Source organism: Pristiophorus japonicus, chromosome 1 (assembly GCF_044704955.1).
Source record: "Pristiophorus japonicus isolate sPriJap1 chromosome 1, sPriJap1.hap1, whole genome shotgun sequence".
NCBI classification, from domain to species: domain Eukaryota; kingdom Metazoa; phylum Chordata; class Chondrichthyes; family Pristiophoridae; genus Pristiophorus; species Pristiophorus japonicus.
In genome coordinates, this window is record NC_091977.1 from 1,235,991 (window position 1) to 1,380,169 (window position 144,179).

General features: G+C 47.7%; 1 protein-coding gene and 1 long non-coding RNA gene across 2 annotated transcripts; one reads left to right on the forward strand and one right to left on the reverse strand.

The window, feature by feature from the left end:
• The first annotated feature begins 1,506 nt into the window (after positions 1–1,506).
• Positions 1,507–77,805, forward strand: LOC139261914 (uncharacterized). Its single transcript, XR_011592852.1, has 3 exons — positions 1,507–1,794; positions 36,247–36,348; positions 77,728–77,805. It is a non-coding gene; the product is annotated as an uncharacterized lncRNA (long non-coding RNA).
• Positions 39,956–77,336, reverse strand: LOC139273257 (uncharacterized). Its single transcript, XM_070889956.1, has 10 exons — positions 77,318–77,336; positions 68,131–68,275; positions 67,838–67,914; positions 67,577–67,744; positions 52,907–53,002; positions 52,569–52,664; positions 50,137–50,232; positions 49,799–49,894; positions 47,308–47,393; positions 39,956–40,039 (listed from the first exon to the last, which is right to left on the reverse strand). The coding sequence occupies exons 1-10, from the start codon at positions 77,334–77,336 to the stop codon at positions 39,956–39,958; spliced, it is 963 nt and encodes a 320-aa protein (XP_070746057.1).
• Positions 77,806–144,179: the final 66,374 nt, after the last annotated feature.

Consider the following 144,179-nt stretch of genomic DNA (forward strand, 5'->3'; position numbering starts at 1 on the left):
CCCTGCCCCCCCGGGCCCCCTCACCCCCTGCCCCCGCGGGGCCACTGTCTCCCCCCTCACCCCTTGCCTCCCCGGGCCCCCTGCTCCCCCTCACCCCCCCGGGCCCCCTCACCCCCCCGGGCCCCCTGTCTCCCCCTCACCCCCTGCCTCCCCGGGCCCCCTGCCTCCCCCTCACCCCCTGCCTCCCCGGGCCCCCCGGTCTCCCCCTCACCCCCTGCCCCCCGGGCCCCCTGCCCCCCCGGGCCCCCTGTGTCCCCCTCACCCCCTGCCCCCCGGTCTCCCCCTCACCCCCTGCCCCCCCTCACCCCCTGCCCCCCGGTCTCCCCCTCACCCCCTGCCCCCCCCACCCCCTGCCCCCCCGGGCCCCCCTCACCCCCTGCCCCCCCCGGGCCATCTGTGTCCCTGGGTCCTCACCCCCTGCCCCCCCCCACCCCCTGTCCCCCTCACCCCCTGCCCCCCCGTCCCCCCCCCCCCCCTGCCCCCCCGTCCCCTCACCCCCTCACCCCCTGCCCCCCCGTCCCCCTCACCCCCTGTCCCCCTCACCCCCTGCCCCCCGCACCCCCTGCCCCCCTCACCCCCTGCCCCCCCTGTCCCCCTCACCCCCTGCCCCCCCGTCCCCCTCACCCCCTGCCCCCCCGGGCCCCCTGTGTCCCCCTCACCCCCTGCCCCCCCGGGCCCCCTGTCTCCCCCTCACCCCCTGCCCCCCCGGGCCCCCTGTGTCCCGGGCCCGGGGGATGTGGAGCCGCCGGGCGGGGAGCGCGGGCCCCGCTGCAGACACTGAAGGCCGGGCTCGAGCGGGGCAGCAAAGGCCAACGGCAAAAGCGCGAGAGAGAGAGAGAGCGGGAAAAGGGGAGCCTGTGATTGGCCCGTCAGTGAGCGCGGGGGGGGGCGGGGCAGAGGTGTGTGTTTAGGCTGTGTTTGGAGGATGAGCGAGCGCGGGGGGGGCGGGGGGAGAGGTGTGTGTCGGGGCTGTGATTGGAGGATGAGCGAGCGCGGGGGGCGGGGCAGAGGTGTGTGTCGGGGCTGTGATTGGAGGATGAGCGAGCGCGGGGGGGGCGGGGACAGAGGTGTGTGTTTAGGCTGTGTTTGGAGGATGAGCGAGCGCGGGGGGGGCGGGGGGAGAGGTGTGTGTCGGGGCTGTGATTGGAGGATGAGCGAGCGCGGGGGGCGGGGCAGAGGTGTGTGTCGGGGCTGTGATTGGAGGATGAGCGAGCGCGGGGGGGGCGGGGACAGAGGTGTGTGTCGGGGCTGTGATTGGAGGATGAGCGAGCGCGGGGGGCGGGGCGAGTGACGGCGGTTGAGAAGCGCGTCATCTGAAAATCAAAGGCCAACGGCAAAAGCGCGCGCGGCCGCGGGGAGGGCGCGCGCGCGGGGATAAGGAGGCTGTGATTGGAGGATCGGCGAGCGTCAGCGCGGGGGGCGGGGCGGGGGAGAGGGAGAGCGGGAAAAGGGGAGGCTGTGATTGGCTGTTCCCTCTGGCCCAGTGCACGGTGTGAGGGAGGGAATTGTCCGCCATTTATAGACAATATTCCCGGCCCGGGATCCCACAGCTCAATGGCCGCTTTCACCCCGCGCTGTTTGAGACACATCAACCAACAAGGAGCTGCCTTTATATAGCGCCTTCCCCCCCTCAGGACCCCAAGGGTTTTACAGACAATGAGGGGCCTTTGAAGGGCAGTCCCTGGGGCAGTGGATCCCAACACATTGTCTGATGGAAAGGCCCAGTGAGCGGAGCGAGGCCCAGTGTCCGGGGCACCGTGCGCTGAGGGTGCAAGCAATGGGAGAGAAGAGCAGGTAAATGTGGAGCTGGTGACTTGGTGACTGGATGGTGGTGCGAAGGGAAAGCTGAGAGTTTCAGGTTGTCACCAGTTCCAAGGTCCTGGGCGGGAACCAGTCTGACTTGTGCCCAGTGAGGGGGGAGAGGGCACTGCACTAACACTGGGGGAGGGGGTCTGCTTTGGGCCCAATCGACAATCTGGCCACAAATTGCCCTCAAACTGTCGCTGGGTACGGGTCTTTAAACTGTTCCTGCTTTGGGCAGCATTTGGGGAAGAGCGGGATATATCTGTGTGTCGTTAAGTTCTGTCCAGTATCATGACACAACGGGGAGGATAATTCCAACACAGGTCCCTAAAGGGACCGGCACAAGGAATCTCCTGCTACAGAGAGACCTGACACTGATCCTGGCCTTGGAAGAAGGGCAGTGCAGATTGACCAGAATGGTCATGGGGCAAAAAGGGTTCAATTCTGAGCACAGGGCACACAGGCTCGGCTTGTATTCCCTCGAGTGCAGAAGGTGAACGGATGATTTAATTCGGGTGGTTAAGATGATTAAAGAAGTTGAGGATAAATAGAGAGAGAAACTACTTCTTGTGGTGTGGAGAGTCCAGAACAAGCGGCAATAACCTGAACATTAGAGCCAGGCCGTCCATGGGTGATATCAGGAAGCACTTCTTCACACAAAGGGGACTGGGAATCTGGAACTCTCTCAGCAAAAAGCTGTTGGGTCTGGAGATCAATCAGAAACACCAAAACTGAGATTGATCATCTTTATCATAGGCAATCCCTTGGAATCGAGGAAGACTTGCTTCCACTCTAAAAGTGAGTTTTCAGGTGACTGAACAGTCCAATACAAGAACCACAGTCCCTGTCACAGGTGGGACAGACAGTGGTTGAGGGAAGGGGAGGGTGGGACTGGTTTGCTGCACGCTCCTTCCACTGCCTGCGCTTGGTTTCTGCATGCTCTCGACGATGAGACTCGAGGTGCTCAGCGCCCTCCCGGATGCACTTCCTCCACTTAGGGTGATCTTTGGCCAGGGACTCCCAGGTGTCAGTGGGGATGTTGCACTTCATCAGGGAGGCTTTGAGGGTGTCCTTGTAACGTTTCCTCTGCCCACCTGGGGCTCACTTGCCATGTAGGAGTTCCGAGTAGAGCGCTTGCTTTGGGAGTCTCGTGTTGGGCATGTGGACGATGTGGCCTGCGCAACGGAGGGAGAGGACTGAGGGGGAGGGGAAAGAGGGAGGGGAGCACAGAGGGTGGTGAGGGGGGCACAGAGGGGATGAGGGGGACACAAAGGGTGGTGAGAGGGGACAGAGGGGGTGAATGGAGGGCACAGAGGGGGTGATGGGGGCACAGCAAGGGGTGCGGGGTCACAGAGGGGCTGAGGGGACACAGAGGGGTTGCACAGAGGGCGGAGAGGGGGCGCACAGAGGGCTGTGAGGGGGGGACAGAGGGCAGTGAGGGGGCGAAAAAGAGGGGGGTGAGGGGGGACAGAGGGCAGTGAGGGGGGTGACAGAGGGTGGTCAGGGGGCGGGAAAGAGGGGGGTGACGGGGGAACCGAGGGGGGACAGAGGGCGGTGAGGAGTGGCAGGGCGGTAAGGGGGGGGGGCACCGAGGGCAGTGGGGGGGTGGGACAGAGGGCGGTGAGTAGGGGCAGGGCGGTGAGGTGGGGCACAGAGGGCGGTGAGGGGGGGGCAAGGGGTGGGGACAAAGGGCGGTGAGGGGGACACAGAGGCGGTGGGGGGCAGGGCGTCTGGGGGGGAAAACAGAGGGGTTGAGGGGGAGTGAAGGGTGCAGTGAGGGGGACAGAGCAAGGAGGGGATAGAGAATGGTGAGGGGGGGAGACAGAATGCGGTGAGGGGAGGACAGAGGGGATTTGGGGGGGAAGGTTACAGTGAGGGGGGGACAGAAGGGGATGGGGGGGACAGAGGCGGTGTGAGAGGACTGGGGTCTGCTGAATCCCTTTAAGGCATCTGCCATACATTGGTGGAATATGGAGGGGCTGTTATGAATTCCCTGAGGAAGGCATGTCCATGTGTAATGTGTGATATATTCACAGTGCACAGCACACACAACTCCTAACATGGCAGGCAGCTCTCTCAGAAGTCTCCGGAAATCTGCCTGGTTCTTAACTATGTTTAATTATTAATTATGCAGTTGTAGTACTTAATACGTCCACATCCACAGTGTGGAGCTACAAACATTACAAGCTTACAGACATTACACTTCTCCCTCCTTAATGAAGAAGCCATCATCACAAATATCATACATAACTTTCATGTTTATACATAACACAGGATATACATTTTTTTTTTCCATATTTACAAATTTAACTTTACCATTTGTTTTCTGTTTCGAAGAGGATACCTTCGCTCTCGAACAGAACCTTCCAAATCTAAACTAATTCGAGGCTCATCCTGAGGAACGTTTTCCTCCATGGAATTTTCTTGATTTTCATTTGAATTCACTCTAACTTCAGGCTCTTTGTTTTCCTGACTTGGACTCAGACTTTCATTCTGATTCTCTCTTGGATTTGTTTCCAGTACATTGGATTTAGGATTTGCTACTGGTATATCAAAACTATCTGATGAGTCAGAAATAATTGAATCATTCCCACCTTCAACTCCTTCCATGTCTGTAGGTAAAATATGATCAATATGAACGAACCTAATCTGTCCATTATCAAACATCTTTACCAAATACGTGCAAGGACAACATATCTTCACCACTCTTCCTGGTAACCACTTTAACCATTTATGGTGATGGTTCTTCACTCTCACCTTCTGGTTTAATTTCACACTTCTCTCTTTTACTCTACCTCTATCATGATTCTCTTTCTGTCTTAATTGTGTCTCTTCTACGGACTGTGCCAAATTTGGCTTTAGCAACAAGAATCTGGTTCATGGCTGTCGTTTGAGAAACAACTCTGCTGGCATTCTACCAGTAGTTGTATGAGGAGTATTTTGATATGTAATCAAAAAATTAACCAATTTGTGATCCAATGACAACTGTCATTTCCTTGTATTTGGATCTAACATTTGTTTTATGAGAGCACGTTTTACAATTTGTTCAGTGCGCTCTGCTGCACCATTCGAAGCAGGATGGTATGGTGGAACCTTGGTATGTTTCACACCATTTTTGCTCGTGAATTGTGCAAATTCTTCTGAACAAAATTGTGGTCCATTATCCGAAACAATTTCTTCAGTGAGGCCAAATGAAGAAAATCATTTTCGTAAAATGTCCAATGTTTTACTTGTTGTTATTTTCCACATTGGGAACACCTCAACCCATTTCGAATGGCTATCAATCTCAATGAACAATTGTTGTCCTTCTAACTCAGCAAAATCAATATGTAGCCTTTGCCACACCCTGGGAGGCCATTCCCATGGCTGTAATGGTACTGGTTGTGGTTGTTTGCTTACCGATTGACATGTCGTACACTGACTCACGATGTACTCTATATCTTTATCAAGAGCTGGCCACCATAAATAACTGCGTGCAAAACTCTTGGTCAAGCACATTCCCAGGTGCTGGTCATGGAGGTCTCCTAATAATTTGGACCTGAATTTATTGGTATAACCACTCGTTCACCCCACATGATGCAATCTTTATCAACTGATAATTCATTCCGACGAATGAAGAATGGATGTGTATCTTTGTCTGTTACCTGGTTTGGCCATCCACTTACAATATATTCATACACCTTTGACATCACTGGGTCACGTTTGGTTGCTCTACCAATCTCTTCAGCTGTGACTGGCAGTTCATCAATGTATGAAAATTAAAACACTTCTTCCCTATCGGGTGTAACTTGTGATGGGGAAGGCAATCGAGACATTGCATCAGCATTACTGTGATCAGCTGATCATCTATATTCAATATCATGTATATGCTGACAAAATCAAAGCCCATCTCTGCATTTGGGCTGCAGCTAATGTTGGAACTGGGGACTTTGGATGGAGGATTGCTGTTCGGGGCTTATGGTCCGTAACGATGTTAAACTTATGACCATACAAGTATTTGTGAAACTTCTTGACCCCAAAAATTAATGCCAAAGCTTCCCTTTCAATTTGCGCATAATGACTCTCACTGGCACTGAGAGTGCATGAAGCAAAAGCAATTGGTCTCTCCTTCCCATTACTTAATACATGAGAGATTATTGCCCCAACTCCATACGGAGAGGCATCACATGCTAGCTTAATCTCCTTAGATATGTCATAGTGAACTAACATGGTGCTCTCTACCAATTTGCTTTTACACTCCTTGAATGCTGTATCGCATTCTTTTAACCACTTCCAATGGACCTGTTTTTTCAAAAGTTCATTCAGTGGATGTAATACTGTAGCCAAATTTGGTAGGAATTTCCCATAATAGTTGAAAAGACCCAAGAATGAACGAAGTTCAGTGACATTCCTGGGAGTGGGTGCATTTCTAATTGCATCCAATTTTTCCATAGTTGGATGTAAACCATCTTTGTCTACTCTGTACCTTAAGTACTCCACTGAGTTTTTAAATAACTCACACTTACAAGCAGACACTTGTACTCTGTGCTTCTCTAGCCGTTTGAGGACTTCATTCAATATGTTATTATGAATTTGCCTATTTTGTGCTGAAATTAGTATGTCATCCAAATAACATACTACCCCTTCAATACCTTGCAAAATCTGGTTCATCACCCCTTGGAATATGGCAGAGGCGGAAGGCACTCCAAACGGTAGCCTATTAAATTGATATAGGCCTAGATGAGTATTTATAGTCAAACATGACTTGGACTCCTCAGCTAGTTCAAGCTGTAAGTAGGCATTCGTAAGATCCAGTTTTGAGAAGATCTGACCACCTGTCAGTGCTGTGAACAAATCTTCTATATTCAGCAATGTATTGGGGACATGACTCTCCAGAACCTGGTTTATGGTTACTTTATAATCACCACACAATCTTACCTTACCATCGGACTTAGGTACAACAACAATGGGTGTAGCCCAATTACATCGATCTATCTTACAAATAATGTTCTCAGTCTCTAGTCTTTTGAGTTCTTGCTCAACTTTCTCCTTGAGTGCATATGGTACGGAACGTGGCTTGTAGTTAACCGATCTAGCATCCTTCTGTACCCTGACAGTCGCCTTGAAGCCTTGGATCGGACTGCCCGTTTCACAGAACACCTTCGGATACTTCATGATAACCTCATCCGTTGTTGAAAATCTCGCTTCCATACAGAAAATCTTACTCCAATCCAGCTTCAGTGAGCTCAACCAATTTTTTCCTTGTAAGGCAGACTTGTCTCCTTTCACTACTATTAGAGGCAAGTTCTAAAAATTGATCTTTATATTTCACTGGTACGGTGATACGACCTACCACAAGAATTTTCTCTCCCGAGTAGCCTCGCAGCTCTATCTTGGATTTCTCCAGTTGGAAATCATGCAATTTGTCGAGGTACAGCGACTCCGTTACTACACTCACGGATGCACCCATGTCAATTTCCATTGGTATCTTGAATCCCGCAACATCTATGTGGATTTTGATGCTTTCTGAATCGCTGTCCGTTAACCTCATGCTCCTGATGACGTGTAACTCTAACATCTCCTCGTCCTGTTGTTGTTCTTCCATGCTATGTACTCTCTTGGGATTTCTACTCATAGCTTTGAACGCTGGACTCCTAACTTTGAAAGCTGGTTTACCATTCAGTCGGCATGCCTTCACAAGATGTCCAGTCTTCCTGCAGAAGAAACACTCTGCCTTCACGTATGGACAACTTTGAGCAATGTGTTGTCCCAGGCACCTATAGCACGACTTCGACGCTCTGTTAGAATTTCCAGTTTCTGAGACTTTGGGCCCCTACTGCCTTTTACTTTGAACCTGCAGGTGATTTACCTCGGTTGACTGATGACTGTAATTATTGTTTAATTCTCGGGAATATTGTTCGACCATGCCCATCGACCTCGCTGTCTGACAAGCAATCTCAAAAGTCAAGTCATCCGTCGTCATTAACTTCCTTCTGATCGCATCATTTTTCACCCCACAAACAAAACAATCCCATAATGCTCGGTTTTGAAAGTTTCCAAAATTACAGTGCATCAATAGCTTTTTTAATGCAACGATGTAATCACCGATACATTCATCAGTCTTTTGATTCCGAATCCAGAAACGATAGCTTTCAGCAATTTCTAACGGTTTGGGGTTATAGTGCTGCTCCAGCTTCATTAAAATCTCTTTAAGCATTGTGTCCTTTGGCTCATTAGGCACAAGCAGATTGACAAGGGTTCCGCATAATGCCGGACCCGCCTCCGATAAGAAGATCGCTTTCTTATGTTCCAACACAGCCCGGTTCTGGACTGCATTGTCTGGATCTTCGATTATGTTATTTGCAGTGAAATATATTTACGCTTTAAAACGTTCCCGGTCGTGTCTATATTCCCACAAATGTCCCAATACACCTGCCATTTTAATCTCTAGCTGTTCACGCCGTGTGCTGTATTTTACCTCGGATTTTTGCAGCTTTTTCCAAAGACAGAAACTTCCAAAGTCTCCCTGTTGGCTGGCTGAATCTTTCACCAACAAAATTTAAGCTTTAAATCATCCGAAAAATCCCATCTCAGTCGCCAAATGTGATATATTCACAGAGCACAGCACACACAGCTCCTAACATGGCAGGCAACTCTATTGGAAGCCTCTGGAAATCTGCCTGGTTCTGTTTATTATTAACTATGCAGTTGCAGTACACAATACGTCCACATCCACAGTGTGGAGCTACGAATATTACAAGCTTACAGACATTACATAATGGTACCCTTTAAAAGTGAAGGCAAACTTGAAGTGTCCAGCACAATAAATGTGGTTGCGGTTGCTGGAATACTCCCTATCAGATCAACTACGGCAGTGACAGTGGGCACGGAGGCTGGGATGTTTTTGTTGAGCAGCCGAGCAGTGGCTCTCCGTGACTGGTCCGGTTTCCTAACCGGCCAAAGTGGCGAGTTCACGTGGGTGGCTATGGGCCTCAACACTTCCTGGGCTACCAGGGATCCCAGTGCCATCTCCAAGTCAGCCTCTGCCTCTCTGGGGAAACTACTGCTTCTGTGGCCGTGACATGGGGTCCCCCTGTACTCGGACTTCCACCCCCGTCACCCTACCACTGACGTGCTTGTGTGTGGTGAACGATGCGAGGTTGTCCCGCACGTAAGCCTGGTACTTGGCCGGGGTAGTATTGACCAATTGCTCTCGGTCGTAACTCCCCTTCGGCTTCATGGTACACATGTTGCCTTTTCCTTCCCCTTTCCTTGGGATCACTGCAACTTCTTTCTGCTTATCGGCACCCACTGCTCCCCAACGGCAGTGATTCCTCAAATCCACTATAATCCTGTGGGCTAACATAAAGTCGGCCCCAAGGACTCCTGACCCGGCTGTTCCCACTTTATTAGGACACACTCCCACCTATGGCTAACAGCCTGGACATCACCCCCACCTGCTTGTTCCCAGTGAACCCCACCAGTCTGAATGGAACCTTGCTGGACCAGAGTGTATCGGTCGGGTTATTCGCATGGATAACCGTGCTCGAAGCCCCGGTGTCCACCAAGTACTTCTCCTCCACCTTCTCCACCCCCATCCTCACGCATGGTCTGCTGCACTCATCGTACGTGAGTGAACACAGTTACTCAGGCTGGGTGCGTGCTAGTCAGGGTGGTGGGATTACCGGAGCGGTCGGGATTTCCCTGCTCACACCAGCGTCTACCCTTCCCTGCTCTGGCACAAAAACTGTCCGAAGGGCGGCCACCAGAACATCAAATTGTTCCGCGGTCAGTCCCTTCGCCTCGACAGGTTTTGTTTCGGGACTGGAGTATTGCCTTTGCCCTGCCCCCTCCTCGGGGCCGGGCAGTCTCTCCTCCAGTGTCCCGTCTTCCCACACCCGAAACACGTCCTAACCCTCTCTGAGCTACCTCCTTCCTGATGCCATTCCCTTTTACTACCCTCACTGGCCTTTAACTCGTGAACCTTCCATTTAACTGGTTTGACCTCCTCCTCCACGCCGGCCTTAAATGTCAGTCTCATGTGACGGAGCACGTCGGCCTCCGTGTTCCGGAGATTCTCAGGGTCAAACCAGTTCTCGGACTTTACCCTTATCCGGGGCAAACTCTTTGACACTCGGGTTCTGAGCCAATGGTTCCTTGGCTTCCCCTGCAACTGCGCTTGGTCCAGCACTCCATTACAGGCTTTATTATAGACCGGCTGGAGACGGTCCGCAAAAGCCTGAGGTGCTTCCCCAGCTAGTTTCAGTATCCTTTCCATCCTGGAGAATGGACTACCTTAGGTGTGATCCATGGCTCTTAGGATTTCCTCCTTTAAGCCCTCTATGTTTCCCAGCTCCCTCTTGCTTTCGGCAGATATGGCCTGATACATCTTCCCCTCCGGGGAAAATAATAGCATCTTGCGAACCTCCGCTTCATTACACCAATTAATCCCTCCCACATGTTCCACCTCCGTGAAGTGAACCGATAGGTCTGCTTCGTTGGTAAACTTGGGCACCCCTGAAATCATATTTTGCAGCTGTGGGGTTGTGAATGGGACTACAAAATCGCTTTGCAGCGCCCCCTGACCGTGGCTGTCTACGGGCGAACCGTACATCTGCTGCCGTATGGGCCACATCGGTCCCTTTGGCGCTTCAAGCAGTGGTCAGACGTCCCTACCCTGCCCCCAATCCTCGCTATCTTCTCCTTCCACTTCCCAGTCCACCCGGGCTCCCCCCGGGGCCATTAGGCAGACCATTCCTTTGGTCCTGGATAGAGCATGGGTCAAGCTTTGGATTTTCTCTTGGCAGGGCCCGTGATTCCCACTCTCAAACCCTCTACTGCTGTTGATTCTGGATTCTTTTCCCTCAATCTGTTTCAGCGAATACACTTACCAAAGCAGCTTATAACCAAGCAGTCTTTATTAATTGTTTCACCGGCCGGGACTTATCAGAACGAAGGAACGCTCTCCCTCAGAGTGCGCCCACTTCCCTCGGACAAGCCCCGTTACAATGTAGGGTCGCAACGGTTATACACTTCCAGTACGTGATACAATTGAGAGACATTCAGTTCACCCTATCCTTTGTGATCCCTCCTTCCCTTTGTCCACTCATTAGCCAATACCTAGCCTTCCTTGCCCAATTAAATAAGGGCAAGTGGTTACAGCAACTGTTTTTCACAAAGAACTTTCTCACACATTGCACAAAGAACTTTCTCACACATTGCTTGTAAACGTTACAATTTTACTGGCGTGACTAGTAACTTAGACCTTGAGCAAGTCTGTTAATTGTGCTGATGTTGTAATATTTGCAGTCTGACATTCTTTTAGTTATTCTTCCATGATTTCTTTGTTCACTTCACTGTCTCTATGGCTTATACATTTCAGACATTCACATTCCCCCCTTTTATCATTCCATGATAACCCTGGTGACTATTCCAGGAGTATCGCATTCATCCGTTCGCACTCTCTTTCCTGATCCTCCTTGTCGAGTAGGTCTTTAATTTGCTGGATCATAACCCGGGAGCCCCTGGCCACAAGAGGGTTTGCTAACCTTGCCATCATGACTTTACAACAAAGGTTAAAGCAACCAATAATAAAGCAACAGTAATTATTACTACGATGAGAATAATCACCCCATGCATTAGATACGATCCCCAGGATCCACCTAACAACCAATCAAACCAGCCTACTCCTCCTACAGGGGTGGATAACTGCTTTACCTCCCTTCTTATGTGATCAGCGAGATTGGTTATGTTTTCTGAATTATCGGGGATGTAAGTGCAACATTCAGATCCTATCAGGGCACACGGTCCCCCTTTCTCAGCTAACAGATAATCGAGGACCATTCGGTTTTGTAATGCCACGGTCCGTATCGCTACCATTTCGGCCGTGATGTCCTCCAGAGCTTCATCTGTACACTTAGCTATCTGTTCCAATACCCTCTCTAGGTTCTGTACTTCATCCATGGTGCGTGCTATCCCGAATGGGAACATCATGATCTCAAAGAACCTCTCTACGGGGGTGAGGGCTCCCCTGTGTCGGCTGGAGGCATGTACTTCCGCCAGAGTACGTGTTTGCCGCACAAATGGCACCACATATCCCAAATAGCAGGACCCTGTCCATCGCCTAGGCAACCAGGGATATGCCCTATGCCCGCACACAAAATACATGCCGTTATACGCTGCCTTTTTATATATTGTGTTGGGGTCCCAAGACTGGGCCCACAGACCTCCACTTGTGTTATTCGGAAGGTGAGAGAGGATAGTGACTCGTGCACCTGTTGTGATGTTGAGGTTGGGTGGGCAATCGCTATACCCTATGATATGTCCCTGTCTGCTGGTGTCATTTCGGGTTAAACATATGTTCCCGGTTGGCCTCCCGATCCCCGAGGTATTGGTCAGGACTAAGAATGGGGGTTCCTTTTTACGGTCATAGGGTGGTTGATACCATCCCTGGAACGTTTGACGAATGGGGTACCCAGCACTCTCCCACTTGGTGACGTCCCCGTGGTTGTCCACGCGGTAACGGTATTATGATCCTCCTGGCCTCCGTGATCCCTCTCTTGACCCGCCTTTCATCTTTCGTATTTGCGTTGGCCCTCCTCCGCTCATGCTAGTCTGGCTCAGAAGCCACTTGACAGTTTCAGTTAGGGTCAGTGGAACGGGGCGCAAAGGAATTCCCCCTTTGGAATGTATAGGGATATGTGAACACACCCAGCAACTAGAAAAGTTCCCGTTTTGCGCATAAACATAAGACATATATAGGAACGTGTTTACATGGAGTTCCCTTCATTGTCTTGCCCCCTGTATGTTATAAGCTGCCAACGCCATTATACTAAAAAGAATCCACCACCCCATAGCTATGGGTTAAGTGAATATCATCCAACGTCCTCTGGGCCCGTCAGGTTCCAAGAGTCCCAAGGACCTGGTTTGTCCAACGGGGAATTGGAGGTACACAACCTTCAGCAGCTCGTCTTTGCTCGCCCGAATGTTCCACTTATTCAGCTATGGGATAGAGGAAGTCTGTAACATAAATATAGAGGATAGTTAAGGAGTGATAAGCTTGCAATGATGCAGGTGAACCCAGGCACTTCTCCCTTCAACCTTAGCTGCAGTGGGGGTGGTGAGTAACACCTGAAAAGGCCCCTCCCATCATGGCTCTAATCCTTTTCGAATCCATTTCTTAATCAGGACATACCTCCCTGGTGCCACGAGAGACGATTCGGGCGAAACTGGGAGGTCGATGTGAGCATCTCGAACCTGGTTGTGGGCTATTCGCAGAGCCTGAGTCAGGGAAAGAACATACGTGGTTATTTCCTCAGTCATGTGGTGGAACTGGACAGTGGAGGGGACATTCTGATTCCATGGGGTCCTAAGGGGCCTACCATAAATGACCTCAGCAGGGGTCAGTCTAGCCTTACCAGTGGGAGTAGTTCGGATCTGGAATAGGGCTATGGGAAGGAGTTTAAGCCAATTGAGTCCGGTTGATGCTACCAGTTTTGCAAGCTTGGTTTTACGAGTTGATTAGCATGTTCAACTAATCCCACAGCTTGGGGTCGGTAGGCACAATGCAGCTGCTGGTTAATGCGCATCTGGGAACAGAATTCTTTGTTAACTTGGCCAATAAAGTGAGGGCCATTATCGGAACTCAGTCGAGCTGGGATACCATATCTAGGAATAATTTCCCTCATTGACACTTTAACAACAGTTTGAGCCTTATTGTCCAGGGTCGGGTAAGCTTTGATCCATTTGCTAAACACATCCACTATTACTAACACATATTTGTAACACTGAACTCTTTGCAACTCAATGTAGTCCAACTGCAAGGTCTCAAAGGGACCTTCTGGTAGGGGCGTCTTACCCCAATCACAGGGGACTCCCTTCCCTGGATTATGCTGTTGGCAAACAAGGCAGCGACTACTGATGTTCTGGGCCAGAGCTGGAGTCTAGGGTGCCACCAAGTGGCCAAAAGCGTGTCACTTGTTGTCCTTGCTCCACAATGAGTAGCAAAGTGCATACATTCAATAACCCATAAGGCCAACTCGTCAGACATGCAAGTCTGTTCCGCGGGAGTGGTCCAGAGTTTAGAGACATTGTCATAAGTACATCCATAATTTTTCCACAACAGTTTATCTTTTTCAGGAGCATCCTGCTGTGCTTTAATGACATCTTGGATGGTTGGCATTGGTTTTTCCGAGGCGAACTTATCCTTTGTAGAATTTTTAGTTTAACTCATCATTCTGGGCACTACCATCTGTTGTCCCTCGTGGCACTATATCAACCGGGAATTTTCCGCTAGTGTGGGCAGTATATTTGACAATGGCAATGCGCTTGGGGAGCATGAGCGCCTGCAACAAGTCAGATACTAGCTGCTTATGGGATATCTCATTCCCATTTGAGGTTAGGAATCCCCTATTTTTCCATAATTGTCCGAAATCATGGGCTACCCCAAAGGCATACCCAGAGTCGGTATAGATATTGACCTTGAGGTCTTTAGCCAAGATACAGGCTCGGGTGAGGGCGAATAGTTCAGCTTGTTGGGCGGAATAGGCGGTAATACAGTCAGGGTCCTCCATTGGTACATCAACTAAATCCTCCCTGACCGAGGTGGCTTCTTGAATTAAAGATAAACAGTCATGACTCGGTTCTTCCTCATCTTGGGGTGGCTCGGTAAGAAAACAGGCCGGATTAATGGCAGTACAGTGCCGAAAGGTCAGCCTAGGGTTATTTAGTAGGTGGATCTCATATCTACTCTGCCTGGCCATGGTAAGATGTTGAGTCTGCAGTTGACCCAAGAGGGCAGCTACAGAGTGAGAGGTGTATACAACAATATCCTGCTGGAGGGTAAGGTTGGCGGCAGATTGAAGGCTATTGTAGATGGCAGTTAATATTTGAGTACATACAGGGTGCCCCAAGGCAACGGGGTCTGTAGGCAACAGGCCTATGCTTATCCCCGTGTTTCTGAGTTAAGACAGCGGTAGCACAATCTTTCAAGATCGTACAATACAGTTGAAAGGGCCGGTCATAGAGGGGCTGGCCCAAAGCTGGAGCTTGCAGCAGGGCTGTCTTTAGTTCCTTAAAGGCTTGGACATATGCGGTTTCTATTTCAAAGCTGCCTTCCTTGGTGGTGTACGGTGTGAGTTGCTTGGTCATCAGGGCAGCATTCGGGATCCAGGATCTACAGTAATTGATCATCCCCAACCACTGCCGCATTTGTTTAGCCGTGCTAGGGACTGGAAACTGGCAAATTGTTTCGACTCGGCTAGCCTCCAAAGCTCGGTGGGTGCCTGATAAAATGATCCCAAGAAATTTGACTTGAGACTGGCCAATTTTGACCTTTGATGGGGAAACTATGTATCCCAGGGAGGACAAGTAATTCAGTAACTGATTAGCATCCTCCCTGTTACTTGGTTCATCTGCGCTGGCTACCAGTAAATCGTCCACATACTGAATTAAAGTGGATCCCTTAGTCAGCGTGAGGTACTGTAACTGTTTCTGCAGGCACCTTGAGAATAAGGTCGGGGAGTGGATGAACCCTTGGGGAACTCTAGTCCATGTATATTGCTGTCCCTGGTAAGTGAAGGCGAACAGGTATTGACTCGTCTGGGCTAGCGGCAAGGCGAAGAAGGCGTGTTGGAGGTCTATTATTGCGAAGATCTTGGCGTTTGCTGGGATTAACAACAGTATCTGTGCTGGGTTGGGAACCAGAGCGTGTAGGGGCTGGACGATAGCATTGATGGCTCGAAGGTCCTGGACCAAACGGAACTGATTTGTTTTGCCTGGCTTAGGGACTGCCAGTATTGGTGTATTACACGGGGACTGACATTGAACCAAAATCCCCTGTTCCACTAGTCCTTTGATCAATCGGTGGATACTTGGTATTGCCTGTGCTTTTAGTGGGTACTGACGGATGGAGTGCCAGTCCACATTGTCCTGTACTGGGATCTCAATCGGATCAATTGGAGTATAGCCCACTTGGGAGGGGTCCTCTGCCCATATATGAGAATCCACGTAATCGGGTATATTGATACCGATGTAGTGGCATAGTACCGTCAGAACCTTCTCGGGATCCCTGTGAAATTGGACCGTCCGGCCATGTCCCACAATCTGCAAATCCGGGCTGGTAGGGTCAGCCTCATCTATAGCTTGGCGCACCATAATTCCCAAATCTCTGGCATGGTGGGGAGGTAAAACTTCGCGAGTGACGTGGGGTGCTACCGTTGGGGGCTGTCGCCACAACTTTCTATTCATTTCCACGAAATCTGTTTTCCCCTCCGGTCCAGATACTCTGGCTCTTAGGAGGAATTCCCACTCCTCTCCACGTGATCCTGGTAGAGATTCTGGAGATCCTGATTCTTACCACGAGGATCATAGGCTAGGGTCACATGATAGGGCGCTTGGGGCAAATCCAGGGACCACCATTGAGGGGTCCGGGTAGTGTAGCACTGCCGTTTAAAGGTTCCTTGCTTTACAACGATCCCATCATCCCCGCATTCCAGATGCAACTGAAATTTACAGAGGAGATCCCCAGCCATCAAGTTACAGTCCAAACTGGTGGTAATAACAAACCGATGTTCTACAGATTCTTCCTTGTAATTTACTTTAACTGGTTCTGACACTGCGAATGTTGAGACTTGTCCCAGGAACCCTGACAGTCCCTGTGTCTCGGTGGAGGCGGGGAGTTTAAGCTTCGATTGCACAGAGGACATGGAAGCTCCCGTATCTATTAAGAAGGGTTGCCACTCATTTTGAATTTTTAGCGATATCATTGGTTCCTCATCCGAGGAAGGTCCTCGTACAGTCAAGCTGCGTAGTCAGTATTGATATTCGGGTGACAGATGGGCAAAGGGGTTGTTCTGGGAGAAGTTAGTATAAGATCCCCGTCCTCTCTCCCCTTGCCCCCCTCCTTTTCCTCCTCTTCCTTTTTCGTGCCGAGGGGAGGGGCATTCCCTGCTCCAATGTCCTTCCTGTCCACAATTAAAGCATCGTTCGCTCCTTCCCCAGCCCTGGCCGCCTTCCATACCCGATTGAGGGCCAGAAGGGGGTCCATAGTTTGCGGGGCCGGGACCGTTGGGGTGTTGGGTATTCCCATATCCTTGGTTATCCACCCATCCCCTTACACAGTGCTGTGGTTCCATTTGATATCCCCTTGGGGCAGGTTTCGCTCTTTCCCCTCGAGGAGGCTCTTCCTTTCTAGTCACGTATTCAGTCTTGACCCGGGTTGGGGCGCACCTCCCCCCTCTCCTTTCTTTTCCTGCCAATAATATTTCACTGCTTTCTCCATCTGGTCCTGACTGTTATCTGCCCAATTCATATTATTGGTCCAGATAGCGTGAGCAATCGAATGGGATAGGCACTGAAGTAGAATAGCGCAGAATTGAGGTGAATTATCCCCCGCTCGGAAGGCATTATCTCCAGATTGACCTCCGTATATTTCAATGAATCTTTCCATGAATTCATCGGCATTTTCGTCTCGCTTGGGTTTAATTTCTAATACTGCGGCCATACTGATGGGCTTCTGAAGGGTCGTGCTGAGGGCGGTGAAAACAGCGTTTAGGCGGTCCTGGGCGTTATTAGGGTGTGCAGCCAACAATGCGTCATGGGTTGCATATCTTAAGTGAACTAGAAATCGGGAGTGCTCAGTTGGGCTCAAGGACTGCTGTACCAGGGCCCACAGGTCCCTTGATTCTGCATTAGAAACTGCAATGGTAGTCCAGAGATAATCTATAAACTTGACAGGTTCCCTTTTTCGATCTGGCATGGTGGCCAGAATGGCCACAATTTCGCTCGGTTTCCAAGGCACATAGACATCTATGGTGGGGTGGTCTGCAGCTTGTTGTGCGTCAGGGTTTGGCATTGGTTGAACCGGGAGCTGCCGCCGGGGCTTAGGGGTGAGGGTGTCAATCTCGGAAGACGTTTCTGGGTCAGAGGGGGGCTTAGAGCCGTCTGACTGTACAGCACCTCCGCGTCCCGATCGGAAGGGTTTGTTTTGCCTTTCGCAACTGGCATTCTGACTAGCGGATTCACGGGACTGCTTATTCCTTTGAGATATAGATCTGCCCTTCCGGGTGTGAGATCTGGTCCTCTCGGCTACATGGCTCCTGAACTGGGTATTTGAGTCGCTATCAGAGGATGAGGGGTCCGTCTGGGCTTGTTGGTTCGTTGGTGTGGGGTTATGATTATCCTTACCTCCTACCGCCGGAGTGTAAGATGGAGGTTGGGAAGGGGACTGTGGTAAGGGGCTTGGGACTGCGGGAGGCGCCGTTGGGCGCCGAGTCAGTGACCATTCATCAATTTCATCATCAGCCTCGGTCAACGCAAAGCCAACCATTTGACTACGTAGTCAGTCAATACCTTTCTCATAGGTCCCAGTGGATCTCTTAGTACGTTTTTTTTGTGCGCATTCTTTTTTTAAGACGTCTACGGTTTTAACATGTCCTCCTTCTGTCAATGAGAGTCCTAATTCATTGGTGTTTTCCTGCCAACTTGACAGAAGTGATGCATCTTTTAATTTTTGACAATAATGTCGCCACATGGCAATTAAATTCTTGTCCCTTTTCCCTCGTCCCCTTCTCCAAATCAATCCCTGTGCCTTTTTTGCTACCTCCACGCTAGGGGCCATTGGTCATCTCCTAATAATTTGTTCAGGGCTCCAGATAACAGTCTAAATTGTTCAGCTCTTTCAGGGAATTCTTCACATAACTTTTGTAGTGGACTACCCGCATCCGTAGTTTTATCTAACTGATTACCCGTTCTCACGTCGCCCCGCGTATTGTAACTTTTGTAATTAGTCCTGATTGTCCCCGTGTCGCCCCGCAGTGGTTTAGGTTACCTTATCCAGAGCCTAGGCGGACCAAGTGATATACAAGATCGACGCCACACCTGGCATAAGTACAATTTTAAATTTACACAGTCCCGCGTCGCCCTGCGGTTTTTTCCCTCCGCGTCGCCGCGCGGTTCGCGTCGCCGCGAGATTTAATCTCGCCCTATCTAACCTAGCCCTATCCTCCACGTCACCACGCGGATCGCGCCGCCCCGCGATTTGATCTAGCCCTATCTAACCTAGCCCTATCCTCCACGTCGCCGCGCAGATCGCGTCGCCCCGCGATTTATTCTAGCCCTATCTAACCTAGCCCTATCCTCCGCATCGCCGCGCGGATCGCGTCGCCCCACGATTTGAATCCAATCAGTGCCTAGATGGGCCAAGTGATATACAAGGTCGACATCACACCTGACTTGGACACTTATTTCCTATCCTCCGCATCGCCGCGCGGTACACGTCGCCGCGCGATTGTCTATATCTCCGCGTCGCCGCGCGGTTTCCCTGTTCATGTCGCCGTGCGATTAGCCTTACTTAATTTGTTCTAGGTTCCAGATTTCCCTATCCTTTCGCGTCGCCGCGCGGTTTAAATCCAATCAGTGCCTAGACGGGCCAAGTGATATACAAGGTCGATGTCACACCTGACTTGGACACTTATTTCCTAAGTTTAGACGGTATTCGCCAGATTGACCTGGATCTTGTTCAGACACTACCTGAGAACCAGCGAGTGGCCAAACTTTCCTCAGACTTTTGAAACTGAAGGAAACTGCAGTGGTATTTTAAAATATACTCACTCCAGTGGCCACTTTCCTCCCATCTCGTCCAAGGCTAGTCTGGCTCTTAATTCGCAAGTTTTCGGCAGTCGTCCGTTGAGATCCCACTTCTGACACCAAATGTTGATTCTGGATTCTTTTTCCTTCAATCTGTTTCAGCGAATACACTGAGGCTTCTAACCAAGCAGTCTTTATTAATTGTTTCACCGGCCGGGACTTATCAGAACGAAAGAACGCTCTCCCTCAGAGTGCGCCCACTTCCCTCGGACAAGCCCCGTTACAATGTAGGGTCGCAACGGTTATATACTTCCTGTACGTGATACAATCGAGAGACATTCAGTTCACCCTATCCTTTGTGATCCATCCTTCCCTTTGTCCACTCATTAGCCGATACCTGGCCTTCCTTGCCCAATTAAATAAGGGCAAGTGGTTACAGCAACTGTTTTTCACAAAGAACTTTCTCACACATTGCACAAAGAACTTTCTCACACATTGCTTGTAAACGTTACAATTTTACTGGCGTGACTAGTAACTTAGACCTTGAGCAAGTCTGTTAATTGTGCTGATGTTGTAATATTTGCAGTCTGACATTCTTTTAGTTATTCTTCCATGATTTCTTTGTTCACTTCACTGTCTCTATGGCTTATACATTTTCAGACATTCACACTGCGAGCTATCCGAAACGCTGTCTTAATATCCTTCAGTTGCCCCTCCAGCCCGCTTACTTTCCCCGGTAAACGAGTGGTCTCCTCCCATGCAACCTGCTCCTTGAGCTTGGTCTCTGTTACCTGACACTGCAGATACTCCCTTTTGTTACAGGAGGTTTCCTCCTGAATGTGCCTCTCCTGCTTTTCTTCGCTCAACTCATCTAAAAGCCTCGTTCCTACCTTGTGGCAGGCTCCTCGGACTCTTTGAGCTCTGCCTTAAGTGTCCCAACCTGCTCCCTAAGCAGTTGGACTTGCTTCTGCAGCCACAGGAGCCAAATGGCCTTTTCTTTTGCCTTTCTATGCTCCTTACTCACTGTCCACTCAGCAGCTTTGTCTTCCGGACTCTCAGCCCACAAAAGGTCGAGTACCCACTGCTATGTTACATTAACTTTCCCAAAGATATATAAGGAAATCTTAGCCCTCATTGCCGATCTCTTGGCCTTAATATCTTCCATAACTCTCTGTTCAGCACACCCAGGTCCTGCTGTAGTCACCAGATTCTGTAAGTGGTTTCCGTTTACCAGAATATTTCCTGGACACTTTCTGTTAGCAACAAATGTGGGTGAGCTTCCGCCCTGTGTTGTGATTCCGCCAATGATTGGGCCTTTGCTTGGGCCCGCTGTCATTTTCGACGCTGACGCTACATCATACACAGCATCATTGCCCAACATAAAACCAAGAACAATTGAATGAAAACTAACATGTGAGATATAATTCTAATCCAAGGGTGAATGTTTACATTCATTCCCCAATCCCACAGACTACGGTACCAAGGGATCGTATCTAGGTGTTTCTCATTGTCCTCTGTTAGTCTTGTGAGGTTCCTTTTGATGAGATGATATCATTTGATACTGGTAGCAAGTGAGTCCTTAAGCTGGTTGAAGTGTTCCGGCAGGTGTGGAATTGGCGGAGCAAAATCACTTGCATATTGGTCCATCTCATCCCGCAAACTGTCCTTTATATTCAGTATAACAGCCTCCCGCGCATGTATACAGACCATTTGAGCGCACCCCACGCTTACTGAGACCCTTGGGGTGAAGCAGACATTTGGGTTAATGATGTTACATACAGTTCCACCATACATATATTTCAGGAGGGTCGTTGCCACACAGTATTCTCCCTTCCCTCGATAAGTGGAATGAGTGGCCTCCGTGTCTGCCAGACTTTCAACCAAACACAGTTTTCAGTTTGATTATAGCCACATTGGTCTCGCTCTCCACATCCCACCGGGTGAGGACATATGGATAATCGACCCCTCTGTCTACACCCCTCCAAGGATATTCCCACCATTGCCTTGTTGCGTCTTATGGCATATCCGTCAGTAGGATAGAATTGTAAATATTTGTCCCGTCGGAATACCCCAATGTTATCTACTTCGAACTGGGGGTACGGGCCTCCTGCCTCGTCAGTCAGTACTGGAATGCTGAGAACTAGCCCCACCAGTCCTGAACACTCCCCTACGCAGCCCGCAGCTGCTGGGTATGCCCGGATCATTCGCTTCAGGGTGCAGTTATCCAGGGGACCCGGATGTTGCGCCATCCGGAGCAATTGTGTCGCATGAATCCAATCTGGCACTTCCCCCGAGGAATGAGGGACAGGTCGTGCCTTAGCTGTCTGACCATCCATCCTCCATACTCATGGCACAGGTCCCTACTAACTTCTGTTTCTTCATTCTCGAATTCTCGGTCGATTAAATGGTTTATGATGGCGACGTGGCCTTCCAGGACTGTTATCCCTTTTACTCAGCTCCCCGCTGTCCCTATACCTTCATTTGCCAGATGGATTGCTTCCTTCGCCTGCCTTGCCAGTAACCCCTGCACGACCCCTTTGAAGTGATCTTGGGCCTGTATGACTTGTATGTCTAGGGCGTTTACTACGGATGTACCATTATTTACCCCCGTTAAGACATCATTTACGAGGCTTCGAATCTTCCTATATATCGGCTCGAGGTCCCTGTTGTCTTGGCCCTGTTCTTCTATGATACTCTGTTAATACCATATGTGTTAGTCGAGCATACAGTGCTTTTATCTTTGGGTCGCATTTGGCGTTGAGGCCTAGGCCGGTGAGATTTATCAGTGTAATATTTTATGCAGTACATTCTCATACAAGGTTATCCCATCTGATCTCCACACCAATCCGCTCGGGGGCCCCTTTGTTGTCTGAGGACATTCCAATGAGTCCCAAAGCTGTAATTCGAAGGGCCCATCCCCCCTACAGGTCGCTTTCGACTTCCCTGTCCATTGTTCTTTACACCATATCTTTAGGGAACCGTTTTATTCCCGATCCCACTTTTACCCATATGAACCTTTCCGGGTTTAGCGAGTCTCCCGGCCTAGTTCGATTAGAGACGGTATACCCCCCTTGTGACCTTACTTCCCCCAGATCAGAAATGCAATGTTTTGTTTGTAGGCTTCCTTTGTTGGTGAGGTGTGAATTCCAAGCCCTCATTTTCTTTCAGCTGGTTCTTCCCGTTCGTGCATTTGAGATCGGATATCAGGCGGACTCGTTCCCTTCGCTCTGCCCCGACGAGGCCGATAATTAAGAGTAGTAGAATCATCATTCTTAGTCAGCTATAACCCCAAGTATTAATTTTCATGCTTGTTGTATCACTTGGATACCTGGTCCAGGGTTCTGTCTGCGGCTTCTAAGGATATAGATCAACAATATTAACATAACACACATCCCTATTAACAATATCGTGCTTATCCACTCATGGTAATCTTGAGCGTATTGCTCACTCTCGTCAAATGGTATCATTTCTGGTTTATATTGTCCCTTTCATATAATTTTAACTGAGTCCACTGTTTCCACCTTCCTTTACCTACTCTGGATCCGTCTATGCAAGCGCAGGTGTCACTGTTCATTAGCACCTCATCCAGTCTTTCCTGTCGTGTATTTAGGAGGTCTTAGACGACAGTGAGCGGGACCACCCACTAACTCTGGACAAGCTGACAAAGGCCGTCCGGTCCCTCGCGACGAGTAAAACTCCCGGAAGCGACGGCTTACCGGGCGAGTTGTATTGGGCTCTGTGGGACTGGATGGGCCCAGACCTGCTGGAAGTGTACGGGGGTATGCTTCTGGCCGGTAGTATGTCAGCATCAATGAGGAAAGGCATCATCACCCTCATCTACAAGCAGAAGTGGGAGAGGGAGGAAATCAAAAACTGGCGGCCCATTTCGCTGCTCAATGTGGACTACAAGATCCTGTCAAAGGTCATCGCCAACAGGGTCAAGTCTGCAGGACCAGACCTCCGTTGTCCCGGCAGGAAGATCTCTGATAGCCTCGCGCTACTCAGGGATACGATCGCCTACGTGCGGGACAGGACGGTGGACACCTGTTTAATCAGCTTGGACCAGGAGAAGGCCTTTGACAGGATATCGCACACGTACCTGATGGACGTGCTCTCCAAGATGGGCTTTGGGAGGGTATCCACAATTAGATCCAACTGCTCTACACAGACATCAGTAGCACAGTTCTAATCAATGGGTGGGAAACTGAAAGCTTTCCGATCAGGTCTGGAGTCAGGCAAGGCTGTCCCCTCTCCTCTGTCTTGTTTGTGTGTTGTATCGAACCCTTTACCGAGTCCATCAGAAAGGATGCGATCATTAGAGGGGTGACAATCCCAGGCAGCGGAGGTGCTCAGGTCCAGACCTCCCTGTACATGGACGACGTCACCGTCTTTTGCTCGGATCCGCAGTCGGTCCGCAGATTGTGAGCAATCTGCGACCAGTTTGAACTGGCCTCGGGGACGAAGGTTAATTGCAGCAAAAGCGAGGCCCTGTTCTTTGGAAGGTGGGCTGATCGATCCTTTATTCCCTTCACTGTTAAGTCAGATTACCTGAAGGTGTTGGGAATATGGTTCAAGCAGAAGGGGCAGCGCCAAAAACTGGAAGGAGCGTATCACTAAAGCCAAACATAAACTGGGATGGTGGAAGCTACGCAACCTCTCCTTTGCAGGAAAGAACCTGGTCTTGTGTGGAGTGAACGAGAGAGTGAGCGTGTGTGGGGTGAGCACCTGGGGAGTGAGCATGTGTGAGTGAGCGAGGGAGTGAACATGAGTGGAGTGAATGTGTGTGGAATGAGCGTGTGTGGAGTGAGCGAGGGAGTGTGTGTGTGGGGTGAGCGTGTGCCGAGTGAGCGTGTGTCGAGTGAGCGTGTGTGGAGTGAGCGTGTGTGGAGTGAGCGCGTGGGGTGAGCGTGTGTGGAGTGAGCGAGGGAGTGAGCCTGTATGGAGTGAGCGTGTGTCGAGTGAGCGTGTGTGGAGTGAGCGTGTGTGGAGTGAGCGTGTGTGGAGTCAGCGCGTGGGGTGAGCGTGTGTGGAGTGAGCGTGCGTGGAGTGAGCGTGCGTGGAGTGAGCGTGCGTGGAGTGAGCGTGTGTGGAGTGAGCGGTGTGGAGTGAGCGTGTGTGGGGTGAGCATGTGTGGAGTGAGCGTGTGTGGAGTGAGCCTGTATGGAGTGAGCGTGTGTGGAGTGAGCGTGTGTGGAGTGAGCGTGTGTGGAGTGAGCGTGTGTGGAGTGAGCGCGTGGGGTGAGCGTGTGTGGAGTGAGCGTGTGTGGAGTGAGCGTGTGTGGAGTGAGCGTGTGCGGAGTGACCACGTGGGGTGAGCGTATGTGGAGTGAGCGTGTGTGGAGTGAGCGTGTGTGGAGTGATCTTGTGTGGAGTGAGCGTGTTGGGTGAGCGTGTGTGGAGTGAGCGTGTTGGGTGAGCGTGTGTGGAGTGAGCGTGTGTGGAGTGAGCGCGTGTGGAGTGAGCGTGTGTGGAGTGAGTGTGTTGGGTGAGCGTGTGTGGAGTGAGCGTGTGTGGTGTGAGCGAGGGAGTGAGCCTGGATGGAGTGAGCGTGTGTGGAGTGAGCGTGTGGAGTGAGCGTGTGTGGAGTGAGCGTGTTGGGTGAGCGTGTGTGGAGTGAGCGTGTTGGGTGAGCGTGTGTGGAGTGAGCGTGTGTGGTGTGAGCGAGGGAGTGAGCCTGTATGGAGTGAGCGTGTGTGGAGTGAGCGTGTGTGGAGTGAGCGTGTGTGGAGTGAGCGTGTGTGGAGTGAGCGTGTGAGGAGTGAGCGTGTTGGGTGAGCGAGTGTGGAGTGAGCGTGTTGGGTGAGCGTGTGTGGAGTGAGCGTGTGTGGAGTGAGCGTGTGTGGAGTGAGCGCGTGTGGAGTGAGCGTGTGTGGAGTGAGTGTGTTGGGTGAACGTGTGTGGAGTGAGCGTGTTGGGTGAGCGTGTGTGGAGTGAGCGTGTTGGGTGAGCGTGTGTGGAGTGAGCGTGTGTGGTGTGAGCGAGGGAGTGAGCCTGTGTGGAGTGAGCGTGTGTGGAGTGAGCGTGTGTGGAGTGAGCGTGTGTGGGCTGAGCGTGTGGAGTGAGCGTGCGTGGAGTGAGCGCGTGTGGAGTGAACGTGTGTGGAGTGAGCGCGTGGGGTGTGAGCGAGGGAGTGAGCGTGTGTGGAGTGAGCGCGTGGGGTGAGCGTGTGTGGAGTGAGCGTGTTGGGTGAGCGTGTGTGGAGTGAGCGTGTTGGGTGAGCGTGTGTGGAGTGAGCGTGTGTGGTGTGAGCGAGGGAGTGAGCCTGTATGGAGTGAGCGTGTGTGGAGTGAGTGTGTGGAGTGAGTGTGTGTGGAGTGAGCATGTTTGGAGTGAGCACGTGTGGAGTGAGCACGTTTGGAGTGAGCGTGTGTGGAGTGAGCGTGTGTGGAGTGAGCGCGTGGGGTGAGCGTGTGTGGAGTGAGCGTGTGTGGCGTGAGCGTGTGTGGTGTGAGCGAGGGAGTGAGCCTGTATGGAGTGAGCGTGTGTGGAGTGAGTGTGTGGAGTGAGCGTGTGTGGAGTGAGCACGTTTGGAGTGAGCGCGTGTGGAGTGAGCACGTTTGGAGTGAGCGTGTGTGGAGTGAGCACGTGTGGAGTTAGCGAGGGAGTGAGCGTGTGTGGAGTGAGCGTGTGTGGAGTGAGCGCGTGGGGTGAGCGTGTGTGGAGTGAGCGTGTGTGGAGTGAGTGTGTGTGGAGTGAGCGCGTGTGGAGTGAGCGCGTGTGGAGTGAGCGTGTGTGGGGTGAGCGTGTGTGGAGTGAGCGCGTGTGGAGTGAGCGTGTGTGGGGTGAGCGTGTGTGGGGTGAGCGTGTGTGGAGTGAGCGTGTGTGGAGTGAGCGTGTGTGGAGCGAGCGTGTTGGGTGAGCGTGTGTGGAGTGAGCGTGTGTGGTGTGAGAGTGTGTGGTGTGAGCGAGGGAGTGAGTGAGCGTGTGTGGAGTGAGCACGTGGGGTGAGCGTGTGTGGAGTGAGCGTGTTGGGTGAGCGTGTGTGGAGTGAGCGTGTTAGGTGAGCGTGTGTGGAGTGAGCGTGTGTGGAGTGAGCGTGTGTGGAGTGAGCGCGTGGGGTGAGCGTGTGTGGAGTGAGCGTGTGTGGTGTGAGCGAGGGAGTGAGCCTGTATGGAGTGAGCGTGTGTGGAGTGAGTGTGTGGAGTGAGCGTGTGTGGAGTGAGCATGTTTGGAGTGAGCACGTGTGGAGTGAGCACGTTTGGAGTGAGCGTGTGTGGAGTGAGCGTGTGTGGAGTGAGCGCGTGGGGTGAGCGTGTGTGGAGTGAGCGTGTGTGGAGTGAGCGTGTGTGGTGTGAGCGAGGGAGTGAGCCTGTATGGAGTGAGCGTGTGTGGAGTGAGTGTGTGGAGTGAGCGTGTGTGGAGTGAGCACGTTTGGAGTGAGCGCGTGTGGAGTGAGCACGTTTGGAGTGAGCGTGTGTGGAGTGAGCACGTGTGGAGTTAGCGAGGGAGTGAGCGTGTGTGGAGTGAGCGTGTGTGGACTGAGCGCGTGGGGTGAGCGTGTGTGGAGTGAGCGTGTGTGGAGTGAGCGCGTGTGGAGTGAGCGCGTGTGGAGTGAGCGTGTGTGGGGTGAGCGCTGAGCGCGTGTGGAGTGAGCGTGTGTGGAGTGAGCGTGTGTGGAGTGAGCGTGTGTGGAGTGAGCGTGTGTGGAGTGAGCGTGTTGGGTGAGCGTGTGTGGAGTGAGCGTGTGTGGTGTGAGAGTGTGTGGTGTGAGCGAGGGAGTGAGTGAGCGTGTGTGGAGTGAGCGCGTGGGGTGAGCGTGTGTGGAGTGAGCGTGTTGGGTGAGCGTGTGTGGAGTGAGCGTGTTAGGTGAGCGTGTGTGGAGTGAGCGTGTGTGGAGTGAGCGTGTGTGGAGTGAGCGCGTGGGGTGAGCGTGTGTGGAGTGAGCATGTGTGGAGTGAACGTGTTGGGTGAGCGTGTGTGGAGTGAGCGTGTTAGGTGAGCGTGTGTGGAGTGAGCGTGTGTGGTGTGAGCGAGGGAGTGAGCCTGTATGGAGTGAGCGTGTGTGGTTTGAGTGTGTGGAGTGAGCGTGTGTGGAGTGAGCACGTTTGGAGTGAGCGCGTGTGGAGTGAGCACGTTTGGAGTGAGCGTGTGTGGAGTGAGCGCGTGGGGTGAGCGTGTGTGGAGTGAGCGTGTGGGGTGAGCGTGTGTGGAGTGAGCGTGTGTGGTGTGAGCGAGGGAGTGAGTGAGCGTGTGTGGAGTGAGCATGTGTGGTGTGAGCGAGGGAGTGAGCCTGTATGGAGTGAGCGTGTGTGGAGTGAGTGTGTGGAGTGAGCGTGTGTGGAGTGAGCACATTTGGAGTGAGCGCGTGTGGAGTGAGCACGTTTGGAGTGAGCGTGTGTGGAGTGAGCACGTGTGGAGTTAGCGAGGGAGTGAGCGTGTGTGGAGTGAGCGTGTGTGGAGTGAGCGCGTGGGGTGAGCGTGTGTGGAGTGAGCGTGGGTGTTGTGAGCACCTTTGGAGTGAGCGCGTGTGGAGTGAGCGTGTGTGGAGTGAGCGTGTGTGGTGTGAGCGAGGGAGTGAGTGAGCGTGTGTGGAGTGAGCGTGTGTGGTGTGAGCGAGGGAGTGAGCCTGTATGGAGTGAGCGTGTGTGGAGTGAGCGTGTGTGGGGTGAGTGTGTGGAGTGAGTGTGTGTGGAGTGAGCACGTTTGGACTGAGCGCGTGTGGAGTGAGCACGTTTGGAGTGAGCACGTGTGAAGTGAGCGTGTGTGGAGTGAGCACGTTTGGAGTGAGCGTGTGTGGAGTGAGCACGTTTGGAGTGAGCACGTGTGGAGTGAGCGTGTGTGGAGTGAGCACGTTTGGAGTGAGCGCGTGTGGAGTGAGCGAGGGAGTCTGCGTGTGTGGTGTGAGCGAGGGAGTGAGCATGTGTGGAGTGAACGTGTGTGGAGTGAGCACAAGCAGAGCCTAGACGCGGGAGGGGCGGCATTTGGGGTGGGCTGCAAAGCCACCCACAGGCGAATAGTTCACCTGCCAAATCTTAATACCCAATGTGAGGCTCGTCGCCTTGACAAGAGGAAACGGTGTCTGGGCGTTACTAGAGAACAGCTTGGAGGAAGAAATTGATTGCTGACTCCTCTGTGATGCCCCTCTTGTGGATATCTGAACGGAATATATGGAATTAAGGACAGTAAAGTAAACGGGATATATGAAAATGTATAAGCCATGGAAGAATAGCTGGGAGAATGTCAGATTGCAAATAGTGCAACATCAGCATAGCTAACAGTCTGTCTCAAGGTTTCAAGTCACTAATCCTGCCAATAATATATAATTGTAACATGAAATACATCTGCAGAATTGCAAGGTCTCAGTAAATAGTCACACCATTAGATTGAAACATTTGGAGGCAATACTTAAGCTTTCAAGAAGAACATCTCATATAGATTGACTAATGAGTGACTGAGTTAGACTGTCAATCCATTTGTATTTTGTTATCTGATTTCAAAACTGTATAACTGTTAACGCTTTACGATGTAACTTCACCTATCCGTAGGGAGTGTGTACGCTCTATCCAGAGAGTATATCTTCTGTCTGATAGGTCTTACTGGCCGGTAATAAAGACTGCTTTGTTCAAAGCACAAGAGGTATTCGACTCAGTAATTTTACTGAACCAGATTGAGGTAAAAGAATCCAGGAATTAACATTTGGTGTCAGAAGTGGGATCTCAACGGACGACTGCCGAAAACTTGCGAATTAAGAGCCAGACTAGCCTTGGACGAGACGAGGGGAAAGTGGCCACTGGAGTGAGTATGATTTCAATACTGCTCCAGTTTCCCCCGGTTTCAAAAGTCTGAGGAAAGTTTAGCCACTCGCTGGTTCTCAGGTAGTGTCTGAACGAGATCCAGGACAATCTGGTGAATACCTTTCAAACTTAGAATAGGGATAGAGATAGGGAAATTGCGCGATGACGCAAACCAAGCGGCGACTTGGAAAGATAGTTAGAGCTAGATAGGGATAGATGATCAATCATGGATCCAACAAAAAAAAAAATTAATAGGAAAGAAAAGAGACTCTTGTGAATGTCTGTTTAAATGAGAAATGCTTCTGTGACTTTTACTGTAAAAAAAAAGCCGGGGAGTTGTGGTTTGTTTTATCTCAAACAGAATGAAAGTTTGTTTTAACCCTTCGTCGTGTTGTCCTGTATGTGGGAAGTTTAAGAGTGTGAACCTTATTGAATTACGTATATTCGGATGATAAGTTGCGGAGCCAGGAAATGCCCAGAGGATCGATTTGTTAAAAAAATATAAATTACATGGTCCCGGTGGTTAAAAAGTTCAGAAAAACTTGTTGAAAGCAAACATTCAGTGAAGGCACAGCAAAACAACTGAGATGGATTCAAAAGGATTTAAAAAAAATTATATTAAATAACACGACCTTGAGGCTGGAACAATTGAGATAACGAAAAGCAGTCCACAGCCTACGTGCCAGACTTCTCTCTAGTTATAAAAAAAAAGTAACGTACTAAATAGGTGCTGAAAGAAAAAAAAATGTTCTGAGATTTTAAATTATGAAAAATATAAAATCACTCCTGTCCAGTTGGCAGAAAAACTCCATTAAATTAGGGCTTTCATTGACTGATTGGATTTAAACTGCGCAGTAACGCGAAAGGATAGGGAAATTTGGAGACTAAAAGAAATTAATTGAGGCTCATAAGAAATCAAAATTAGAAAATTAGGCTCACAGGGAATAAAATGGGGATTTAAATAGAGGATAGGTGTTCAACTCAGGTACGACGAAGGGACCTTGAATATCACTTGGCCCGTCTAGGCTCTGATTGAATTTAAAAAAAAAACCCGCAGCAACTCAGAAGGTAGGGCCGACGCGAACGCGCGGCCGAGAGAAGGGCCGAAGCGAACGCGCAGTGACGTAAACGCGCAGTGAAGCGAACGCGCAGTGACGTCAACGCGCAGTGACGTAGACGCGCGGTGACGTAAACGCGCAGTGACGCCGACGCGTAGTGACGCAGAGGCGCAGCAACGCGAATCGCGAAAGTCAGTGCTAATGGCAGTAAGTCTGTAAGTCTTAAAGTGTTTAGAGTTTTAAGTAAAGTTTTAATTGAGATCGCGCGGCGACGCGGACCATGCGGCGACGCGGGTAAGTGTTAGAAGTCTTTGTCTATTTTGTAGATCGCGCGGCGATGCGGACCGTGCGGCGACGCGGGTAAGTGTTAGAAGTCCTTGTTTACCTTTTAAAGTTAAAGTATCTTAACTCGCGCGGCGACGCGAGCCACGGGTCGACGCGGATTGCGCGGCGACATGAACTGCGAGGCAACGCGGATTGCGCGGCGACGTGAACTGCGAGGCGACGTGGTAGTTTAGTATTGAGATCGCGCGGCGACGCGGACCGTGCGGCGATGCGGGTAAGTGTTAGCATTAGTAAAGTTTGGTTATTTGGAGTTAGTTAAAGTCCGTGTTAGTTCTGTAAAGTCTGTGTCTATTTTTAAGTTTGTTTAAATTGCATGACGACACGAACGCGTAGCGACACAGTAATTAATACGAGGGGCAGTGTGAAAATGGGTAATCAGTTAGATAAAACCACGGATGCGGATAATCCGCTACAAAAGCTATGTGAGGAATTCCCTGAAAGAGCTGAAGACTTTAGAAAATTATCAGGAGCCCTGAACAAATTATTAGGGGATGACCAGTGGCCTCTAAGTGACACTAGAAGCGTAGAGGTAAAAAAAAAGCACAGGGATTAATTTGGAGAAGGGGACGAGGAAAAGGGGATAAAAAATTTAATTGCAACCTGGCGACATTATTGTCAGAAATTAAAAGATGCATCACTTCTATCGAGTTGGCAAACAATGCTATTAAATTAGGACTTGCATTGACAGAGGGAACACATGTTAAAACTGTAGACGTCTTTAAAAAAAAAGAATGAATGTGCGCACGAGAAACTTGCTAAGAGATCCTCTGGGACCTCTGAGAAAGGTATTGATCAACTACAAGTTAAAATGGCTGGCTTTGTGTTAACCGAGGCTGATGATGAAATTGATGAGTGGCCACTGACTCAGCGCTCAACGGCGCCTCCCGCACCCCCTGGCCTCTTGCTCCAGTCCTCTTCCCAACACCCTCCACCTAACACTCCGGTAAAAAGAGTTAGGAACAACCACATATCACCAAAGCAACAAACCCAAACTGACTCCTCATCCTTTGATAGCGATTCGGATCCCCAGTTTACAAGCAATACAGCCGAAAGGACCAGATCTCACACTCGAAAGGGCAGAACTATATCTCAACATCACAAACAGTCCCGTAAATCTTCTAGTCAACCTACCAGTCCAAGTTGTGAAAGACATAGCAAACACCCCCGCCGATCGAGACGCAGAACTGTCAAGCAGTCAGACAGCTCTGAAACATCCACCGGCCTAGAAATGATTTCCAAGATCCCAAAGTCCCGACACCAATTCCCTGTCAGACCAATGCCAAACCCTGATGCACAACAAGCTGCAGACCACCTCTCTATAGATGTCTGTGATCTTCAAACAACTATTTGATTGCTCACGCTATCCGGACAGATGGAAAGGGCAGTTAGATATTATTGGCAGAAAAAGAAAGGGGAGGGGGGAGGTGCGCCCCCAACCCGGGTCAAGACTGAATACGTGACTAGAAAGGAAGAGCCATCTCGGGAGGAAGGATCAATAGAACCGCAGTGTTGCATACAGGATTGGATGGATAAGCAAGGATACGGTTATACTAAACAACCAAACGGCCCGAGCCCTGCTAATAAACCTCCCTATTGTCCCCGGCATGGTATGGGAAGAGGCCGGGACTGGGTAAGAGGAATTGACTGTTTTAATTGTGGGCAGGAAGGACATTGGAATAAAAATTGCCCCTACCGTCAGCATGGAAAAGGAAGAGGAGGATGAGGAGGGGGACAAGGGGGGAGAGGAGGATCTTACACTAACTTCTCCCAGAACAACTCCTTTGGTCAATTGTCCCCCAATTGACTACGCAGCTTGATTGTGCAGGGATCCTCCCCGGACGACGAACCCATTCTGAATGAGTGGCAACCCTTTTTGATAGATACGGGAGCCTTCATGTCTTCTGTACAATCAAAGCTTAAACTCCCTGCCTCTACTGAAACACAGGAACTTTCAGGATTCTTGGTACAAATCTCGACATTCCCAGTGTCAGAACCGGTTAAAATGGGTTACCAGGAAGAATCGGTGGAACATCGAGTTGTTATCACAACCAATCTGGACTGTAACTTGATGGCTAGAGACCTCCTTTGCAAATTCCAGTTGCATTTGGAGTGTGGAGATAATGGGATTATTGTAAAACAGGAAACCCTTAAGCGGCAGTATTATACCACTAGAACCCCTCAGTGGTGGTCTCTGGACCTGCCGCAGGCACCCTATCACGTGACCCTAGCATACGATCCCAGTGAAAAGAATCAGGACCTGCAGAACTTTTATCAGGATCACGAAGGGGAAGTGAAGGGAATTCTATTCAGGGCTAGAGTGACTGGACTGGAAAGAGAGGCAGATTTTGTGGAAGTGGATAAGAATCTGTGGAAACAGCCCCTAACAATGGCACCGCATATTGCTCGTGAAGTATTAGCCCCTCACCATGCTAAGGATTTGGGAGTTATGGTACGCAAGGCCATAGATGAGGCTGACCCTACCAGCCGGGATGTGCAAATAAAACATGGCCGAACAGTCCAATTTCATGGGGACCCCGAGAAGGTCTTAAGGACTCTACAGCATCATACTGGCTCCGGCATACCTGACTATGTGGATCTTCATGTGTGGGCAGAGGACCCCTCCCAAGTGGGTTATACTCCCATTAATTGAGATCCCAGTGCAGGGCAATGTGGACTGGCCCTCTATCCGACAGAACCCACTGAAATCACAGGCAATCCTAAACTGACTTTTCGGCACTGTACTGCAAATAATCCAGCCTGTTTTCTTACTGAGCCACCCCAAGATGAGGAAGAACCCAGTCATGATTGCTTATCTTTAATTTAAGAGGCCATATCAGTCAGGGAAGATTTAGTTGATGGAAGATCCAGACTGTATTCTTACTGAGCCACCCCAAGATGAGGAAGAACCCAGTCATGATTGTTTATGTATGTTGACGGAAGTACTTCTATTAATCAAGAAGATACACGAATCTCAGGATACGCCATAGTAAACCAGGAGAATCAGGTCTTGGAATCTGCTGCTTTGAAACCGCCTATTCTGCTCAACAAGCTGAACAATTCGCCCTCACCCAAGCCTGTATCTTGGCCAAAGATCTCAAAGTCAATATCTATACCGACTCTAGGTATGCCTTTGGGGTGGCCTATGATTTCGGACAATTATGGAAAAATAGGGGATTCCTAACCTCACAGGGGAATGAGATATCTCAAACAGTTAGTATCTGATTTGTTGCAAGCCCTCATGTTCCCCAAACGCATTGCCATTGTCAAATGTACCGCCCATACTACCGGAAATTCTCTGGTTGATATACGGAATCGTTGTCCTGACCAAGAGGCCAAACAGGCCTCTCGTGACCAACAGATGGTAGTGCCCAAAATTATGAGTCAGATTAAAAATCCTTCGAAGGATAAGTTAGCCTCGGAAAAAAACCAATGCCAACCATCCAAGATGTTATAAAAGCACAGGGGGACGCTCCTGAAAAAGATAAACTGTTGTGGAAATATTATGCATGTACTTATGACAATGTTTCTAAACTCTGGACCACTCCCGCGGAACAGACTTGCATGTCTGACGAGTTGGCCTCATGGGTTATAGAATGTCTGCATATTGCTACTCATTGTGGAGCAAGGACCACGAGTGACACACTTTTGGCTACTTGGTGGCACCCTAAACTCCAGGCGCTCACCCAGAACATCAGTAGTCGTTGCCTGGTTGGCCAGCAACATAATCCAGGGAAGGGAGTCCCCTGTGATTGGGGTAAAACGCCCCTACCCGAAGGTCCCTTTGAGACATTTCAGTTGAACTACATTGAGTTGCAAAAAGTTCAGTGTTACAGGTATGTGTTAGTAATAGTAGATGTGTTTAGCAGATGGATTGAAGCCTACCCTAACCTGGACGATAAGACTCAGACTGTTGTTAAGGTGTTAATGAGGGAAATTGTTCCTAGATATGAGATCTCAGCTAGACTGATGACCACCTATGTTCTTTCTCTGACTCAGGCTCTGCGACTAGTTCACAACCAGGTTCAAGATGCTCACCTCGACCTCCCAGTTTTACCCGAATTGTCCCTCATGGCACCAGGGAAGTATGGATTCGGAAGGGATTAGAGCCACAATGGGAGGGGCCTTTTTAGGTGTCACTCACTACCCCCACTGCAGCCAAGGTTGAGGGGAAAAGTGCCTGGGTTCACCTGCACCACTGCAAGCTCATCACCATTTAAACAAATTTTGCTGGTTAGTCTAATTCCTGTTTCTGTTCCAGATCTCCTCCTCCCTATAGCTGAACAAGGCAGTTGAAGGAGGATCAGTTTGAACTCTTACCTGTCAAACAGCCAAACACACTGACGGAAACCTGAAGGGAAACGTGAAAACAGAACTCTTTTTATCAGCTAAATAATTGGACTATTTATAAGATGAGACTGTGTCTGTATGCTACTGTCTGCATAATAGTGTTGATATATGACAGTTTTGGTGCACGGGAAGGAAGACAAAGGCGAGAGCTCCATGTAAACACCTTTTTGTATATGTCTTACGTTTATGCGGAAAAAGGGCACTTCACTAGATGCTGGGTGTGTTCACATATCCCTATACATTCTAAAGGGGGAATTCCTTTGCGCACCGTTCCCCTGACCCTAACTGAGACTGTTAGATGGATTCAAAGAAACGATATTGGAACAGGTAGCTAACCGCACTGCTGAGGCTCTGGAGGGCATCACAGCTGAAATGGTAGCGATAAGGACCGTAGCATTACAAAACCGAATGGCCCTCGATTACCTGTTAGCTGAGAAAGGGGGAACGTGTGCCCTGATAGGATCTGAATGTTGCACTTACATTCCTGATAGTTCAGAAAACATAACCCACCTTGCCGATCACATAAGGAGGGAGGTGAAAAAGTTATCCACACCAGCAAAAGAACTTAGCAGGTTTGATTGGTTTCTGGGTGGATCTTGGAGATCCTATCTAATACATGGCGCAATTGTTCTCATCATAATAATTACCTGCTGTTTGATTGTTGGTTGCCTTAACCTCTGCTGTAAAGCAATGACAAGGTTAGCAGACCCTCTTGTGGTCAAGGGTTCCCGGGTTATGATCCAACAAACTAGAGAACTACTCAACAATGCAATACTCATAGAATGATCCTAAATGTTATCATAGAATGATAAAAGGGGGGATGTGGATATCTGAACGGAATATATGGAATTAAGGACAGTAAAGTAAACGGGATATATGAAAATGTATAAGCCATGGAAGAATAGCTGGGAGAATGTCAGATTGCAAATAGTGCAACATCAGCATAGCTAACAGTCTGTCTCAAGGTTTCAAGTCACTAATCCTGCCAATAATATATAATTGTAACATGAAATACATCTGCAGAATTGCAAGGTCTCAGTTAATAGTCACACCATTAGATTGAAACATTTGGAGGCAATACTTAAGCTTTCAAGAAGAACATCTCATATAGATTGACTAATGAGTGACTGAGTTAGACTGTCAATCCATTTGTATTTTGTTATCTGATTTCAAAACTGTATAACTGTTAACGCTTTACGATGTAACTTCACCTATCCGTAGGGAGTGTGTACGCTCTATCCAGAGAGTATATCTTCTGTCTGATAGGTCTTACTGGCCGGTAATAAAGACTGCTTTGTTCAAAGCACAAGAGGTATTCGACTCAGTAATTTTACTGAACCAGATTGAGGTAAAAGAATCCAGGAATTAACATTCTCATGTCCGATCTTTTGCAGATGTTGCGCTCGATGTCACCCCCGTGTCCTCGGGGCTCCAGCCCGGGCTCACACCAGCAGAGGGTTCCCCAACATCTGGGGCATGTTTACCTCAGTGACCGAGTAAGTATATAGTGATACACTATGGGGCTCCTTGTAAATACTGACACACTCCCGAGGACCTCCTGTAAATATTGACACCTCCGGGAACCCCCTGTAAATACTGACACATTCCCGGGGACCCCCTGTAAATACTAACACACTCCAGAGCACCCCCTGTAAATACTGACACATCCCGGGGACTCCCTGTAAATACTGACACACTCCCAGGGACCCCTGTAAATACCTACACACTTCCAGGGACCCCCTGTAAATACTGACACACTCCGGGGGACCCCCTGTGAATACTGACACACTCCCGAGCACCCCCTGTAAATACTGACACACTCCCGAGCACCCCCTGTAATTACTGACATACTCCCAGGGACCTCCTGTAAATAATGACGCACTCCCGGGGACCCCCTATAAATACTGACACACTCCCGGGGACACCCTGTAAATACTGACACACTCCCGGGAACCCAATGGAAATACTGACACACTCCCGGGGACACCCTGTAAATACTGACACACTCCCGGGAACCCAATGGAAATACTGACGCACTCATGGGGACCCACTGTAGATACTAACATACTCCCAGGGACCGCCTGTAAATACTGACACACTCCTGGGGACCTCCTGTAAATACTGACACATTCCCGGGGACCCCGTGTAAATACTGACACACTCCCGCGGACCCCCTGTAAATACTGACACACTCCCAGGGACCCCCTATAAATACTGACACACTCCCAGGGACCCCCTATAAATATTGACACACTCCCAGGGACCCCCTGTAAATACTGACACACTCCCGGGGACCTCGTGTAAACACTGACACACTCCCGAGCACACCCTGTAATTACTGACATACTCCCAGGGACCTCCTGTAAATACTGACACACTCCCAGGGACCCAATGGAAATACTGACACACTCCCAGGGACCCCCTATAAATATTGACACACTCCCGGGAACCCAATGGAAATACTGACGCACTCATGGGGACCCCCTGTAAATACTGACACACTCCCAGGGACCCCCTGTAGATACTAACATACTCCCAGGGACCGCCTGTAAATACTGACACACTCCCGCGGACCCCCTGTAAATACTGACACACCCCCGGGGACCCCCTGTAAATACTGACACACTCCCAGGGACCCCCTATAAATACTGACACACTCCCAGGGACCCCCTATAAATACTGACACACTCCCAGGGACCCCCTATAAATACTGATACACTCCCGGGGACACAATGGAAATACTGACATACTCCCGGGCACTTACTGTAAATACGGACACACTCCCAGGGACCCCCTGTAAATACTGACGCACTCCTGGGGACCCCGTGTAAATACTGACAATCTCCTGGGGTCCCCTGTAAATACGGACACACTCCCAGGGACCTCCTGTAAATACTGACGCATTCCTGGGGACCTCCTGTAAATACTGACGCACTCCTGGGGACCCCGTGTAAATACTGACAATCTCCTGGGGTCCCCTGTAAATACTGGCACACTCCCGGGATGAAGGGATTGTCTTATGAGGAAAGGTTGAGCAGTTGGGCCTGTACACATTGGAATTTCGAAGAATGAGAGGTGATCTTATTGAAATGTATAAGATACTGAGGGAGCCCGACAGGGTAAATGCTGAGAGGATATTTCTCATCGTTGGTGAATCCAGAACTCGGGGACATCGTTTCTGAATAAGAGGCCGCCCATTTATGACGGAGAAAAGGAGGAATTTCTTCTGTCAGAGGGTCGTGAATCTTTGGAATTCTCTGCCGCAGAGAGCTGTGGAGGCTGGGTCATTGAATATATTCAAGGTGGAGATAGACAGATTCTTGCACTGTAGGGGAGTGAAGGGTTAAGGGGAGCGGGCGGGGAAGTGGAGCTGAGTCCATGATCGGATCAGCCATGATCGTATTGAATTACGGAGCAGGCTCGAGGGGCCGTGTGGCCTACTCCTGTTCCTATTTCTTATGTTCTTATGGGGCATAACCTCAAAAATGTGAGCTAGGCCGATCAGGGATGATGTGAGGAAAAACTTCTTCACGCAAAGGGTAGTGTAAATCTGGGATTCTATCCCCACAGAAACCTGTTGAGGCTGGGGGTTAATGACAGATGTCAATACTGAGCCTTTTGTTGGGTAAGGGTACCAAGGGATATGGGACCAAGGCAGGTAGACAGAGTTAAGGTACAGATCAGCCATGATCTCATTGAGTGGGGGAGCAGGCTCGAGGGGCTGAACCACCTACTCCTGTCCCCATGTCCCTGTGTGAGCCATTTTGAGTGAGATGGATTAGCCAAGGTGAGCAGAATACAATGGGGGAGGGGGCACACTGGGTGCTGGAGATGGACAGATCCCACCCACCGGTTACAGTGACATCCCATCTGACCCCCCAGCCTCTCTCCACCAATCATTGGACAGCGAGTGTTCCTTACCGGGAGAAAAACACCGGCTTTTCCTGATCAGGTGATCTCGCCATTCCTCCAAGATCAATAAGCTTCTTGACACGTGCAGGTTAAGTGTTGGTTGATTTATTGAGCAGTACAGATCATGCAGTAGCACTTAAACACACACTAAATCGATGGGGCTTACAGACACAGCCGATGGTCAGGAGCTCAAAGGGCCTTACAGTTCTGAGCTCAGTATTCAGGCCCTACACACCCTTGCAGTACAAATCCCCATTTCCGTCCACCACTTTATTGCTCCTTTCTAAGCTCCAGTTTCCCCCTTGTCCAAATATCCATCAATGGAAGCTACAACTGTCCTGACCATGTCTGGCTCACATCTGCAGCTTTCCACCGTCACACCACAGAATGGGGACCAACCACTGGGTCATTTCCACAACACGCCTGTTCACTGACGTGGGTCAAGATGCAAACCTTTGGCTTTCCACTTCCTCAGGAATAAATCTCCGTGTCGGGAGAATCTCACTGGACCCGCCCATTACCAGTAACTTCGGTTAATAAAACTGGCACCCTTACCTATTTTACACTGGACTCATGAGCTCGGTTTACTCCATTCCTCCCTCATCTTATCAAAACGGTTAGCTTTTCTCTCATATAATTGCTGTTCTACCAAAGAATATCTTTACTTATAAGTCTATAATGAATTCTGTAAGGACCACAACCAGCTACTTGCCCCCACTCTAGGGAAACCCCAATGACAATGCTGATATCCACCCAGAGGTTCTCCTTTGGCCAGGACTACCTCCCGCCCGCCCGTTATCAGCGCTGACTGACAGCTCCCTGAAGCTCAGGAGCCTCTGCACAATGCTGGCTGGCTGGGTCTTTGCTGAGATTCCCTCACTGAGCAGGAGGTCCCCTCAGCCTGAAACAGGCCCGAGCTGGAGGCTCAGTCTCGGCCCAGTGGTTACTACTTAAACATGGGATGGTATTTCCCACCGCTAACGCTCAAAGCTCCCACACCCTCGCAGTATGAAGAGGAATCAATAGTGATACAAGAATAGCACGCGTCTCGTTGAAGGTTAACCTTTTGTAGAGAGTTTCCTTGGGTTAAACAAGACAACGGTCGGTCAGGCAGAGCCGGAATCGAGGCAGGCTGTCACACACACATACACGGAGACGGCATCACGGGCTCTGGCTGACCCGCTTGCTCCGTCAATTCCCATCCGAGCACTCAACGTCCTCCAGTTTGAAACGGAACTCCTCGTTTGGGCATTGTTCCTTTATCATCTGATTAATCTGCATCACAGACAGGAGAAAGTGTGGGTGTTACAGCAAGGGGGGAGTGCAGGGGGAGAGGGGGATAGAGAGAGAGAGAGAGAGAGAGACAGGAGAAAGGGTGAGTGTTACAGTAAGGGTGGAGTGCAGGAGGAGAGAGGGGGATAGAGAGAGAGAGAGAGACAGGAGAAAGGGTGAGTGTAGGGAGAGAGAGAGAGAGAGACAGGAGAAAGGGTGAGTGTTACAGCAAGAGGGGAGTGCAGGGGGAGAGGGGGATAGAGACAGGAGAAAGGGTGAGTGCAGGGGGAGAGAGGGGGATAGATAGAGAGAGAGAGAGAGAGAGAGACAGGAGAAAGGGTGAGTGTTACAGTAAGGGTGGAGTGCAGGAGGAGAGAGGGGGATAGAGAGACAGGAGAAAGGGTGAGAGTAGGGAGAGAGGGGGGGTAGAGAGAGAGAGAGAGAGACAGGAGAAAGGGTGAGTGTTACAGCAAGGGGGGAGTGCAGGGGGAGAGAGGGGGATAGAGACAGGAGAAAGAGTGAGTGCAAGGGGAGAGAGGGGGATAGATAGAGAGAGAGAGAGAGAGAGAGAGACAGGAGAAAGGGTGAGTGTTACAGTAAGGGTGGAGTGCAGGAGGAGAGAGGGGGATAGAGAGAGAGAGAGAGACAGGAGAAAGGGTGAGTGTAGGGGGAGAGAGAGAGAGAGAGACAGGAGAAAGGGTGAGTGCAGGGGGAGAGAGGGGGATAGAGAGAGAGACAGGAGAAAGGGTGAGTGTAGGGGGAGAGAGGGGGATAGAGAGAGAGAGAGGAGAAAGGCTGAGTGCAGGGGGAGAGAGGGGGATAGAGAGACAGGAGAAAGGGTGGGTGTAGGGGAGAGAGGGGGACAGAGAGAGAGAGGAGAAAGGGGGAGTATAAGGGGAGAGAGGGAGATCGAGAGAGCAACAGTATCCGTAATAAGGTGGATGAATTAACTGTGCAAATAGATGTTAACAAATATGATGTGATTGGGATTACAGAGACATGGCTCCAGGATGATCAGGGCTGGGAACTCAACATCCAGGGGTATTCAACGTTCAGGAAGGATAGAATAAAAGGAAAAGCAGGTGGGGTAGCATTGCTGGTTAAAGAGGAGATTAATGCAATAGTTAGGAAGGACATTAGCTTGGATGATGTGGAATCTATATGGGTAGAGCTGCAGAACACCAAAGGGCAAAAGACGTTAGTGGGAGTTGTATACAGACCTCCAAACAGCAGTAGTGATGTTGGGGAGGGCATCAAACAGGAAATTAGGGGTGCATGCAATAAAGGTGCAGCAGTTATCATGGGTGACTTTAATATGCAGATAGATTGGGCTAACCAAACTGGAAGCAATACGGTGGAGGAGGATTTCCTGGAGTGCATAAGGGATGGTTTTCTAGACCAATATGTCGAGAAACCAACTAGTGGGGAGGCCATCTTAGACTGGGTGTTGTGTAATGAGAGAGGATTAATTAGCAATCGCGTTGTGCGAGGCCCTTTGGGGAAGAGTGACCATAATATGGTGGAATTCTACATTAGGATGGAGAATGAAACAGTTAATTCAGAGACCATGGTCCAGAACTTAAAGAAGGGTAACTTTGAAGGTATGAGGCGTGAATTGGCTAGGATAGATTGGCGAATGATACTGAAGGGGTTGACTGTGGATGGGCAATGGCAGACATTTAGAGACCGCATGGATGAACTACAACAATTGTACATCCCTGTCTGGCGTAAAAATAAAAAAGGGAAGGTGGCTCAACCGTGGCTATCAAGGAAAATCAGGGATAGTACTAAAGCCAAGGAAGTGGCATACAAATTGGCCCGAAATAGCAGCGAACCCGGGGACAGGGAGAAATTTAGAACTCAGCAGAGGAGGACAAAGGGTTTGATTCGGGCAGGGAAAATAGAGTACGAGAGGAAGCTTGCAGGGGACATTAAGACGGACTGCAAAAGCATCTATAGATATGTAAAGAGAAAAAGGTTAGTAAAGACAAACGTAGGTCCCCTGCAGCCAGAATCAGGGCAAGTCATAACGGGGAACAAAGAAATGGCAGACCAATTGAACAAGTACTTTGGTTCGGTATTCACGAAGGAGGACATAAACAACCTTCCGGATATAAAATGGGTCAAAGGGTCTAGTAAGGAGGAGGAACTGAGGGAAATCCTTATTAGTCGGGAAATTGTGTTGGGGAAATTGATGGGATTGAAGGGCGATAAATCCCCAGGGCCTGATGGTCTGCATCCCAGAGTCCTCACTTTTTAAAAAAGGAGGGAGAGAGAAAACAGGGAATTATAGACCGGTCAGCCTGACATCGGTAGTGGGTAAAATGATGGAATCAATTATTAAGGATGTCATAGCAGTGCATTTGGAAAGAGGTGACATGATAGGTCCAAGTCAGCATGGATTTGTGAAAGGGAAATCATGCTTGACAAATCTTCTGGAATTTTTTGAGGATGTTTCCAGTAGAGTGGATAAGGGAGAACCAGTTGATGTGGTATATTTGGACTTTCAGAAGGCGTTCGACAAGGTCCCACACAAGAGATTGATGTGCAAAGTTAGAGCACATGGGATTGGGGGTAGTGTACTGACATGGATTGAGAACTGGTTGTCAGACAGGAAGCAAAGAGTAGGAGTAAATGGGTACTTTTCAGAATGGCAGGCAGTGACTAGTGGGGTACCGCAAGGTTCTGTGCTGGGGCCCCAGCTGTTTACACTGTACATTAATGATTTAGATGAGGGGATTAAATGTAGTATCTCCAAATTTGCGGATGACACTAAGTTGGGTGGCAGTGTGAGCTGCGAGGAGGATGCTGTGAGGCTGCAGAGCGACTTGGATAGGTTAGGTGAGTGGGCAAATGCATGGCAGATGAAGTATAATGTGGATAAATGTGAGGTTATCCACTTTGGTGGTAAAAACAGAGAGACAGACTATTATCTGAATGGTGACAGATTAGGAAAAGGGGAGGTGCAAAGAGACCTGGGTGTCATGGTACATGAGTCATTGAAGGTTGGCATGCAGGTGCAGCAGGCGGTTAAGAAAGCAAATGGCATGTTGGCCTTCATAGCAAGGGGATTTGAGTACAGGGGCAGGGAGGTGTTGCTACAGTTGTACAGGGCATTGGTGAGGCCACACCTGGAGTATTGTGTACAGTTTTGGTCTCCTAACCTGAGGAAGGACATTCTTGCTATTGAGGGAGTGCAGCGAAGGTTCACCAGACTGATTCCCGGGATGGCGGGACTGACCTATCAAGAAAGACTGGATCAACTGGGCTTGTATTCACTGGAGTTCAGAAGAATGAGAGGGGACCTCATAGAAACATATAAAATTATGACGGGGTTAGACAGGTTAGATGCAGGAAGAATGTTCCCAATGTTGGGGAAGTCCAGAACCAGGGGTCACAGTCTAAGGATAAGGGGTAAGCCATTTAGGACCGAGATGCGGAGGAACTTCTTCACCCAGAGAGTGGTGAACCTGTGGAATTCTCTACCACAGAAAGTTGTTGAGGCCAATTCACTAAATATATTCAAAAAGGAGTTAGATGAGGTCCTTACTGCTAGGGGGATCAAGGGGTATGGCGAGAAAGCAGGAATGGGGTACTGAAGTTGAATGTTCAGCCATGAACTCATTGAATGGCGGTGCAGGCTAGAAGGGCCGAATGGCCTACTCCTGCACCTATTTTCTATGTTTCTATGTTTCAATGTTAAGGAGGTGGCCTTGGAAATAGCGGATGCATTGACAGTCATTTTCCAACATTCCCTCGACTCTGGATCAGTTCCTATGGAGTGGAGGGTAGCCAATGTAACCCCACTTTTTAAAAAAGGAGGGAGAGAGAAAACAGGGAATTATAGACCGGTCAGCCTGACATCAGAAGTGGGTAAAATGATGGAATCAATTATTAAGGATGTCATAGCGCACATTTGGAAAAAGGTGACATGATAGGTCCAAGTCAGCATGGATTTGTGAAAGGGAAATCATGCTTGACAAATCTTCTGGAATTTTTTGAGGATGTTTCCAGTTGAGTGGACAAGGGAGAACCAGCTGATGTGGTGTATTTGGACTTTTAGAAGACTTTCGACAAGGTCCCACACAAGAGATTAATGTGCAAAGTTAAAGCACATGGGATTGGGGGTAGTGTGCTGACGTGGATTGAGAACTGGTTGTCAGACAGGAAGCAAAGAGTAGGAGTAAATGGGTACTTTTCAGAATGGCAGGCAGTGACTAGTGGGGTACCGCAAGGTTCTGTGCTGGGGCCCCAGCTGTTTACATTGTACATTAATGATTTCGACGAGGGGATTAAATGTAGTATCTCCAATTTGTGGATGACACTAAGTTGGGTGGCAGTGTGAGCTGCGAGGAGGATGCTATGAGGCTGCAGAGTGACTTGGATAGGTTAGGTGAGTGGGCAAATGCATGGCAGATGAAGTATAATGTGAATTAATGTGAGGTTATCCACTTTGGTGGTAAAAACAGAGAGACAGACTATTATCTGAATGGTGACAGATTAGGAAAAGGGGAGGTGCAACGAGACCTGGGTGTCATGGTACATCAGTCATTGAAGGTTGGCATGCAGGTACAGCAGGCGGTTAAGAAAGCAAATGGCATATTGGCCTTCATAGCGAGGGGATTTGAGTACAGGGGCAGGGAGGTGTTACTACAGTTGTACAGGGCCTTGGTGAGGCCACACCTGGAGTATTGTGTACAGTTTTGGTCTCCTAACTTGAGGAAGGACATTCTTGCTATTGAGGGAGTGCAGCGAAGGTTCACCAGACTGATTCCCGGGATGGCAGGACTGACCTATCAAGAAAGACTGGATCAACTGGGCCTGTATTCAAGAGTTCAGAAGAATGAGAGGGGATCTCATAGAAACGTTTAAAATTCTGACGGGTTTAGACAGGTTAGATGCAGGAAGAGTGTTCCCAATGTTGGGGAAGTCCAGAACCAGGGGTCACAGTCTAAGGATAAGGGGTAAGCCATTTAGGACCGAGATGAGGAGAAACTTCTTCACCCAGAGAGTGGTGAACCTGTGGAATTCTCTACCACAGGAAGTTGTTGAGGCCAATTCACTAAATATATTCAAACGGAGTTAGATGTGGTCCTTACTACTAGGGGGATCAAGGGCTATGGCGAGAAAGCAGGCTTGGCGTACTGAAGTTGCATGTTCAGCCATGAACTCATTGAATGGTGGTGCAGGCTCGAAGGGCCGAATGGCCTACTCCTGCACCTATTTTCTATGTTTTTATGACAGGAGAAAGGGTGAGTGTCGGGGGAGAGAGGGGGATAGAGAGAGAGAGAGAGACAGGAGAAAGGGTGAGTGCAGGGGGAGATGGGAGATAGAGAGAGCGACAGGAGAAAGGGTGAGTTTAGGGGGAGAGAGGGGGATAGAGAGAGAGAGAGAGAGACAGGAGAAAGGGTGAGTGTCGGGGGAGAGAGGGGGATAGAGAGAGAGAGACAGGAGAAAGGGTGCGTGTAGGGGGAGAGGAGGGGATAGAGAGAGAGGAGAAAGGATGAGTGTCGGGGGAGAGAGCGGGATAGAGAGAGCAACAGTGATAGTGATAGAGAGAGACAGAGAGAGTGAAAGTGAGAGAGAAAGAGGGAGAAAGTGACAGAGAGATAAACAGTGACAGAGAAAGAGGGGGATAGAGTGAGAGATAGAGAGGAGGATAGAGCGTGACAGTGAGAGAGAGAGAGAGGGAGAGATATAGATAAACAGTGACAGAGAGCGAAAGAGGGGAATAGAGAGACAGAGACAGTGGCAGAGAGTGACAGAGAGACACAGAATGAGACAGTGTTTGAGAGAGAGAGCGACAGAGAGAAAGAGAAACAGTGACACTGAGAGAGGGGAGAAAGTGATAAAGGGACAGTTAGCGAGAGACAGTGTGTGAGAGAAAGACGTGAGGCAGTGGCAGAGAGAGATAGACAGAGGGCGAGAGAGAGAGAAAGAGATTGTGGCTGAGAAACAGAAAGAGAGAGACTGACAGTGAGAGATAGAATGGGAGAGAAACAGAGAAAGAGACATGGAGGGGGAGAGAGAGTGAACGAGAGAGATGGAGAAAGAGAGAGAGAGACAGAGAGCGATAGCAATAGAGATAGAGACCGTGACAGAGAGAGAGAGAGAGAGAAAAGAATGACAAAGCAACAAAGAGAAGTGATCCTAACATCATCAAGTCATTCAGCCCCTGGAGCCTGTTACATAGGAACAGGAGGAGGCCATTCAGCCCCTGGAACCTGTTACACAGGAACAGGAGGAGGCCCATTCAGCCCCTCGAGCCTGTTACACAGGAACAGGAGGAGGCCCATTCAGCCCCTGGAGCCTGTTACACAGGAACAGGAGGAGGCCATTCAGCCCCTGGAGCCTGTTACACAGGAACAGGAGGAGGCCCATTCAGTCCCTGAAGCCTGTTACACAGGAACAGGAGAAGGCCCATTCAGCCCCTGGAGCCTGTTACACAGGAACAGGAGGAGGCCCATTCAGCCCCTGGAGCTTGTTACATAGGAACAGGAGGAGGCCATTCAGCCCCTCGAGCCTGTTACACAGGAACAGGAGGAGGCCCATTCAGCCCCTGGAGCCTGTTACACAGGAACAGGAGGAGGCCCATTCAGCCCCTGGAGCCTGTTACACAGGAACAGGAGGAGGCCATTCAGCCCCTGGAGCCTGTTACATAGGAACAGGAGGAGGCCCATTCAGCCCCTGGAGCCTGTTACATAGGAACAGGAGGAGGCCCATTCAGGCCCTGGAGCCTGTTACACAGGGACAGGAGGTGGCCATTCAGCCCCTGGAGCCTGTTACACAGGAACAGGAGGAGGCCATTCAGCCCGTGGAGCCTGTTACACAGGAACAGGAGGAGGCCATTCAGCCCCTGGAGCCTGTTACATAGGAACAGGAGGAGGCCCATTCAGCCCCTGGAGCCTGTGACATAGGAACAGGAGGAGACCCATTCAGCTCCTGGAGCCTGTTACATAGGAACAGGAGGAGGCCCAGTCAGCCCCTGGAGCCTGTGACATAGGAACAGGAGGAGGCCCATTCAGCCCCTGGAGCCTGTGACATAGGAACAGGAGGAGACCCATTCAGCTCCTGGAGCCTGTTACATAGGAACAGGAGGAGGCCCAGTCAGCCCCTCGAGCTGCCCGTGACCACAGCTCCATGAATGGGGTGTTGCGGGGGACAGGACGATACCCAGAGGGGGAAGTGGAGCTGGTGAATTCAGACGGCGAGAGGGAGGATGTGGTGTGGTGTGGCCCTGTGTTTGCCCTCAGTGCCGTGCTGTCTCTCACCCTCTCCGCAATGATCTTCTTCGTCGTGTCAGGATGGAGCTTGGTCGTCGAAGTAAGCTGCACATTAATCCACCGCTCCTTGGGATCTAAAAACAACAGTCACAACTTCAAAAGCCTAAACAGAGCGAGAGTTCAGCACAGGTCAAAGGGACCGAGTTAGAATTCTTGCTCTCCTCTATTTCATGCTCTCCTGCCTCTGTTTTTGCATTCACTCTCTCCTTCCCCTCCCTTTTATTCACTTTTTATCTCAGCCCCTCTTGCCTCCATTCTACTCTCTCTGTGTTTGCATTCTCGACCTTCCTTTCTCTCGCCCCCTTTTGTCTCCTCCTGTCCCCTGTTCCGATATGATTTCTATTCTCCCTTTGTGACGTTCTCAAGAACATCAGAAATAGGAGCAGGAGTCGGCCATTCAGCCCCTCGAGCCTGCTCCGCCATTCAGCAGGATCATGGCCGATCATCCACCTCAACTCCACCTTCCCGCACTGTCCCCATATCCCTTCGTTCCCCGAAATTATCCACCTCTGTCTTGGACATACTCAATGACTGAGCTCTCTCACATTTGCCCCATCTCTCAGTGAGAGAGAAAGATGGAGAGAGAGAGAGTTAGAGAGACAGAGGGAGAGCGAGACAGATAGAGAGTCAGAGAGAAAAATAGAGATAGAGACGAGAGGCAGAGCGAGAGGCAGAGAGAGAGATAGGCACAGAGAGTCTTGGAGAGAGATAGAGAGGGAGGCAGAGATAGAGAGACAAAGAGAAATGGAAGGACGGAGAGAGCGAGAGAGACAAAGCCATGGAGAGAAATAGAGAGTGAGAGAATCAGAAAAATATAGAGAGACAAACAGAAAGAAAGGGAGATAAACAGAGAGATTACATCAGTGAGAATGAGGAGGAGTGGAGATGGAAGCCGAGAGAAGATTAGTGAAGCACACATTATATATTCCCGTGTTTGCCCCAATGATTGTACACAGCGAATACAAGAGACAGTAACTTGTGTTGTGACAGCACCGACCGGGCAAAGCTAGTGACCGACAGTGATGGCTCTTGGTGCACAGACTGATGGCACACCTGCTTTGGGAGACTCGGGCCCGATATATTTGCGCCTGACTAAGACAGAGAGAGGGATTTAATTTCCCTGAATTGTTGAGAACCTGAGATGTTCTCACCCTCAACAAAATCCTCCTGAAAGGTGGGAGATTCCTCAGGTGTAGACAGAGGGTCATCTGATGCCAAAACAGTCCCAGAATCTGAGGGTCAAATATAGACAGCCTGAATTTCACTGGGACTCTGAGTGGTTGATGGAATGGAGAGAGGACAGGAGGGAGAGACAGAGAGAGAGAGAGATACAGGCAGGGGCACAGAGAGAGACATGGTGATAAAGACAGGGACACAGAGAGAAAGAGAGAGGGACAGAGAGAGATACAGGTAGGGGCACAGAGAGAGAGAGGGACAGAGAGAGATACAGGCAGGGGCACAGAGAGAAAGAGAGAGGGACAGAGAGAGATACAGGCAGGGGCACAGAGAGAAAGAGAGATACAGGCAGGGACACAGAGAGAAAGAGACATAGTGATAGAGATAGGGACAGAGAGAGATACAGGTAGGCGCACAGAGAGAGAGAGACAGAGAGGGACAGAGAGATACAGGCAGGGGCACAGAGAGAAAGAGTCATAGTGATAGAGACAGGGACACAGAGAGAAAGTGAGAGATAAAGACAGAGAGAGGGAACACAAGAGTAAGAGAGAGAGAGAGACAGATACAGAGAGAGAGGGAGACAGATGATTTCGGCAGTTATTATGATGAACAGTCTGTAGAATGGGCCCCACAAGGCAGATACCTGAGGTGAATGTCAGATACCAGTCTTTATATAACCCAAAATCATCCAAACCCATTCCCCTTGTCACTGCATTTTTAAATTGGGTCCTGGGATGTGGGTGTCACTGGCAAGGCCGGCATTTATTGCCCATCCCTAATCGCCCTGGAGAAGGTGGTGAGCCGCCTTCCTGCATACGACTGAGTGGATCGCTGGGTATTTCAGGGGGCAGTTAATTTTCCAACACATTGTTGTGGGGCTGGATCCATACATAAGCCAGACCGGTAAGGGCGGCAGATTTCCTTCCCTGAAGGGCATTAGTCTTTATATAACCAGTAATCATCCCATTCTACTCCCCTCAGTCACTGCATCCCACTCCCCTCAGTCACTGCATCCCACTCCCCTCAGTCACTGCATCCCACTCCCCTCAGTCACTGCATCCCACTCCCCTCAGCCACTGCATCCCACTCCCCTCAGTCACTGCATCCCACTCCCCTCAGTCACTGCATCCCCACTCCCCTCAGTCACTGCATCCCACTCCCCTCAGTCACTGCATCCCACTCCCCTCAGTCACTGCATCCCACTCCCCTCAGTAAGAGACCGGAATTGATCTGAGGGACTGAATATTTCTGTAGTTACACTGGGAGAAAGGAACATTTAGAATGGACCCCACAAGGCAGATACCTGAGGTTGAAGACCCCTCTGGGATAATAGATGGACGGTCAGTAGTTTCACGGGTCGATTGATCCTCAGGCCCCTGAGTTGGGGATGTCTCTGTATCTGTAATAAAGGAAGAGAGATATGGGAGCGTGGAGAATGACAGAACAGGCCATCAGGCTGATGCTAGATCTGGAGAATATCAGATACCAGTCTTTATATAACCAGAATATTACAATCCCTCACCCCTCAGTCACTACAACCCACTCCCCTCAGTAACAGATGGATGAATCTCTGGGATTGAGGATTTCAGCAGTTACATTAGGTGAACAGCCTGTGTAGAATGGACCCCACAAGGCAGATACCTGAGGCTGTAGAGCCCGCTGGGATAGTGGATGGACGGTCAGTGGTTTCACGGGTCGATTGATCCTCGGGCCCCTGAGTTGGGGATGTCTCTGGGTCTGTAATAAAGGAAGAGAGACATGGGAGAGTGCAGAGTGGAGAACCCGAACAGTTCATCAGGCTGGTACTAGAGTCCGGAGAATGTCAGATACCAGTCTTTATATAAAATCCAGAATCTTCCAGGCCCCTCATTCACTACATTTTTAAATTGGGTCCTGGGATGTGGGCGTCACTGGCAAGGCCGGCATTTATTGCCCATCCCTGATTGCCCTGGAGAAGGTGGTGGTGAGCCGCCTTCCTACATACCACTGAGTGGATCGTTGGGCTATTTCAGAGGGCAATTAAGTGTCCAACAAATTGTTGTGGGTCTGGACCCATATATAGGCCAGACCGGTAAGGACGGCAGATTTCCTTCTCTGAAGGACATTAGTCTTTACAAGAACATAAGAAATAGGAGCAGGAGTAAGCCATATGGCCCCTCGAGCCTGCTCCACCATTTAATAAGATCATGGGCTGATCCAATCATGGACTCAGCTCCACTTCCCCGCCAACTCCCCATAACCCCTTATTCCCTTATCGTTTAATAAACTGTCTATTTCTGTCTTAAATTTATTCAATGTCCCAGCTTCCACAGCTCTCGAAGGCAGCGAATTCCATAGATTTACAACCTTCTGAGAGAATAAATTTCTCTTCATCTCTGTTTTAAATGGGTGGCCCCTTATTCTAAGATCATGTCCCCTAGTTCTAGTCTCTCCTATCAATGGATACATCTTCTCTGCATCCACCTTGTCAAGCCCCCTCATAATCTTATATGTTTCGATAACATCACCTCTCATTCTTCTGAATTCCAATGAGTAGAGGCCCAACCTACTCAACCTTTCCACAAAAGTCAACCCCCTCATCTCCGTAATCAACCTAGTGAACCTTCTCTGAACTGCCTCCAAAGCAAGTATATCCTTTCGTAAATATGGAAACCAAAACTGCATTCAGTATTCCAGTGTGGCCTCACCAATACCCTGTATAACTGTAGCAAGACTTCCCTGCTTTTGTACTCCATTCCCTTTGCAATAAAGGCCAAGATTCCATTGGCCTTCCTGATCACATGCTGTACCTGCATTCTATCCTTTTGTGTTTCATGCACAAGTACCCCCAGGTCCCGCTGTACTGCAGCACTTTGCAATGTTTCTCCATTTAAATAATAACTTGCTCTTCCATTTTTTCTGACAAAGTGCATGACCTCTCACTTTCCAACATTATACTCCATCTGCTAATTTTTTGCCAACTAACTTAGCTGTCTATGGCCTTTTGCAGGTTTTTTGTGTCCTCCTCACACATTGCTTTTCTTCCCATCTTTGTATCATGAGAAAACTTGGCTACGTTACACTCAGTCCCTTCTTCCAAGCCGTTAAGATAGATTGTAAATAGCTGGGGTCCCAGCACTGATCCCTGCGGCACCCCACTAGTTACTGATTGCCAACCCAAGAACCAACCATTTATCCTGACTCTCTGTTCTCTGTTAGTTAGCCAATCCTCGATCCATGCTAATATATAACCCCCAAACCAGTGCAGTAACCTTTTATGTGGCACCTTGTCAAATGCCTTCTGAAAGTCCAAATACACCACATCCACTGGTTCCCCTTTATCCACGCTGTTCATTACATCCTCAAAGAACTCCAGCAAATTCGTCAAACATGACTTTCCCTTCGTAAGTCCATGCTGACTCTGCCTGACCGAATTTTGCTTTTCCAAATATCCTGCTACTGCTTCTTTAATAATGGACTCCAACATTTTCCCAACTACAGTTGTTAGGCTAACTGGTTTATCGTTTCCTGCTTTTTGTCTGTCTCCTTTTTTAAATAGGGGCATTACATTTGCAGTTTTCCAATCTTAAGGGGCCTCCCCAGAATCCAGGGAATTTTGGTAAATTACAACCAATGCATCCACAATCGCTGCTGCTACTTCTCTTAAGATCCCAGGATACAAGCCATCAGGTCCGGGGGATTTATCTGCCTTTAGTCCCATTATCTTACTGAGTCGCACCACCTTAGTGATTGTGATTGTGTTAAGTTCCTCCCCCCCATAGCTCCTTGACTATCCACTGTTTCAATATTGTTAGTGTCCTCTACCATGGACCGATACAAAATATTTGTTCAGAGTTTCTGCCATCTCCATGTTCCCCATTACTAATTCCCCGGTCTCGTCCTCTAAGGGATCAACATTTACTTTAGCCACTCTTTTCCTTTTTATATAACCATTAATCATCCCATCCCACTCCCCTCAGTCACTGAATCTCACTCCCCTCAGTAAGAGACCGGAATTAATCTGAGGGACTGAATATTTCTGTAGTTACACTGGGAGAAAGGAACATTTAGAATGGACCCCACAAGGCAGATACCTGAGGTTGAAGACCCCTCTGGGATAGTGGATGGATGGTCAGTGGTTTCACGGGTCGATTGTTCCTCGGGCCCCTGAGTTGGGGATGTCTCTGGGTCTGTAATAAAGGAAGAGAGACATGGGAGCGTGGAGAATGACAGAACAGGCCATCAGGCTGACGCTAGATCCGGAGAATGTCAGATACCAGTCTTAATATAACCAGAATATTACAATCCCTCGCCTCTCAGTCTCCTTGCCCCACTCCCCTCAGTAACAGATGGATGAATCTCTGGGATTGAGGATTTCTGTAGTTACATTGGGTGAACAGCCTGTGTAGAATGGACCCCACAAGGCAGATACCTGAGGCTGTAGACCCCACTGGGATAGTGGATGGACGGTCAGTGGTTTCACGGGTCGATTGATCCTTGGGCCCCTGAGTTGGGGATGTCTCTGGGTCTGTAATAAAGGAAGAGAGACGTGGGAGAGTGCAGAGTGGAGAATCCAAACAGATCATCAGGCTGGTACTAGAGTCCAGAGAATGTCATAACACCAGTCTTCATATAACCCAGAATCTTCCAATCCCACAACATTAAATCACTTTTTCCCACTCCTGTCAGTCCCTGCATCCCCCAACCCTCAGTCTTCTCATCCTATTCCCCTCCATCTCCCCATCCCACTCCCCTCAGTCTCCTCATCCCACTCCCCTCAGTCTCATCTCACTGCGCTCAGTCTCCTCATCCCACTCCCCTCATCGCACTGCCCTCAGTCTCCTCATCCCGCGCCCCTCATCCCGCGCCCCTCATCCCACTCCCCTCAGTCTCCTCATCCCACTCCCCTCAGTCTCATCTCACTGCGCTCAGTCTCCTCATCCCACTCCCCTCATCGCACTGCCCTCAGTCTCCTCATCCCGCGCCCCTCATCCCGCGCCCCTCATCCCACTCACCTCAGTCTCCTCATCCCACTCACCTCAGTCTCCTCATCCCACTCACCTCAGTCTCCTCATCCCACTTGCCTCAGTAGCTTCTACCCCCTGAAGCACCAATAACCTCAGTCTCACTCTCCGCCCTGGTAGAAAATCCCCCAAATTAAAGCTGGATCTGTTCCTCCTTCTTTAAACCAGGTTTCCAACTGTCTCCCAGCTCAGTCTCCCCTCCAACTCACTGCTCACAGACAGACCTCATTGGGTATCTCAGTCCGCAGGTGAACACTGAGTGCAGATGGTGGGGACACTCGATGGTCAGTGACAGATATCATAAGAATATAACAACATAAGGAATAGGAGCAGGAGTTGGCCATACGGCCCCTCGAGCCTGCTCTGGTATTTAATACGATCATGACTGATCCGATCATGGACTCAGGTCCACTTCCCTGCCTGCTCCCCATAACCCCTTATTTCCTTATCGGTTAAGAATCTGTCTCTGTCTTAAATGTATTCAATGTCGCAGCTTCAACAGCCCTCTGAGGCAGTGAATTCCACAGATTTACAACCCTTTGAGAAAAGAAATTCTTCCTCATCTCGGTTTTAAATGGGCGGCCCCTTATTCTAAGATCATGCCCCCTAGTTCTCGTCTCCCCTATCAGTGGAAACATCCTCTCTGCATCCAACTAATCAAGCCCCCTCATAATTTTATACGTTTCGATAAGATCACCTCTCATTCTTCTGAATTCCAATGAGTAGAGGCCCAACCTACTCAACCTTTCCTCATAAGTCAACCCCCTCATCTCCGGAATCAACCTCGTGAACCTTCTCTGAACTGCCTCCAAAGCAAGTATATCTTTTCTTAAATATGGAAACCAAAACTGCATTCAGTATTCCATTGTGGCCTCACCAATACCCTGTATAACTGCAGCAAGACTTCCCTGCTTTTATACTCCATCCCCTTTGCAATAAAGGCCAAGATTCCATTGGCCTTCCTGATCACTTGCTGTACCTGCATACTATCCTTTTGTGTTTCATGCACAAATACCCCCAGGTCACGCTGTACTGCAGCACTTTGCAATGTTTCTACATTTAAATAATAATTTGCGCTTCCATTTTTTCTGCCAAAGTGCATGACCTCACACTTTCCAACATTATACTCCATCTGCTAATTTTTTGCCAACTAACTTAGCCTGTCTATGGCTTTTTGCAGGTTTTTTGTGTCCTCCTCACACATTTCTTTTCCTTCCAGCTTTGTATCATCAGCAAACTTGGCTACATTATACTCGGTCCCTTCATCCAAGTCGTTAATATAGATTGTAAATAGTTGGGGTCCCAGCACTGATCCCTGCGGCACTACACTAGTTACTGATTGCCAACCTGAGAATGAACCGTTTATCCCGACTCTGTTTTCTGTTAGTTAGCCAATCCTCTATCCATGTTAATATATTACCCGCAGTCCCGTGAAATTTTATCTTGTACAGTAACATTTTATGTAGCACCTTGTCTGGAAATCCAAATACGCCACATCCACTGGTTCCCCCTTATCCACCCTGCTCGTAACATCTTCAAAGAATTCCAGCAAATTTGTCAAACATGACTTCCCCTGCATAAATCCATTCTGACTCTGCCTGACTGAATTTTGCTTTTCCAAATGTCCTGCTACTGCTTCTTTAATAATGGACTCCAACATTTTCCCAACCACAGATGTTAGGCTAACTGGTCTATAGTTTCCTGCTTTTTGTCTGCCTCCTTTTTTAAATAGGGGCGTTACATTTGCAGTTTTCCAATCTTCCGGGACCTCCCTAGAATCCAGGGAATTTTGGTAAATTACAACCAATGCATCCACTATCCCTGCCGTTACTTCTCAAGGGGTATCTCAGTCCCCGGGTGATCATTATCATAGGCAGTCCTTCGGAATCGAAGACGACTTGTTTCCACTCTTAGAATGAGTCATTAGGTGGCTGAACAGTGCAATACAAGAACCACAGTCCCTGCCACAGGTGGGACAGTCGTTGAGGGTAAGGGTGTGTGGGACTGGTTTGCCGCACGTTCTTTCCGCTGCCTCCGCTTGTTTTATGCATTCATTTGGCGATGTGACTCGAGGTGCTCAGCGCCCTCCCGGATGCACTTCCTCCACTTAGGGCGGCCTTTGGCCAGGGACTCCCAGGTGTCGGTGAGGATGTTGCACTTTATCAGGGAGGTTTTGAGGGTGTCCTTGTAACGTTTCCTCTGCTCACCTTTGGCTCGTTTGCCATGAAGGGGTTCCGAGTAGAGCGCTTGTTTTGAGAGTATCGTGTCTGGCATGCAGCCAATGTGACCTGCCCAGCAATGGTCAGTGCTTTAATGCTGGGGATGTTGGCCTGGTTGAGGACACTAATGTTGATGCGTCTGTCTCTCAGGGGATTTGTAGGATCTTGCGGAGGCATCGTTGGTGCCAACGACTTGAGGTGTCTACTGTACATGGTCCATGTCTCTGAGTCATACGGGAGGGCAGGTATTACTACGGCCCTGTAGACCATGAGCTTGGTGGTAGATTTCAGGGCCTGGTCTTCGAACACTCTTTTCCTCAGGCAGCCGAAGGCTGCGCTGGCGCACTGGAGGCGGTGTTAAATCTCCTCAAATGTCTGCTTTTGTTCTTAAGAGGCTCCCGAGGGAGAGGAAATGGTCCACATTGTCCACGGCCGCACCGTGAATCTTGATAACTATGGGGCAGTGCTGCGCGACGAGGACAGGCTGGTGGAGGACCTTTGTCTTACGGATGTTTAGCGTAAGGCCCATGCTTTCGAACGCCTCAGTAAATACGTCCACTCGATGCTCAGTGGGAGCTACCATGGGGTATCTCAGTCCCCGGGTGAACACTGAGTGTAGATGGTGGGGACACTTGATGGTCAGTGGGAGATACCATGGGGTATCTCAGTCCCCAGGTGAACACTGAGTGTAGATGGTGAGTGACACTCGATGGTCAGTGAGAGATACCATGGGGTATCTCAGTCCCCGGGTGAACACTGAGTGTAGATGATGGGGACACTCGATGGTCAGTGGGAGATACCATGGGGTATCTCAGTCCCCGGGTGAACACTGAGTGTAGATGGTGGGACACTCGATGGTCAGTGGGAGATACCATGGGGTATCTCAGTCCCCGGGTGAACACTGAGTGTCGATGGTGGGGACACTGGATGGTCAGTGGGAGATACCATGGGGTATCTCAGTCCCCGGGTGAACACTGAGTGTAAATGGTGGGGACACTCGATGGTCAGTGTCTCAGTCTTGGGGTGAAATTAGATTAGAAATAATTTGCTGTTCTTGATTCTTCATTGATAAATATAGAAACATAGAAAATAGGTGCAGGAGTAGGTCATTTGGATCAATAAGATCATGGTTGATCATTCATCTCAGTACCCCTTTCCTGCTTTCTCTCTTGAACCCTTTTGCCGTAAGGGCCATATCTAACTCCCTCTTGAATATATCCAATCAACTGGCATCAACAACTCTCTGAGGTAGGGAATTCCACAGGTTAACAACTCTCTGAGTGAAGAAGTTTCTCCTAATCTCAGTCCTAAATGGCTTACCACTTGTCCTTAGACTGTGTCCTCTGGTTCTGGACTTCCCCAACATCGGGAACATTCTTCCTGCATCTAACCTGTCCAGTCCCTTCAGAATTTAATATGTTCCTATGAGATCCCCTCGCATCCTTCGAAACTCCAGTGAATACAGGTCCAGTCGATCCAGTCTCTCCCATCCTCCTTAATGTCAGTCCTCCCATCCCGGGAATCAATCTAGTGAACCTTCGCTGCTCTCCCTCTATAACATAGAAACATAGACATAGAAACATAGAAAATAGGTGCAGGAGTAGGCCATTCGGCCCTTCTAGCCTGCACCGCCATTCAATGAGTTCATGGCTGAACATTCAACTTCAGTACCCCATTCCTGCTTTCTCGCCATACCCCTTGATCCCCTTAGCAGTAAGGACCTCATCTAACTCCTTTTTGAATATATTTAGTGAATTGGCCTCAACAACTTTCTGTGGTAGAGAATTCCACAGGTTCACCACTCTCTGGGTGAAGAAGTTCCTCCGCATCTCGGTCCTAAATGGCTTACCCCTTATCCTTAGACTGTGACCCCTGGTTCTGGACTTCCCCAACATTGGGAACATTCTTCCTGCATCTAACCTGTCTAACCCCGTCAGAATTTTATATGTTTCTATGAGGTCCCCTCTCATTCTTCTGAACTCCAGTGAATACAAGCCCAGTTGATCCAGTCTTTCTTGATAGGTCAGTCCCGCCATCCCGGGAATCAGTCTGGTGAACCTTCGCTGCACTCCCTCAATAGCAAGAACGTCCTTCCTCAGATTAGGAGACCAAAACTGAACACAGTATTCCAAGTGAGGCCTCACCAAGGTCCTGTACAACTGCAGTAGGAACTCCCTGCTCCTATACCCAAATCTCCTAGCTATGAAGTCCAACATACCATTTGCCTTCTTCACTGCCTGCTGTATCTGAATGCCAACTTTCAGTGACTAATGTACCATGACACCCAGGTCTCGTTGCACCTCCCCTTTTCCTCATCTGCCGCCATTCAGATAATATTCTGCCTTTGTGTTTTTGCCCCCAAACCGGATAACCTCACATTTATCGACATTATACTGCATCTGCCATGCACTTGCCCACTCACCTAAACTGTGCAAATCACCCTGCAGCCTCGTAGCATCCTCCTCACAGTTCACACCGCCACCAATTTAGTGTCATCTGCAAACTTGGAGTTATTACACTCAATTCCTTCCTTCGTGAAGACAGAACCAAAGTATTTGTTCAACTGGTCTGCCATTTTGTTCCCCATTATAAATTCACCTGATTCTGACTGCAAGGGACCTACGTTTGTCTTCACTAATCTTTTTCTCTTCACATATCTACAGAAGCTTTTGCAGTCAGTGTTTATGTTCCCTGCAAGCTTCCTCTCATACTCTATTTTCCCCCTCCTAAGTAAACCCTTTGTCCTCCTCTGCTGAATTCTAAATTTCTTCCAGTCCTCAGGTTTGCTGCTTTTTTTGGCCAATTTATATGCTTCTTCCTTGGATTTAACACTATCCTTAATTTCCCTTGTTAGCCATGGTTGAGCCACCTTCCCCGTTTTATTTTTACTCCAGACAGGGATGTACAATTGTTGAAGTTCATCCATGTGATCTTTAAATGTTTGCCATTGCCTATCCACCGTCAACCCTTTAAGTATTATTTGCTAGTCAATTCTAGCCAATCCACGTCTCATACCATCAAAGTTACCTTTCCTTAAGTTCAGGACCCTAGTTTCTGAATTAACTGTGTCACTCTCCATCTTAATAAAGAATTCTACGATATTATGGTGACTCTTCCCCAAGGGGCCTCGCGCAACAAGATTGCTAATTAGTCCCTTCTCATTACACATCACCCAGTCTAGGATGGCCAGCCCTCGAGTTGGTTCCTCGACATATTGGTCGAGAAAACCATCCCTAATACACTCCAGGAAATCTTCCTCCACCGTATTGCTACCAGTTTGGTTAGCCCAATCTATATGTAGATTAAAGTCGTCCATGATAACTGCTGTACCTTTATTGAACGCATCCCTAATTTCTTGTTTGATGCTGTCCCCAACCTCACTACTACTGTTTGGTGGTCTGTACACAACTCCCACTAGCATTTTCTGCCCTTTGATTTTCCGCAGCTCCACCCATACAGATTCCACATCCTCCAAGCTAATGTCCTTCCTTACTATTGCGTTAATTTCCTCTTTAACCAGCATCGCTACTCCACCTCCTTTTCCTTTCTGTCTATCCTTCCTGAATGTTGAATACCCCTGGATGTTGAGTTCCCAGCCTTGGAGGAACGACACGTGGTTCCACGCAAGGAAAACGATTGGGATAAAATAAGCAAGGCCATTTTAAAGCAGGCCAACAACCCGCCATTTTTGAATGAACTGCTTGAAATTGGTAACCAACGTAAAAGTCCAGCTGTAACGAGCAAAATGTTGTTGAGCGATGTCAGGTGCAAATTGCAATCTGCCAATGTAGCGGGCGAACACCTAACGGTCGTATACAGGTCCAGCGAGCAACCCAATGCTGTCGCCTGCGTCCCTGGGACCAGAACGATGTATCATAAAGTGTCCCAACAGCTGACAGAAGTAGAGAATCGCAGAGTAAACGACCGCCGAAAAGCAGAGCCACCGGTAGCGATACCCTGCCTCAGATCAGTTTAACATTGCAGGCACCCGATGGCATGAACCGCCACGGGCCAGAAACAATAAATTGCACCTATGTTCGCAGTTGGCTACTGTCGCCCACCACCTGGGTGGAAAAAGCGCAGCCCACAAACCCACTGGCAATGCTCAAGAGCGAAGGGTCACCTGCAACTGCTCCTCCGAACAGGACCTGGACCAGCCAGGATCCCAAACTAGAGAGTGCTCACAACGGTGCCCTCAAGGAAAGCGAGTCAGCAGTCCCCTGTGAACTACTAGACAAGACGAGGCAGTCCCACCGTCGCTTAGACAAAACGCTCACTCGCTCAGACCGCTTCCCAGGGAGCAGCAGCAACTGTGCAAACGAAAAGGACAGGGAGGTCACAGACACATCAGCTGTCTTTGGGCCTACCCGACACTAGGAGTAATGGCAAGAGCCCTGAGCTCCGGCAACTCGAGCAAAATGAGCTCACCTCGCCCACAGACTCACTAGCATGGGGCGCTACTCCACCACCAGACGACCCGGATCTTATCCGGCCGTGCTGGAACTAGACTGTCCTTGTGTACCTGTACTGATATACCTGTACTGATCATGTAAATGTACCACACAAAAAGAAACCCAACAAATGTACCAAGCTGTAAATGTAAAACCCATGTGATGAACTTGAATGCAACTTACATGTAATGGGCCATCAGCATGATCTGTGTGTGTGGGGCGGGGGGGTGGGGAGAATGGAGTAGTCATGGATTCACAACCAGAAACCACGGGGACCTCCACTGGCAACAAATCTCACTACCAACCCACCCAAGCTAGAAACGACCCTCCAATGGTCAACCAGGAAGAGCAAAGCCCAGGTCACCGTCAATGTACGAGTCAATTTGCATTAAAGACTTGGGGGGAAGTGATGTCATGTATGTAGACCATGTATACTAACTGTATAGTCACATCAGGTGTGCCACCAGAGGGCACTGCGGTGGGAGACCTGAGGATCACCTGTACAGGTGTGCAGGGCCCAGTATAAAAGGCTGCCCACCATGCTTGTGTCTCACTCTGGAGTTACAATAAATGGGACTAAGGTCACAACAGCTCAAGTACAATACTAGACCTCATGGAGTCAGTCATAAGAGTATTAAAGATGTAATACATACAAAATGGCCAAAACTAGTGGGAGGACAGAAGATTGGGAAGCTTTTAAAAGGCAGCAAAGACAGACTTAGAGGGCACTAACAATATTCCGACAGTGGATAGTCAAGGGCTATGGGGGGGAGGAACTTGACACAATCACAATCACTAAGGAGGTGGTACTCAGTAAGATGATGGGACTAAAGACAGATAAATTGCCTGGACCTGATGGCTTGCATCCTCGGGTCTGAAGAGAAGTAGCAGCAGGGATAGTGGAGGCATTGGTTGTAATTTACTAAAATTCCATGGATTCTGGGGAGGTCCCAGCAGATTGGAAAACTGCAAATGTAACACCCCTATTTAAAAAAGGAGGCAGACAAAAAGCAGGAAATTATAGACATCTGTGGTTGGGAAATTGTTGGAGTCCATTATTAAAGAAGCAGCAGCAGGACATTTGGAAAAGCATAATTCAGTCAGGCAGAGTCAGCATGGATTTATGAGGGGGAAGTCATGTTTGACAAACTTGCTGGATTCTTTGAGGATGTAACGATAAAGGGGTAACCAGCGGATGTGGTGTATTTAGACTTCCAGAAGGCATTTGACAAGGTGCGACATAAGAGGTTACTGCACAAGGGGCTGGGGGTAATATATTAGCATTGATAGAGGATTGGCTAACTAACAGAAAACAGAGTGTTGGGATAAATGGTTCATTCTCGGGTTGGAAATCAGTAATGGTGGGGTGCCGCAGGGATCAGTGCTGGGACCCCAACTATTTACGACTTGGATGAAGGGACCGAGTGTAATGTAGCCAAGTTTTCTGACGATACAAAGATGGGAGGAAAAGCAATGCGTGAGGAGGACACAAAAAATCTGCAAAAGGACATAGACAGGCTAAGTGAGTGGGCAAAAAATTGGCAGATGGAGTTTTATGTTGGAAAGTGTGAGGTCATGCACGTTGGTAGAAAAAAAATCAATCAAAGAGCAAGTTATTATTTAAATGGAGAAAGATTGCAAAGTGCTGCAGTACAGCGGGACCTGGGGGTACTTGTGCATGGAACACAAAAGGATAGTATGCAGGTACAGCAAGTGATCAGGAAGGCCAATGGAATCTTGGCTTTTATTGCAAACGGGATGGAGTATAAAAGCAGGGAAGTCTTGCTACAGTTATACAGAGTATTGTTGAGGCCACACCTGGAATACTGTGTACAGTTTTAGTTTCCATACTTATGAAAGGATACACTTGCTTTGGAGGCAGTTCAGAGAAGGTTCACTAGGTTGATTACGGAGATGAGGGGGTTGACTTATGAGGAAAGGTTGAGGAGGTTGGGCCTCTATTCATTGGAATTCAGGAGAATGAGAGGTGATCTTTTCAAAACGTATAAGATTATGAGGAGGCTTGACAAGGTGGATGCAGATTGGCCAGGAGTTGCTCTGTTTTTTTTTGGAGCAACTTGAATTTTCTGGAGTATCTTAAAAATCCCCATTTTGCACATTCAATTTGCGACAGTGTCAGTGAGTTAGCAAGGATTTTTTTTAGTTTAGTTTAGTTTTTCTCAAAAGGGGGTGTTACCAGCCACCGACGCCAATTTTAGCCATTTAGGCCACTTTGGCCAGCTAATACTTACTCTAAATCTACTTAGGCCAGCGTATGTGGCCACTTCAGAAAACCCCTGCGGAGCGTTAACAAATCAGCGCAGGTAGGTATATCGGAGGCCAGCAGAACTTAATGACTGGACTAAAGAATGTGAATAGGATTAAACAGCTATACAGGACATAGAAACATAGAAAATAGGCGCAGGAGCAGGTCATTCTGCCTTTGAGACTGCACCACCATTCAATATGATCATGGCTGATCATGCAACTTCAGTACCCCATTCCTGCTTTCTCTCCATACCCCCTGATCCCTTTAGCCGTAAGGGCCACATCTAACTCCCTTTTGAATATATCTAACAGAGAATTCCACAGGTTCAGAATTCTCTGAGTGAAGAAGTTTCTCCTCATCTCGGTCCTAAATGGCTCACCCCTTATCCTTAGACTGTGACCCCTGGTTCTGGACTTCCCCAACATCGGGAACATTCTTCCTGTATCTAACCTGTCCAGTCCCATCAGAATTTTACATGTTTCTATGAGATCCCCTCTCATCCTTCTAAACTCCAGTGAATACAGGCCCAGTCGATCCAGTCTCTCCTCATATGTCAGTCTTGCCATGAGGGTATCAGTCTGGTGAACCTTCGCTGCACTCCCTCAATAGCAAGAACATCCTTCCTCAGATTAGAAGACCAAAACTGAACACAATATTCCAGGTGAGGCCTCACCAAGGCCCTGTACGACCACCCAGCTTAGTATCATGTGCAAACTTGGAGATATTACATTCAATTCCTTCGTTTAAATCATTAATGTATATTATAAATAGCTGGGGTCCCAGTACTGAACCCTGCGGCACCCCACTTGTCACTGCCTGCCATTCTGAAAAGGACTCGTTTATTCCCACTTTTTGCTTCCTGTCTGCCAACCAGTTGTCTATCCACGTCAGTACATTACCCCCACTACCATGTGCCTTAATTTTGCACACTAATCTCTCGTGTGGGACCTTGTCAAAAGCCTTGTGAAAGTCCAAATGCACCACATCCACTGGTTCTCCCCTGTCCACTCTACTCGTTACATCCTCAAAAAACTCTAAAAGATTTGTCAATGATGATTTCCCCTTCATAATTCCATGCTGAATTGGACCGATCCTGTCACTGCTTTCCAAATGCGCTGCTATTACATCTTTAATAATTGATTTCAGCATTTTCTCCAATACTGATGTCAGGCTAACCGGTCTATAATTCCGTGTTTTCTCTCTCCCTCCTTTTTTAAAAAGTGGGGTTACATTAGCTACCCTCCAATCCATAGGAACTGAACCAAAGTCCATGGAATGTTGGAAAATGACCACCAATGCATCTACTATTTCTAGGGCCACTTCTTTAAGTACTCTGGGATGCAGACTATCAGGCCCTGGGGATTTATCGGCCTTCAGTCCCTTCAATTTCCCCAACACCATTTCCTGACTAGTAAGGATTTCCCTCAGTTCCCCCTTCTCGCCAGAACCTCGGTCCCCTAGTATTTTTGGGAGGTTATTCGGACAGAACCAAAGTATTTGTTCATCATATGACAAACTTCGCAAAGTTAATTTACTATACAACAGAAGCATTGATGGAAGCTTAAACTACAAAAATAGAAGTAAAGGATAGTTGAATTAAATTGCCCTAATCTCACAACTATTTTAAACAACTATTTCTTTGCAATAATTATACTGAGCCAAAATTGAGCCCATATTATCTAAATAAAGTCTACTTCAATAAATAAGATATTCTCTCAGTGTTCCTCCGTCGCTTATGTTCTTCTGTCACAATAGCCCTGCCCACCCGCCCCGAGCCCTGGCCGAGTGACCAATCAATGCGATTTCTAGATAATTAAAGCTGAAAATCAAATACCCCTCGTCACAGCAACATTTGCCGGTATCAGGTCCCACACTCACAGCAACACACTGAGAGGCTGGGGATTCCAGCAGTCGGTATGATGATGATGATCGGGTCTCACACTGCAGCAACACACTGAGAGGCTGGGGATTCCAGTAGCCGGTATGATGATGATGATCAGGTCCCACACTGCAGCAACACACTGAGAGGCTGGGGATTCCAGCAGTCGGTATGATGATGATGATCAGGTCCCACACTGCAGCAACACACTGAGAGGCTGGGGATTCCAGCAGTCGGTGTGATGATGATGATGATCGGGTCCCACACTGCAGCAACACACTGAGAGGCTGGGGATTCCAGCAGTCGGTGTGATGATGATGATGATCGGGTCCCACACTGCAGCAACACACTGAGAGGCTGGGGATTCCAGCAGTCGGTGTGATGATGATGATGATCAGGTCCCACACTGCAGCAACACACTGAGAGGCTGGGGATTCCAGCAGTCAGTATGATGATGATGATCAGGTCGCACACTGCAGCAACACACTGAGAGGCTGGGGATTCCAGCAGGCGGTATGATGATGATGATGATCGGGTCTCACACTGCAGCAACACACCGAGAGGCTGGGGATTCCAGCAGTCGGTATGATGATGATGATGATCGGGTCCCACACTGCAGCAACACACTGAGAGGCTGGGGATTCCAGCAGTCGGTATGATGATGATGATGATGATGATCAGGTCCCACACTGCAGCAACACACTGAGAGGCTGGGGATTCCAGCAGTCGGTATGATGATGATGATCAGGTCCCACACTGCAGCAACACACTGAGAGGCTGGGGATTCCAGCAGTCGGTATGATGATGATGATCAGGTCCCACACTGCAGCAACACACTGAGAGGCTGGGGATTCCAGCAGTCGGTATGATGATGATGATGATCAGGTCCCACACTGCAGCAACACACTGAGAGGCTGGGGATTCCAGCAGTCGGTATGATGATGATGATGATCAGGTCCCACACTGCAGCAACACACTGAGAGGCTGGGGATTCCAGCAGTCGGTATGATGATGATGATGATCAGGTCTCACACTGCAGCAACACACTGAGAGGCTGGGGATTCCAGCAGTCGGTATGATGATGATGATGATCAGGTCCCACACTGCAGCAACACACTGAGAGGCTGGCAGTGTGAGCTGCGAGGAGGATGCTATTAGGCTGCAGAGTGACTTGGATAGGTTAGGTGAGTGGGCAAATGCATGGCAGATGAAGTATAATGTGGATAAATGTGAGGTTATCCACTTTGGTGGTAAAAACAGAGAGACAGACTATTATCTGAATGGTGACAGATTAGGAAAAGGGAAGGTGCAACGAGACCTGGGTGTCATGGTACATCAGTCATTGAAGGTTGGCATGCAGGTACAGCAGGCGGTTAAGAAAGCAAATGGCATGTTGGCCTTCATAGCGAGGGGATTTGAATACAGGGGCAGGGAGGTGTTGCTACAGTTGTACAGGGCCTTGGTGAGGCCACACCTGGAGTATTGTGTACAGTTTTGGTCTCCTAACTTGAGGAAGGACATTCTTGCTATTGAGGGAGTGCAGCGAAGGTTCACCAGACTGATTCCCGGGATGGCGGGACTGACCTATCAAGAAAGATTGGATCAACTGGGCTTGTATTCACTGGAGTTCAGAAGAATGAGAGGGGACCTCATAGAAACGTTTAAAATTCTGACGGGTTTAGACAGGTTAGATGCAGAAAGAATGTTCCCAATGTTGGGGAAGTCCAGAACCAGGGGTCACAGTCTGAGGATAAGGGGTAAGCCATTTAGGACCGAGATGAGGAGAAACTTCTTCACCCAGAGAGTGGTGAACCTGTGGAATTCTCTACCACAGAAAGTAGTTGAGGCCAATTCACTAAATATATTCAAAAGGGAGTTAGATGAAGTCCTTACTACTCGGGGGATCAAGGGTTATGGCGAGAAAGCAGGAAGGGGGTACTGAAGTTTCATGTTCAGCCATGAACTCATTGAATGGCGGTGCAGGCTAGAAGGGCTGAATGGCCTGCTCCTGCACCTATTTTCTATGTTTCTATGTTTCTATTCCAGCAGTCGGTATGATGATGATGATCGGGTCCCACATTGCAGCAACACACTGAGATGCTGGGGGCGAGGATCCACTGTGCATATGCAGACAGTGTTTTCAGCGCGGGACGCTGGCTTCGCCCCTGACTCAACTGGCCAAGCTGCGCGAAGACCCTGGAGAGGCCAGACAGCGGCCAAAGTGGGGAGCAATTTTGTCGGAGCATGTTTCAACGTAGAAAAACGGCACATCTCCGGTGAATGCGTCAAAAAAAGGGGTGGGCCAATTTTGAGCCCAATGTTTCTACTGATAGGGGAGACTAGAACTAGGGGGTATAATCTTAGAATATGGGGCAGCCCATTTAAAACTGAGATGAGTTGTAAATCTGTGGAATCCGCTGCTTCAGAGAGCTGTGGAAGCTGTGTCGTTGAATAAATTTAAGACAGAGATCGACAGTTTCTTAACCGATAAGGGGATAAGGGGTTATGGGGAGTGGGTGGGGAAATAGACCTGAGTTCATGATCGGATCAGCCATGATCATATTAAATGGCAGAGCAGGTTCGAAGGGTCAAATGGCGTACTCCTGCTCCTATTCCTTATGTTCTTATCTCTGACTGTACATCACATTATAAATACAACAATTCCAGAAAATTTGGATGAGGAGAAGTTACTTACATAACTGTACATCTGGGAAGGTTTTCTATAACAGAAGATTTGTTTCTAATCACTAAGTTAGACAGTCTGAGCTAAACTCAATGCTGTTTACACTCTTTCACTTTCTCTGTCCAATGGGAAAATGCCACTCCAGTGGTGGGAAATCATCCTGGCAAGTACGGTATCCCTAAAAGGACAATAAGACTCCAAACGGAAAACTCCAACCATTACAACTGGAGCCCGAATACCAGACACCAGTCTTTCTATAACCCCGAATATCCCAATCCCACTCCCCGTGACCTGTAAACCCTGGAGAGGGAGGATGGGGTACCCAGTGCTACACTGGGGGTCTATCGCCATCAGTGGGTCCCGCAGGGAACAGAGTGTCCGACACACACAGAGAACAGCGTCTGATTCAGCTCCCTGGAGCTTTGGTGAAAAGACCACTTTGTGTTTCAGGTCCTTTACCCGTTGTGTCCCTTACAACAGGAGGGGCCCGCCCCGTGTAACTTTCTTATTGTTGTGGGTGGGTGACACGGGACATCCCAGAGTCACCCTTCTGGGTCATTCACAATGCGCAATGTACCTGTGCAATAAACATCGCAACCGGTGGGGTTTGTCGGCTTCAACTGGTAAACGGAGTAACTGGTGCAGTTTTTGATCTTTATCTCCCGGGTCAGGTAGCAGTTATCTCCATCCCAGCTAAAACAAACTGTCCTTGTCACTTCTCCCTGGCCCACGGTGGGATGAGTTCCTGAAATGAGGATTATAAATATTGCAGAATGTAACCAAGGTGAACAGTGCTGGAGAGTGAATGTAAATCTGAGATTATAAAGTCTGAAAGTACCGTTTAACCAGCCTGAGCCAAGTGTGGAGCAGTGATATTCTGGGACCACAGTCTCCGGAATCTTCTTTCCGCCAGAACTGAAACAACAATCACACAGTCAGCCCCTGAACTGGTGGCAACGATCAACTGATAGAAGCTGTTCCCCTTTCCCTGTATCCACTCCCTGTCCCATTGCTCTGACTGATAATCCCGCTCTCTCTACACAACCGCTTCCTAATCTCACACTTCGCTCTCAGTTCGACATTTACTCCTGGTTTATTGACTAGTTTATCTGCCATTTCCCCTCACGTTACCTTTTAAATCTGTACCATCCTTGGACAAGATCCTGATCACACCGATAGTTTCCGATGCACTCAGTCCCACCACAATCCGTGCTCCTCCAGGATTGGTCCAGGACTGTGTGATTTTCACACGGGTCAGTGAGTGCGGAGTCTGCGACTGAGTGACAGAAAGATGTTTAATGTTAATATAGAGCACAATATAGAGTTAATAATGTTACACAGCGACTTGTACCCCCCGAAGCACCAATAACATCAGTCTCACTCTCCGCCCTGGTACAAAACCCCCAAATGAAAGCTGGATCCTTTTCTCCTTCTCTAAATCAGGTTTCCATCTGTCTCCCAGCTCAGCCTCCCCTCCAACTCACTGCTCACAGACAGATCTCATGGGGTATCTCAGTCCCTGGGTGAACACTGAGTGTAGAGGGTGGGGACACTGGATGTCAGTGGGAGATACCATGGGGTATCTCAGTCCCCTGGGTGAACACTGAGTGTAGAGGGTGAAGACACTCGATGGTCAGTGAGAGATACAATGGGGTTTCTCAGTCCCTGGGTGAACACTGAGTGTAGATGGTGGGGACACTGGATGGTCAGTGGGAGATACCATGGGGTAGCGAGTTGGTCTTACCGCAGGTGAAGGGTCCACAGCCAGCTAGGGAATGGAAGACCAGCAGGAAGAGCAGTGCAAGGAAGGCAGTGCAGGGGTCCCCTGCGGTCATCCCCCTGCAAAACAGATACACTGCTTTGAGTACTGTTGAGGGGGATGACTCATCAGGGGAGGGCAGCAGCAGCCAAGTTCATGGCACCGTGGCTGGCTCTGTTGCACAGGACGGCAGGAAAAAGAGTGGGAGAGCGCTAGTGATAGGGGATTCAATTGTAAGGGGAATAGATAGGCGTTTCTGCGGCCGCAACCGAGACTCTAGGATGGTATGTTGCCTCCCTGGTGCAAGAGTCAAGGATATTTTGCAGTGGGTGCAGGACATTCTGAAAAGGGAGGGTGAACAGCCAGTTGTCATGGTGCACATTGGTACTAACGACATAGGTAAAAAAAGGGATGAGATCCTACGAGACAAATTTAAGGAGCTAGGAGCTAAATTAAAAAGTAGGACCTCAAAAGTAGTAATCTCGGGATTGCTACCAGTGCCACGTGCTAGTCAGAGTAGGAATCGCAGAATAGCGCAGATGAATACGTGGCTTGAGCAGTAGTGCAGCAGCGAGGGATTCAAATTCTTGGGGCATTGGAACCGGTTCTGCGGGAGGTGGGACAAGTATAAACCGGATGGTCTGCAGCTGGGCAGGACCGGAACCAATGTCCCAGGGGGAGTGTTTGCTAGTGCTGTTGGGAAGGAGTTAAACTAATATGGCAGGGGGATGGGAACCAATGCAGGGAGACAGAGGGAAACAAAATGGAGACAGAAGCAAAAGACAGAAAGGAGATGAGTAAAAGTGGAGGGCAGAGAAACCCAAGGCAAAAAACAAAAAGAGCCAATGTACAGCAAAATTGTAAAGGGTCAAAGTGTAATAAAAAGGCAAGCCTGAAAGCTCGGTGCCTCAATGCGAGGAGTATTCTGAGCTAGTTAGAGTGGGTGAGAGCTCAGATGAACAGGACCCCAAGAAAGAATGCAAAAGGCAGGAGGCAACAGAGCAGACTAGCACTGGGGTAAGTGTAAACCACAAGGTGATAAGAAGGGACAATATGTATGAATATATAGGGCTGCAGGAGGGGTCAAAACTAAAAATCATGGTTTAAAAACTAGGATTAAAACACTTTACCTAAACGCACGCAGCATTCGAAATAAAGTAAATGAGTTGACGGCACAAATCATTACAAATGGGTATGATTTGGTGGCCATTACAGAAATGTGGTTGCAGGGTGGCCAAGACTGGGAATTAAACATACACGGGTATCTGACAATTCGGAAGGATAGACAAGAAGGGAAAGGAGGTGGGGTAGCTCTGTTAATAAAGGATGATATCAGAGCAGTTGTGAGAGATGATATTGGCTCCAATGAACAAAATGTTGAATCATTGTGGGTGGAGATTAGAGATAGTAAGGGGAAAAAGTCACTGGTGAGCATAGTTTATAGGCCCCCAAATAATAACTTCACGGTGGGGCGGACAATAATCAAGGGAATAATAGAGGCATGTGAAAAAGGAACGGCAGTAAACATGGGGGATTTTAACCTACATATCGATTGGTCAAGTCAAATCGCACGGGGTAGCCTGGAGGAGGAATTCATAGAATGCATACGGGATTGTTTCTTAGAACAGTATGTTACAGAACCTACAAGGGAGCAAGCTATCTTAGATCTGGTCCTGTGTAATGAGACGGGAATAATAAATGATCCCCTAGTAAAAGATCCTCTGGGAATGAGTGATCACAGTATGGTTGAATTTGTAATACAGATTGAGGGTGAGGAAGTAGTGTCTCAAACGAGCGTACTATGCTTAAACAAAGGGGACTACAGTGGGATGAGGGCAGAGTTAGCTAAAGTAGACTGGGAACACAGACTGAACGGTGGCACAATTGAGGAACAGTGGAGGACTTTTAAGGAGCTCTTTCATAGGGCTCAACAAAAATATATTCCAGTGAAAATGAAGGGCGGTAAGAGAAGGGATAACCAGCTGTGGATAACCAAGGAAATAAAGGAGAGTATCAAATTAAAAACCAATTCATATAAGGTGGCCAAGGTTAGTGGGAAACGAGCAGATTGGGAAAATTTTAAACGACAGCAAAGAATGACTAAGAAAGCAATGAAGAAAGGAAGGATAGATTACGAAAGTAAACTTGCGCAAAACATAAAAACGGATAGTAAAAGCTTTTACCGATATATAAAACGGAAGAGAGTGACGAAAGTAAATGTTGGTCCCTTAGAAGATGAGAAGGGGGATTTAATAATGGGAAATGTGGAAATGGCTGAGACCTGAAACAACTATTTTGCTTCGGTCTTCACAGTGGAAGACACAAAAACCATGCCAAAAATTGCTGGTCACGGGAATGTGGGAAGGGAGGACCTTGAGACAATCACTATCACTAGGGAGGTAGTGCTGGACAGGCTAATGGGACTCAAGGTAGACAAGTCCCCTGGTCCTGATGAAATGCATCCCAGGGTATTAAAAGAGATGGTGGAAGTTATAGCAGATGTATTCGTTATAATCGACCAAAATCTCTGGACTCTGGGGAGGTACCAGCGGAATGGAAAGCAGCTAATATAACGCCTCTGTTTAAAAAAGGGGGCAGACAAAAGGCAGGTAACTATAGGCCGGTTAGTTTAACATATGTAGTGGGGAAAATGCTTGAAGCTATCATTAAGGAAGAAATAGCGGGACATCTAGATAGGAATAGTGCAATCAAGCAAACGCAACATGGATTCATGAAGGGGAAATCGTGTTTAACTAATTTACTGGAATTCTTTGAGGATATAACGAGCATGGTGTATAGAGGTGTACCGATGGATGTGGTGTATTTAGATTTCCAAAAGGCATTCGATAAGGTGCCACACAAAAGGTTACTGCAGAAGATAAAGGTATGTGGAGTCAGAGGAAATGTATTAGCATGGATCGAGAATTGGCTGGCTAACAGAAAGCAGAGAGTCGGGATAAATGGGTCCCTTTCGGGTTGGAAATCGGTGGTTAGTGGTGTGCCACAGGGATCGGTGCTGGGACCACAACTGTTTACAATATGCATAGATGACCTGGAAGAGGGGACAGAGTGTAGTGCAACAAAATTTCCATATGACACAAAGATTTGTGGGAAAGCGGGTAGTGTAGAGGACACAGAGAGGCTGCAAAGAGATTTAGATAGGTTAAGCGAATGGGCTAAGGTTTGGCAGATGGAATAGAATGTCGGAAAATGTGAATTTATCCACCTTGGGAAAAAAAAACAGTAAAAGGGAATATTATTTGAATGGGGAGAAATTACAACATGCTGCGGTGCAGAGGGACCTGGGAGTCCTTGTGCATGAAACTCTTTTTGGGAGTAAACAAAAAACATTAAACCGCGCCCCCCCGATCTGGGGGAAAACACCAACCATTTACAAGGCACTTTTTTTTATTTTTTGGGGGGATTTTTTGGGCACAGAATCGAATTTTTTCCAAGTGCCCCCTATAAAAGGGGAGGGTGACACTAAAAGCACCGGCAATTAAAACAAATTAACTTAAAAACATAAAATCAAATTAAAATTTGGTTGCCGGGCGTGATGATGCACTCCAGTCCCTCCGGTGCCCACCTCTCATGAATCCCAAAAAGTTAGTTTGCAGGTGAAGCAGGTAATCAGGAAGGCGAATGGAATGTTGGCCTTCATTGCGAGAGGGATGGAGTACAAAAGCAGGGAGGTCCTGCTGCAACTGTATAGGGTATTGGTGAGGCCACACCTGGAGTACTGCGTGCAGTTTTGGTCACCTTACTTAAGAAAGGATGTACTGGCTTTGGAGGGGGTACAGAGACGATTCACTAGGCTGATTCCGGAGATGAGGGGGTTACCTTATGATGATAGATTGAGTAGACTGGGTCTTTACTCGTTGGAGTTCAGAAGGATAAGGGGTGATCTTGTCGAAACATTTAAAATAATGAAAGGGATAGACAAGATAGAGGCAGAGAGGTTGTTTCCACTGGTCGGGGAGACTAGAACTAGGGGGCACAGCCTCAAAATACGGGGGAGCCAATTTAAAACCGAGTTGAGAAGGAATTTCTTCTCCCAGAGGGTTGTGAATCTGTGGAATTCTCTGCCCAAGGAAGCAGTTGAGGCTGCCTCATTGAATGTATTCAAATCACAGAAAGATAGATTTTTAACCAATAAAGGAATTAAGGGTTATGGGGAGCGGGCGGGTAAGTGGAGCTGAGTCCACGGTCAGTTCAGCCATGATCTTTTTGAATGGCGGAGCAGGCTCGAGGGGCTAGATGGCCTACTCCTGTTCCTAATTCTTATGTTCTTATGTTCTTATGTATCTCAGTCCCCAGGTGAACACAGTGTAGATGGTGGGGGCACTCGATGGTCAGTGGGAGATACCATGGGGTATCTCAGTCCCTGGGTGAACATTGAGTGTAGATGGTGGGACACTGGATGGTCAGTGTCTCAGTCCTGGGGTGAAATTAGATTAGTATTAATTTGCTGTTCCTGGTTCTTGATTGATAAAACTAGATAATTTTATATATATGTCAATCATGTATATATTAATACTGAATATATTAATCAATTGGAGGCTGATTATCAAAAGTATTTTCACAATATATTATACAAATTGCCTGATAAATATTCTGATAGAATTGCTGAGCATATGAATATCACAGAATCATAGAATAGTACAGCACAGGAGACCATTCGGCCCATCGAATCTGTGCTTGCTCTTTTAAACAGAAATCCAGTTAGTCCCGATCCCCTGTTCTTTCCCCACATCACTGCAGTTTTTTTTCCTTCCATTATTCATCCAATTGCCATTTGAAGGTTACTAGTGAATCTGTTTCCACCATCCTATTGGGCAGTGTATTCCAACTTTTCTTTTATTCGTTCCTGGGATGTGGGCGTCACTGCCCAGGCCAGCATTTATTGCCCATCCCTAATTGCCCCTTGAGAAGGTGGTGGTGAGCCGCCTTCCTGAACCGCTGCAGTCCGTGTGGTGAAGGTGCTCCCACAGTGCTGTTAGGGAGGAAGTTCCAGGATTGTGACCCAGCGACGATGAAGGAACGGCGTTATATTTCCAAGTCAGGATGGTGTGTGACAGGGAGGGGAACTTGGAGGTGATGGTGTTCCCATGCACCTGCTGCCCTTATCCTTCTAGGTGGTAGAGGTTGTGGGTTTGGGAGGTGCTGCCGAAGAAGCCTTGGTGAGTTGCTTCAGTGCATCGTATAAATAATACACACTGCAGCCATGGTGCGTCGGTGGTGGAGGGAGTGAATGTTTAAATCCTTCTATCTGAATCCTTCATGATTGTAAGCACCTCTCTCAAATATCCTCTTCGCTTTCTCTACTCTGAGAAGAACTACCCCACTTTCTCCAGTCTATCAAAGTAACGGCAATCCCACATCTCTGTACCCATTCTAGTGAATCTCTTCTGCACCCTCTCCAAAGCCTTCACCTGCTTCCTAAAGTCTGCTGCCCAGAATTGGACACAATTCTGCTGCTGGGCCCCAGCTCGTGAATTTAAATCAAATGTTTAAGATAAATTTAAGAACTAAATGTAAAGATGACAAATTAATGACAATGGGAAATATAAACAAACATACGGATATAAATGAGAATTTAAACGTACAAATACTTAAGTATCTGTATTACATTTAAACACCAAATACATCTGGCTAAATATTAGAAAGAATTGTGTAAATATAACGATAGTTTTTACAGTAAATATCCGTTTCTGTCTAAATAAAGATCAGAGATCACAAATACCTAATAAACAATACAAATCAGTATTGTAAATGTTAAAAATCCATCACAAATGCATAATAAATTATATGAATCGATAATTTAAATATTAAATGTCTATTACAAATGCATAATAATATGAATCAATAATCAAATATAAATATCTATTACAGATACATAATAAATATATCAATCATGGGGGAATCTGGAACTAGGGGGCATAGTTTCACAATAAAGGGTCGCCCATTTAGGACGGAAATGAGGAGGAATTTCTTCTGTGGAATTCTCTGCCACAGAGAGCTGTGGAGGCTGGGTCATTGAATATATTTAAGGTGGAGATAGACAGATTTTTCAATAATAAGGGAGTCAAGGCTTACGGGGAGCGGGCAGGGAAGTGGAGCTGAGGCCAAGATCAGATCGGCCATGATCTTACTGAATGGGGGAGGAGGCTCGAGGGGCCAAATGGCCAACTCCTGCTCCTATTTCTTATGTTCTTATGCTCTATTACAATGCATAATAAATAATATGAATTTATAATGCAAATATTAATGATATATTACAACGCATAATAAATAAAATAAATCAGCAATGCAAACATTAAATATGATAACAAATGCATAATAATTAATATTAATCAAAGATGCATATGTGGAACATCTATCACAAATGCATTATAAATAATATGAAACAATAATGAAAATATTCAAGAATCATTACAAATTCATAATAAATAATATAAATCCATAATGCAAATAATGAGGATCTATTATAAAGGAATAATACATTATATCAGTCAGTGATGCAAAAATTAATGATATAATTTATTATGCATTTGTAATTTATGAAGCAACAATGCAATATTTCAGCTTTATGAATAACATCAATCAGAATTGCAACTAATAAATATATATGGCAAATGCATAATAATTAATATTAATCAAAGATACAAATGTGAAATATCTATCACAAATTTAGAATAATAAATATGAATCAATAATGCAAATATTCAAGATCTATTACAAAGGAAAAAGTTATATCAATCAGTAATGGAAAAATTAAAGATATATTACAAATGCATAATAAATAATATCAATCACAGATGCAAATGTGAAATAGCTATCACAAATACATTATAAAGAATATAAATCCATAATAAAAATATTAAATACTATACCAAATGCATAATAATTAATATTAATCACAGGTGCAAATGTGAAATAGCTATCACAAATACATTATAAATAACATGAATCAACAATGAAAATATTCAAGAATCATTACAAATGCATAATATGAATTAGTAATGAACACAATAAAGATACAGGGTATATATCAAATGCGTAATACATTGTATCAATCTGAAATGCAAAAATTAAAGAGTTACAAAGGCATAATAATTAATATTAATCAGTAATGCAAATCTTAATCACTATTACAAATGCACAATCATTAATATAAATCAACAATGCAAGTGTAAAATATCTATCACATAATAAATAAATAATATAAATGAATAATACAAATATTTAAGATATATTAAAAATGCATATTGTATAATATGAACAATAATGCAAGTATTAAAGTCTCTTACAAATGTATAATAAATATCAATCAGTAATGCCAATATTAAATATCTATTACAAATGAATAATAAATATCAACAACAACAACTTGTATTTATATAGCGCCTTTAATGGAATAAAATGTCCCAAGATGCTTCACAAGTGTGTTATAAGACAACAATTTGACACTGAGTCAAATAACCAGATGACCAAAAGCTTGGTCAGAGAGGTAGGTTTTAAGGAGCGTTTTAAAGAAGGAGAGGGAGGCACAGAGGCGGAGAGCTTTAGGGAGGGGATTTTAGAGGTTGGGGCCCATCAACTGAAGGCAAGGCCACCAATGGTGGAGCGATTATAATCAGGGATCCACAAGAGGGCAGAATTAGAGGAGCGCAGACATCTCGGGTGTTGTGAGGCTGGAGGAGATTACAGAGATCGGGAGGGGCGAGGGCCATGGAGGGATTTGAAAATAAGGATGAGAATTTTGAAATTGAGCCGTTCCTTAACTGGGAGCCAATGTAGGTCAGCGAGCACAGGGGGTGATGGGTGAACGAGACTTGGTGCGAGTTAGGACTCGGGCAGCCGAGCTTTGGATGATCTCAAGTTTACGTAGGGTAGAATGTGGGAGGACAGCCAGGAGTGCTTTGGAGTCGTCAGGTCTAGATGTAACAAAGGCCTGGATGAGGGTTTCAGCAGCAGATGAGGCGGGCGATATTACAAAGGTGGAAATAGGGGGTTTTAGTTACGCTGCGAATATGTGGTCAAAAGCTCATTTCAGGGTCAATAATAACACCAAGGTTGTGGACCGTGTTGTTCAGCCTCAGACAGATGTTAGGGAGAGAGGTGGAGTCAGTGGCGAGGGAACGCAGTTTGTGGCGGGGCTAAAGACAATGGCTTCGGTCTTCCCAATATATCATTGGAGAAAATTTCTGCTCATCCAGTACTGGATGTCGGACAAGCAGTCTGACAATCAACTATGCAGCTATTAAATATCTATCACAAATGCATAATAAATAATATCAATCAATAATTCAAAAATTAGATATATTACAAATACATAATAAATATGAATCGATATTACAAATATTAAAGATATATTATAAATACATAATGAACCGAAAATTGCGGCCTCTCCAGGTGAGTACGACGTGCACACACAAAGAGACTTCGCCAACGCTGGTTCCCAGCGTGCAACGCATCCCCGGGAGAAGGACATCCGCGGAGCAGAGATGGGAGCTATTTGCCCAACTCTTGCCCAGCGAATGTCCTTCAAACTCTTACACCTGGTAAAAGCAGACATATAGCCTACTTTTACCAGCGTAAGAGTTTTAAGACAGAGAAAATAATATATGTCATTACTTGTAAGGGCATAAGGCAGTCAAGGGTTACGGGGAGCAGGCAGGGAAGCCAAGATCAGATCAGCCATGACCTTATTGAATGGCGGAGCAGACTCGAGGAGCCAGACGGCCTACTCCTGCTCCTATTTCTTCTGTTCTTATTTTTATATTTAAAAACCTGTCTATGAAGGGAAGTTTATTTTGAACACTATTAAAACATTTTTTTTAATTCACAAAACTAAAGTTTTCTCTCAAACATTTAATTTAATGCAATTTATATTAACTTAAAAAATGAAGTGTTTTCTTTATTTATGTCGGAGTTTCATTTGATTTTTATGATATTCTCACTGACAGTAACTGAGCTCGGAGCTCCCATTACTATGCACGAGAATACGACATTGCGGTTGGTGGTCCAGGCCCGCGTGATCCCAGGATACACATACGATCCTGAAAGGCATGTTCCCGTACGCCGGACTGAGCACAAGTCTACGTTCCTCCGGGACCACCAGGTATTTTCATAAAAAGAATTTCGGTCGGAGGCGTCCGCCCGTGAGAAGCCTCCATCGGCAATTTTCCCCCAATAGATAAGATCAATAATGCAAATATTAAAGCCCATTACAAATCCATAATAAATACTAGCAATCTGTAATGGCAATATTAATGATATATTAAAATGCTGAATGTTTACATCTGTTCAGTAATTAAGAGTATGTGTAATATTGTGTATGTACGGCACAGAAAGAGGCCATTTTGCCGAACTGGTCCTAACGCTGTTTATGTTCCCCACGAGCCTCCTCCCACCCATCTACATCGAACCCTATCAACATCTCCTTCTATTCCTTTCCCTCTGTGTGCTCATCGAGCTCAGCCGTGAATAATCTCTGCCTCTCGCCTCAGCCTCTCTGTGTGGTGACGAGCTCCACATTCTCACCACTCTCTGGGTAAAGAAGTTTTCCCAAATACCCCACTGGATTTATTAGTGACGATCTTATATTGATGGCTCCCGAGATCTCGTCTCGCCCATAAGTGGAAACATCTCCGATACGTTTATCGCATTCATTTTAAAGACCTGTATCAGGTTCCCCCCTTCAGCCTTCTCCTTTCCAGAGAAAAGAGCCCCCACCAGTTCAGTCTTTCCTGGGAGTTATAACATCACAGTTCTGGTATCATCTTGTCAATCCTTTATCGCACCCGCTCCAGTGCCTCTACATCCTTTTTGTGTAATATGGAGACCAAAACTGCACACAGAAATGATGGAATACCTATCACACATCCATAGGTTTTAAATCTGATCAATAATTAAAAGTATAAATAATAGGAATGTAAGAATTTCAATGTGACCATGTTTGAATCTCCCAACTCAGATTTCCATCCCTGTCACAGCCCTAAAACTGCCCTGATGAAAATCACAAACCAGAAGAACTTTGGGAGGTTTCTCTACATAAAGACATTAAATAAACACGGTGCAGTTTGTTTATAATGACAATGACTTACTCAGGTAACCCAGAATCAGCAGCAGAGTCCTCATCGTACTGGTGGATATTCTGGAAGTAAACACAGGGAATTATTATTGGAGAGAGTTGAGGGGATAGTGGGGTCCGAGGGAACTTTAAATAGGGAGTTGGACAGGAATCAGTGGGTATATCAATTTATAATCAGAGTTCCACCTCACTCCCTCACTGGGACCCTACAGACAGAGGTGAGCTCTATCTCTCTCCCTCACTGGGAACCGACAGCCAGAGGTGAGCTCTCCCTCTCTCCCTTACTGGGACCCTACAGACAGAGGTGAGCTCTATCTCTCTCCTTCACTGGGTCCCTACAGACAGAGGTGAGCTCTCCCTCTCTCCCTCACTGGGACCCTACAGACAGAGGTGAGCTCTCCCTCTCTCCCTCAATGGGACCCTACAGACTGAGGTGAGCTCTATCTCTCTCCCTCACTGGGACCCTACACACAGAGGTGAGCTCTATCTCTCCCTCACTGGGACCCTACAGACAGAGGTGAGCTCCACCTCCTTACATGTCCTTGATAAACCTTGTCTCTCGATCCAGTCTCCCTGTGTAGACCCCCTCCATTACTGAGCCCTGTATCGGGACAGGGCAAGAGGTACACACCTGAATCCCTACTTAGCAAGTGACAAACCCCTGAGCTGGTGTAGAAGCCCATTCATACCCGACTGCTTACCAGAGTCTCCAAAAGCGGTGTCTCTGTGTGAGATGCAGAGAGTTCTGATCACCTGCAACCTTCTCAGTCCCAGGTCCAGCCTGCTGTGAGCAACGTCAGGCTCAGTGACAGCTGATATAACCACCCATCACATCAGATTCACGTATGACTGACGTCAGTGCTGGTTGGCTTAAACCGTATTGTTGATCAATGATCTACAATGTGGTAGAAACCATGCAAATGAAAGACTTTCAGTGAAAGGACCTGAGATAGTCGAATAAATGAACATCTCTCTGGGCCCATGGTAACCCCAGTTGGGCATTGCTCCTGTAACAGAACTTGTCTTCAGCTGCCCAGCATGAAGCGTGTAGGGACAGTGGGACTGGGGAGATCTGAGCATGTTATGGTCAGTATTGGGGAATGGTGTGTATTGGGACTGGGGGGGGGGGGGGTCTGAGCATGTTATGGTCAGTATTGAGGAATGGTGTGTATTGGGACTGGGGGGGGGGGTCTGAGCATGTTATGGTCAGTATTGGGGAATGGTCTGTGCGTGTATTGGGACTGGGGAGGGTCTGAGCATATTATGGTCAGTATTGGGGAATGGTGTGTATTGGGACTGGGGAGGGTCTGAGCATGTTATGGTCAGTATTGGGGAAGAGTCTCTGTGTGTATTGGAACTGGGGAGGGTCTGAGCATGTTATGGTCAATATTGGGGAATGGTGTGTATTGGGACTGGGGAGGGTCTGAGCATGTTATGGTCAGTATTGGGGAATGGGCTGTATTGGGACTAGGGAGGGTCTGAGCATGTTATGGTCAATATTGGGGAATGGTGTGCATTGGGACTGGGGAGAGTCTGAGCATGTTATGGTCAGTATTGGGGAATGGTGTGTATTGGGACTGGGGAGAGTCTGAGCATGTTATGGTCAGTATTGGGGAATGGTGTGCATTGGGACTGGGGAGAGTCTGAGCATGTTATGGTCAGTATTGGGGAATGGTGTGTATTGGGACTGGGGAGAGTCTGAGCATGTTATGGTCAGTATTGGGGAATGATGTGTATTGGGACTTGGGAGGGTCTGAGCATGTTATTGTCAGTGTTGGGGAATGGGCTGTCTATTCTTTTTTATTCATTTATGGGATGTGGGCATCATTGCCAAGGCCTGCATTTATTGCCCATCCCTAATTGCCCCTTGAGAAACATAGAAACATAGAAAATAGGTGCAGGAGTAGGCCATTCGGCCCTTCGAGCCTGCACCGCCATTCAATGAGTTCATGGCTGAACATGTAACTTCAGTACCCCATTCCTGCTTTCTCGCCATACCCCTTGATCCCCCTAGTAGTAAGGACCACATCTAACTCCTTTTTGAATATATTTAGTGAATTGGCCTCAACAACTTTCTGTGGTAGAGAATTCCACAGGTTCACCACTCTCTGGGTGAAGAAGTTTCTCCTCATCTTGGTCCTAAATGGCTTATCCCTTATCCTTAGACTGTGACCCCTGGTTCTGGACTTCCCCAACATTGGGAACATTCTTCCTGCATCTAACCTGTCTAAAACAATCAGAACTTTAAACGTTTCTATGAGGTGCCCTCTCATTCTTCTGAACTCCAGTGAATACAAGCCCAGTTGATCCAGTCTTTTTTGATATGTCAGTCCCGCCATCCCGGGAATCAGTCTGGTGAACCTTCGCTACACTCCCTCAATAGCAAGAATGTCCTTCCTCAAGTTAGGAGACCAAAACTGTACACAATACTCCAGGTGTGGCCTCACCAAGGCCCTGTACAACTGTAACAACACCTCCCTGCCCCTGTACTCAAATCCCATCGCTATGAAGGCCAACATGCCATTTGCTTTCTTAACCGCCTGCTGGACCTGCATGCCAACCTTCAATGACTGATGTACCATGACACCCAGGTCTCGTTGCACCTCCCCTTTTCCTAATCTGTCACCATTCAGATAATAGTCTATCTCTCTGTTTTTACCACCAAAGTGGATAACCTCACATTTATCCACATTATACTTCATCTGCCATGCATTTTCCCACTCACCTAACCTATCCAAGTCACTCTGCAGCTTCATAACATCCTCCTCGCAGCTCACACTGCCACCCAACTTAGTGCCATCCGCAAATTTGGAGATACTGGTGAGCCGCCTTCGTGAACCGCTGCAGTCCGTGTGGTGAAGGTGCTCCCACAGTGCTGTTAGGGAGGGAGTTTCAGGATTTTGACCCAGCGACGATGAAGGAACGGCGATATATTTCCAAGTCAGGATGGGGTGTGACTTGCAGTGAAACTTGTGGGAGGTGTTGCCCTGATGGTTCCAGGTGTATAGAAACATAGAAACATAGAAAATAGGTGCAGGAGCAGGCCATTCAGCCCTTCTAGCCTGCACCGCCATTCAATGAGTTCATGGCTGAACATGAAACTTCAGTACCCCCTTCCTGCTTTCTCGCCATAACCCTTGATCCCCCGAGTAGTAAGGACTTCATCTAACTCCCTTTTGAATATATTTAGTGAATTGGCCTCAACTACTTTCTGTGGTAGAGAATTCCACAGGTTCACCACTCTCTGGGTGAAGAAGTTTCTCCTCATCTCGGTCCTAAATGGCTTACCCCTTATCCTCAGACTGTGACCCCTGGTTCTGGACTTCCCCAACATTGGGAACATTCTTTCTGCATCTAACCTGTCTAAACCCGTCAGAATTTTAAACGTTTCTATGAGGTCCCCTCTCATTCTTCTGAACTCCAGTGAATACAAGCCCAATTGATCCAATCTTTCTTGATAGGTCAGTCCCGCCATCCCGGGAATCAGTCTGGTGAACCTTCGCTGCACTCCCTCAATAGCAAGAATGTCCTTCCTCAAGTTAGGAGACCAAAACTGTACACAATACTCCAGGTGTGGCCTCACCAAGGCCCTGTACAACTGTAGCAACACCTCCCTGCCCCTGTATTCAAATCCCCTCGCTATGAAGGCCAACATGCCATTTGCTTTCTTAACCGCCTGCTGTACCTGCATGCCAACCTTCAATGACTGATGTACCATGACACCCAGGTCTCGTTGCACCTTCCCTTTTCCTAATCTGTCACCATTCAGATAATAGTCTGTCTCTCTGTTTTTACCACCAAAGTGGATAACCTCACATTTATCCACATTATACTTTCATGGACACTGAGTGTTAGAAAGAGAATACTCACAGAATAAATCCCTCCCATGTCAGGAATGGGCCAGTCACCTTTATTGACACCAGGATTTTCATATCCAGATTTTTCTAATTGACTGCCATGGTGGGATGGATAGCTCAGTGATATAACCACTAGATTACTATACCCTTAGTAATCGCAAGCTTCTTGCAGCAACTGATGGCTCACGGTTGCATAAACCAGACATATTCCCTGGAGTAAAGTAGATTAATGGAGGATCTAAATCTGGATCTCTCTCCCCAGAAAGTTGTTGAGGCTGGGGGTCAATTAAAAATGTCAAAACTGAGCTTGATCGGTTTTGTTGGTAAGGGTATTAAGGGACACGGAACCAAGGTAGGTAGATGGAGTTAGGGTACAGATCAGCAGTGACCCAGGTGAATGGCAGAGCAGGCTCGAGGGCCTGAACAACTTCCTCTTGTTCCTATATTCCAAAGAGCTCTCTCTCCTCACTGTCATTTGCATATGTTGGTCAATGTGCTCCTGTGGCCTTTTGGAGATCCGACCTGTGATATGATATGAACAGATCATTGTTCTCAGTCTCTGACAAACACAACAACCTCACACTTTGTAAAGGCCAACATTATTTCACCTCCAGCACACAGCAAACCACATTCAAATCGGTTCGTCAAAAAGGGTGCCTCTATCCGGCAGACTCTGAACTGACAATGGGCCCAGTGTGGGACTATGTAACTTCCTTTTGTCCTGGTGGTAACTCACGGGCATTGACAGAATCAGCAAGTTGGGGATGTGGGGGGTGGTGGAGATTGAGGAATCTATCGGGGACCAGGCCTCGGGCATGCGGTGGCTGAGAGTGAGTTGGAAAGTAACATTGAGAGGGTCAGAGAGAGGGAACGGAGCAGAGCGAGAGAGGGAGAGACAGACAGATAGAGATACAGTTAGAGTTAGAGAGAGAGAGAGAAAGAGGACAGAGAGAGAGGGACAAAGAGTGAAGGACACAGAGAGAGGGGCAGAGAGAAAGACGCAAACACACAGACAGGGAGAGAGAGCGACAAAGAGAGAGAGAGAGAGAGAGAGAGAGGACAGAGATAAAGATTGATGGAGAGCAATGGAGACAGAGAGATTGACAGACAGACAGTCGTGGAGAGCTAGAGAGAAGGACAGAGACTAAAAGAGAGTGGGACACAGAGAGAAAGAGAGAGTGAGAGAGAGAGAGAGAGAGAGAGGGAGAAGCAGAGAGAAAGAGAGCGCGAGCGAGACAAACAGAGAAACACAGAGTGAGAGAACGAGAGAGAGACCGAGAGAAAGTCAAAGAGAGAGAGAGAGACAGAGAGAGAGAGACAGAGAGAAAGAGAGTGAGAGAGATCGAGAGAGAGACAGAGAGAAAGACAGAGAGAAAGAGAGTGAGAGAGATCGAGAGAGAGACAGAGAGAAAGACAGAGAGAGAGAGCGACAGAGAGAGAGAGACAAACAGAGACACGGATAGAGAGAGAGACACACACACACACAGACAGGCAGACAGAGAGAGAGCGAGAGAGAGGGACAGAGAGAGAGGGACACAGAGTGAAGGACACAGAGAGGGACAGAGAGAAAGACACACACACACAGTGAGAGAGAGCGACAAAGAGAGAGAAGAGAGAGAGAGTGATACAGAGAGTGGCAGAGAAAGAGACAGGGAGAGAGAGACAGAAAAAGACAGCGGAACAGAGAAAGAGAGAAAAGGACCAAGAATGACAGAGAACATAAGAACATAAGACATAGGAGCAGGAGTAGGCCATTTGGCCTCTTGAGCCTGCTCCGCCATTTATGGCTGATCCGATCATGGACTCAGTTCCACTTACCCACCCGCTCCCCATAACTCCTTATTCCCTTATCGTTCAAAAAAATGTCTATCTCCTCCTTAAATATATTCAATGACCCAACCTCCACGGCTGTCTGGGGCAGGGATTTACAAACCTCTGAGAGAAGAAATTCCTCTTCATCTCAGTTTTAAATGGGCGGCCTATGAGGAAATATCCTCTCAGCATCCACTTTGTCGAGCCCCCTCATTATCTTATATGGTTCTTCTGAACTCCAGTGAGTACAGGCCCAACTTACTCAACCTATCTTCATAAGATAACCCCCTCATCTCCGGAATCAACCTAGTGAACCTTCTCTGAACAGCCTCCAATGCAAGTATATCCGTCCATAAATATGGAGACCAAAACTGTACGCAGTACGATAGGTGTGACCTCACCAATACCCTGTACAGTTGTAGCAGGTCTTCTCTGCTTTTATACTCCATCCCCCTTGCAATAAATGCCAACGTTCCATTTGCCTTCCTGACTACTTGCTGTACCTGCATACTCACATTTTGTGTTTAGTGCACAAGTACGCACAGGTCTCTCTGTACTGCAGCACTTTGCAATCTTTCTTCATTTATATTATAATTTGTTTTTCTATTATTTCTGCCAAAGTGGATAACCTCACATTTTCCCACATTATACTCCATCTGCCAAATTTTTGCCCACTCATTTAGCCTGTCTATATCCTTTTGCAGATTTTTTGTGTCCACCTCACAATTTGCTTTCTCACCCATCTTTGTATCATCAGCAAACTTGGCTACATTACACTCGATCCCTTCATCCAGGTTGTTAATATAGATTGTAAATAGTTGGGGCCCCAGCACTGATCCCTGCGGCACCCCACTAGTTACTGGTTGCCACCATGACAAATGACCCATTTATCCCGACTCTCTATTTTCTGTTAGTTAGCCAATCTTCTATCCATGCTAATATATTACCCCCAACCCCATGAACTTTTATCTTGTACAGTAACCTTTTATGTGGCACCTTGTCAAATGTCTTCAGGAAATCTAAATACACCACATCCACTGATTTCCCCTTATCCATCCTGTTCGTTACATCCTCAAAGATCTCAGCAAATTTGTCAAACATGATTTCCCTTTCATAAAACCATGCTGACTCTGCTTGATTGAATCATGTTTTTCCAAATGTCCTGCTACTGCTTCCTTAATAATGGACTCCAGCATTTTCCCAACGACAGATTTAGGTATTAAGCTCCTCCCTCCCTATAGCTCCTTGATTATCCACTATTGAGATGTTTTTAGTCTTCTACCGTGAAGACTGATACAAAATATTTGTTCAAAATCTCTGCCATTTCCCTGTTCTCCATTATTAATTCCCCAGTCTCATCCTCTAGTGAACCAACATTTACTTTAGCCACTCTTTTCCTTTTTATGTACCTAAAGAAACTCTTACTATCTGTTTTTATATTTCATGCTAATTTACTTTCATTATCTATCTTTCCTCTCTTCATTATTTTTATAGTTCTTTGCTGACTTTTAAAAGTTTCCCAATTTTCTGGCCTCCCACTAGTCTTGGCCTAATTGTATGCCATTCTTTTAAATTTGATACTATCCCTTATTTCCTTAGTTAGCCACGGATGGTTATCCCTTCTCTTACAGTCTTTCCTTCTCATTGGGATATATGGGAGAGAGGGGCTGAGAGGGCAAGAGAGAGATGGGACAGAGAAAGAGAGAGAGAGAGAGAGAGAGAAATAGGAACTGAGAGAGAGAGAGAAAGAGAGAGATAAAAATAGGAACTGAGAGAGAGCGAAAGACAGATTGGAACAGGCAGAGTCGTACAGACAGGGATGGACAGTGAGAGAGAGGGAAAGATAGAGGGAGAGAGACAGAGAGACACAGATAGATGAGGCAAGGGTCAGAGGGAGAGGGAGATAAAGAGAAAGGACAGAGAACGTGAGAGGTACAGAGAGATTCAGCGACAGATAGATACACAGAGACAGAAAGAGAGAGAGATAGAGAGAGAAATGGTCAGAGTTGAGACAGGGAATGAGAGAATAAAAGAGAGAGACAGAGACAGTGAGAGGGAGAGAGAGGAGGACAGAGAGCGACAGGGGAGAGAGAGATAGAAATACAGAAAAATGGAGAGATACAAAGAGAGGGACAGTGTGGTGTATGTAACACGCAAATCACTGACTCCACACGGTCTGGTGTTGATCTAACTGCTGTGACCTTAGTCCTTTATTGAACAGCTCCAGAGTGCTCCACAGGTGTGGTGGGCAGCCTTTTATACTGCCTCGTGCAGGTACTTTCAGGTCTCCCACCTGTGTTGCACCATTGTACTTATCATACATTTAATGTACCAGAGCAATACACAACCGACAGAGTGAGGGACAGGGAGAGAAGGACAGATACAGAAAGAGGGAGGGAGAGGGACAGAGGGAGAGAAGAAGCGAGGGAGAGAGGAGAGAGATGGAGAGATAGAGGGACAGAGAAGGGGAGAGGGAGAGAGGGACAGATGGAGAGAGGGACAGAGAGAGAGGGACAGAGAGAGAGAGACAGGGAGAGAGGGAAGGACAGAGAGAGAGGGACAGAGAGAGAGAGGGACAGGGAGAGAGGGACAGGGAGAGAGGGACAGAGAGAGAGGGACAGAGAGAGAGGGACAGGGAGAGAGAGAGACAGGGAGAGAGGGAAGGACAGAGAGAGAGGGACAGAGAGCGAGGGAGAGAGAAAGAGGGACAGAGAGTGAGAGACAGGGAGAGAGGGACAGGGCGAGACAGATAGGTAGAGAGGGTCAGGGAGAGAAGGACAGAGAGAGAGAGACAGGGAGAGATGGACAGGGCGAGAGATACAGGTAGAGAGGGATAGGGAGAGCCAGTCCCACACTGCAGCAACACACTGAGAGGCTGGGGATTCCAGCAGTCGGTATGATGATGATGATCAGGTCCCACACTGCAGCAACACACTGAGAGGCTGGGGATTCCAGCAGTCGGTATGATGATGATGATGATCAGGTCCCACACTGCAGCAACACACTGAGAGGCTGGGGATTCCAGCAGTCGGTATGATGATGATGATCAGGTCCCACACTGCAGCAACACACTGAGAGGCTGGGGATTCCAGCAGTCGGTATGATGATGATGATGATCAGGTCCCACACTGCAGCAACACACTGAGAGGCTGGGGATTCCAGCAGTCAGTATGATGATGATGATGATCATTAATATACAGTGTACAAGGGAAATCAGGGATAGCATTAAAGCCAAGGAAGTGGCATACAAATTGGCCAGAAATAGCAGAGAACCCGGGGACTGGGAGAAATTTAGAACTCAGCAGAGGAGGACAAAGGGTTTGATTAGGGCAGGGAAAATGGAGTACGAGAAGAAGCTTGCAGGGAACATTAAGACGGATTGCAAAAGTTTCCATAGATATGTAAAGAGAAAAAGGTTAGTAAAGACAAACGTAGGTCCCCTGCAGTCAGAATCAGGGGCAGTCATAACGGGGAACAAAGAAATGGCGGACCAATTGAACAAGTACTTTGGTTCGGTATTCACTGAGGAGGACACAAACAACCTTCCGGATATAAAAGGGGTCGGAGGGTCTAGTAAGGAGGAGGAACTGAGGGAAATCCTTATTAGTCGGGAAATTGTGTTGGGGAAATTGATGGGAATGAAGGCCGATAAATCCCCAGGGCCTGATGGACTGCATCCCAGAGTACTTAAGGAGGTGGCCTTGGAAATAGTGGATGCATTGACAGTCATTTTCCAACATTCCATTGACTCTGGATCAGTTCCTATGGAGTGGAGGGTAGCCAATGTAACCCCACTTTTTAAAAAAGGAGGGAGAGAGAAAACAGGGAATTACAGACGGTCAGCCTGACATCGGTCGTGGGTAAAATGATGGAATCAATTATTAAGGATGTCATCGCAGTGCATTTGGAAAGAGGTAATATGATAGGTCCAAGTCAGCATGGATTTGTGAAAGGGAAATCATGCTTGACAAATCTTCTGGAATTTTTTGAGGATGTTTCCAGTAGAGTGGACAAGGGAGAACCAGTTGATGTGGTATATTTGGACTTTCAGAAGGCTTTCGACAAGGTCCCACACAAGAGATTAATGTGCAAAGTTAAAGCACATGGGATTGGGGGTCGTGTGCTGACATGGATTGAGAACTGGTTGTCAGACAGGAAGCAAAGAGTAGGAGTAAATGGGGACTTTTCAGAATGGCAGGCAGTGACTAGTGGGGTACCGCAAGGTTCTGTGCTGGGGCCCCAGCTGTTTACACTGTACATTAATGATTTAGACGAGGGGATTAAATGTAGTATCTCCAAATTTGCGGATGACACTAAGTTGGGTGGCAGTGTGAGCTGCAAGGAGGATTCTATGAGGCTGCAGAGCGACTTGGATAGGTTAGGTGAGTGGGCAAATGCATGGCAGATGAAGTATAATGTGGATAAATGTGAGGTTATCCACTTTGGTGGTAAAAACAGAGAGACAGACTATTATCTGAATGGTGACAGATTAGGAAAAGGGCAGGTGCAAAGAGACCTGGGTGTCATGGTACATCAGTCATTGAAGGTTGGCATGCAGGTACAGCAGGCGGTTAAGAAAGCAAATGGCATGTTGGCCATCATAGCGAAGGGATTTGAGTACAAGGGCAGGGAGGTGTTGCTACAATTGTACAGGGCCTTGGTGAGGCCACACCTGGAGTATTGTGTACAGTTTTGGTCTCCTAACCTGAGGAAGGACATTCTTGCTATTGAGGGAGTGCAGCGAAGGTTCACCAGACTGATTCCCGGGATGGCGGGACTGACCTATCAAGAAAGACTGGATCAACTGGGCTTGTATTCACTGGAGTTCAGAAGAATGAGAGGGGACCTCATAGAAACATTTAAAATTCTGACGGGGTTAGACAGGTTAGATGCAGGAAGAATGTTCCCAATGTTGGGGAAGTCCAGAACCAGGGGACACAGTCTAAGGATAAGGGGGAAGCCATTTAGGACCGAGATGAGGAGGAATTTCTTCACCCAGAGAGTGGTGAACCTGTGGAATTCTCTACCACAGAAAGTTGTTGAGGCCAATTCACTAAATATATTCAAAAAGGAGTTAGATGAAGTCCTTACTACTCGGGGAATCAAGGGGTATGGTGAGAAAGCAGGAATGGGGTACTGAAGTTGCATGTTCAGCCATGAACTCATTGAATGGCGGTGCAGGCTCGAAGGGCCGAATGGCCTACTCCTGCACCTATTTTCTATGTTTCTATATTTCTAGGTCTCACACTGCAGCAACACACTGAGAGGCTGGGGATGCCAGCAGTCGGTATGATGATGATGATGATCGGGTCTCACACTGCAGCAACACACTGAGAGGCTGGGGATTCCAGCAGTCAGTATGATGATGATGATGATCAGGTCCCACACTGCAGCAACACACTGAGAGGCTGGGGATTCCAGCAGTCGGTATGATGATGATGATCAGGTCCCACACTGCAGCAACACACTGAGAGGCTGGGGATTCCAGCAGTCGGTATGATGATGATGATGATCAGGTCCCACACTGCAGCAACACACTGAGAGGCTGGGGATTCCAGCAGTCGGTATGATGATGATGATCAGGTCCCACACTGCAGCAACACACTGAGAGGCTGGGGATTCCAGCAGTCGGTATGATGATGATGATCAGGTCCCACACTGCAGCAACACACTGAGAGGCTGGGGATTCCAGCAGTCGGTATGATGATGATGATCAGGTCCCACACTGCAGCAACACACTGAGAGGCTGGGGATTCCAGCAGTCAGTATGATGATGATGATCAGGTCTCACACTGCAGCAACACACTGAGAGGCTGGGGATTCCAGCAGTCGGTATGATGATGATGATGATCGGGTCCCATGCTGCAGCAACACACTGAGATGCTGGGGGCGAGGATCCACTGTGCATATGCAGACAGTGTTTTCAGCGCGGGACGCTGGCTTCGCCCCTGACTCAACTGGCCAAGCTGCGCGAAGACCCTGGAGAGGCCAGACAGCGGCCAAAGTGGGGAGCAATTTTGTCGGAGCACGTTTCAACGTAGAAAAACGGCACATCTCCGGTGAATGCGTCAAAAAAAGGGGTGGGCCAATTTTGAGACCAATGTTTCTACTGATAGGGGAGACTAGAACTAGGGGGTATAATCTTAGAATATGGGGCCGCTCATTTAAAACTGAGATGAGTTGTAAATCTGTGGAATCCGCTGCTTCAGAGAGCTGTGGAAGCTGGGTCATTGAATAAATTTAAGACAGAGATCGACAGTTTCTTAACCGATAAGAGGATAAGGGGTTATGGGGAGTGGGTGGGGAAATAGACCTGAGTCCATGATCGGATCAGCCATGATCATATTAAATGGCGGAGCAGGTTCGAAGGGCCAAATGGCGTACTCCTGCTCCTATTCCTTATGTTCTTATCTCTGGCAGTACATCACATTATAAATACAACAATTCCAGAAAATTTGGATGAGGAGAAGTTACTTACATAACTGTACATCTGGGAAGGTTTTCTATAACAGAAGATTTGTTTCTAATCACTAAGTTAGACAGTCTGAGCTAAACTCAATGCTGTTTACACTCTTTCACTTTCTCTGTCCAATGGGAAAATGCCACTCCAGTGGTGGGAAATCATCCTGGCAAGTACGGTATCCCTAAAAGGACAATAAGACTCCAAACGGAAAACTCCAACCATTACAACTGGAGCCCGAATACCAGACACCAGTCTTTCTATAACCCCGAATATCCCAATCCCACTCCCCGTGACCTGTAAACCCTGGAGAGGGAGGATGGGGTACCCAGTGCTACACTGGGGGTCTATCGCCATCAGTGGGTCCCGCAGGGAACAGAGTGTCCGACACACACAGAGAACAGCGTCTGATTCAGCTCCCTGGAGCTTTGGTGAAAAGACCACTTTGTGTTTCAGGTCCTTTACCCGTTGTGTCCCTTACAACAGGAGGGGCCCGCCCCGTGTAACTTTCTTATTGTTGTGGGTGGGTGACACGGGACATCCCAGAGTCACCCTTCTGGGTCATTCACAATGCGCAATGTACCTGTGCAATAAGCCAACTGACAGGCGGGTGCTGGCTTCAACTGGTAAACGGAGTAACTGGTGCAGTTTTTGATCTTTATCTCCCGGGTCCACTGACAGGGATTTCCATAACCATTAAAACACTCTGTCCTCGTCACTTCTCCCTGGCCCACGGTGGGATGAGTTCCTGAAATGAGGATTATAAATATTGCAGAATGTAACCGAGGTGAACAGTGCTGGAGAGTGAATGTAAATCTGAGATTATAAAGTCTGAAAGTACCGTTTAACCAGCCTGGGCCGTATGTGGAGCAGTGATATTCTGGGACCGCAGTCTCCGGAATCTTCCATCCGCCAGAACTGAAACAACAATCACACAGTCAGCCCCTGAACTGGTGGCAACGATCAACTGATAGAAGCTGTTCCCCTTTCCCTGTATCCACTCCCTGTCCCATTGCTCTGACTGATAATCCCGCTCTCTCTACACAACCGCTTCCTAATCTCACACGTTGCTCTCAGTTCTACATTTACTCCTGGTTTATTGACTAGTTTATCTGTCATTTCCCCTCACGTTACCTTTTAAATCTGTACCATCCTTGGACAAGACCCTGATCACACTTAAAGCTTCCGATGCACTGAGTCTCACCACAATCCGTGCTCCTCCAGGGCTGGTCCAGGACTGTGTGATCTACACACGGGTCAGTGAGTGCGGAGTCTGCGACTGAGTGACAGAAAGATGTTTAATGTTAATATAGAGCACAGTTAATGTTACACAGCGACTTGTACCCCCCGAAGCACCAATAACATCAGTCTCACTCTCCGCCCTGGTACAAAACCCCCAAATGAAAGCTGGATCCTTTCCTCCTTCTCTAAACCAGGTTTCCATCTGTCTCCCAGCTCAGCCTCCCCTCCAACTCACTGCTCACAGACAGTCCCCATGGGGTATCTCAGTCCCCGGGTGAACACTGAGTGTAGAAGGTGGGGACACTGGATGTCAGTGGGAGATACCATGGGGTATCTCAGTCCCCGGGTGAACACTGAGTGTAGATGGTGGGGACACTGGATGGTCAGTGGGAGATACCATGGGGTAGCGAGTTGGTCTTACCGCAGGTGAAGGGTCCACAGCCAGCTAGGGAATGGAAGACCAGCAGGAAGAGCAGTGCAAGGAAGGCAGTGCAGGGGTCCCCTGCTGTCATCCCCCTGCAAAACAAATACACTGCTTTGAGTACTGTTGAGGGGAATGACTCATCAGGGGAGGGCAGCAGCAGCCAAGTTCATGGCACCGTGGCTGGCTCTGCTGCACAGGAGGGCAGGAAAAAGAGTGGGAGAGCAATAGTGATAGGGCATTCAATTGCAAGGGGAATAGTTAGGCTTTTCTGCGGCCGCAACCGAGACTCTAAGATGGTATGTTGCCTCCCTGGTGCAAGGGTCAAGGATGTTTCGGAGCGGGTGCAGGACATTCTGAAAAGGGAGGGAGAACAGCAAGTTGTCATGGTGCACATTGGTACTAACGACATAGGTAAAAAAAGGGATGAGGTCCTACGAGATGAATTTAAGGAGCTAGGAGCTAAATTAAAAAGTAGGACCTCAAAAGTAGTAATCTCGGGATTGCTACCAGTGCCACGTGCTAGTCAGAGTAGGAATCGCAGAATAGCGCAGATGAATACGTGGCTTGAGCAGTGGTGCAGCAGGGAGGGATTCAAATTCCTGGGGCATTGGAACCGGTTCTGCGGGAGGTGGGACCAGTACAAACCGGACGGTATGCACCTGGGCAGGACCGGAACCAATGTCCCAGGGGGAGTGTTTGCTAGTGCTGTTGGGAAGGAGTTAAACTTATATGGCAGGGGGATGGGAACCAATGCAGGGAGACAGAGGGAAACAAAATGGAGACAGAAGCAAAAGACAGAAAGGAGATGAGTAAAAGTGGAGGGCAGAGAAACCCAAGGCAAAAACCAAAAAGGGCCACTGTACAGCAAAATTGTAAAGGGTCAAAGTGTAATAAAAAGGCAAGCCTGAAAGCTCTGTGCCTCAATGCAAGGAGTATTCGGAACACAGGAGAGGGCTCTGAGCTAGTTAGAGTGGGTGAGAGCGCAGATGAACAGGACCCCAAGAAAGAATGCAAAAGGCAGGAGGCAACAGAGCAGAGTAGCACTGGGGTAAGTGTAAACCACAAGGTGATAGGAAGGGACAATATGTATGAAAATATAGGGCTGCAGGAGGGGTCAAAACTAAAAATCATGGTTTAAAAACTAGTATTAAAACACTTTACCTAAACGCACGCAGCATTCGAAATAAAGTAAATGAGTTGACGGCACAAATCATTACAAATGGGTATGATTTGGTGGCCATTACAGAAATGTGATTGCAGGGTGGCCTAGACTGGGAATTAAACATACAGGGGTATCTGACAATTCGGAAGGATAGACAAGAAGGGAAAGGAGGTGGGGTACCTCTGTTAATAAAGGATGATATCAGAGCAGTTGTGAGAGATGATATTGGCTCCAATGAACAAAATGTTGAATCATTGTGGGTGGAGATTAGAGATAGTAAGGGGAAAAAGTCACTGGTGAGCATAGTTTATAGGCCCCCAAATAATAACTTCACGGTGGGGCGGACAATAATCAAGGGAATAATAGAGGCATGTGAAAAAGAACGGCAGTAAACATGGGGGATTTTAACCTACATATCGATTGGTCACATCAAATCGCACGGGGTAGCCTGGAGGAGGAATTCATAGAATGCATACGGGATTGTTTCTTAGAACAGTATGTTACAGAACCTACAAGGGAGTAAGCTATCTTAGATCTGGTCCTGTGTAATGAGACAGGAATAATAAACGATCTCCTAGTAAAAGATCCTCTGGGAATGAGTGATCACAGTATTGTTGAATTTGTAATACAGATTGAGGGTGAGGAAGTAGTGTCTCAAACGAGCGTACTATGCTTAAACAAAGGGGACTACAGTGGGATGAGAGCAGAGTTAGCTAAAGTAGACTGGAAACACAGACTGAACGGTGGCACAATTGAGGAACAGTGGAGGACTTTTAAGGAGCTCTTTCATAGTGCTCAACAAAAATATATTCCAGTGAAAAAGAAGAGTGGTAAGAGAAGGGATAACCAGCCGTGGATAACCAAGGAAATAAAGGAGAGTATCAAATTAAAAACCAATGCGTATAAGGTGGCCAAGGTTAGTGGGAAACGAGCAGATTGGGAAAATTGCCTAAGAATGATTAAGAAAGCAATAAAGAAAGGAAAGATAAATTACGAAAGTAAACTTGCGAAAAACATAAAAACAGATAGTAAAAGCTTTTACCGATACACAAAACGGAAGAGAGTGACAAAAGTAAATGTTGGTCCCTTAGAAGATGAGAAGGGGGATTAATAATGGGAAATGTGGAAATGGCTGAGACCTTAAACAATTATTTTGCTTCGGTCTTCACAGTGGAAGACACAAAAACCATGCCAAAAATTGCTGGTCACGGGAATGTGGGAAGGGAGGACCTTGAGACAATCACTATCACTAGGGAGGTAGTGCTGGAAAGGCTAATGGGACTCAAGGTAGACAAGTCCCCTGGTCCTGATGAAATGCATCCCAGGGTATTAAAAGAGATGGCGGAAGTTATAGCAGATGCATTCGTTATAATCTACCAAAACTTTCTGGACTCTGGGGAGGTACCAGCGGATTGGAAAGCAGCTAATAACACAAAAGGTTACTGCAGAAGATAAAGGTACGCAGAGTCAGAGGAAATGTATTAGCATGGATAGAGAATTGCCTGGCGAACAGAAAGCAGAGAGTTGGGATAAATGGGTCCCTTTCGGGTTGGAAATCGGTGGTTAGTGGTGTGCCACAGGGATCGGTGCTGGGACCACAACTGTTTACAATATGCATAGATGACCTGGAAGAGGGGACAGAGTGTAGTGTAACAAAATTTGCATATGACACAAAGATTAGTGGGAAAGCGGGTTGTGTAGAGGACACAGAGAGGCTGCAAAGAGATTTGGATAGGTTAAGCGAATGGGCTAAGGTTTGGCAGATGGAATAGTATGTCAGAAAATGTGAATTTATCCACCTTGGAAAAAAAAACAGTAAAAGGGAATATTATTTGAATGGGGAGAAATTACAACATGCTGCGGTGCAGAGGGACCTGGGGGTTCTTGTGCATGAATCCCAAAAAGTTAGTTTGCAGGTGCAGCAGGTAATCAGGAAGGCGAATGGAATGTTGGCCTTCATTGCGAGAGGGATGGAGTACAAACGCAGGGAGGTTCTGCTGCAACTGTATAGATATTGGTGAGGCCGCACCTGGAGTACTGCGTACAGTTTTGGTCACCTTACTTAAGGAAGGATATACTAGCCTTGGAGGGGTACAGAGACGATTCACTAGGCTGATTCCGGAGATGAGGGAGTTACCTTACGATGATAGATTGAGTAGACTGGGTCTTTACTCGTTGGAGTTCAGAAGGATGATCTTATCGAAACATTTAAAATAATGAAAGGGATAGACAAGATAGAGGCAGAGAGGTTGTTACCACTGGTCGAGGAGACTAGAACTAGGGGGCACAGCCTCAAAATACGGGGGAGCCAATTTAAAACCGAGTTGAGAAGGAATTTCTTCTCCCAGAGCATTGTGAATCTGTGCAATTCTCTGCCCAAGGAAGCAGTTGAGGCTAGCTCATAGAATGTATTCAAATCACAGATAGATAGATTTTTAACCAATAAGGGAATTAAGGGTTATGGGGAGCGGGCGGGTAAGTGGAGCTGAATCCACGGCCAGATCAGCCATGATCTTTTTGAATGGCGGAGCAGGCTCGAGGGGCTAGATGGCCTACTCCTGTTCCTAATTCTTATGTTCTTATGTTCTTATGTATCTCAGTCCCCAGGTGAACACAGTGTAGATGGTGGGGGCACTCGATGGTCAGTGGGAGATACCATGGGGTATCTCAGTCCCTGGGTGAACATTGAGTGTAGATGGTGGGACACTGGATGGTCAGTGTCTCAGTCCTGGGGTGAAATTAGATTAGTATTAATTTGCTGTTCCTGGTTCTTCATTGATAAAACTAGATAATTTTATATATATATGTCAATCATGTATATATTAACACTGAATATATAAATCAATTGTAGACTGATTATCAAAAGTATTTTCACAATATATTATACAAATTGCCTGATAAATATTCTGATAGAATTGCTGAGGATATGAATATCACAGAATCATAGAATAGTACAGCACAGGAGACCATTCGGCCCATCGAATCTGTGCTTGCTCTTTTAAACAGAAATCCAGTTAGTCCCGATCCCCTGTTCTTTCCCCACATCACTGCAGTTTTTTTTCCTTCCATTATTCATCCAATTGCCATTTGAAGGTTACTAGTGAATCTGTTTCCACCATCCTATTGGGCAGTGTATTCCAACTTTTCTTTTATTCGTTCCTGGGATGTGGGCGTCACTGCCCAGGCCAGCATTTATTGCCCATCCCTAATTGCCGCTTGAGAAGGTGGTGGTGAGCCGCCTTCTTGAACCGCTGCAGTCCGTGTGGTGAAGGTGCTCCCACAGTGCTGTTAGGGAGGGAGTTCCAGGATTGTGACCCAGCGACGATGAAGGAACGGCCGATATATTTCCAAGTCAGGATGGTGTGTGACAGGGAGGGGAACTTGGAGGTGATGGTGTTCCCATGTGCCTGCTGCCCTTATCCTTCTAGGTGGTAGAGGTTGTGGGTTTGGGAGGTGCTGCCGAAGAAGCCTTGGTGAGTTGCTTCAGTGCATCGTATAAATAATACACACTGCAGCCACGGTGCGTCGGTGGTGGAGGGAGTGAATGTTTAAATCCTTCTATCTGAATCCTTCATGATTGTAAGCACCTCTCTCAAATATCCTCTTCGCTTTCTCTACTCTGAGAAGAACTACCCCACTTTCTCCAGTCTATCAACGTAACGGCAATCCCACATCTCTGTACCCATTCTAGTAAATCTCTTCTGCACCCTCTCCAAAGCCTTCACCTGCTTCCTAAAGTCTGCTGCCCAGAATTGGACACAATTCTGCTGCTGGGCCCCAGCTCGTGAATTTAAATCAAATGTTTAAGATAAATTTAAGAACTAAATGTAAAGATAACAAATTAATGACAATGGGAAATATAAACAAACATACGGATATAAATGAGAATCTAAACGTACAAATACTTAAGTATCTGTATTACATTTAAACACCAAATACATCTGGCTAAATATTAGAAAGAATTGTGTAAATATAACGATAATTTTTACAGTAAATATCCGTTTCTGTCTAAATAAAGATCAGAGATTTGAGAGAGGTGCTTACAATCGTGAAGGATTCAGATAGAAGGATTTAAACATTCACTCCCTCCACCACCGACGCACCGTGGCTGCAGTGTGTATTATTTATACGATGCACTGAAGCAACTCACCAAGGCTTCTTCAGCAGCACCTCCCAAACCCACGACCTCTACCACCTAGAAGGACAAGGGCAGCAGGTGCATCTTAAAGATAGAAAACATTCTCAAATCTCTTGAGGTGTAAACAGACTCCGGGAAGGAGGGGAATAAATAATATCGATCATAAATACATTATACATAATATGAATCGATAATACAAATATTAACCATCTATTACAAACCCATAATAAATAATGTGAAATAATGCAAATATTAATTATCACAAATACCTAACAAACAATACAAATCAGTATTGTAAATGTTAAACATCCATCACAAATGCATAATAAATGATATGAATCGATAATTTAAATATTAAATGTCTATTAAAAATGCATAATGAATATGAATCAATAATCAAATATAAATATCTATTACAGCTACATAATAAATATATCAATCATGGGGGAATCTGGAACTAGGGGGCATAGTTTCACAATAAGGGGTCGCCCATTTAGGATGGAAATGAGGAGGAATTTCTTCTCTCAAAGGGTCGTGTATCTGTGGAATTCTCTGCCACAGAGAGCTGTGGAGGCTGGGTCATTGAATATATTTAAGGTGGAGATAGACAGATTTTTCAATAATAAGGGAGTCAAGGCTTATGGGGAGCGGGCAGGGAAGTGGAGCTGAGGCCAAGATCAGATCGGCCATGATCTTATTGAATGGGGGGAGGAGGCTCGAGGGGCTAGATGGCCGACTCCTGCTCCTATTTCTTATGTTCTTATGCTCTATTACAATGCATAATAAATAATATGAATCGATAATGCAAATATTAATTATATATTACAATGCATAATAAATAAAATAAATCAGCAATGCAAACATTAAATATGATAACAAATGCATAATAATTAATATTATTCAAAGATGCATATGTGAAACATCTATCACAAATGCATTATAAATAATATGAAACAATAATGAAAATATTCAAGAATCATTACAAATTCATAATAAATAATATAAATCCATAATGCAAATCGTGAGAATCTATTACAAAGAAATAATACATTATATCAGTCAGTGATGCAAAAATTAATGATATCATTTATTATGCATTTGTAATTTATGAATCAACAATGCAATATTTCAGCTTTATGAATAATATCAATCAGAATTGCAACTAGTAAATATCTATGACAAATGCATAATAATTAATATTAATCAAAGATACAAATGTGAAATATCTATCACAAATTTAGAATAATAAATATGAATCAATAATGCAAATATTCAAGATCTATTACAAAGGAATAAGTTATATCAATCAGTAATGGAAAAATTAAAGATATGTTACAAATGCATAATAAATAATATCAATCAGTATTGCAAATGTTAAATACTATAACAAATGCATCATAATTAATATTAATCAAAGATGCAAATGTGAAATAGCTATCACAAATACATTATAAAGAATATAAATCCATAATAAAAATATTAAATACTATACCAAATGCATAATAATTAATATTAATCACAGATGCAAATGTGAAATAGCTATCACAAATACATTATAAATAACATGAATCAACAATGAAAATATTCAAGAATCATTACAAATGCATAATATGAATTAGTAATGAACACAATAAAGATACAGGGTATATATCAAATGCGTATTACATTGTATCAATCTGAAATGCAAAAATTAAAGAGTTATAAAGGCATAATAATTAATATTAATCAGTAATGCAAATCTTAAACACTATTACAAATGCACAATCATTAATATAAATCAATGATGCAAGTGTAAAATATCTATCACATAAGAAATAAATAATATAAATGAATAATACAAATATTTATGATATATTAAAAATGCATATTGTATAATATGAACAATAATGCAAGTATTAAAGTCTCTTACAAATGTATAATAAATATCAATCAGTAATGCCAATATTAAATATCTATTACAAATGAATAATAAATATCAACAACAACAACTTGTATTTATATAGCTCCTTTAATGGAGTAAAATGTCCCAAGATGCTTCACAAGTGTGTTATAAGACAACAATTTGACACTGAGTCAAATAACCAGATGACCAAAAGCTTGGTCAGAGAGGTAGGTTTTAAGGAGCGTTTTAAAGAAGGAGAGGGAGGCACAGAGGCGGAGAGCTTTAGAGAGGGGATTTTAGAGGTTGGGGCCCATCAACTGAAGGCAAGGCCATCAATGGTGGAGCGATTATAATCAGGGATCCACAAGAGGGCAGAATTAGAGGAGCGCAGACATCTCGGGTGTTGTGGGGCTGGAGGAGATTACAGAGATCAGGGGGGGCGAGGGCCATGGAGGGATTTGAAAATAAGGATGAGAATTTTGAAATTGAGCCGTTCCTTAACTGGGAGCCAATGTAGGTCAGCGAGCACAGGGGGTGATGGGTGAACGAGACTTGGTGCGTGTTAGGACTCGGGCAGCCGAGCTTTGGATGATCTCAAGTTTACGTAGGGTAGAATGTGGGAGGCCAGCCAGGAGTGCTTTGGAGTAGTCAGGTCTAGATGTAACAAAGGCCTGGATGAGGGTTTCAGCAGCAGATGAGCTGAGGCAGGAGCGGAGGCGGGCGATGTTACGGAGGTGGAAATAGGGGGTTTTAGTTACGCTGCGAATATGTGGTCAAAAACTCATTTCAGGGTCAAAAATAACACCAAGGTCGTGGACAGTGTGGTTCAGCCTCAGACAGATGTTAGGGAGAGAGGTGGAGTCAGTGGCGAGGGAACGCAGTTTATGGCGGGGACTAAAGACAATGGCTTCGGTCTTCCCAATATATAATTGGAGAACATTTCTGCTCATCCAGTACTGGATGTGGGACAAGCAGTCTGACAATCAACTATGCAGCTATTAAATATCTATCACAAATGCATAATAAATAATATCAATCAATAATTCAAAAATTAGATATATTACAAATACATAATAAATATGAATCGATATTACAAATATTAAAGATATATTACAAATACATAATGAACCGAAAATTGCAGCCTCTCCGGGTATGTACGATGTGCGCACACACAAAGAGGCTTCGCCAACGCTGGTTCCCAGCGTGCAACGCATCCCCGGGAGAAGGACATCCGTGGAGCAGAGATGGGAGCTATTTGTCCAACTCTTGCCCAGCGAATGTCCTTCAAACTCTTACACCTGGTAAAAGGAGACGTACAACCTACTTTTACCAGCATAGGAATTTTAAACAGAAGAAAAAATATATGTCATTACTTGTAAGGGCATAAGGCAGTCAAGGGTCATGGGGAGCAGGCAGGGAAGCCAAGATCAGATCAGCCATGACCTTATTGAATGACGGAGCAGGCTCGAGGAGCCAGACGGCCTACTCCTGCTCCTATTTCTTCTGTTCTTATTTTTATATTTAAAAACCTGTCTATGAAGGGAAGTTTATTTTGAACACTAATAAATCATTTTTTTTTAATTCACAAAACTAAAATTTTCTCTCAAACATTTAATTTAATGCAGTTTATATTAACTTAAAAAATGAAGTGTTTTTTTATTTATGTCGGAGTTTCCTTTGATTTTCAGGATATTCTCACTGACAGTAACTGAGCTCGGAGCTCCCATTACTATGCACGAGAATACGACATTGTGATTGTGGTCCAGGCCCGCGTGATCCCGGGATACACATACGATCCTGAAAGGCATGTTCCCATACGCTGGACTGAGCACAAGTCTACGTTCCTCCGGGACCACCAGGTATTTTCAAAAAAAGAATTCCGGTCGGAGGCGTCCGCCCGTGAGAAGCCTCCATCCGCAATTTTCCCCCAATAAATATCAATAATACAAATATTAAAGCCCATTACAAATCCATAATAAATAATATCAATCAGTAATGGGAATATTAATGATATATAACAAATGCTGAATGTTTACATCTGTTCAGTAATTAAGAGTATGTGTAATATTGTGTACGGCACAGAAAGAGGCCATTTTGCCGAACTGGTCCTAACGCTGTTTATGTCCCACACGAGCCTCCTCCCACCCATCTGCATCGAACCCTATCAACATCTCCTTCTATTCCTTTCCCTCTGTGTGCTCATCGAGCTCAGCCGTGAATAATCTCTGCCTCTCGCCTCAGCCTCTGTGTGGTGGCGAGCTCCACATTCTCACCACTCTCTGGGTAAAGAAGTTTTCCCAAATACCCCACTGGATTTATTAGTGATGATCTTATATTGATGGCTCCCGAGATCTCGTCTCGCCCATAAGTGGAAACATCTCCGATACATTTATCGCCATCATTTTAAAGACCTGTATCAGGTTCCCCCCTTCAGCCTTCTCCTTTCCAGAGAAAAGAGCCCCCACCAGTTCAGTCTTTCCTGGGAGTTATAACATCGCAGTTCTGGTATCATCTTGTCAATCCTTTATCGCACCCGCTCCAGTGCCTCTACATCCTTTTTGTGTAATATGGAGACCAAAACTGCACACAGAAATGATGGAATACCTATCACACATCCATAGGTTTTAAATCTGATCAATAATTAAAAGTATAAATAATAGGAATGTAAGAATTTCAATGTGACCATGTTTGAACCTCCCCACTCAGATTTCCATCCTTGCCACAGCCCTAAAACTGTCCTGATGGAAATCACAAACCAGAAGAGCCTTGGGAGGTTTCTCTACACAAAGACATTAAATAAACACGGTGCAGTTTGTTTATAATGACAATGACTTACTCAGGTAACCCAGAATCAGCAGCAGAGTCCTCATCGTACTGGGGGATATTCTGGAAGTAAACACAGGGAATTATTATTGGAGAGAGTTGAGGGGATAGTGGGGTCCGAGGGAACTTTAAATAGGGAGTTGGACAGGAATCAGTGCCTATATCAATTTATAATCAGAGCTCCACCTCTCTCCCTCACTGGGACACTACAGACAGAGGTGAGCTCTCCCTCTCTCCCTCACTGGGACCCGACAGACAGAGGTGAGCTCTCCCTGTCTCCCTCACTGGGACCCTACAGACAGAGGTGAGCTCTCCCTCTCTCCCTCACTGGGACCCTACAGACAGAGGTGAGCTCTATCTCTCTCCCTCACTGGGACCCTACAGACAGAGGTGAGCTCTATCTCTCTCCCTCACTAGGACCTTACAGACAGAGGTGAGCTCTCCCTCTCTCCCTCACTGGGACCCTACAGACAGAGGTGAGCTCTCACTCTCTCCCTCACTGGGACCCTACAGTCAGAGGTGAGCTCTATCTCTCTCCCTCACTGGGACCCTACAGACAGAGGTGAGCTCCCTCTCTCCCTCACTGGGACCCTACAGACAGAGGTGAGTCCTCTCTCTCTCCCTCACTGGGACCCTACAGACAGAGGTGAGCTCTCCCTCTCTCCCTCACTGGGACCCTACAGACAGAGGTGAGCTCTCCCTCTCTCCCTCACTGGGACCCTACAGACAGAGGTGAGCTCTCCCTCTCTCCCTCACTGGGACCCTACAGTCAGAGGTGAGCCCTCTCTCTCTCCCTCACTGGGACGCTACAGACAGAGGTGAGCCCTCCCTCTCTCCCTCACTGGGACCCTACAGACAGAGGTGAGCTCCACCTCTCTCCCTCACCGGGACACCGACAGACTTTCGATATAAACTCCATATTCCGCCCCACCACAACCCTCAAACTGCCTGAATACATTGCCCACCATGGCTCAGTGACTAGCACTCTTGCCTCTGAGTCGGAAGGTGGTGGGATCAAGTCCCACTCCAGAGACTCGAGAAACAAATCCAGGCTGGCACTCCCAGTGCAAAGGGGAGCTCTCCCTCTGCCCCTCACTGCGACTCTACAGACAGAGGTGAGCTCTATCTCTCTCCCTCACTGGGACCCTACAGACAGAGGTGAGCTCTATCTCTCTCCCTCACTGCGACCCTACAGACAGAGGTGAGCTCTATCTCTCTCCCTCACTGGGACCCGACAGACAGAGGTGAGCTCTCTCTCTCTCCCTCACTGGGACCCGACAGACAGAGGTGAGCTCTATCTCTCCCTCACTGGGACCTGACAGACAGAGGTGAGCTCTCCCTCTCTCCCTCACTGGGACCCTACAGACAGAGGTGAGCTCTATCTCTCTCCCTCACTGGGACCCGACAGACAAACGGGAGCTCTCCCTCTCTCCCTCACTGGGACCCTACTGACAGAGGTGAGCTCTATCTCTCTCCCTCACTGGGGCCCTACAGACTGAGGTGAGCTCTCCCTCTCTCCCTCACTGGGACCCTACAGACAGAGGTGAGCTCTATCTCTCTCCCTCACTGGGACCCTACAGACAGAGGTGAGCTCCCTCTCTCCCTCACTGGGTCCCTACACACAGAGGTGAGCTCTATCTCTCTCCCTCACTGGGACCCTATAGACAGAACTGAGCTCCACCTCCTTACATGTCCTTGATAAACATTAATACCTTGTCTCTCGATCCAGTCTCCATGTGCAGACCCCCTCCATTACTGAGCCCTGTATTGGGACAGGACAAGAGGTACACAAACCTGAATCCCTACTTAGCAAGTGACAAACCCCTGAGCTGGTGTAAAAGCCCATTCATACCCGACTGCTTACCAGAGTCTCCAAAGGCGGTGTCTCTGTGTGAGATGCAGAGAGTTCTGATCACCTGCAACCTTCTCAGTACCAGGTCCAGCCCGCTGTGAGCGATGTCAGGCTCAGTGACAGCTGATATAACCAAACCCTCAACACCAGAGGTACATGTGACTGATGGCAGTGCTGATTGGCAGACACATTATCATTGACTCATGATCTATAATATGGCAGAATCCAAGCAAATTAAATATTTTTAATGAAAGGATCTGAAATAAACAAATGAGTGAACATCTCTCTGGGCCCATGGTAACCAGTTGGGCTTTGCTGCTGTAACAGAACTGGTCGTCAGCTGTCCAGCATGAAGGGTGTAGGGGTACTGGGGAGGGTCTGAGCATGTTATGGTCAGTATTGGGGAATGGTGTGTATTGGGACTGGGGAGGGTCTCAGCATATTATGGTCAGTATTGGGGAACGGTCTGTGTGTGTATTGGGACTGGGGAGGGTCTGAGCATGTTATGGTCAGTATTGGGGAATGTTGTGTATTGGGACTGGGGAGGGTCTGAGCACATTATGGTCAGTATTGGAGAATGGTGTGTATTGGGACTGGGGAGGGTCTGAGCATGTTATGGTCAGTATTGGAGAATGGTGTGTATTGGGACTGGGGAGGGTCTGAGCATGTTATGGTCAGTATTGGGGAATGGTGTGTATTGGGACTGGGGAGGGTCTGAGCATGTTATGGTCAGTATTGGGGAATGGTGTGTCTTGGGACTGGGGAGGGTCTGAGCATGTTATGGTCAGTATTGGGGAATGGGCTGTGTGTGTATTGGGACTTTAATGTAAGTAAGAATATAAACAATAGGAGCAGAGTCGGTCAGTGAAGCAGTCCATGCCGCATGCAGCAAGACCTGGACGACATTCAGGCTCAGGCTGATAAGTGAAAAGTAACATTCGCCCCACACAAGTACCAGACAATGATCATCTCCAACAAGCGAGAGTCTAACCATCGCCCCTTGATATTCAACAGCCTTACCATCACCAAATCCCCCACCATCAACATCCTGTGGTCCACCATTGACCAGAAACTTAACCGGACCAGCCACAAAAATATTGTGGTAATAAGAGCGGGTCAGAGGCTGAGTATTCTGTGGTGAGTGTCTCACCTCCTGACTCCCCAAAGCCTATCCACCATCTACAAGGCACAAGTCAGGAGTGTGATAGAATACTCTCCACTTGCCTGGATGGGTGCAGCTCTAACAACACTCGAGAAGCTCAACACCATCCAGGACAAAGCAGCCCGCTTGACTGGCTCCCCATCCACCACCTTCAACACTCACTCCCTCCACCACCGGCGCACCGTGGCTGCAGTGTGTACCATCTACAAGATGCACTGCAGCAACTCGCCAAGGCTTCTTCGGCAGCACCTCCCAAATCCACGACCTCTACCACCTAGAAGGACAAGGGCAGCAGGCGCATGGGAAGACCACCACCTCCACATTCCCCTCCCAGTCACACACCATCCCGACTGGGAAATATATCGGCCGTTCCTTCATCGTCACTGGGTCACAATCCTGGAACTCCCTCCCTAACAGCACTGTGGGAGCACCTTCACCACACGGACTGCAGCAGTTCAAGGCGGCGGCTCACCACCACCTTCTCAAGGGGCAATTAGGGGGATGGGTAATAAATGCCGGCCTGGGCAGCGAAGCCTTCATCTCGGAATTAATTTTTTTTAAATACGGCCCCTCGAGCCTGCTCCACCATTCAATACGATCATGGCTGATCTTCTACCTCAACTCCACCTTCCCGCCCGATCCCCACATCCCTTGGCTCCCTTCGTGCCCAAACATCTATCAATTGCAGTCTTGAATATACTCAAAGACTGAGCCTCCACAGCCCTCTGGGGCAGAGAATTCCAAACATTCACCACCCTCACAGTGAAAAAATTTCTCCTCATCTCAGTCCTAATTGGTCCAGCCCTGATGGTGAGACTGTGACCCCTTGTTCTGGACTCCTCAGCCAGGGGAAACCACCTCTCAGCATTAATCCTCTCAAGCCCTCTAAAAATTATATCTCTTTCAATCAGATCACCTCTCATTCTTCTAAACTCCAGAGAATAGAGGTCCACTCTACTCAGTTTCTCATCCCAGGGATCAATCAAGTGCACTCCTTCTGAAGCAAGTGTATCCTTCCCTAGGAAAGGAGACCACAACTGTGCCCAGTACTCCAGGTGTGGTCCCACCAAAGGCCTGTACAATTGTAGCAGGACTTCCTCACTCTTACACTCCAACCGTCCGGCAATGAAACAGAAACAACAACAACTTGTATTCATATAGCGCCTTTAACGGAGCAAAACCTCCCAAGGTGCCTCACAGTAGCAATAGAGGAGAAAATAGACACATTTTGACACCGAGAAGAAGAAATGACAGTAGCTGACCAAAAGCTTGGTCAAAGAGGTAGGTTTTAAGGAGCGTCTTAAAGGAGGAAAGAGAGGTGGAGAGGCGGGGAGGTTTCGGGAGGAAGTTCCAGAGCTTGGGGCCCAGGCAACAGAAGGCACAGCCACCGACGGGTGAGCGATTATAATCAGGGATGTTCAAGAGGGCAGAATTAGAGGAGCGCAGAGATCTTGGTGTGTGGTGGGGCTGAAGGAGATTACAGAGATAGGGTGGGGTGAGACCATGGAGGGATTTGCAAACAAGGATGAGAATTTTGAAATCAAGGCGTTGTTTAACCGGGAGCCAATGTAGGTCAGCGAGCACAGGGATGATGGGTGATTGGGACTTGGTGCGAGTTAGGACACGGGGCAGCGAGCACAGGGGATGATGGGTGATCGAGACTTTATGCGAGTTAGGACACGGGGCAGCGAGCACAGGGGATGATGGGTGATCGAGACTTGGTGCGAGTTAGGACACGGGGCAGCGAGCACAGGGGTGATGGGTGATCGGGACTTGGTGTGAGTTAGGACACGGGGAACAGGGGGTGATGGGTGATCGGGACTTGGTGCGAGTTAGGACACGGGGCAGCGAGCACAGGGGGTGATGGGTGATCGGGACTTGGTGCGAGTTAGGACACGGGGCAGCGAGCACAGGGGGTGATGGGTGATCGGGACTTGGTGCGAGTTAGGACATGGGGCTGCCCAGTTTTGGATGACCTCAAGTTTACGTAGTGTAGAATGTGAGAGGCCATCCAGGAGTGAGTTGGAATAGTCAAGTCTGGAGGTAACAAAGGCAAGGATGAGGGTTTCAGTCACTGATGAGCTGAGGCAAGGGCGGAGGTGAGCGATGTTACGGAGGTGGAAATAGACGATTATAGTTATACTACGGATATGTGCCTGGAAGCTCATTTCAGAGTCAAATATGACACCAAGGTTGCAAATAGTCTGGTTCAGCCTGAGACAGGAGTTGGGGAGAGGGATGGAGTCAGTGTCTAGGGAACGCAGTTTGTGGTGGGGACCGAAAACAATGGCTTCGGTCTTCCCAATATCTAATTGGAGAATATTTCTGCTTATCCAGTACTGGATCTGACAATTTAGAGACCGAGGAGGGGTCGAGGGAAGTGGTGGAGAGGTAGAGCTGGGTGTCGTCAGCGTACATGTGGAAACTGACTCCGTGTTTTCGGATATCGCCAAGGAGCAGCATATAGATGAGAAATAGGAGGGGCCAAGGACAGATCCTTGGTGGACACCAGAGGTAACGATGCGGGAGTGGGAAGAGAAGCCATTGCAGGAGATTTTCGATTAGATAGATTAGAATGGAACCAGGCGAGTGCAGTCCCACCCAGCTGGACGATGGTGGGGGAGGATGGAGTGGTCAACCGTGTCAAAGGCTGCAGACAGGTCCAGGAGGACGAGGAGGGATAGTTTACCTTTGTCACAAAGTACGTCATTTGTGACCTGATGAGAACCGTTTCAGTACTGTGGCGGGGGCGAAAACCGGATTGAAGGGATTCAACCATGGAGTTCTGGGAAAGGTCACGGATTTGGGAGATGACACACGTTCAAGGACTTTGGAGAGGAACGGGAGGTTGGAGATGGGGTGGTACCTAGCATGTACAGTGGGTCAAGGTTGGTTTATTTGAGGCCAGCGGTGATGACGGCAGATTTGAAGGAGGGGGACAGTACCTGAGGACAGAGAACCGTTAACAATGTCAGCTAACATGGGAGCCAGAAAAGGAAGTTGTGTGGTGAGCAGTTTGGTTGGAATAGTGTCAGGGGAGCAGGAAGTGGGTCTCATGGACAAGCTGAGCTTGGGGAGATGAAGAGGGGAGATCAAAGAGAAACTGGAGAAAGATGTGAGTTTCAGGCTGGGACAGGGGGGAGTCTCAGAGGAAGTTTGGCCCAACATATCCCTTGCCTTCCTGAGTGCTTGCTGTAGCTGCATGTTAACTTTCTGTGATTTGTGTACAAGGACACCCCAATCCCTCTGAATACCAACATTCACTAGTCGCTCGCCTTTTATACAATATTCTGCTTTTCATAGGCTCCATCGACTTGCCTTGCATTCCCACATGTATAGAATTGGGATTGACAGCTTTTTGTTGGGTAAGGGTATTGAGGATCACACGACCAAGGCAGGTATTTGGGGTTAAGGTACAGATCAGCCATGATCCGACTGAATGCTGGAGCAGGCTGGTGCTGGAGAGGTTACATTGCCCCTTCCTGTTCCTATGTTTCCGTGTTGCTGTGACTCTCAGAATTCTGTCTCTCTACACTCAACTTTGCATTAGTTGTGAAATGTGCTCCTGTGACCTTTAGCAGAATATGTCCGTGTTTCTGATCTGAACAGTGCATTGCTCTCAGTCTCTCAGCATCCTCTGACAAACACAACAAGCCCCCCACCTTTTTGAAGCCTGCCATTGACCTACCTGCAACACAGCATGCAACATTCAAATCCGTTAGCCACAGGGATGCAAAGTTCAGGCCGACACAGAATCGACAATGGGTCCATAGTCGCTTCGAGTAACTTCCTTGTACACTGGTGCTCACGCACGGGGATTGACAGCTTCGGCAATCTGGGGAGAATGGAGATTGTGGATCTATTCGGGACTAGGCCTTTTCACACACACTAACACTGAGCAAGCAGATGTTACAAAGGGACTGAGACCATTGAGGGAAGGGTAGCACTGTGCTGTTGTCACTGCACTATTGATCCAGAGAATGAGAGTTCTGGGGATTTGTACCAAAATTGGGAGAGCTGTCCCCCAGACAAGTCAAACCACAGCCTGACATAGTCATACTCACAGAATCATACCTTTCCACCAATGTCCCAGACTCCTCCATCACCAGCCCTGGGTATATCCTGTCCCACCGGCAGGACAGACCCACCCGAGGTGGCAGCACAGTGGTATAGTCGGGAGGGAGTGGCCCTGGAAGTCCTCAACATTGACTCCGGACCCCATGAAGTCTCGTGGCTTCAGGTCGAGCATGGACAGGGAAACCTCCTGCTGATTCCCAGCTCCAACTCTCAACTGTGGCTCAGTGGGCAGCACACTCGCCTCGGAGTCACAAGGTTGTGGGTTCAAGTCCCACTCCAGAGACTTGAGCTCAAAAAAAATCTAAGCTGACACTCCAGTGCAGTGCTGAGGGAGAGCCGCACTGTCGGAGGGGCAGTACTGAGGGAGCGTCGCACTGTCGGAGGGGCAGTACTGAGGGAGCGCCGCACTGTTGGAGCGCCACACTGTCGGAGGGGCAGTACTGAGGGAGCGCCGCACTATCGGAGGGGCAGTACTGAGGGAGCGCCGCACTATCGGAGGGGCAGTACTGAGGGAGTGACACACTGTCGGAGGGGCAGTACTGAGGGAGCGCCGCACTGTCGGAAGGGCAGTACTGAGGGAGTGCCGCACTGTCGGAGGGGCAGTACTGAGGGAGCGCCGCACTGTCGGAGGGGCAGTACTGAGGGAGCGCCGCACTGTCGGAGGGGCAGTACTGAGGGAGCGCCGCACTGTCGGAGGGGCAGTACTGAGGGAGCGCCGCACTGTCGGAGGGGCGGTACTGAGGGAGAGCCGCACTGTCGGAGGGGCAGTACTGAGGGAGCGCCGCACTGTCGGAGGGGCAGTACTGAGGGAGCGCCGCACTGTCGGAGGGGCGGTACTGAGGGAGTGCTGCACTGTTGGAGGGGCAGAACTGAGGGAGCGCCGCACTGTCGGAGGGGCGGTACTGAGGGAGCGCCGCACTGTCGGAGGGGCGGTACTGAGGGAGCGCCGCACTGTCGGAGGGGCAGTACTTAGGGAGCGCCGCACTGTCGGAGGGGCAGTACTGAGGGAGCGCCGCACTGTCGGAGGGGCAGTACTGAGGGAGCGCCGCACTGTCGGAGGGGCAGTACTGAGGGAGCGCCGCACTGTCGGAGGGGCAGTACTGAGGGAGCGCCGCACTGTCGGAGATGTCGTCTTTCAGATGAGATGTTAAAGCGAGAAATATTACACCAATGTGGCGAAGAATGTGGTTCAGTCTCAGACAGATGTTAGGGAGAGGGATGGAGTCAGTGGTTAGGGAACGCAGTTTGTGGCTTCGGTCTTCCCAATATTCAATTGGAGAAAATTTCTGCTCATCCAGTACTGGATGTCGTACACTTTAGAGACCAAGCAGCGGTTGGGAGAAGTGGGGGTGAGGTAGAGCTGGGTGTCGTCAGCGTACATGTGGAAACTGACTCCGTGTTTTCGGATGATATTGCTAAGGGGAAGTATATTGATGAGAAATAGGAGGGGCCAAGGACAGATCCTTGGGGGACACCAGAGGTAACGATGAGGGAGTGGGAAGAGAAGCCATTGCAGGAGATTTTCTGGCTACGATTAGATCGATAAGAGTACGGTCCCACCCAGCTGGACGATGGTGGAGAGGTGTTGGAGGAGGATGGATGGTCAACCGTGTCAAAGGCTGCAGACAGGTTGAGAAGGACGAGGAGGGATAGTTTAACTTTGTCACAGTCTCGCAATCTCTACCTGTCTCTCTTTCTCACAATCTCTCAAAATATCACTGTCTCTCTCACTCTGTCTCTGTGTCTCTCTCCCTCTCTCACTCATTCTCTCTCTCTCTTTGACTCACTCTGTCTCTCCCCCCTTGTGTCACTCTGTCGCTGTCTCTCACTCTGCCTGTGTCTTTGTCTCTCTCAGTCACTTTCTCTCACTTTCTCTCAATGTCTCTCTCTGTTTCTGTCTCTCACATTCGCTGTGTCTCTGTCCCTCTCGCTCTCCCACCCGCGTTCTCTCGCTATCTCTCTCTGACTCTCTCCCTATTTCCCTCTCTCTCTGCCACTCAATCGCACAATCTCTACCTCTCTCTCGCTCTCTCTCTGTATCTTTCGCTCTCTCTCTGTCTCGCTCTCTCCCTCTCACCTTGTCTCCTCTGTCTCTATCTCTGTGTTCCTCTCTCCTCCATTGACTTTCTCTCTCTCTCTCTCCCTATTTCCCTCTGTCTGCCACTCAATCTCTCTCAATCTCACCCCTGTCTCTACTTGTCTCTTTCTCTCAATCTCACTTTGTCCCCCTGTCTCTCTCTCTCGCTCTGTCTCTCTGAATCTCTGTCTGTGTGTCTCTCTCTCTGTGTGTCTGTGTGTCTCTCTCTGCCTCTATCTCGCTCTGTCTCCATCACTTTATCTCTCTCTCCCCGTCTCTCTCTGTACCGGTAGAGCTATGGAATTTCTAGCCCAGAGAGAGGAATAGAGCGAAAGACCGAGGGGGGAATTAACCTTGTTTTTTAATACCAGATTTATTTAGTATTTAAAAAAAATAATTCAGCTTTACAAGAGCCCAAAGTGTGTTTTGAACTTTCGGCCATTAGTGTGATCACACCTCTGGGAACATTACCTCTACACCAACACATCGGACACAGTCTGGGATCTCAATAAACACATTCAAGAGCTGCGCTAACACAATGTGTTTCTATCTTTTCCCATTTCCTTTCCTTCTTATCTTCAGGACAATGATCACTCCCAAGGTACAGTGTCAGACATTGCTTCACAATTTCATTGTTTCAGCTTCTTTACTGGAAACACCTCCCATTCTCTCTACATCGCAGCCACATTTCACTCTCACACCATTCAAGCAAGTTTTCCAGCTGATTATTTCAAAAAATGGCAACTCTTTCTGTACTCTCTCTCTCTCATGGTCTCTCTCTCTCTCTCTCTCTCACTCACTCTCTCTCTCTCTCTCTCTGTGTCTCTCTCTCTCGGGCTCTCTCTCTCTCTCTCTCTCTCTCTCTCTCACTGTCTCTCTCTCTCTCTGTGTCTCTCTCTCGGGCTCTCTCTCGATCTCTCTCTCTCTCTTGGTCTCTCTCTTTCTTCTCTCGGTCTCTCTCTCTCTGTGTCTCTCGGTCTCTCTCTCTCTCTATGTCTCTCGGTCTCTCTCGCTCACTCTCAAGGTCTCTCTTGGTCTCGCTCTGTCTCTCACTGTCTCTCACTCTGTGTGTCTCCCTCTCTGTCTGTGTGTGTCTCTCTCTCTCTCTGTCTCTGTGTGTGTGTGTCTCTCTCTCACTGTGTGTGTCTCTCTCTCTCACTCTGCCTCTCTCTCTGCCTCTCTCACTGTCTCTCTCTCTCTCACTGTGTCTCTCTCTATCTTTCTCTCATTCTGTGTCTCTCTGCCTCTCCCTCTCTCTCACTCTGTGTCTCTCTCTCTCTCTCTCATTGTGTGTGTCTCTCTCTCCCTCTCTGTGTCTCCCTCTCAATATCTCTCTCTGTCTGTGTGTGTGTCTCTCTCTCTCACTGTGTGTGTCTCTCTCTCTCACTCTGCCTCTCTCTGCCTCTCTCAGGTCTCACTCTCTCTCTCTCACTGTGTCTTTCTATCTTTCTTTCATTCTGTGTCTCTCTGCCTCTCTCTCTCCCTCTCACTCTGTGTCTCTCTCTCTCTCTCATTGTGTGTGTCTCTCTCCCTCTCTGTGTCTCCCTCTCCATCTCTCTCTCTGTCTGTGTGTGTGTGTCTCTCTGTGTAGTCTCTCTCTCTCTCACGGTCTCTCTCTCTCTCACTGTGTGTGTCTCTCTCTCACTGTCTTACTCTCAGTGTCTCTCTCTCTCTCTGTAGTCTCTCTCTCTTTCTGTGTGTGTGTGTGTGTATCTCTGTCTCTCTCTCTTTGTTTGTCTCTCTCTCTCTCTCCCTTTCTTCCTCTCACTGTCTCTCCCTCTCTGTGTGTCTGTCTCTCTATCTCTCACTGTCTCTCTCTCTCTCTCACTGTGTGTGTCTCTCTCTCACTGTGACTATATCTCTCTCTCTCTCTGTAGTCTCTCTCTGTAGTCTCTCTCTCTCGGTCTCTCTCGGTCTCTCTCTCTCTCTCAGTCTCTCTCTCTCTCGGTCTCGGTCTCTCTCTCTCGCTCTCTCACTCTGTGTGTCTCCCGCTCTGTCTCTCCCTGCCTCTGTCTCTCTCCCCCTCTGTCTCTCTCCCCCTCTGTCTCTGACTGTGTGTGTGTGTCTCTCTCTCTGTCTGGCTGTCTTTCTGTCTCTCACTGTGCCTCTCTGTGACTGTCTCTCTCTCTCTGTGACTGTCTCTCTCTCTCTGTGACTGTCTCTCTCTCTCACTGTCTTTCATTGTGCCTCTCTCTCTCTCTCTCACTGTGTCTCTCTCTCTCACTGTATGTGTGTGTGTGTGCGTGTATGTCCTGGAGTACACACAGTGGGGGTTGCAGAAAGTGAGGGTTGGGGGGAGAATGGGGGAATGTTACATTTGTGGGGTTCAGTGTGAGCTATGGGTGGAATTTACCCATGTCACTGGGTCATGTTCTTTACCCAGTCCCTGTGTGAGGCCTGTGATCGATATTTTCAAACTGCTGTAATGTTCCAGCCGGTTAAAGTTTAAATAATGAGCCTGCGATATTTCAGAGTACCTCCCAATCCAGTAAATAACCGTTAGAGACCCTCTGTATAGTCTCGATATACAGTCCCCAGCCCGGGGAAACATCCTCCCAGCATCTACCCTGTGTAGCCCTGTCACAATTTTATATCTTTCAATGTGATCACCTCTCATTCTTCCAAACTCGAGGGAATATAAGCCTAGTCTACTCAATCTCTCTCGTAAGACAATCCCCCCATCCCAGGAATCAGTCTGGTGATCTGTTCCAATCGATATTATAATCTGTGTAATCCTTCACTCCTGTGTACACAGACAGTAAATCTCACGGCCTAAAGTTCACACAAATCTCGGTAAGGATACTCAGAACAGACTTTAATTGTATTTATTTGCTTTACTTTCCTCAGATGAACCCAGAGATCTTCAGACCAACATTCTGGGACATGTGACTGACTCCTCTCCATTTCCATCAAATCAGGGGAAAACTTTATTATTGAATGACAGTCCCGATTATTCCCACTCTCTGTTTTCTGTCTGTTAACCAATCCTCAATCCGTGTGATATATTACCCCCAATCCCGTGAGTCGAAACATTGTGTCTCTCTGTCCTTGTCTCAGTCCAACTCTCTCTGTTGGTGTCTCTCAGTCAGTCTCTCTTTCTGTCTGTCTCTGTGTGTGTCTCTCTCTCTTTCTCTCAGTTAACATAAGAAATAGTAGCAGGAGGAGGCCATATGGCCCCTCGAGCCTGCTCCGCCATTTAATACCATCATGGCTGATCTGATCATGGACTCAGGTCCACTTCCCTGCCCACTCCCCATAACCCCTTATCCCCTTATCGGTTAAGAAACTGTCTATTTCTGTCTTAAATATATTCAATGACCCACCTTCCACAGCTCTCTGAAGCAGCAAATTCCACAGATTTATAACCCTCTGAGAGAAGAAATTCCTCCTCATCTCAGTTTTAAATGGGCGGCCCCTTATTCTAAGATCATGCCCCCTAGTTCTAGTCTCCCCCATCAGTGGAAACATCCTCTCTGCATCCACCTTGTCAAGCCCCCTCATAATCTTATACGTTTCAATAAGATCACCTCTTCTGAATTCCAATGAGTAGAGGCCCAACCTACTCAACCTTTCCTCATAAGTCAATCCCCTCATCCCCGGAATCAACCGAGTGAACCTTCTCTGAACTGCCTCCAAAACAAGTATATCCTTTTTTAAATGTGGAAACCAAAACTGCACACAGTATTCCAGGTGTGGCCTCACCAATGCCCTGTATAACTGTAGCAAGACTTCCCTGCTTTTATACTCCAACCCCTTTGCAATAAAGGCCAAGATTCCATTGGCCTTCCTGATCACTCTGTCACTCTTTCTCTCTATATTATATATATATATATATATAAAACCAAAGATAATCAGGGTGAGAGTGAGAGTGAGAGTGAGTGTGTGTTCGAGACAGAGTGAGAGAGAGAAGAGAGAGGCAGCGTGTGCGAGAGAGAGAGACAGACAGTGTGCGAAAGAGAGAGAGTATGCCTGAGAGCGAGGGAGAGATAGAGACAGGGAGGGAGGGTGTGTGAGAGAGAGAGGGTGTGTGTGAGAGAGAGAGAGGGTGTGGGGTGTGTGAGAGAGAGGGGGTGTGAGAGATGGTGTGCGAGAGAGAGAGGGTGTGAGAGAGGGGGTGTGAGAGAGAAAGAGTGTGTGTGAGAGAGAGAGAGAGACAGACAGAGAGAGAGAGTATGCGAGAGAGCGTGTGCGCGAGAGCGAGGGAGAAATAAAGACAGGGAGGGAGGGTGTGTGAGAGAGAGAGAGGGTGTGTGAGAGAGAGAGTATGAGAGGGAGACAGAGAGAGAAGGGGTATGCGAGAGAGAGGGTGTGTGAGGGAGACAAAGAGAGAGAGTGTATGACAGGGTGTCAGAGAGAGAGAGAGAGACAGGGTGCAAGAGAGAGAGAGAGAGGGTGTGAGAGAGAGAGAGAGAGAGGCAGGGTGTCCGAGAGAGAGAGAGAGGTTGTGTGAGGGAGAGAGAGAGAGGTAGGGTGAGTGTGTGAGAGAGAGACAAAGTTTGCGAGAAAGTTAGAGACAGGGTGTTCGAGACAGAGAGCGACAGGGTGTGTGCTAGAGAGAGCGAGACACAGACAGCGAGTATGTGTGAGAGAGAGGAAGACAGAGGCACGATGAGAGAGGCAGCGGAGAGAGCGTGCGAGAGAGAGAGGGTGCAAGAGCGAGGGAGAGAGACAGCGAGGGAGGGTGTGCGAGAGAGACGGGGTGTGCAAGAGAGAGAGAGAAAGAGAAAGACAGGGTTTGTGAGAGTGTGTGAAGGTGTGCGAGAGAGAGCGAGATGGGGTGTCCGAAAGAGAGAGTGTGCGAGAGAGGGAGGGAGGGAGGGTGAGCGAGAGAGAGAGCAGGGTATGTGAGAGATATACAGGGTGTGGCAGCAAGAGGGTGTACGAGAGAGAGAGAGAGACTGTGTGCGAGAGTGGCAGAGAGTGCGCGAGAGAAAGGGACAGGTTGTCAGGGAGAGACAGGGTGTGCGAGAGAGAGATACACAGGATGTGCAAGAGATAGATACAGAGGCACGTTGAGAAAGAGTCAGGGTGTGCAAGAGAGAGACAGGGTGTGTGTGAGAGAGAGAGAGAGGGTGCGTTTGTAAGAGAGAGAGAGAGAGAGACAGGGTGTGTGTGTGAGAGAGAGAGAGAGGGTGCGTTTGTAAGAGAGAGAGAGAGAGAGACAGGGTGCGTGTGTGTGAGAGAGAGAGAGAAGACAGGGTGAGAGAGAGACAGGGTGTGTGTGAGAGAGAAAGAGAGACAGGATGTGTGTGAGAGAGAGAGAGACAGGGTGTGTGTGAGAGAGAGAGAGACAGGGTGTGTGAGAGAGAGAGAGAGACAGGGTGTGTGTGAGAGAGAGAGACAGGGTGTGTGTGAGAGAGAGAGAGACAGGATGTGTGAGAGAGAGAGAGAGACAGGGTGTGTGTGTGAGAGAGAGAGAGAGAGAGACAGGGTGTGTGTGTGAGAGAGAGAGAGAGAGCGACACGGTGTGTGTGTGAGAGAGAGAGAGACAGGGTGTGTGTGTGAGAGAGAGAGAGACAGGGTGTGTGAGAGAGAGAGAGACAGGATGTGTGAGAGAGAGAGAGAGAGAGCGACACGGTGTGTGTGTGTGAGAGAGAGAGAGAGACACGGTGTGTGTGTGTGAGAGAGAGAGAGAGAGACAGGGTGTGCGAGAGACAGAAGGTGCAAGAACATATGAACATAAGAAATAGGAGCAGGAGTAGGCCATACGGCCCCTCGAGCCTGCTCCGCCATTTAATATGATCATGGCTGATCCGATCATGGACTCAGGTCCACTTCCCCGCCCGCTCCCCATAACCCCTTATTCACTTATCAGTTAAGAAACTGTCTATCTTTACCTTAAATGTATTCAATGTCCCAACGTCGACAGCTCTCTGAGGCAGCGAATTCCACAGATTTACAACCCTCAGAGAGAAGAAATTTCTCCTCATCTCAGTTTTAAATGGGCGGCCCCTTATTCTAAGACCATGCCCCCTAGTTCTAGTCTCCCCTATCAGCGAAAATGTCCTCTCTGCATCCACCTTGTCAAGCCCCCTCATAATCTTATACGTTTCAATAAGATCACCTCTTCTGAATTCCAATGAGTAGAGGCCCAACCTACTCAACCTTTCCTCATAAGTCAACCCCCTCATCTCCGGAATCAACCTAGTGAACCTTCTCTGAACTGCCTCCAAAGCAAGTATATCCTTTTGTAAATATGGAAACCAAAACTGCATGCAGTATTCCAGGTGTGGCATCACGAATACCCTGTATAACTGTAGCAAGACTTCCCTGCTTTTATACTCCATCCCCTTTGCAATAAAGGCCAAGATTCCATTGGCCTTCCTGATCACTTGCTGAACCTGCATGCTAACCTTTTGTGTTTCATGCACAAGTACCCCCAGGTCCCGCTGTACTGCAGCACTTTGCAATCTTTCGCCATTTAAATAATAACTTTCTCTTTGATTTTTTTTCTGCCTCACACATGACCTCACACTTTCCAACATTATACTTCAACTGCCAAATTTTTGCCCACTCACTTAGCCTGTCTATGTCCTTTTACAGATTTTTTGTGTCCTCACACGTTGCTTTTCCTCCCATCTTTATACCGTCAGCAAACTTGGCTACGTTACACTCAGTCCCTTCTTCCAAGTCATTAATATAGATTGTAAATAGTTGGGGTCCCAGTACTGATCCCTGTGGCACCCCACTAGTTACTGATTGCCAACCCGAGAATGAACCATTTATCCCGACCCTCTGTTTTCTGTTAGTTTGCCAATCCTTTATTCATGCTAATATATTACCCCCAACCCCATGAACTTTTATCTTGTGCAGCAACCCTTTATGTGGCACCTTGCCAAATGCCTTCTGGAAGTCCAAATACACACATCCACTGGTTCTTCTTTATCTACCTTGCTCGTGACATCCTCAAAGAATTCCAGCAAATTTGTCAAACATGACTTCCCTTTCATAAATCCATGCTGACACTGCCTGACTGAATTATGCTTTTCCAAATGTCCTGCTACTGCTTCTTTAATAATGGACACCAACATTTTCCCAACCACGGATGTTAGGCTAACTGGTCGATAGTTTCCTGCTTTTTATCTGCCTCCTTTTTTAAATAGGGGCGTTACATTTGCAGTTTTCCAATCTGCTGGGACCTCCCCAGAATCTGGTGAATTTTGGTAAATTACAACCAATACATCCACTATCCCTGCCGCTACTTCTCTTCAGACCCTAGAATGCAAGCCATCAGGTCCAGGGGATTTATCTGCCTTTAGTTTATTAACTTAATGAGTACCACCTCCTTAGTGATTGTGATTGTGTTAAGTTCCCCCCCCTATAGCCCCTTGACTTCCATTTGTTGGGATATTGTTAGTGTCCTCTACCATAAAGACTGATACAAAATATTTGTTCAGTTTCCCCATTACTAATTCCCAGGTCTCGTCCTCTAAGGGACCAACATTTACTTTAACCACTCTTTTCCTTTTTATATAGCTATATGCAAGAGAGACGGTGTGTGTGAGAGATACGGTGTGTGCGAGAGATACAGGGTGTGTGCGCGAGAGAGAGAGAGGGTGTGCGCGAGAGAGAGAGAGAGAAAGAGTGAGAGAGAGAAAAAGAGAGAGAGAGAGGGTGTTCAAGAGTGAGAGAAAGATAATGGGTGTGCAAGAGAGACAGCGTGTCAGAGAGAGAGGGAGTCAGGATGTGCGGGAGAGAGAGACAGGGTGTGTGCGAGAGAGACAGCATGTGTGAGGGAGAGAGGGTGTGCGAGAGATAGAGCGAAACAGGGTATGCGAGAGAGAGAGAGAGACAGGGTGTTTGAGAGAGAGAGGGAGATGGGGTGTTCAAGAGAGAGAGAGATACTGGGTGTGTGAGAGACAGAGAGAGACCATAGTAAAGCTCCCTCGACACTGTCCCATCAAACACTCCCAGGGCAGGTACAGCACGTGTTAGATACAGAGTAAAGCTCCCTCTACACTGTCCCATCAAACACTCCCAGGCCAGGTACTGCACGGGGTTAGATACAGAGTAAAGCTCCCTCTAATTTTGGTTAATCAAACACAACCAACTCAGACACAGCATGTGTTCAATGCAGCGTACACTCCCTGGACACTACCTAATGAAGCCAACCAGCTACAATTTAAAAGGAAAGCAAAGAGAGAGCATGAAAAATTCTTGGCAGTAAAATCAAGGAAAACCCAAAGATGTTTTATAAATATATTAAGAGTAAGAGGATAACTAAAGAAAGGGTAGGGCCTATTAGAGACCATGAGGGCAATCTGTGTGCGGAGGTGGGAGACGTGGGTATGGTTCTTAACGAATACTTCGTGTCTGTTTTCATAAAAGAGCGAGGCGATGGAGACACTGGTATCGAGGAGGAGGAGTGTGAAATAAACATAGTGAGAGAGGAGGTATTAAGGGGTGGAGCAGCTTTGAAAGTGGATAAATCCCCAGGCCTGGATGAAATGTATCTCAGGCTGTTAAGTGAAGCAAAAGAGGAAATAGCAGAGGCTCTGACCATCATTTTCCAATCCTCTCTGGCTACAGGTGTGGTGCCGGAAGACTGGGGGACTGCTAATGTGGTACCTTTGTTTAAGAACGTAGAAAGGGATAGACCGAGTAATTACAGTCCAGTCAACCGAACCTTGGTGGTGGGAAAATTATTGGAAAAAATTCTGAAGGACAGGATAAATCTTCATTTAGAAAGACACGGATTAATCAACGACAGTCAGCACAGATTTGTTAAGGGAAGGTCACGTCTAACTAACTTGATTAAATTTTTGGAGGATATAACCAGGAGAGTTGATGAGGGTAGTGAGTACGATGTAGTGTATATGTATTATAGCAAGGCTTTTGATAAGGTCCCACATGGCAGAGTGGTCAGGAAAGTAAAAGCCCCTAGGATCCAGGGCAAAGTGGCAAGTTGGATCCAAAATTGGCTCAAAGGCAGGAAGCAACAGGTAATGGTTGATGGGTGTTTGTGCATCTGGAAGGATGTTTCCAGTGGTGTTCCGCATGGCTCAGTGCTGGGTCCCTTGCTTTTTGTGATATACATCAATGATCTAGACTTGAATATAGCGGGTCTGATTAAGAAGTTTGCTGATGATACTAAAAGCGGCTGTGTGATTGACAATGAAGAACACTGTAGACTACAGGAAGATATTAATCAGCTGGTCAGGTGGGCAGAACAGTAGCAAATGGAATTCAATCCAGAAAAGTGTGAGGTAATGTATCTGGGGAGGGCTAACAAGGGAATACACAACAAATAATGAAGGACACAGATAAGTGTAGAGGAACAAAGGGACCTTGGAGTGCATTTCCACAGATCCCTGAATGTAACAGGACAGGTGGATAAGGTGGTTAAGAAGGCATATGGAATCTTGCCTTTATTAGCCAAGGCATAGAATACAAGAGCAGGGGGATTATGCTCGAACTGTATGAAACATTAATTAGGCCACAGCTAGAGTACTGCATGCAGTTCTGGTCACATTACAGGAAGGACGAGATTGCACTGGAGAGGGTACAGGGGAGATTTACGAGGATGTTGCCGGGAGTGGAGAATCTTACCTATGAGGACAGATTGCATAGGCTGGGTTTATTTTCCTTGGAACAGAGGAGGCTGAGGGGAGACCTGATTGAGGTGTATAAAATTATGAGGGGTCTCGATATCGTGGATAGAAAGGGCCTAGTTCCCTTAACAGAGGGATCAACAACCAGGGGGCATAAATTTAAAGTAATTGGTAGGAGGTGTAGAGGGGATTTGAGGGGGAATTTCTGCATGCAGAGGGTTGTAGGGGTCTGGAACTCACTGCCTGAAAGGGTGGCAGAGGCAAAAACCCTCACCACATTTAAAAAGTACTTCGATGTGCACCTGAAGTGCCATAACCTGCAGGGTTATGGACCCAGAGCTGGAAAGTGGGATTAGGCTGGGTAGCTCTTGGTCGGCCGGCGCGAACACGATGGGCCGAAATGGCCTCCGTCCATGCTGTACATTTCTATGATTCCAAGATACAGCAAGGGGTGTATCCAGAATAACGGTCCCTCTACATGCAGGTGTCAAACACTCCCAGGTGAGGTACTGGCAAGGTTTATCTACCAGTTAAGCTCCACTCAATGTCCCACATCAAAGACCCAACCTGAAGGCAGATGTTGAACAACTCCCGGTATCTGGTTAGACTCTCACCTCGGCTAATTCCTGGACTGATGGGATTCTCAGTAAAGTCCCTCACCTTCACAATCATTGTTGAATCTTCCCGTTTTATCCCGTCTCTGACACTGGGGGTCGTGGTCCCACCAGATCTGCTCTCCAGTCGCAGCGAGTGTGGCGATGGTTTGATTTCTCTCTCTCCACCTTCCTGAGATATTGCTCACTCCCAGAAACTGTCAATAGAAACATGATTGATATTAATTCCAGAATCTGTACCTGGAATACAGTGGGACTGTTTCTGTGCCTGTGATTGTATCGAATTTGATTATATTTGCAATCAAATTATGTTTGAATTACTTATCATAATATGAAATTGTTCTTTACTGTCCTTTACCCTGTTTATTGGGAATAAACTCACCCCCAGTGTCAGCTGTCACTCCAGCTCCTCCCACACTGACATCCCACTGATGGGCCGTAACCAGGGGCCGAAACCTGTCACCAGGTGACATCACACAGGAGCCAATCACACAGCAGCCTGGAATGATGTCACAAAGTGGCCAGTGCCCCTCCCACCCCCAGGGCAGGTACAATACAGAGCTCCCTCTACATTACCCTGACAGTGTACCCCCACTTTATACCCAGTGTCAGCATCGAGCGCTCCCGGGGCAGATACAGTACCGAGCTCCCTCTACATTACCCTGATATTACCACTGTTACTCCCTCCCCCTACCAGTTCTGCACCATTTCTGTTGCTGAGTATGCTCCAGCTCGGGTTCCCCCAGCTACAGTTCCTCTCCTGTCTGTCCCAGGTATTCCTGGGCCCACTTCACTGGGAAGGTCACAGCCGGGTCTGCGGGGTGAGGAAAGGTCAGAGGTTAAACACGATATAAAGTCAAAACGGTTCAGTGGGGAGGGGAGCTGGGGGTTCAGTGGGGAGGGGAGCTGGTGGTTCAGTGGGGAGGGGAGCTGGGGGTTCAGTGGGGAGGGGAGCTGGTGGTTCAGTGGGGAGGGGAGCTGGTGGTTCAGTCATTCAAACCCTCATCTCTTCCAAGATCTTTATACAAGGAACTAATTCTCTGGCCACACTCCGCAGTATTCCTCCTGGCACATTGTGGCATCAAATTCAATCTTCACACTAACCCTGCTTGGCAACAGCTGTGTGTCTGTCCGAAGTGTGTTTGAACCTCACTTAACCTGTAGTTACTCCACCTTCATATTGATACAATTCTCTATGTTCTATGTAAATGCAGTTTACAAAAATCATCACTGTAAGTACAGGGTAGAAATTCAGACCAGAACATGTGAGTGTCTATGGAACAATCTTTCCTGTCTTGTTCCCCAAAGCTGTAGCTCCCTGTCCCACACACATTCCCCGCGCTGTGCTGTAATCCCTCCCCATTGCACCATCTGCACCAGGTCTATGCCCCTCTCCCAGTCTCTCCCTCCCCATTGCACCATCTGCACCAGGTCTGTGCCCCTCTCCCAGTCTCTCCCTCCCCATTGCACCATCTGCACAGGTCTGTGCCCCTCTCCCAGTCTCTCCCTCCCCCTCTTTGGCTCATTGTCCTGTGTGCCGATCCGCGCATGCGCCCTGTCCCCCGCCCTAACCAAGATGGCGGCACGGGGACAAGTCCCGCCTTCCTTCACCAAGATGGCGGCCGGTTGCCAGGGTAACCCGGGCTTGCCGTCGGGGAGAAAGCCTCCAACAAGAGGACGGCCGGTGTCCCCTCACCCGGGAGGTCAGGCCTGGCGTCACGGCGCGAAATAGGGGGCCTGAGACCTACTCCGGGTGTTTGTACAGATTCCCAGCCCAGCCTAGGTGCCAGTTCCTCCGCGACCACCATCTTCTCCGCCCGAGTCCGAGTCCGCGCCGCCACTGGCACTGCGCATGCTCAGAGCACTTTCCAGACCACGCCTGCGCACTGGGCTCCTATAGGCATTGATAGGACATAAAAACATAATAATTAGGAACAGGAGTAGGCCATCTAGCCCCTTGAGCCTGCTCCGCCATTCAACAAGATCATGGCTGATCTGGCCATGGACTCAGCTCCACTTACCCGCCCGCTCCCCGTAACCCTTAATTCCCTTATTGGTTAAAAATCTATCTATCTATGACTTGAATACATTCAATGAGCTAGCCTCAACTGTTTCCTTGGGCAGAGAATTCCACAGATTCACAACCCTCTGGGAGAAGAAATTCCTTCTCAACTCGGTTTTAAATTGGCTCCCCCGTATTTTGAGGCTGTGCCCCCTAGTTCTAGTCTCCCCGACCAGTGGAAACAACCTCTCTGCCTCTATCTTGTCGATCCCTTTCATTATTTTACATGTTTCTATAAGATCACCCCTCATCCTTCTGAACTCCAACGAGTAAAGACCCAGTCTACTCAATCTATCATCATAAGGTAACCCCCTCATCACCGGAATCAGCCGAGTGAATCATCTCTGGACCCCCTCCTAAGCCAGTATATCCTTCCTTAAATAAGGTGACCAAAACTGCACGCAGTACTCCAGGTGCGGCCTCACCAATACCCGATACAGTTGCAGCAGGACCTCCCTGCTTTTGTACTCCATCCCTCTCGCAATGAAGGCCACCATTCCATTCGCCTTCCTGATTACCTGTTGCACCTGCAAACTAACTTTTTGGGATTCATGCACAAGGACCCCCAGTTCCGTCTGCACCGCAGCATGTTGTAATTTCTCCCCATTCAAATAATATTCACTTTTCCTGTTTTTTTTCCAAGGTGGATGACCTCACACTTTCCGACATTGTATTCCATCTGCCAAACCTTAGCCCATTCGCTTAACCTATCTAAATCTCTTTGCAGCCTCTCTGTGTCCTCTACACAACCCGCATTCCCACTAATCTTTGTGTCATCTGCAAATTTTGTTACACTACACTCTGTCCCCTCTTCCAGGTCATCTATGTATGTTGGAAACAGTTGTGGTCCCAGCACCGATCCCCGTGGCACACCACTAACCACCAATTTCCAACCCGAAAAGGACCCATTTATCCCGACTCTCTGTTTTCTGTTCGCCAGCCAATTCTCTATCCATGCTAATACATTTCCTCTGACTCCGCGTACCTTTATCTTCTGCTGTACCCTTTTGTGTGGCACCTTATTGAATGCCTTTTGAAAATCTAAATACACCACATCCATCGGTACTCCTCTATCCACCATGCTCGTTATATCCTCAAAGAATTCCAGTAAATTAGTTAAACATGATTTCCCCTTCATGAATCCATGCTGCGTCTGCTTGATTGCACTATTGCTATCTAGATGTCCCGCTATTTCTTCCTTAATGATAGCTTCAAGCATTTTCCCCACTACAGATGTTAAACTAACCGACCTACAGTTACCTGCCTTTTGTCTGCCCCCTTTTTTAAACAGAGGTGTTACATTAGCTGCTTTCCAATCCGCTGGTACTTCCCCAGAGTCCAGAGAATTTTGGTAGATTATAACGAATGCATCTGCTATAACTTCCGCCATTTCTTTTAATACCCTGGGATGCATTTCATCAGGACCAGGGGACTTGTCTACCTTGAGTCCCATTAGCCTGTCCAGCACTACCCCCCTAGTGATATTGATTGTCTCAAGGTCCTCCCTTCCCACATTCCTGTGACCAGCAATTTCTGGCATGGTTTCTGTGTCTTCCAATGTGAAGACCGAAGCAAAATAATTGTTTAAAGTCTAAGCCATTTCCACATTTCCCATTATTAAATCACCCTTCTCATCTTCTAAGCGACCAACATTTACTTTGGTCACTCTTTTCCGTTTTATATATCTGTAAAAGCTTTTACTATCCGTTTTTATGTTTTGCGCAAGTTTACCTTCGTAATCTATCTTTCCTTTCTTTATTGCTTTCTTTGTCATTCTTTGCTGTTGTTTAAGATTTTCCCAATCTTCTATTTTCCCATTAACCTTGGCCACCTTATACGCATTGGTTTTTAATTTGATACTCTTCTTTATTTCCTTGGTTATCCACGGCTGGTTATCCCTTCTCTTACTGCCCTTCTTTTTCACTGGAATATATTTTTGTTGAGAGCTCCTTAAAAGTCCTCCACTGTTCCTCAATTGTGCCACCGTTTAGGCTGTGTTTCCAGTCTACTTTAGCCAACTCTGCCCTCATCCCACTGTAGTCCCCTTTGTTTCAGCATAGTACGCTCGTTTGAGACACTACTTCCTCACCCTCAATCTGTATCACAAATTCAACCATACTGTGATCACTCATTCCGAGAGGATCTTTTACGAGCAGATCGTTTATTATTCCTGTCTCATTACACAGGACCAGATCTAAGATAGCTTGCTCCCTTGTAGGTTCTGTAACATACTGTTCTAAGAAACAATCCCGTATGCATTCTATGAATTCCTCCTCAAGGCTACCCCGTGCGATTTGATTTGACCAATCGATGTGTAGGTTGAAATCCCCCATGATTACTGCCATTCCTTTTTCACATGCCTCTATTATTTCCTTGATTATTGTCCGCCCCACCATGAAGTTATTATTTGGGGGCCTATAAACTACGCCCACCAGTGACTTTTTCCCCTTACTATCTCTAATCTCCACCCACAATGATTCAACATTTTGTTCATTAGAGCCAATATCGTCTCTCACAACTGCCCTGATATCATCCTTTATTAACAGAGCTACCCCACCTCCTTTCCCTTCTTGTCTATCTTTCCGAATTGTCAGATACCCCTGTATGTTTAATTCCCAGTCTTGGCCACCCTGCAACCATGTTTATATAATGGCCACCAAATCATACCCATTTGTAGTGATTTGTGCCGTCAACTCATTTACTTTATTTCGAATGCTGCGTGCATTTAGGTAGAGTGTTTTATTACTCGTTTTTAAACCATGATTTTTAGTTTTGACCCTTCCTGCAGCCCCTTTACATTCAGTGGGCCTTTTTGTTTTTTGCCTTGGGTTTCTCTGCCTTCCACTTTTACTCATCTCCCTTCTGTCTTTGCTTTTGTCTCCTTTTTGTTTCCCTCTGTCTCCCTGCATTGGTTCCCATCCCCCTGCCATATTAGTTTAACTCCCCCCCAACAGCACGAGCAAACACTCCACCTAGGACATTGGTTCCGGTCCTGCCTAGGTGCAGACCGTCCAGTTTGTACTGGTCCCACCTCCCCCAGAACCGGTTCTAATGCCCCAGGAATTTGAATCCCTCCCTGCTGCACCACTGCTCAAGCCACGTATTCATCTGAGCTATCCTGCGATTCCTACTCTGACTAGCACGTGGCACTGGTAGCAATCCTGAGATTACTACTTTTGAGGTCCTATATTTTAATTTAGCTCCTAGCTCCTTAAATTCGTCTCGTAGGACCTCATCCCTTTTTTTACCGATATCGTTGGTACCAATGTGCACCACGACAACTGGCTGTTCACCCTCCCTTTTCAGAATGTCCTGCACCCGCTCCGAGACATCCTTGACCCTTGCACCAGGGAGGCAACATACCATCCTGGAGTCTCGGTTGCGGCCGCAGAAACGCCTATCTATTCCCCTTACAATCGAATCCCCTATCACTATCGCTCTCCCACTCTTTTTCCTGCCCTCCTGTGCCCTGAACTTGGCTGCTGCTGCCCTCCCCTGATGAGTCATCCCCCTCAACAGTACTCAAAACAGTGTATCTGTTTTGCAGGGGGATGACCGCAGGGGACCACTGCACTACCTTCCTTGCACTGCTCTCCCTGCTGGTCTTCCATTCCCTAGCTGGCTGTGGACCCTTCACCTGCGGTAAGACCAACTCACTAAACGTGCTATTCACGTCATTCTCAGCATTGTGAATGTTCCAGAGTGAATCCACCCTCAGCTCCAATTCTGCAACGCGGTCTGTCAGGAGCTGGAGGCGGATACACTTCGCGCACACGTAGTCGTCAGGGACACCGGAAGTGTCCCTGAGTTCCCACATGGTACAGGAGGAGCATAACACATGACCGAGCTCTCCTGCCATGACTTAACCCTTAGATACACTTAAATTGGCAACAACAATGCCAAAGTTTACTCACTGTTATAGAAGAGAAAAAAGAAAAACTACTCACCAATCACCAGCCAATCACTTACCCCCTTGGCTGTGACATCACCTTTCTGTTTCTTTCTACTTCTTTTTTGGACACTTTCTTTCCTGTGGGGGATCCTGGGTAACACTACTGCCATTGAAAACCCCGCAGATCATTCACTGGTTCAGATTGGGCCTGTCTTCACGACCTATTGGGGCTGGCAATAACTTGTCCCAGTGTCATCAAACGGCAACCCAAACCATTAAGGCAAGTGACGTAGCTCAACAGATTAGGAAAAGGGGAGGTGCAACGAGACCTGGGTGTCATGGTACATCAGTCATTGAAGGTTGGCATGCAGGTACAGCAGGCGGTTAAGAAATCAAATGGCATGTTGGCCTTCAAAGCGAGGGGATTTGAGTACAGGGGCAGGGAGGTGTTACTACAGTTGTACAGGGCCTTGGTGAGGCCACAGCTTTGGTCTCCTAACTTGAGGAAGGACATTCTTGCTATTTAGGGAGTGCAGCGAAGGTTCACCAGACTGATTCCCGGGATGGCGGGACTGACATATCAAGAAAGACTGGATCTTGTATTCACTGGAGTTCAGAAGAATGAGAGGGGATCTCATAGAAACATTTAAAATTCTGACAGGTTTAGACAGGTTAGATGCAGGAAGAATGTTTCCAATGTTGGGGATGTCCAGAACCAGGGGTCACAGTCTAAGGATAAGGAGTAAGCCATTTAGGACCAAGATGAGGAGAAACTTCTTCACCAAGTGAGTGGTGAACCTGTGGAATTCTCTCCCGCAGAAAGTTGTTGAGGCCAATTCACTAAATATATTCAAAAAGGAGTTGGATATAGTCCTTACTACTAGGGGGATCAAGGAGTATGGCGAGAAAGCAGGAATGGGGTACTGAAGTTGCATGTTCAGCCATGAACTCATTGAATAGCGGTGCAGGCTCGAAGGACCGAATGGCCCACTCCTGCACCTATTTTCTATGTTTCTAACACACGTCCAATAATAAGTATGTACAAAGAGTGACACACGCTAATAATAATTCAATCATTATGTGATTGTGAGGATGATTATCACCTCTCTAACCTGCGGTACCCACCGGTCGAGGAAGATATCAAGTGTATCGGTGGACATCAGATTCTCCCTCTCCAGGGCCATCTGGGCATGGACAAGACTGCGAAAGAGAGGCATGCAGCCAGATCCACCCCCACTCCATGGGCCCTGGCCATCCTGGACCATCAAATTGCTGTTTCGGCCAAGCCCAGAGGGCCAGGAGAAGATCTCCAACCTTACCCACACCCCTCTGTACCGGGCGGCCAAAGATTAGGAGCATGGGGCTCAAATATAATTAGGAGTTGAGGAACAGGCACTTCAGGGTAATAATAAAGGGGCTGCAATCTCTCACACTGAAAATATATATAGCCTGTGGGCTGCTGTCACTCGTAAAAAACACCTGTGGCCTCAGAGTCCGGAAGGGCGATCTATGCAATACTTTCCAGCCAGATCACCAAAGGTGCAGAGAAGGGCTCCCACACGTAGAGGCATCCTTTGGGAACCCCTGCTTCCGCCGGTCACCAAGATCACCCGCCTGTCCGATTCAGCTTACATAGAAACATAGAAAATAGGTGCAGGAGTAGGTCATTCGGCCCTTCGAGCCTGCCCAACATTCAATAAGATCATGGCTGATCATTCAGATCAGTACCCCTAACCTGCTTTCTCTCCATACTCCTTGATCCCCTTAGCTGTAAGGGCCATATCTAACTCCCTCTTGAATACATCCAATGAACTGGCATCAACGACTCTCTGCAGCAGGGAATTCCACAGGTTAACAACTCTCTGAGTGAAGACGTTTCTCCTCATCTCAGTCCTAAATGGCCAACCCCTTATCCTAAGACTGTGTCCCCTGGTTCTGGACTTCCCCAACATCGGGAACATTCTTCCCGCATCTAACCTGTCCATCCCTGTCAGAATCTTATACGTTTCTATAAGATCCTCTCTCATCCTTCTAAACTCCAATGTATAAAGGCCCAGTTGATCCAGTCTCTCCTCATATGTCAGTCCAGCCATCCCTGGAATCAGTCTGGTGAACCTTCGCTACACTCCTCAATAGCAAGAACATCCTTCCTCAGATTAGGAGACCAAAACTGAACATAATATTCCAGGTGAGGCCTCACTAAGGCCCTGTGCAACTGCAGTAAGACCTCCCTGCTCCTATACTCAAATCCCCTAGCTATGAAGGCCAACATGCCATTTGCCTTCTTCACCGCCTGCTGTACCTGCATGCCAACTTTCAATGACTGATGAACCATGACACCCAGGTCTCATTGCCTCTCCCCTTTTCCTAATCTGCCGCCATCCAGATAATATTCTGCCTTCGTGTTTTTGCCCCCAAAGTGAATAACCTCACATTTATCCATATTATACTGCATCTGCCATGCATTTGCCCACTCACCTAACCTCTCCAAGTCACCCTGCAGTCTCTTAGCATCCTCCTCACAGCTCACACCGCCACCCAGTTTAGTGTCATCTGAAAACTTAAGCAATAAACTGAATGATTAAATAAAGCGTACAGAGACCTGAGAGCCCGGGTCCTCTGCCCTGGTGTGAAGCACGCTGGCCGCCACTTTTCCATTACTAACTCACACCTCAGGCCTCGCCCAATCTGGTTAAACTGCTAAATGTTTTCTAACTGTGTTTTCTAACATGACTGAAGGGCTGTCATTCTGAGAGAAACTTACGATGCTTCATTATTTGTCTGTCCCACCCCAGAGGCTTTCAATGTCTGTAATAAATTGGCAACAAGAATATTTTAAATGGAAACGGTAAAAAATGCCACGAGTGATGCTTCAAACACACGGGACAGAGACATCCATTTCACCAGCCCTCCTGCCACAGGTCTCAATATCCAGCCCCATCATTGGCACACTGTGCCTGAAGTATGTACTATCTTACAAGATGACCAATGTCAGGCCTTGTGGAGTTAAAGGCCGGGTCGCAGAATGGATTTTTTTTTAATTGCAAAATATATACTTTATTGATATAAAAATGTGCACTATACATTGGAGGCAGTTCAGTACATTTGGACGTGGTCAGCAATTCCATACAATACATTTGGATGCTGACGGCAGTTCCGTTCGATACATTTGCTTGCTTTACATTTCGAGGTACAATTCAGTACAATCCAGGATACATTGTAATACAGTCATCAAATTACGTTACATGTGCCACTATACAGTACACGGAACGGGTGAAGGTACAGCTACATTTCTTTACAACATACATTACTAAACAGTTGCTGAACTTGCATTATACATGGCTCTGGTGTTTTCAGATCATGGTGCTCTATGTATACAAAGGTTTACAGCCCAAGAATGGATGGCAAGTTGGCAACAATCCTTCCTTAACTCCAACTTTCTGATTTATGTTTTGTCGCCATCTGTCCATCCATTCTGCTGCCTGGCCCTTCACTCCACACGGCCCAAACTTGGTCAGCTTCTAGATTGTACACACTGTTATAGATAGCAAGCTGGTTACAAAACAGAAAACAGAGTGTAGCGAGGCAGACTGGCAAAAGGTGGGAAGTGATGTTCCACAAGGATCGGTGCTGGGAGCACTGCTGTTCACAATCTACATAAACCACATGGACTCGGGAATCGGAAGTAGCATTTCAACATTTGTCGAAGACACCAGATTGGGAGGTACGGTTAATACTGAGGAAGTCTGTGACAAAATTCAGTGAGACATTAATACACTTGGAGACTAGGAGAGTAATTGGCACCTGAATATCAATGTAGACAAGTGTGAGTCAAGTGTCAGCTCACCTTACCATCCAGAATGTCTCTGCTAGCTTTGGTATCCAGGGAAATTATCAGTAACATGCCCACCTCCCTCCACACACACACACACATCCCCCCTCACACACACACACACACACACCGCCCCCTCCGTCACACACACAGCTCCCCTCCCACACACACACACATCCCCCCTCACACACATCCCCCCCTTCACACACACATCTACCCCCTCACACACACATCTCCCCCCTCACACACACATCTCCCCCCTCACACACACACAAACTCCCCCCACACACACACAAACTCCCCCCACACACACACACTCCCCCCCCCACACACACACACTCCCCCCCCACACACACACACTCCCCCCCCCCCACACACACACACTACCCCACACACACACACACTACCCTCCACACTGACACACACACCACCCCCCTCACGCACACACACACACACTGACACACTCACTCACACACACACTAACACACACACACCACCCCACCGGCCCCCCTCACACACACACACACACACTGATGCACACACACACACACCACACCACCCCCCTCACACAGACACACTGACACACACACTCACTCACTCACTCACATACACACACCACACCCCTCACACAGACACACTGACACACACACACACTCACTCACTCACACACACCACACCACCTCCCCTCACACACAAACACCGAGTGACACACACACACACACACTCACACACACCACACCACCTCTCCTCACACACAAACACCGAGTGACACACACACTCACTCACACACACCACACCACCTCCCCTCACACACAAACACCGAGTGACACACACTCACACACACCACACCACCTCCCCTCACACACAAACACCGAGTGACACACACTCACTCACTCACACACACCACACCACCTCCCCTCACACACAAACACCGAGTGACACACACACACACACTCACACACACCACACCACCTCCCCTCACACACAAACACCGAGTGACACACACACACACACTCACACACACCACACCACCTCCCCTCACACACAAACACCGAGTGACACACACTCACACACACCACGATGACACAGCTTCAGTCCCCGGTCTGTGCTGAGTTAGTTAGCCTCAGGCAGAGTGCCTGTAGGGGCGCGACACTTAGCCTCAGTGCCCCAGGGTGGGAGACCTGAGGACCCAGCCCGGCTTGCTGATCCTGACTGCCACCTAGTGACCCCCATTGGAAAGATGCCTGTGTGTGGAGAAAAGAGGAGGGAGCGAGGATGAGGACGTGCTATGAAGCAGGAACAGTTGGACATTATGTTCAGACTTTAAACAAGTTGAGCAATGGGCTTTCTGCAGCACTGCCACCTGGCGGTAGCCAAGTGCACTGCATGGATGGCTCTGTTTTCCCGGCAAGGGAAACACAGGCTCCTGAAAGGCAAGGGAGCAAGCTGCTGGTTGCCCGCGGTTACCACCCACTGCATCGACCACCTTAAAAGCCCAATTCTCCGCTTGTGCCAACTCTCCCACACAACCCACGGTGAGGATGCCATCCTTGTAAAGTTGCTCCACCGCTGCGCACAGCTCCACGGCAGGATGGGTCGGCTGCTCCACCAGGACAGCATCACCTTGGTCCTCCTGGTCGGTCAGGTCCTGGTGGTGAGTGTTTACCGCGTCACGCCCCATCTTCTCCTTCCAACTGCTCAGCTCCACCGACAGGAGGCACAACAGCAGCGACACACATCGAGAAGGAAGGAAGGGCCGAGGGCTGCAATCCCAAGGGCTACAAGTTGTGCTGCAGTTATAGAAAGCTCGGCTCTGGGCCCACCTGGAGTCACTGCACTCAGTTCTGGGCTCCCTGCCTCAGGAAGGACAGATCGGCCTCGGAGAGGGTGCCGCACGGATTCACCGGAATGTTACCGGGAGCTGAAAGGGCTCAATGACGGGGACAGGCTGCACAGACTGGGCTTGTAATTCCTCGAGTAGAGAAGATTGAGGGGCCATCTAACCGAGGTGTTTCTGATCATTACAAGATTGGACAGCGCAGATAGAGATAAACTATTTCCAGAACAAGGGGGCATCACCTTCAAATCAGAGCCAGCTTTGTTCAGGGTGATGTCAGGAAACACTTCTTCACACAAAGGGCAGTGGCTGTTCATTCCCTCAGTACCCATTCCCTGCTTTCTCTCCATACCCCTTGATCCCTTTAGCCGTAAAGGCCACATCTAACTCCCTTTTGAATATATCTAACGAACTGGCCTCAACAATTTTCTGTGGTAGAGAATTCCACAAGTTCACAATTCTCTGAGTGAAGAAGTTTCTCCTCATCCCGGTCCTAAATGGCTTAGCCCTTATCCTTAGACTGTGACCCCTGGTTCTGGACTTCCCCAACATCGGGAACATTCTTCCTGCATCTAACCTGTCGAAACCCATCAGAATGTTATATATTTCTATGAGATCCAGTCTTTCTTCATATGTCAGTCCTGCCATCCCGAGAATCAGTCTGGTGATTCACTGCACTCCCTCAATACCAAGAATGTCCTTCCTCAGATTAGGAGACCAAAACTGCACACAAGGTGTGCTCTCACCAGGGCCCTATACAACTGCAGACAACACTTCCCTGCCCCTGTACTCAAATCCTCTCGCTATGAAGGCCAACATGCCATTTGCTTTCTTTACTGCCTGCTGTACCGATATGCCTACTTTCAATGACTGATGTACCATGACACCCAGGTCTCGTTGCACCTCCCCTTTTACTAATCTGTCACCATTCAGATAATAATCTGCCTTCCTGCCACCAAAGTGGATAACCTCACACTTATCCACATCTGCTATGCATTTGCCAACTCACCTAACCTGTCCAAGTCACCCTGCAGCCTCATAACATCCTCCTCACAGCTCACACTGACACCCAGCTTAGTGTCATCTGCAAACTTGGAGATATTACACTCAATTCCTTCATCCAAATCATTAATATATATTGTAAATAGCTCGGGTCCCAGCACTGAACCTTGCGGTACTCCACTAGTCACTGCCTGCCATTCTGAAAAGGACCCGCTTATTCCCACTCTCTGCTTCCTGTCTGCCAACCAGTTCTTTATCCACATCAGTACATTACCCCCAATCCCATGAGCCTTAATTTTGCACACTAATCTCTTGTGTGGGACCTTGTCAAAAGCCTTTTGAAAGTCCAAATACACCACATCCACTGGTTCTCCCTTGTCCACTCTACTAGTTACAGACTCAAAAAGTTCTAGAAGATTTGTCAAGCATGATTTCCCTTTCATAAATCCATGCTGACTTGGACTGATCCTGTCACTGCTTTCCAAATGCGCTGCTTTTACATCTTTAATAATCGATTTCAGCATTTTCCCCACCACCAATGTCAGGCTAACTGGTCTATAATTCCCTGTTTTCTCTCTCCTTTTTTAAAAAGTGAGGTTACATTAGCTACCCTCCAATCCATAGGAACTGATCCAGAGTCCAAGGAATGTTGGAAAATGACCACCAATGCATCTAGTATTTCTAGGGCCACTTCCTTAAGTACTCTGGCCCTAGACTATCAGGCCCTGGGGATTTATCGGCCTTCAATCCCTTCAATTTTCCTAACACCATTTCCTGCCAAATAAGGATTTCCCTCAGTTCCTCCTTCTCGCTAGACCCTCGGTCCTCTTGTATTTTCGGGAGGTTATTTGTGTCTTCCTTAGTGAAGACTGAACCAAAGTATTTGTTTAATTGGTCTGCCATTTCCTTGTTCCCCATTATAAATTCACCTGATTCTGACTGCAAGGGATCTACATTAGTCTTCACTAATCTTTTTCTCTTCACATATCTATAGAAGCTTTTGCAGTCAGTTTTTATGTGCCCTGCAAGCTTACTCTCGTACTCTATTTTCCCCCACCTAATTAAGAGAACTGCACAAGTCAAAAATGTTCCTTTTAATATTATTAAACCATCATTCCTGTACCAGCTCTCTGAAAGACCTATCTAATGAATCCCACCCCACCTGCTCTGCCCCCATAGCCCGGCAATATTTTCCCTTCAAGTATTTATCGAATTCCCTTTCGAACTTTACTGGTCATTTGCTTCCAGGCCTTTTCAGGCAGTGTATTCAACATCACAACAACTCACTGCGTGAACAATGTTCCTCATGTCACCTCTGATTCTTCTGTCCACCTCCTCTGCTCTGAGCAGAATGATCCCGGCTTCTGCAATCTCTCCACCGAACTGAATTCCTCATCCGTCTCATCCATCACGTAGATCTCTCGAAGGCCTTGACTTACATAAGAACATAAGAATTCGGAGCAGAAGTAGGCCATCCAGCCCCTCGAGCCTGTTCCGCCATTCAACAAGATCATGGTTGATCTGGCCGTGGACTCAGCTCCACTTACCCGCCCGCTCCCCGTAACCCTTAATTCCCTTATTGGTTAAAAATCTATCTATCTATGATTTGAATACATTCAACGAGCTAGCCTCAACTGCTTCCCTGGGCAGAGAATTCCACAGATTCACAACCCTCTGGGAGAAGAAATTCCTTCTCAAATCGGTTTTAAATTGGCTCCCCCGTATTTTGAGGCTGTGCCCCCTAGTTCTAGTCTCCCCGACCAGTGGAAACAACCTCTCTGCCTGTATCTTGTCTATCCCTTTCATTATTTTAAATGTTTCTATAAGATCACCCCTCATCCTTCTGAACTCCAACGAGTAAAGACCCAGTCTATTCAATCTATCCTCATAAGGTAACCCCCTCATCTCTGGAATCAGCCTAGTGAATCGTCTCTGTACCCCCTCCAAAGCTAGTATATCCTTCATTAAGTAAGGTGACCAAAACTGCATGCAGTACTCCAGGTGCGGCCTCACCAATACCCTGTACAGTTGCAGCAGGACCTCCCTGCTTTTGTACTCCATCCCTCTCGCAATGAAGGCCAACATTCCATTCGCCTTCCTGATTACCTGCTGCACCTGCAAACTAACTTTTTGGGATTCATGCACAAGGACCCCCAGGTCCCTCTGCACCGCAGCATGTTGTAATTTCTCCCCATTCAAATAATATTCCCTTTTACTGTTTTTTTTCTAAGGTGGATGACCTCACATTTTCCGACATTGTATTCCATCTGCCAAACCTTAGCCCATTCGCTTAACCTATCTAAATCTCTTTGCAGCCTCTCTGTGTCCTCTACACAACCCGCTTTCCCACTAATCTTTGTGTCATCTGCAAATTTTGTTACACTACACTCTGTCCCCTCTTCCAGGTCATCTATGTATATTGTAAACAGTTGTGGTCCCAGCACCGATCCCTGTGGCACACCACTAACCACCGATTTCCAACCCGAAAAGGACCCATTTATCCTGACTCTCTGCTTTCTGTTAGCCAGCCAATTCTCTATCCATGCTAATACATTTCCACTGACTCTGCGTACCTTTATCTTCTGCAGTAACCTTTTGTGTGGCACCTTATCGAATGCTTTTTGGAAATCTAAATACACCACATCCATCGGTACACCTCTATCCACCATGCTCGTTATATCCTCAAAGAATTCCAGTAAATTAGTTAAACATGATTTCCCCTTCATGATTCCATGTTGCGTCTGCTTGATTGAACTATTGCTATCTAGATGTCTGGCTATTTCTTCCTTAATGATAGCTTCAAGCATTTTCCCCACTACATATGTTAAACTAACCGGCCTATAGTTACCTGTCTTTTGTCTGCCCCATTTTTTAAACAGAGGCGTTACATTAGCTGCTTTCCAATCCGCTGGTACCTTCCCAGAATCCAGAGAATTTTGGTAGATTATAACGAATGCATCTGCTATAACTTCTGTCATCTCTTTTAATACTCTGGGATGCATTTCATCAGGACCAGGGGACTTGTCTACCTTGAGTCCCATTAGCCTGTCCAGCACTACACTCCTAGTGATAGTGATTGTCTCAAGGTCCTCCCTTCCCACATTCCCATGACCAGCAATTTTGGGCATGGTTTTTGTGTCTTCCACTGTGAAGACCGAAGCAAAACAATTGTTTAAGTTCTCAGCCATTTCCACAGTTCCCATTATTAAATCCCCCTTCTCATCTTCTAAGGGACCAACATTTACTTTCGTCACTCTCTTCCGCTTTATATATCGGTAAAAGCTTTTACTATCCGTTTTTATGTTTTGTGCAAGTTTACTTTCATAATCTATCTTTCCTTTCTTTATTGCTTTCTTAGTCATTCTTTGCTGTTGTTTAAGATTTTCCCAATCTTCTCGTTTCCCACTAACCTTGGCCATCTTCTACGCATTGGTTTTTAATTTGATACTCTCCTTTATTTCCTTGGTTATCCACGGCTGGTTATTCCTTCTCTTACCGCCCTTCCTTTTCACTGGGATATATTTTTGTTGAGCATTATGAAAGAGCTCCTTAAAAGTCCTCCACTGTTCCTCAGTTGTGCCACCGTTTAGTCTGTGTTTCCAGTCTACTTTAGCCAACTCTGCCCTCATCCCACTGTAGTCCCCTTTGTTTAAGCATAGTACGCTCGTTTGAGACACTACTTCCTCACCCTCAATCTGTATTACAAATTCAACCATACTGTGATCACTCATTCTGAGAGGATCTTTTACTCGGAAATAATTTATTATTCCTGTCTCATTACACAGGACCAGATCTAAGATCGCTTGCTCCCTTGTAGGTTCTGTAACATACTGTTCTAAGAAACAATCCCGTATGCATTCTATGAATTCCTCCTCAAGGCTACCCCGTGCGATTTGACTTGACCAATCGATATGTAGGTTAAAATCCCCCATGATTACTGCCGTTCCTTTTTCACATGCCTCCATTATTCCCTTGATTATTGTCCACCCCACCGTGAAGTGATTATTTGGGGGCCTATAAACTACGCCCACCAGTGACTTTTTTCCATTACTATCTCTAATCTCCACCCACAATGGTTCAACATTTTGTTCATTAGAGCCAATATCGTCTCTCACAACTGCCCTGATATCATCCTTTATTAACAGAGCTACCCCACCTCCTTTCCCTTCTTGTCTATCTTTCCGAATTGTCAGATACCCCTGTATGTTTAATTCCCAGTCTTAGCCACCCTGCAACCACGTTTCTGTAATGACCACCAAATCATACCCATTTGTAATGATTTATGCCGTCAACTCATTTACTTTATTTCGAATGCTGCGTGCGTTTAGGTAGAGTGTTTTCATACTAGTTTTTAAACCATGATTTTTAGTTTTGACCCCTCCTGCAGCCCCTTTATATTCATACATATTGTCCCTTCCTATCACCTTGTGGTTTACACTTACCCCAGTGCTACTCTGCTCTGTTGCCTCCTGCCTTTTGCATTCTTTCATCTGAGCTCTCACCCACTCTAACTAGCTCAGAGCCCTCTCCTGGGTTCCGAATACTCCTCGCATTGAGGCACCGAGCTTTCATGCTTGCCTTTTTCTGACACTTTGACCCTTTAGAATTTTGCTGTACAGTGGCTCTTTTTGTTTTTTGCCTTGGGTTTCTCTGCCCTCCACTTTTACTCATCTCCTTTCTGTCTTTTGCTTCTTAACTCCATTTTGTTTCCCTCTGTCTCCCTGCATTGGTTCCCATCCCCCTACCATATTAGTTTAACTTCTCCCCAACAGCACTAACATAACACTCCCCGTAGGACATTGGTTCCGGTCCTGCCCAGGTGCAGACCGTCCGGTTTGTACTGGTCCCACCTCCCCCAGAACCGTTTTCAATGTCCCAGGAATTTGAATCCCTCCCTTTTGCACCACTGCTCAAGCCACGTATTCATCTGAGCTATCCTGCGATTCCTACTCTGACTAGCACGTGGCACTGGTAGCAATCCCGAGATGACTACTTTTGAGGTCCTACGTTTTAATTTAGCTCCTAGTTCCTTCAATTTGTCTCGTCGGACCTCATCCCTTTTTTTACCTATATCTTTGGTACCAATGTGCACCATGACAACCGGCTGTTCACCCTCCCTTTTCAGAATGTCCTCAACCCGCTCCGAGACATCCTTGACCCTTGCACCAGGGAGGTAACATACCATCCTGGAGTCTCGGTTGCGGCCGCAGAAACGCCTATCTATTCCCCTTACAATTGAATCCCCTATCACTATTCCTCCCTAAAGTGTGGTGCCCTGAGTACTCCAGCTGAGCCTAACCAGCGATTTAGAAAAGTTTGCATTACTTATTTGCTGTTGTAGTCCAGGCCTCCAGAAATAAGGCCAAGAATTTTATCACAGTGTTTTTGTAGTGTGGTGGTTATCACGTTCAGCCAACATGTGCAAAACCCCCAGTTCGAAACGGCGGAAACTTTTTGAAAACTTGTTCAATTAAATATTTGAAAATATTAAATAAGTCACGTTTGTGGTTAATATTTAGTAAAGTAAATATTTGAAGTACAAATATAACAAGGGGCGGTACTGAGGGAGTGCTACACTGTCAGAGGAGCGGTATGGAGGGAGTGCTGCACTGTTGGTAGGGCAGTACTGAGGGAGTGCTGCACTATCAGAGGGGCAGTACTGAGGGAGTGCCGCACTGTCGGAGGGACAGAACTGAGGGAGCCCCGCACTGTCGGAGGGGCAGTACTGAGGGTGTACCGCACTGTCGGAGGGGAAGTGCTGAGGGAGTGCCGCACTGTCGCAGGGACAGAACTGAAGGAGCGCTGCATTGTTGGAGGGGCAGGACTGAGGGAGCAGCGCACTGTCGGAGGGGTGATGTTCCCAATGTTGGGGAAGTCCAGAACCAGGGGTCACAGTCTAAGGATAAGGGGTAAGCCATTTAGGACTTTAATGAGGAGAAACTTCTTCACTCAGAGAATTGTGAACCTGTGGAATTCTCTACCACAGAAAGTTGTTGAGGCCAGTTCGTTAGATATATTCAAGAGGGAGTTAGATGTGGCCCTTACGGCTAAAGAGATCAAGGGATATAGAGAGAAAGCAGGAATGGGGTACTGAAGTTGCATGATCAGCCATGATCATAACGAATGGTGGTGCAGGCTCGAAGGGCCGAATGGCCTGCTCCTGCACCTACTTTCTATGTTTCTATGTAAGTCAGGAGTGTGATGGAATACTCTCCACTTTCCTGGATGAGTGCAGCTCCTATAACACTCGAAGTGTGACACTATCCAGGACAAAGCATCCCGCTTGATTGGCACCCCATCCAGTACTTTAAACATTCACTCCCTCCACCACTGGCGCCCCCTGGCTGCAGTGTGCACCGTCTAAAAGGTACACTGCAGCAACTCGCCAAGGCTTCTTCGGCAGCACCTCCCAAACCCGCGACCTCTACCACCCAGAAGGACAAGGGCAGCAGGCACATGGGAACACCATCAGCTCCACGTTCCCCTCCCAGTCACACACCACCCTGACTTGGAAATATATCACCGTTCCTTCATCGTCGCTGGGTTATAAATCCTGGAACTCCCTCCCTAACAGCACTGTGGGAGCACCTTCACCACACGGACTGCAGCGGTTCAAGAAGGCGGCTCACCACCACCTTCTCAAGGGGCAATTAGGGATGGGCAATAAATACCAGCCTTGCTAGCGACGCTCACATCCCATGAATTAATATTTTTTTAGAAACACTGTATTTTAGGAGTCTGGTTCAAAATGTTCATTGCTGATGACACCAGGAATCTGGGGCAACCGTTGTCAAATTGAACAGGACCGGTTATTCCTACCGTGCACAGAAAATAGAATCAGTAGTGAAGATAAAATCCCACGGCGCTGATTTTAAGATTCAACACAGTAAGATTTGAAATAAGGAGAAAGAAGTTGACAGTGAAAAGATTTGGTCTGAAGTGTTACTTGTATTTGTGTATTTAATGACACTTTGTGACGGCTGTCTCCCGTGCATGTCTCTTCTTGCTGTGCTGAATAAGAAAGGGGGGTTTGATGTTGAGCACACTGCACTGCCCCTGATAGTTGTGAGCTGAGTGGTTATATTGAGTGGTTTCTCTCCCTATGATCAGTGCCAGCTTTAGCTCAGCGGTTACTTCGCAGCACCAACTTCAGGAGAAGTTCGACTCTGTCTCACTGCGGGCGCTGCCTGGTGCTTTTATTGTCATGTTCAATCAACTTTTACACCCAAACAAGTTTTAATCGTGTTTTTAAATTAGCAGTGCGAGATATTTAAAGGGCACATTTAAACGATTCCCAAAACCATTCTGATGGTTACAGCGACCCGGGTTCGATTCCCGGTTTGGGAAGTAATTTTGATATCAACGTTTTAAATTGAAGTGAAGTAATGTGATGAGTCACATGGATGTTCCAAAGCCCCACACAGTGCTGGCAAAACAAATAGGTTCCTCATTTAAAATAAGGAATGTCAGATTGGAACCCACACCTCCAGAGGAGACTGAGCTGAACACAGAGCCTTTTTATATTAATATTTATTGAACATTAAGAACATTTACAACATTGTGATCATTCCACTGTTTCACACAAATCCATCCCACCCCTCTGCACAGCCGTTCCTCCAACACAGATTAACATCACAGCCTGAAGTTTAATTTGTCTCCTGTAACATATAATGATCTATTGTCCTTTAATGTGTTTCCTTGTTGTTTAGAGGTTCGGTGCCCGCAGAGGGAGCCCAGGTTCAGAAAGTAAGATTGAAAATGTAAAATATTTTAAAATAATTGCATGCAAGTAATTAAACGCTGATGGGGAAAGGATTAATTAATATGCATTAACCGATAGCGCTGTTTAGCAGAATGAAAGAAATGCTAACCTGGTTACTGAGGGACAGTCAAAACTTCAACAACTGAACTTTAATCATTTGTGAAAGTTTAACCATTGATAAAGATCTATCCCCTATCTGATTTTACAGACTCTGTATTTTTGGAGACTGATTTAAAATGTTCATTGCTCATGCGACAAGGAACCTGGGGTACTTTGTACACAGGGCCCTTGGCTTCATAAATCGTGAAATAGAGAACAACAGTGAAGAAGTTGTGCCGTACCTGGGCCTCAGTTGGGGAACAGTTTCCAGTTCAGGGCACCACAATTTAGAAGCGATATCGAGGTATTGGATATAAAGGAAAGATTTTCTGTTTTTGTTGACGACACAAACACGGGCTTTCGTTGAGAATCAGCCTGCAGGTAGCAACAAACTGATTGAAGAGAGCCAGAGAGACCGGCAGAATCGGGAAACACCGGCAAATAGAACACGAGACATTGACAAGGACTGACAGTGCTTTGTGACCAGAAAATTGCCAGAACCCCTGTGGTTTATGAAAGGGCTTTTAATGTTTGATTTCCTTACACACCTTGGAATTCAGGAGAACCTGGGCCTCGATTTGGAGAAATACTACCTTTAAATTATTTTCTGAGCCTTATAATGAAATTTTAGATAATATTTAATGTACTATTTTAGGTTTATTCTCCTCCCCTTACACCGCTCAGCTCCTGACTGTTAAGGATTTTAATTGCAACTTATCTCTTCCGCATGTTCAGTGTTGCTGGAAGATTTTGGTCCATACGTTTGTATCAGTCTTTATTGTAGAGGACACAAACAATATCCCAACAGTGGATAGTCAAGGGGCTATAAAGGCCTTTGACACTGTCAACCGCGAGGGTCTATGGAGCGTCCTCCTCCATTTCGGATGTCCCCAAATGTTCGTCAACATCCTCCGCCTGCTCCACGATGACATGCCAGCCGTGATCCTCACCAAATGATCCATTACAGACCCAATCCACGTCCGGACCGAGGTCAAGCAGGGCTGTGTCATCGCTCCAACCCTCTTCTCAAACTTCCTCGCTGCCATGCTCCACCTCACAGTAAACAAGCTCCCTGCTGGAATGGAACTAAACTACAGAACCAGTGGCAACCTGTTCAACCTTCTTCATCTCCAGGCCAGGTCCAAGGCCACCCCAACCTCTGTCATCGAGCTACAGTACGCGGACGACGCCTGCGTATGCGCACATACAGAGGCTCAAACTCCAAGTCAGAGTCAACGTATTTACTGAGGCATACGAAAGCATGGGCCTTACGCTAAACAGCCATAAGACAAAGGTCCTCCACCAGCCTGTCCTTACCGCACAGCACTGTCTCCCCAGTCATCAAGATCCACGGAGCGGCCCTGGACACCGTGGACCATTTCCCATACCTCGGGAGCCTCTTATCAACAAGAGGAGACATTGATGACAAGATTCAACACTGCCTCCAGTGTGCCAGTGCAGCCTTCGGCCACCTGAGGAACAGAGTGTTTGAAGACCAGGCCCTCAAATCTGCCACCAAGCTCATGGTCTACAGGGCTGTAGTGATACCCGTCCTCCTGTATGGCTCAGAGACATGGATCATGTACAGGAGACACCTCAAGTCGCTGGAGGAATACCACCAATGATGTCTCCACAAGATCCTACAAATCCCCTGGGTGGACAGACGCACCAACGTTAGTGTCCTCGACCAGGCCAACATCCCCAGT

Coding starts and splice junctions, on each gene's coding strand:
- LOC139273257 (XM_070889956.1), bottom strand. Junction 49,895..50,136: donor AGCGGGCTCTACAGCCTCAG/GTATCTGCCTTG, acceptor CCTTTATTACAG/ATACAGAGACATCCCCAACT. Junction 47,394..49,798: donor AGAGGGGTCTTCAACCTCAG/GTATCTGCCTTG, acceptor TGTTGTTTTTAG/ATCCCAAGGAGCGGTGGATT.